The 144179-nt window shown below is 37.7% G+C and overlaps 3 protein-coding genes and 1 non-coding gene across 9 annotated transcripts; 2 read left to right on the top strand and 2 right to left on the bottom strand.

Annotated features, from left to right (window-relative positions):
* The first annotated feature begins 53210 nt into the window (after nucleotides 1-53210).
* On the top strand, nucleotides 53211-88545 carry Ccdc80 (coiled-coil domain containing 80). Of its 2 annotated transcripts, XM_042676761.1 has the most exons (9): nucleotides 53211-53394; nucleotides 53505-54014; nucleotides 54399-56317; nucleotides 64054-64210; nucleotides 72236-72372; nucleotides 75550-75698; nucleotides 83937-84040; nucleotides 86888-86968; nucleotides 88038-88545. In XM_042676761.1, exons 3-9 carry the CDS (start codon nucleotides 54431-54433, stop codon nucleotides 88382-88384), a joined length of 2862 nt encoding a protein of 953 aa, XP_042532695.1. In that variant the 5' UTR covers nucleotides 53211-53394; nucleotides 53505-54014; nucleotides 54399-54430; the 3' UTR covers nucleotides 88385-88545. The 2 variants fall into 2 exon arrangements, with proteins under 2 accessions (XP_042532695.1, XP_042532696.1); XM_042676762.1 differs by lacking the exon at nucleotides 53211-53394 and having other exon boundaries at nucleotides 53410-54014; nucleotides 54420-56317.
* Nucleotides 71579-109718, bottom strand: Slc35a5 (solute carrier family 35 member A5). Of its 5 annotated transcripts, XR_006147047.1 has the most exons (8): nucleotides 108655-108820; nucleotides 104991-105089; nucleotides 103949-104082; nucleotides 100669-100736; nucleotides 96977-97757; nucleotides 94978-95195; nucleotides 78074-78079; nucleotides 71579-71590 (listed from the first exon to the last, which is right to left on the bottom strand). XR_006147047.1 is itself a non-coding variant. In XM_042676764.1 (7 exons), exons 2-7 carry the CDS (start codon nucleotides 108779-108781, stop codon nucleotides 95130-95132), a joined length of 1275 nt encoding a protein of 424 aa, XP_042532698.1. In that variant the 5' UTR covers nucleotides 108782-108800; nucleotides 109382-109718; the 3' UTR covers nucleotides 93818-95129. The 5 variants fall into 5 exon arrangements, 4 of the variants coding, with proteins under 4 accessions (XP_042532698.1, XP_042532699.1, XP_042532697.1 ...); XM_042676764.1 differs by lacking the exons at nucleotides 71579-71590; nucleotides 78074-78079 and adding an exon at nucleotides 109382-109718 and having other exon boundaries at nucleotides 93818-95195; nucleotides 108655-108800; XM_042676765.1 differs by lacking the exons at nucleotides 71579-71590; nucleotides 78074-78079 and adding an exon at nucleotides 109512-109718 and having other exon boundaries at nucleotides 93818-95195; nucleotides 108655-108800.
* Nucleotides 109719-110120: 402 nt separating this feature from the next.
* On the top strand, nucleotides 110121-133294 carry Atg3 (autophagy related 3). Its single transcript, XM_042676844.1, has 12 exons — nucleotides 110121-110339; nucleotides 112965-113006; nucleotides 114080-114129; nucleotides 117026-117096; nucleotides 118320-118427; nucleotides 122559-122608; nucleotides 127004-127085; nucleotides 128995-129029; nucleotides 129261-129416; nucleotides 130070-130197; nucleotides 132184-132252; nucleotides 133024-133294. Exons 1-12 carry the CDS (start codon nucleotides 110268-110270, stop codon nucleotides 133103-133105), a joined length of 945 nt encoding a protein of 314 aa, XP_042532778.1. The 5' UTR covers nucleotides 110121-110267; the 3' UTR covers nucleotides 133106-133294.
* On the bottom strand, nucleotides 131344-131473 carry LOC122105719. Its single transcript, XR_006147077.1, has one exon. It is a non-coding gene; the product is annotated as a small nucleolar RNA SNORA51 (small nucleolar RNA).
* Nucleotides 133295-144179: the final 10885 nt, after the last annotated feature.

The following is a 144179-nucleotide window of genomic DNA, read 5'->3' as shown; positions in this document are numbered from 1 at the left end:
GAAATTTGAGAACTACATAAATCAAGAAAAAATACCATAATTATAGATTAGATTATTTGATATCATAAACATTCCAAATATCCCCAAAGTTGTCAGTATACCATCAATAAAAATTCTGGTAAGATTTTTTAGTATACTTTTTTGTAGCATACTTTAAAAAAGTATATATGAGTATGCAAAAGACCTAAATAAATAATATAGATGGATATGTAATAGACCTAAATAAAGCATCTTTTCAAAAGGAAGAACAAGTTGGGAGATTTATTCTACCTGATTGATTTTTAAGAGCTACTATAAATTTACAGTAATCTATACATTTTGGCATTGGCAAAAAGATTATGTTTATCACTGAAATAGTCAATTGATTCATAGCAAAGTTTCCAAGATGATTTCATGAGGACAAAGGGCTTTTCAAAAATTGGAGCTGGGTTCCCTTAGCTCACATTTTTTATCCTAGTTACTTAGGAGGCTGAGATCTGGAGGACTGTAATTCAAACCCAGCTGGGGCAGAAAAGTTTACAAGATTTTATCCCTAAAATAACCATCCAAAGCCAGGCTTTAGTTATGCTCAAGTACTAGAGGGCCAACCTAGTAAGCAAACTAAGTAAGCAAAAAGCCCTGAGATCAAACTGGCAGAAAGAAAGAAATGTTGGTGCAGATTTTGGTATGAATAACAATAACACTTACCTCATCTCAGCTAAAAATTATGTTAGATTAAGCAAAGGCTTAAATGTAAAATCCAAGATTATGAAATATGAAGAAGAAAGACAAGAGAAAAATCCTTTCTTTTTTTTGGACTAGACAGAGATTTCTTAGACAAACTGCAAAAAGCAAAAAACATAAAAGAAAACAAATGATAAAAGTTGGATTTTGTAAAAATTAAAAACATTTGTTCTTCACAAGACAGCAAAAAGGCAAGCCAAAAACTTGGAAAATGTCCTCAACACATGTATTTGCCAAAGGACTTGTTTCTAAAATATGTGAAAACTTTTAAAAATAAGAAGACAAGCAACTCAATTAAAAAATGGTCAAAAGGATCAAATCAGAAGCTCTCTAAGGAAGAAATATGAGGGTTGGAGGCATGGCTCACGTGGGAGATGACCTGCCTAGCAAGCACCTGCGTAAGCAAGCACAAGGCCTTGAGTCAAATCCCAGTATCACTAAAAAGAAAAAAAGATGAGTGGCAAATGAACACACATTTTTAATGCTATTAATCACAAGGGGAATAAAACTAAAACTAGGAAATATTTCACTCCTTTTACAACTAAGATCAACTGACTATCTGGGTTTTGGTGAGGTTATGAAGCAATTGGAAGGTTCTTGATCTATTTGTGGAAATGGAAAATGCTAGAAATGCTTTGAAAAAGGTTGGTGGTTCTTTACATTTAAAAATAAACCTATGGTATAATCTATCCAGCCTACTCTTAGGAAATAGGACCTATGCTCCCATAAAGACTTGTATGCAAATGCCTATGAATGCTGGTGGGAAGAGTGATCTCTCTTCAGCACTCCTAGTGTTCCTCTGAGGACATTTGTGCTTTGCATCATAGTACTCCTAGACTTTGCTTGAGTGAAGATGTTTGTTCACAGTGAAAAGTCACAGCTCTCAGAGAAGGTGGTAAGCTTGCCATTAGATCTAAATGCAGAGGCCTCATACTATCTAGTCTTAGAACCTTTTATACTCTGGATATATCTTAATGAGTTGGATATTTATCTTTGTACCCACAAAGCTTAGAACAGTAAATAGTAAATAGCTGTTATTTGATAAATGTTCTTTTCACTAAATAATGACACAATTTATGAATTCTTTTTTTTTGGGGGGGGGGGGTCCATCGTGGGGCCTGAACTCTGGGCCTGGGTGCTGTCCCTCAGCTCTTCAGCTCATGGCTAGTGCTCTACCACTTGAGCCACAGCGCCACTTCTGGCTTTTTTTCTTTTTGCTTATGTGGTGCTGAGGAATCGAACCCAGGGCCTCAGGCATGCAAGGCAAGCGCTCTACCACTGAGCCACCTTCCCAACCCATATATGAATTCTTTTTGTAACTTCAATCTGCTCTTTAATATATGTGTGCAACTAGATGTGGGACTTTATGCACTAAAGTATGGTGGAAGAAAAGATGAATTGTGTGGAGAAGGAAAGATGGCTTAGGAGGATTTTTCAGAAAGTTTTATGAAAATTACCATGAAGATATGCCATAAGTTCTTGAAAGCTTTCTGAGCCATTGATGTGGTTGAACTAGCATCTTGGCTGACTTCATAGCAAGTGTAACCAGGCCTCATTTTATATGGGTTACAATCACATGAGAGACTAAAAATAGATCATGTAAATTAGTCCCTCAGGATTCTTTAATGATCGTTTTCTTCTCCTTTACCCTTTGCTCCCCCAAATCCTATCTGCCTCAAAATCTGATGACTGCCTTTGTGTGGAAAGCCCTCTCAGGTTGCAGAAATTCCTGGTTCCATAGATGCTGCCTCCTCACAAAAACCATACATGCAGCAATGGAAGTCATTCTATGACATTCATAGGATGAAGCCCTGCAGACAGGAGACTAATATGCATCACAACCCTCAGCTCTTTGTCCAGAAACTCCAAGAAACTCCTAGATCCATAGGGAAGCAAAAGCAGCCAGCCAGATGTTTGTGCAGAATTCCACCTGAGATAGGTACCATAATCAGGCTAAATCAGTGGTTTGGAGAAAGGGCTGGGTTACTCTGGGAAGACTTTGTGGGAAGACGCACAGAATATTCAAAACAGATAAGCAAGTTGACTCATTAAGAAGAGGTTCCAGAGTCTTTAGGGGCCAAAGGATTCCATTGTTCCTTGCTTTTCTTTGTAAAGCCAGAACCCAAATGTGCAGAGTTCCAAGGGTGAGCTGGCCAGGCACATGAAATAGGGAGGTAAATCTGCTCTCTGCTTCCCCTTAGCATGGAAGACCCTGCTTTGGCTGCTGTGCTATTCATTATGTGCTGCCTTCATTAGGTGGTTCATGAATATTCCTCTTCATTAGTATTTGGTGGTTGGATCTACATTTCTTTGCAAGAGTTTTACCAGAATTCTCTTAAGTAATTGAAGCACTAAAATGGCTCTGGCTGTCTGTTTTCCATCTCTAGTTTCCATATCTTACCCTCTATTGGTTTTAATTTAACTCAAGTGATGTGAACGAGGAAAAGTCTGGGGAGAGCCAATAATGCTGATATTCTCAGGATACTCTTTAAAATATGATGAAAAATAAGCCTCTCTGAATGTTTTTTTTTTTTAGCCAGTTCTAATTCTGTAAATTCAATCTAGGTAAAAATTAATATCCCAAATTCCTTTCTGCCACATTCCTCCCTGTCTCCCCCCCCCCCCACATTCCTCCCTGTCTTTCCCCACCCCCCACCCAAGGATATAACTCCAGATCTGAGTTTCTTTAAGATGTTAGAAGCGCTTTTGCAGATAGCTAGCATTGTCTCAAAGCTTCTCATCTCTGTGCTGGAACACTGTGTCCTTTGTCTCTTCAGTGTTATACATGGGAGTCTGGATCTCTTTGGCATCATGGTGACTGCAGTCATGTAAATAATTGATCAGTTTTGAGTCCTGAACATTGTCTCACTCTCCTTCACCTAAACAGCTCATCCTGGGAGACTTGTGGTCCAGGGAGCGGACACTGGAAGGACAGAGGATCCAGAGGTCTGGGTTCTAGAGACAGGAACCAACACAGGCAAGTCTTCCCACCCATAGAGAGGGTAATCACCAAAGTTTTGCCAGCTCTTATGCACTTACATCCCTATACCCGGAGAACGAGGGGGGGCAGAACTCACAAAGAGATTGATTCTCCTCATTGCAGATGTAAGCAGCAGGTGGTAAACTTCTCAACCAGTACTTTTCATGTAGTTTAGAATGAGACCAGAAAAGATTGAAGAAACCGTTTGCACAAATGGCTGTTCTGAATGAATTCTTTTAAAAACAAAACTTCCTAAGTATTTCTCCAGAAAGAAGAGATTTCTTCTTTCCCACATCTTCTGATTCCAGGAAGTACTTAAGTTGTCTATGTTGCTAACATTTGTTAAACTATTTGACTTACTGTATAAGATGATGAATATGATTTTTTTTGTGATTTCATTTTAAGAGTTTTCTGTCTTCTTAAATATAATTTTAATAGGTGAGCATGTGAATTGCAGGTGATTGCTGGCATGCATCCAGCTTTTGGAACTTATAGCATGCATTAACAGGAAAAGTGATCAATTTCCCCCAGAGAAGTGAAATTTCAGAAGTTTATCTGTTATGTGAATTAGATTAGCTGGTCTATACTTTAGCCTCTCTTCTTAAGTTTCACATTGAATTCCTGCATTATGTTGCTGTTCAGACTGGAACCCTATTTTCTCCTTGCTCTGCCTCATTAACAACTCCATCAGGGTTCAAAGCAACAGCTTGTTATCCACTGTGTAGACCTCTGCTCCTAGCAGCACTCCTATATAAGCATCAGTCTTCACACCACAACCTTTCCTTTATACACCTAACACCTAACATTGTAGTGAGGACATGATGTAAATAAGATAGACAAGTCCTGGTCTAGTTTTCAATGGACTTTTAATTATTTTATTGCAAGTAAAATAGTATTACATCAGGGAAGTCAGGGCAACTCAAGAGTGTACAGTGAGAAAATCGAATTAGTCAGTGAATAAGTAGGATGATCATGAAAGGAGATAGATCCTAGAGAAAGTGGGTTTTTTTTCTACATTAAAGGAGAATAAGGAGTTGAACAATTAAATTGGAGTAGGAGTGAAAATGAGAAAGATAAAGATTGGTTTGAGTTCACCTTTCTGAGGTTTTGTCCACAACTACGCACAGCGTAGTGGGAAGTACAGGGCGAAGCAAATGTATTCACCACAGGGCTAAGAAATTGAAAGAAAGGAAGAGTGGATTGTGAGGTCTCACTATCCATTTAAGAGCATGTCTCTAATGACTAAAAAGTTCAATGGACTTTACAGCTTCAAGTTCCTACCACCTCCCAAGAGCACCAAGATTGGAATAAAGCCCTTAACAAATAGGCTTTTGGAAGACATTTCACATCCAAATTCTAACAAAGAGTAAACTTAAGTTTAAGCCTTCTAGTCCCATCAGCAACTCTGCCAAAAATTCATCTCCTCAAAACAGTCTGCAGTTTTTCAAGCATAACAGTTCTGTTTCACAATATTTTTTTAAATCCCAAATTTTAGTAGCAATGATCTCTAGGAGCTGTTTGTATGGACATTAATTTTCTTCCTTGTATCTTTGCATGTTTTTCATATTTTTATTGTTATTTAAATCATGTTTTTCATATTCTTTATTATGATTTAAATTATTCTTATATTTGGCATATTTTATAAACATAGTTTCTATAGTTCTTTCACTTCATCCTCTTTCTTTATTCTTTGGCAGTACTAGGGTTTGAACTAAGGGTTTCGTATTTGCTAAGTGGGTACTTTACCACTTAAGCCACATTCCCATCCTGTGAATTTTAATTTTAAGGGTAGCCAAGGCATCATTTGTCTGTACTGTCAACTGCCTACTATATATCATAGGGGAAATTTGTGTTCATAATACCTGGGACTGCCTAGATTCTCAAATGTTCCTTTCCCTCTTACTCATCTCTAAATCCCCAGTATCAAGCATGATTTCTAATACATTGTTTAATAAATACTTGTTTGTTGAATTCCTATGTATAATTTCCAGCTAGAAATATGGGCATTAAATACAACTACACGGCTACTGACATCTTTTAGAACTAGGTAGTTCTTACTCATTCTGTCAGTGATGTGAACAAGAGAAGTCAGTTGACTGTCTAAGATCCAGTTTTTCACCTTGACCTAATTAATCTAGGGCTCTCCACTACCAAGGTGAGATAGACACCAATACTTGTGATCACTGAATACTTCTAAATCCTTCAATTGGAAAAATATTGATTGTTACAAATAGTATGGTCACAATATTTGTACTGCAACTAAAATCTAACAGAATAAAAAGCCTGGGTTGACCCATATAGTAAAACTTCAATTTTTTAAATAAAAAAATAGAAAGTCATTATAAAATCATAACTTCAATTTTCCATATACATCACCATTTACAATAAATGTTTTTGGCAAAAAAAAGTATATTCATACTTTTAGAGACCGCTTCATCCTGTGACATCAAAAGAGGAGAGGGAAGGGTTGATTGGAATCCCAAAGTTTTTACCTTTCTTTGATCCCAAGCGAATCCTAGGTTTTCATCAGTACTACTCAAATCCTAACCTGGGCTGTGGTCTTGCACTCCCATAATCCTAGCTACTTAGAAGGCTGATATCTGAGAATCTCCACTCAACGCCAAACCAGGCAGAAAGGTCTAGGAGACTCATCTCTAAGAAGAGGAGGCATGGCTCAAGTGATAGAATGATAACCTTAGTGAAAAACCAAGCAAAAGTGTGAGGTCTTGAGTTCATGCTTCAGTGCTGGCACGCATGCGCAACGCACGCACACACATACACACGTACACAAGCCCTTTCATACTATAGTAACCAAGAATTTGAAAAAAAAATTCAACATGAGTTACTTCACTCGAGGGGAGGAAACTCTGGCTTGTTTGTTTCTTCCTTTCCTGGATTCATTCCTTTGGCTTGAGAGATAGAAAATAAATTTCATACCATGCCTGCCGATTTCCTCTCTGCCCTACCTAGGTTTTTCTATTGCCCAACAGACACAACTGTCATACAAGGCACTTCACCAGGCAGCTTATCACTTTGTCCCATTTCAACCTTCTGGTCGTGCATATGGAAATACACATTTCATCATGACCTTACAACACACATTACTTTCATTTCTCTCAGAAAATTAGTGAAATTTTCATGATTTTTAAGGTATTTTCAGGGTTAGCAGCCTCTGGAGTCTTTATTAAGTACTACATATATTTTTTAGATCTAGTTGAAAGAATAAAAGTACAGTTAATATTGAAAGAGCTATTTCTCTAAAGCTTAGTATAATGAGCAATTGAAGGTTTATACACAGCATAAATTTAGTGTGGAAATCCTCAAAATATGAACAGGTGGTTCAGTTTTCTTGGTTTCATTATATCTAGTTTTACTGGTCTTATTTTTAAAAAATTTTCCGTATGCAGAATTTAATTCTTATGAAAGATTATGAAATACTTTACCATTGCAAACTTTCTGTTAGAATCAAAGTTTTATTGAAGAGATAGAAAATTGAGACTTAGTCATAGACTAAAAATAACCTTATAATTGCCAGGCCTACATTTTGCCTACATGTAAATGGAAAGTAAAAATGTTGCCAACTCAGAGTTTTAATGAAATATTCTATGGCTTCAATTTTTTTTTTACATGTTTGTTAAGTTCCTTTATGCACTAGAGTGGATGGAGTGCTCAGACGTGTTCTTTCACAACTGTTATGTTACATCTTGAGACCAGCTGTGTTGAAGTGCTGTCACTAGTATTAGTTGGTAACCCATGACTAGAAGGTGATATGGAGCTTATAAATTACCATTTCTAGAAGAAATCACCTGGTATAGCTTTGCTTTAAGTCATGCAACTCTACATGTCTTAAAGAGTCATCTCTACATGACTCTTTAAGATTCATCTTAAAGAGTATAGATTTGCTTTAAGTCATACAACTCTACATGATTTAAAGAGTCATTTGGAGCTACAGAAAATTAACTGCCAACACAGATGCCCTCTAGATTTTTTAAAAAATTTTTTTCTGTTCTGCTACCTCCATCTCCACAGGACAAAGAAAAATGTGTTTATGGTGAGATAAAAATCCTCCTGATTATATATGAAAGACTTTATCATTAAAGATAGAAGTAAAGAGGCCTGGGGAGATGGCTCAGTGAAGACTGCACTTGTCTAGCATGCATAGGCCCTGTGTTCAAGAGGAAGAAAGAGCAAGAGAGAGAGAGAGAGAGACAGAGAAAGAGGGAGACAGAGACAGAGACAAAGACACAGAGAGAGACAGAAAGAGAGAGAGGCAGGCAGGCAGACAGGCAGACAGAGAGAAAGAAACAAAGAAATACACAGAGAGAAATGAAATGACGAGATCCTGGAGTAGCATTTGCTCATTCCAACTACACTGAGATAGCACAAAGTTGAGTCCACCAGACATGTAGGAGAGGAAACAAAACATGGTGACCTTTCCAGCCTTTCGCAATTTTCATGCATGAATTGCATTTCCACCTTCTCTATGAACTCAATAAGACTAAAAGTGGGCTCATCCAAGGAGAATGTGGAGCCACCCTGTGCCTTGGATGGACTCTTGGACTCAGCTTGTTCATTAATGTTCTTTATGTACCCATTATTGTAACCAGATCCGACTTGAGTGGACAGCATGCTCCTTCAAGTGTTTTTGCTACAGTTCCCATTGTACTTCCTCTGAAGGATCAGACGATCAACATTCTCAGCTGCCTGATTCTTCTAAATCAGAGTCAATAGATTATCAGGGCATCTGTAACATCTTTATTGCTTTCTTCTCTTTTCCTGTCTTTAAATTGGAGGAAAGTTGGCCCCAGATGAACACAGCATTAACCGAACAAATAAAACCACAATATTGAACAGGAAATTCTATGTTTCTCTCCAAACATGTTTTTAAAAAACATATTGGGTATAATAATGGGAGGATATAATAATTTGGTTATAATTTTCTGTAGGACTGAAATTGATTCATGGCTATCACGTTAGGGGAGATTTGCAGAATTAGCAATACTCACAAAAGTCTGTATGCTTGTCAATTTTTTCTAGCTTACTAAATTCTTGTCTTTTCTGATCACTTTAGTTAAGCTTAAATCCCTTTAACCAGAAAAGATGGCAGTTTTCACCCTGAGCTCCATGGAGCTCTGAGCTCTGAGAAAATGTCTTAGTATTGTGAGGTAACAGGAAGTTGAGTGAGTTAGAAACCCAACCATACTATTTCTGTTATCTGGATTATTTTTGTTTCCTTTTGTTTAAATCAGTAAAACTTTGCTCAGAAAAAGTTAAAGTGGATCTGAAAATCTACATGTTATTGAATACTGCCCATTTGATTGAAAGTAACAGAGAACAAAACTGGTGAGCTTTTACTCCTCTTTGTTAAGTGAACCTAGACGAACTAAATGCTTGTGCTCATCCATTTAGTCATTTGTTTGCTAATACATATGAATAAATGTGTGTGTGTGTGTGTGTAATTCTCCTTTGGGACAATGATGTTGTTTTGCCTGCATTCACCAAAGTTTCTCATTATTTCTTTCAATAAGCTTTCAATCTGTATTATAATTTGCTTGCTTCAGATAGGAATACAAACCTCAGAAAGATTAAGCATTTTTAAAGTAGTTCACTCTTTGCCATCTCCAGTTTGTCTGCTCAACTGTGGGATCTTAAACAGGCCACACTCTCTGAGGAGCTAAATCACATGAAAAATGTCAATATTTTTCTGATCTCATATAGTTGCTAAAATTGAAAACAAACATGCTATGCTTTTTTTTTTCTGGTCCTAGGGCTTGACTCAGGGTCTGAAACTATCCCTGAGTCTCTCTGTGCTAAAGGCTAGCACTCTACGACTTGAGTTACAGTGTGCCATTTCTGATAGTTTTTTAGAGATAAGAGTCTCAGGGACTTTCCTGCCTGGGCTGACTTGGAACCGTAACCCTCAGATCTCAGCCTCTTGAATATTTAGGATTATAGATGTGAGCTACCAGCACCTAGCTATGAATATGCTTTTCAAGGTTAAAAAAAAAAAAAACCTACCCAAAACAAAACGCATCTTGTTATACTGGTATTGGGAGATCTACTTTTTTGGAGGTGGGGACTTTGTCTAATTTTTCACCTAGATAGAGATCAGGATCATACAATTATGGATCAAGGGCAAATCACTGGCCATGGAAAGACAAATTGAGATGGTGCTTCTCAATTGTTCTAGCATTAAAAACAAGCGACTTCTTTTAAGATACCAGTTTGGCATGGGTCAGTATGCAAAGCATAAACCTCTCCTTTTGTGATTATCTTCAAAAGGTTTAAAATTGTGACAAAGGACTGAAAAAATATATACCATTTTCACTTTATGTATGAGGACTATGATGGACCAAAGGGGGGAATGGGATGGTTTGTGAATGCTTTCAATAGTGCCAGACCGGGAGATGTGCAACTGATTTAAAGTTTTCAACATTACAGAAATGAGTGCATGAAGGAAAAAAAATGGCAAAGAGGGAAGATTCACAATTCTCTCTATCAGGTGTTGTATACGAAACATAAAAAGGTGAAATTTAATCCAGTACGATTCATTCTATGTTATATGTAACAGAAATGACTTTGTCAAGGAGGTTGTATACCTATCCAGCCGAAAACTGCCCCATGCGTTTCAGCTGAGATGGAGGAATCAAAAGATGTACTTTTCTCCCATATGAAATGGGAGGCTGTATTAATGTTCCTCCTGTTATTAATACTTTGTGCTCTTGAATTGGAAGCTGACTCAGTGTCTGTGTGTTATGAAGAGCCAGCAAAGCCTCTCTGTTAGGAGCTGTTGGGTACCAGATATTTTTTTCAGCCAGAAGCCTCTGTTCCAATGCTGTGCCCTTGCTATTTTTCATAACTCCTTTGAACAACTCCTATGTCTTACTTCTATCCTTTGGTCTGACAGAGTGTCTCACAGAGCTAATAGTGACTGTCCCTTTGGTTGGGACATTGACTAATAGGTGCAGAAGACATCCTTGAGTTAGACTAGGCCATGTATAGTAACCGCGAACACTTCAGAAAGCGTAGAGCTATTTAAATGAAACATGTATTTTGGCTCCCTGTGTACTACCTTGGTATGCAGAAGGTTACATGTAGCAGGCTTAGGGAATATGTGTTTTTTTACACTTTATAGCACAGTAATTCTTTATAAAGGGACAAACTGGTGTCATCTTGTAAAGCTGGCCCTTTCAGAGGAAAGAGCGGGTTCTTAGAGGCCACCTTCTCCTTTGCAGAGGTAGATATCAGCTTCCACCAGAGCACTGTTCCTTGCATACTACAGATAACTCAGCAATGAGAATAATTAGCCCTAACACTGGTGCCTTATTTCTTTTCACTTCAGTATGCCCTCTGATGTTTTCACTTCAATAAGCATTTTATCTGACTGCCCATCTTCAGTGCTCCATAAAGATACATTTCACAAATGTACCACTTATGGAGCAGAAATAAATGCTAGAAAAGAATCGCAGACTAGATTCTCACAGTGTACATACCAACCAGGCTGAGGCCACCATTATGCCCTAACACAATTCTATTGGTCGTTGCAGATTTGTGCCCAGATCATCTGAGTCATTCAGGATTTTGAATCCCAGGCTTGGATGCACAGTTGCCCTCTGAGATGGATACTATGAACTACCTTCAGAAACTGTGCTATAGAATTCCCATAAATATGAGCCTTGAGAAAGTATAAAAGCACCCAAGTTCAAGATGTAAAGTGAACGAAGTACACCTATAATATAGCCCAAAGTAAGAAAACACATACTTCCACAGCTGAAGTTAACAACCTGTATCCGAATAGGAATGGACAGCATGTGTTTGGGGACCTAAGAAACAGTGTTGCTACTTCTCTTTGAAGTCCAGATGGGGAGACATGCATAGCTGGTAAGACCTGAAAATGTAAATGCATTTTTTGGGGCAATTTTTACCCTCAATTGCAATCGAGTGACCAAGTTAGCCCAACTGAGGGTGCAGAGGACTCTGCTACACTTAACAGCAATCTTTCCCTCCTGCATTTCCCCTTTGAGTTCCAATCAAATTTACTGATTTCTCTATCATATCACACCGAGAGAAGGAAAGATGGTGCAAGAGCGTGAGTAGAAAGGGTAGACCTGCAACTTCCTGAGGTGTGTGGGACCCTGTTCTACATCACATGTCTTCTGTTTGCTAAGGGAGGGATTGGCCTTAGCCAGAGGCAATGCCTGGTCATCTACTGAATCATGTGTGTAGCAGAAAGAAAATGCTGGAAAAAAGAACACATTCCAATAAAAAGTCTTTATTGACATGCCAAGATTTACAATTCTTCTTTGGATTGGCACGCTTGCTTGCTCTTTTTTTGTGTGTGGGGTGGGGTGAAAGGCAAGGTGAGGATGGGGAATGAACCAGGATGCCTGGAGCTCCCCCTAGAGGCCAAATATACTCTACCCTGATTGAAGAAAATCATCCCAGAATCCAGAAAAAAGAGAAGTTTCTTTACCTCTGAAGACACAGGGACATGAGCAGTCCTTACTGAATTTTCCCCAGTTTGATACATTTCGTTCAGACCTGTTTCCTCATATCATAGTTCTCTTCTATTCTCAATTCTTCATTAAAGAATCAATGAGGAATTTATCTGGCACAAAAGCACCCAGGTTTAACCCTGTCTTTGGGTCTTCATTACATTGTGATGGCTCCTGTTTCAAGTAAAATGTGTTAAAAAATTTTGTATGTTGTTCTCTTGTTAAGCTGCCTTTTGCTCCAGAAATTCAAACCAAAGAACTTATTAGTGAAACAGCCCTATTTCTGCCTTATGGGATAAACTTTTGCAAAAAACAAGGAAGGAAGGAAGGAAGGAAGGAAGGAAGGAAGGAAGGAAGGAAGGAAGGAGGAAGGGAGGGAGGGAGGGAGGGAGGGAGGGCGAGAAGGCAGGCAGGCAGGCAAGCAGGTAGGCAGGCAGGCAAGAAAAAAAGAGAAAGAAAAGAAAAGAAAGAATTTAATTCAAGGACTCAAGAGGTGACCAAGCATGAGTAAATGAGAATGACTGGATTCAATTCCACACCCAGGGTAGAATTACGGGTATTTATAGGATGGATAAAGCAAGCTGTTTAAGGATACAGCTAGAGTTATGTTTACTGATCAAGTGACATTAAGATAAAAATTTATTGGATTATCCTGGTGGAGTCATCGTAATGTAGAGAAGTTTTATATTTACTATTTTCCTCTGAAGTTTCGGTAATGTTAGTTGGTGAAATAAACAGACAACAAGCAGACTATTAAGAAGAAGGATATAGGCTTAAGTATGAGAGCCACATGGGATCAGTATGGAACTTAAAGGGGAGTAAGATGGCTGAGAATTACACAGAGCTCAACAAGTGCATACATGGGCGCACAGCAGGTGCAGCACGCATAGAAGGTTGCAGGGAGGATTATGTAACGATGCAGAGAAAAGTCTGAGATAACAGACAACTGTGGTCATCTTTCTGGCCCAAGGGTCAGAACCCTTCATCTCTTCTTGTGGAAAGGCTGAAAGCGGGATAGCAGGTTTTAAAAGATTCTTTGTATCTCTGGCTGTAGACTTCATTAGTGTAGCTAGTGTAGTAGTATCTATAAAGATACTAATTTATCTCACAGAAGACAGACTTCTAGAGTAAATATCATAGAGGCCTATAGTTTCTCAGAGCAGAATCAGAGACATTGTGATCATACTACAGGGATCGGCTTTTCTGTCTTTTCCAATGCCAGATTCTGTGATAGGCTTGTGGCATAGATGGGGTACCCAGGTAGGTCCTACTTTGAATTCAATATCCTGTGCCTAAACTGAGTAAGGGATTTGTTGTGCAACCCACTGTATTTTGGCAGCATGTGAGCTTTTACCAAATGAGGTTTAACTTGATGTAAATGCTAACGGTTCACCTTGTAAATGCGTGAAAAGATTTCCCCATTCATTGCTTGAGGAAGGGTCTGCTAGCTGGCTTCCTGGAGAAGAAAGCCTCCACACAAGAAAGTGAAGCCAGCTGGTATACAAAGTATATGGATGGTATGTGCCTTTACCTGTCCCCCTCTCCACTTGGAAGTTTAATTGGAAAAGGTTATTTCAGAGACAAGTCACCAAATAATGACCCAGAATCCAAATTACCAAGCTCGAAGGATGTCCTTGAGGAACCTGCTCCCCCCTCACCTTCACTAGGGAAGGTGAATGTGACAAACTTCTGGAGAGGTCTAAGTGGGGAGCTGTAGAGTAACAGAGAAGGAAGACGTGATTGTGGTATCGTTGGCTTGTGGACTCATTGTGTGACGTTCAAGGAGAGGAAGACCGGATAGGACTTCCTGTAAAGCCTGGGAAGTCAGTGAGTAGAGGAAAAGGCTGTCTCGTGCCTTAGATGACCATGGATGAGCACATCCCTAAGTTCCAGCTCAAAGGCAGCTGGGTTCAAAGGGAACATGTGCCACGGTCCTCTTCTCTCTAGGGTTTGTAAGCTATGAAACTCTGTAATGTCCTTGTGGCTCATGTTCGTTGGTAATGCACGTTTGCTTACTAACTCTGAAAGACTCTTTAGCCGATCAAGATGTCACCAAAGTGCACTGGAAAATGCTCATGGATGAACTACTACTTGGAATAAGAGAAAAGGTAGATATACTTCCATAGAAGTATAATTGCTATATTCCAGTCAATGTTCACCTGCAATTTTCAATGTCAAGTGCTAAGCTGGGGACTCGTCTTGAGCATTTCAGAGACAGTACAGGTCAGATACTGAGGTGTAGAGCACCTTCCTTTTTCTTTCCCCAAATGGCTTTGGGGAAGAAAAATAAATAAACATTTGTGTGCGCTGGATTGTTGTAAAAATCTTGAATTTGTCTAAGTAAGAATGAATCAGTAAGTTGCTGGATTATTTTCTGCTCTGTTCACAAATAGAGACTCACAAGAGGCAAACTTATGGAATTAAACTATTCTTATACTCCTGAGTTAGGTAATCAGTTTGTAATGACGAATCTTCATACCAGTTTAAACTACATAGAGAAAATAATACAGGAGAGAAGTTATATGTTGAGAGACCGAATGGAATGAAACCCCAGTTCAGAAGTTAATGTGTCGAGAAAGTGAGTCAGAGGAAAAGGTGATGGAGTCTTCTAGAAAAGTAGCAGCAATGGACTCCCCTCACACCCACTAACTACTGGCTGTTTTGCTGATCTCTTTGGGAATTATTAATACAGCAGCCAAAGAAATCTGGAATGTATTGCTGGTAACTTTGAAGTCCAGGCTACAAATTGAAGCTTTTGGAAGAGAAAAAGGCACTGGGAAAGTGAACCACTGGCCACAAAAATAATCTTAAGTGTTTTAGGCCGTAACTTTTCAAGCCAGACTTCTGAGCCTTGGCAAGGGATAAAGTGCAACCCCTGAGAAGAAAACTGTGTTTGACAGAAGAATTCCTAACCTGTTCAAAAAGGATTTAATCTGAAATGTGTAAGAAAATGAGGGTGGGGGTGGGGGTGGGGAACCAAATAAATCTGTAAAATAAGTCTGATGATTAAATGATATATCATTGGAAAGAATGATTATAAAGAAAGCACTTGTATATTCTAATAAAAATCTAGCCAGGAAAAGAATCAAGTAAATTTATCACCCTTCCTACACTATGTCCCATCACGTAGAGAACAGGTCCAAACTAAAAGAATCTGATATCCAGCACAGGTGGCATCAAGGTCATTTCCTGAACATCCTTGTGAAGATGAAGACATATGGGTGTTTATGATTATGATGTTAGTGAGGAGGATGATAATTCAGATTGCTCCAGCTAAATCAGCCATCCTGGAGGTAAAATGAAAGCTCTTGGTTGGATTTTTCCCACGTATGTTGACAACAATCACCATTTGGTTTTGGGTAAATATCTCAGCAAGAATTTTGTGTAGATTTATAATTTATTGTAGCCATTTTGGTGGTAATGGGAAATTGGAGGCAATCAGACCATCAGGAGGAAAGGTAGAAAATTAGAAAAGGGCAGTAAATACCACTGTGTATCACAAAGCAGTTAGAACTAACAACCTGGAAGTACATACCACGTATGGAACTAAAGAAGACAGTATAGAGTGAAAAAAGCAAGAAATAGGATGAAATGTATAAAATACAATATCAACTGTATGTTTTCAAATTACATTTATAACTTGAAAGTACATTTGTAAGCACATACATAAACCTTTAAATATGGGAAAATGACTTGGGAAGTTTGAAATATGATGATTAAAAAAGAATTTGTGAAGACTTATATGAGTATGATATACCCAGAGTCCAAATTATAAGTACACGAGAAGAAAAGAGAATACTTTAATAGAAGGAAATAGCAGCATCTCCAGAGAAAGAAAACGATTGAAAGACGCTTGTAGAAAAACTCTAATACATGTCTTTGTCTGTGTCCAAATCCTATATGATATGTTATCACTAATGTGAATGAAGACACAATGATTATATGTGCCAATTTTGATGATGTAAATCTGGAACAAATTGTTACTATGCTAGATAGGAAAAATCAAGGCTAACATCCTGAAAGTAGTCAGAGACTACTAAAGCCTGGTGCTATGGCTCCAGGTAAAATGAGATACTATTTTAGAGAGAAAGAATCCAATTACAGATAGCCACATTCTAGAGAAGGTGACTTGTAGCTCTTGGTCTGTTGACCATTTTTGTGTAATGAGACCATCAAGTAGAGCATCACTCTTTGCTAAGCAACTGACTGCTCAAAGAAATAACTTTGTATAATAATTTCTATTTTTCTCAAGAAAAGGTATCCATGACTATGTTTATTAATCTTGTGGGCCTAGTACTGGTATAAAGTGTTATCATGTCTTCTATCTTCAAGTCCTCACAATAATCCCATAAGTTAGGTACTATGGCTGTCTCACATGTACCGGCAAGCTGTAGAAAAATTAACAGACACATCCAAGGTTACACAGCAATAGTTGGTAGAAACAAAATTCATACCCAAACTGTGTGACTCCAAAAATCTATTCTCTGAGCCATTATAGTCTAAGTCTGCCAGTCCTGTGCTGAATATTGAACCAAAAAAAGAGAAAATGACATGCTGGCAAATTTTCCACTTCTTGATAAGGGTTTTTGGGGGCCTCAAAATCTGCTAGCTTTTTTTAAAAGTCTTACTTTGTTTTATTTTCTACTCAGTAAGTGTTGTCTTGACTGTCTCAGTGAGTTTTGTATTCTGTTGTATACTTGGTTCTCTCAGACCCTAAATGCATTGTTTAAGACAGAAGAAGACTATGTATTTATCAGAAGTATTTTAAAACCTGAGGGGAGAGATATGGCTAAAGAATCCATTGTCTAGTTCATTTGTTTACTTTCATGTTTGTTTGCTTTTTTTTCATCTTTGAAGAAATACAAACCTAATCACACCAATCTAAGTTCTACCGAATAGTGATTGGTGGCAACTTGCTATACAGGTGTCCCCTCTTTTACTGCCAACCTCTGGTCACTAAGGAAGCAATGTCAGGACAGGGGCTTGGAGCCTTTGAGAAGACAAAAATCCCCATTTCCACTAGGTAAGTAACTTTGAGGGATGGTCTTGTCACTATATTAGATGGATGATAAGAACATGTTAACCCTCATGCTTTCTCTACATGGTGCCCTGAAATTTCTATTTCATCATAATCCAAAGAATCAAGTACCATCATGTCCAGAAATCAGAGCTATTCTTAATGTGAACAGCTTTATTTCACTACTTCAGCTCTCTTCATTTTCAAAAATGATTCCACATTTTGTCATCCAATCAGGAATTCCCAATTCTATAGCTCCTCCCTCTTTTCTGTCCATTCCTTTCTCTTCCCTTGGTCTCCATCTCCTAATTTTGTTTAGTTAATAGCTTATTTTATATCTCTACTACATGTCAAGATTATTGAGGAGAAGCATCACACTTTTCTCAACTTTTCCATTCTTCACCTGTGAATCTAACAGAGTATTATTTTTATTTATTTTTTATTGTGAAAATACTGTACAGAAGGGTTACATAATGAGTACATTTCTTATCAAGCATTGTAGCCTCCTCCTTTGTTTCCCCTTCCCATCCCTTCCCATCCTCCCCCAACCCCACGCGCCCCCACCCAATCCTCCCCTCTAGCAGAGTATTGTATATAGCATTTCTCAATAAATAGTTTTAGGTAAGTTTATGTAAATATATACTTATGTGTTCATTAACAGTGCTTACTACTTTGTTTCTTATTAGGAACACCCCAGGAAACCTCATTGCCTCTAGTTATCAATCAATGTTATATCCTAACCCTAATCTTTTCTTCCATTCTCTGGAAAATGTAAGTGAGTAGCTGTAAGGCTATATATAAATGAATTCTCTCTGAGACAGCTCCAAGGTCATTTACTTTCTTTCCCTCTTTTTCCCCTTTGTTCTCCATTCAGTTGTTTTTTTCCCCCCCCCAAAGAAAAAGTATCATTACTTTTAGTGAGATTTAGGCTAGGAATAACTTTAATGCAATATAGTTCTTTCATATGTATTTATTAGGCAGACTATTTTTCTTCAATTCAGTGACCTAGGCTGGATTTGATTGGTTTTTATTGGCACAGCAATGTAGTTCTGTTGTCTTTTACTTGGGGCAGAGGGGTTGGGTGGGTGAACCTAAGTGTGGTTGAAGGAGCTGCCTTGGCTTCTGGAGATTGGTTTAGTGCCAGTTAGTGGAAACTTGAGCATTTCTCGTTCTTTTCAAAATGATTACATAGTATGGACAAAAATGTCCAAGCTAGGCAGCTGAGAAATGATTTCCCTCAAAACCATGCAATAAAAAACCTAAGAATTATTTTAACCTTTCTTGGCTATCATAAAGTGGGAGATATTAAAAATATTAATAAACTAATAGGAGCCAAATGCAATTTGATTCTTACAAAATGCACATTATTTTTCTGCACAGAGTAGGTATAAATTAACTTACTTTGAAATACATAAAAATGCTAAGATTACAAGTAAGCCTCTACGTAATGTCACTTATTAATTTGCATGTGTTGACACCAAGACAGTATATATTTTTGAAACTGTTGGTCGTAATGGAATAGCAATTGGTTCCCCATTCCTATTTTTCGTGTTACTGAACCACCAGTATGTGCAACATGTGTCCAAAGATTGTTCACTTCTTCTTCCAAAAATGTATTTCGGTATCCCTTGCATTCCGGGCCACACATCTTGCACATGTTCATCGTTCTGGAATGTGGTTAGGGCTGGACAGCCTCAAGGAAACTCTCCCATCATCTCAACTTCATCCCCACCCTGGAAGTGTTCTACTTTCCCCTAGGTCATTTGTCTTATCTGACAGATGTATCTACCACCACCTAGGAACCTGGTATCTGATGCTTTATTCAATTAACTTTATTCTAGGAGAGTTATAGAGGGTGATCAGGTCACCTATGGAAAAATGGGATAATATGCATTTTTGTCTCCAATACTGTCTAGAATTCCTTGTACATCGTTTCTAGCTTATCTGGAGTTATTAGTGTGATTTTTTGAGGGTCTCTTTACCTCTCAGATTCCACTTGGTTTAACCTTCCCAGACCTTCCCTTCATCATAGGATTACATTCTACAGCAATCTTTTAGTTAGATATGGTCATTTGATTATATTCTGGCTAATAGAATTTGTGTAAAAGGATTTTGACTACACCCTAAAGTAGCATCTCTGAACCCTGGAGTAGTACTTTAAACTCAGGTTCTTTTTTTAAAATATATTTTTATTGTAAAGATACTGTACAGAGGGGTTACAGTTACATGAGTAAGATAATGAGCACATTTGCTATCAAGCATTGTTACCCCTTCCTTTGTTTTTCCCTACCATCCCTGCCCACCCCACCTCCCAACTCCTCCCCCAACTCAAGTTGTAAAGTTCACTTTCAACATAGTGTCTTGTACATCTCATTGTTACAATGGGTTGACCTGTATCCTTGTTTCAACATTTTGTTATTTCCCTTCCCCTCCCCAAATTATAAAAATGTATATACAAGATGCAGGACACTGGAATCAAATACAGTGAAGACAGGGGTTGTACCATGGGGGAAGAACACACAAAGAAACAAAAAAAAATCACTTTACATATTATAAGTACATTAAAAAGAACAGCAACAAAGATAAAAAACCTCTGTGTCCCTATCTTGGGATTCATTTTGCTTAGTATCAGGTTATATGGTCACATGTACATAGCTTTTGACCTCTTCTGCTTGTCTTAGACATATACTAGCTATTGCAGATAAGGGAAACCATGGGACCTATGTTTCTTTGAGTCTGGCTTACTTCACTTAATATAATTTTTTCCAAATCTTTCCATTTCCTAACAAATGGGGTAATGGTATTTTTCTAGTGGAGGCATAGAATTCATATATATGTTCCATATCTTAGCTATGGTAAATAATGCTGTGATAAACATAGCTGTGCTGGTAGCTTTAGTATGGCCTTGTCTGTGGGGTAAATACCCAAAAATGGGATTGCTGGGTCATAGAGGAGCTCTATGTGGAATCTTTTGAGGAACCACCATACTGCTTTCCAGAGTAGTTGAACAAGTTTACACTCCCACCAACAATGCAGTATGGTTCCCTTTTGGCCACATCCCCTCCAGCGTATGTTGTTATTAGTTTTCTTGATTATAGCCATTCTAACTGGACTGAGGTGAAATCTCAATGTTGTTTTGATTTGCATTTCTTTTATGGCTAGAGAAGTTGAGTATTTCTTCCTGTGTCTATTGGCCATTCTTATTTCCTCCACAGAGAAGTCTCTAAGTCTTTAGCCCACTTATTAATGGGGGCAGTTGTTTCTTTGAGGATTTGTTGTTGGGCGATTTAATTTTTTGAGTTCTAAGTATATTTTAGGTATGAGGCCCTTGTCCATCATATGGCTACTGAAGATCTTCTCCCAATCCGTGGGTAAACTCAGGTTCTTATCTGGAGGGTGATCTTGAACACATGTGTGAGCATGCACACTTGTGCACGTGCGCATGCACACGCACACACACACACACACACCCCTTCACCCCTCCCCCAGGAAATTATGGGATACTGCTACTTGCAATCAGGAGAATTGCTAAATGCACAGAATAACAAATTAAAAAATGGTCCAGCCTCATGTATTACAAAGACTTGTGAAAGGAACCATCACATCCGTCCCAGGGGACCACCACAGAAGGCAGGAAGGCACAGGAGAAAGATTATTACAAGGTTTATTAGAGGAGCCATATTTCCCCCAGAGAAGGAGCACATGGCATCCTCCACTATCTAGGTAGCAGTAGGGTCTGGGACAGGAAGTGAGGTAGGTGGGAGCTCAGGTGGGTCTAGGCAGAGAGAGGGAGAGGCCAACTGTATTGCCTGGAGTTCCTCCGGCAATACTAATAATACTAATAACTAGTGCACGTGAAATCCTCATAGAAACAAAACCCAAAGAATATGGACAGGTAGATGTACATAAAGTGAAGTGGACTCTGAGATGGGGCCCAAGCTGGTATGATTCCATTTTGAGCTTTGTCTTTGTTTTAGGGATTTTAGACTCCATTTTTGAAGGGTGGTGACTAAAACCTTTTAAACAATATTCAAACTAGAAAAACAACAATCACAGGACCACATCTTGGCTCTGATGGGCCCAGTTCCCAGAATGAAAAAAATACATCTGGTCCCCCTCTCCTTAACAACCTAACCCATCCTTGATTGTTCAGTTAAATCTTACTCAACTGGCAACACCACCCGCTTACCTGCTAAATTTGAGCTCCATTTTAAACCAAAGTGATAGGCTGGTTTGAACAGCCATTATGAGACAAACTGTAACCTCATTGGCCACCTGTGTGTGGCCTGGTATGACTGTACAATCCTGTGTGTGTGTTAAAATCCCATTGGTCACCTGCGTGTGCCCAGGCTCGCCCTCATGAGTTTTACCTTTAAAAACCAAAGTATGTGGGCCGCTTAAGGCCCTGTGCCTGTGCTGAGGCCCTGGCCAGTCAGTGTAGGAACTTTCTCAATAAAGTTGCTTCTTTGTTAACAACTTTGTTGCAATGGGCACTGTCACTCCGGACGAATGCGAATGGGCAGGCTTGCCTGTCTGAGTAGGGGTCATCTACTACAAAAAGAGATTTGATATGAGAATTCATGAGGTTATGGAGACTGAGAGGTCTCATGTATTCAATCTGTAAGCTGAAGACACAGAGAAGCTGGTGATAAATTCCAAATTAAAGGCCTGAGAATCAGGTAAACTGCTGAAGGCCTGATAATGGGGAGGAGAGCAAGCAAGGAGAAGACAGAGATCTCAGCTCAAGGAAAGAGAGCATGCATTGCTCCCCAGTTGTGTTATTCTCTTAGACAGGGATTGGAAGATGGCCACCCATACAGTTCAAATGCTAATCTTTTCCAGAAGCATCTTTACAGACACACCCAGAAATAATGTTTTATCAGCTATTTGGGAATCCCTTAATCAATTCAAGTTGACATATAAAATTAGTCATCACAAATACTCAAGTTGAAAAATGCTGCTCCAAGCTGCTTCTTACCCTGTCCAAGTCTATTTGCAAAACATTCACAGGAGGATTCTAAAATCCTAAAGGTCGGCTCAGCTACTAGACAGGAGACAAGTGGAGATTGGTTGTTTTCACTAAGCACATCTGGCTAGCCTGTGACTTGAGCAAGGGGAAAAAATCCTTTTATTCTATTAAGTTACTGAAGTTTGAGAGTTGTTTATAAAATCTTTTTAAAAATCCCTTAGCTAATACAAGCTCAAGTCTTAGGCAAATTATTTAATCTCTTATTATCTTAATTTCTGATTCTATTAAATGAAAATAGTAATAGACCTAACTCATAGGGATTGTGAGGCATGAGTTTGTATTTATTTTAAAAAACTTAATGCTGACCTAATTGGTTAGTTATTTATCCACAGAAACTCTTTGTCTTGCTACCCATTTCCTAAAGAACTACTGAATGAAGAAGACTTCTTAAGTACCTCCATCTGTTGAGAATCGGGAACTAACAATATTACAAACAGATATCACCTCATTTAACCCTTATGAATTGCTATGGCTATGGCTTTTATTAGGAAATTGACTCCTGGTTGAATTGTCTCAATGGATTCAGTGCACTACAAAAAAGATCTGAATCCATCTTTTCTCTAAACCCAATGCCTTTCCTACTATTCTGTTAAGAATAATAGTCTGTGGAACTGTGCCCTGGATACTGTTCAATAGAAATAAAGACTGATCCAAACACAGTATCACTAATACTCTTTAAGTCAGAGTGTTCCATAGAAATAAGGAAGAGCTGAGTATATGGACATACAGATATTTATAAGAGAAGATTTGTTATGGAAATTGGTTTTCTGTGTTGATGTAAATTGTTAGTGCTGGTTAGTGTAGTAGATATAGCCACATGCAGCCACTGATCCATTAAAAACAGAGCTAGTACATTGGAAATTTAGGTTTGATTTTAATTAACTTAAATAGCCACATGTATCTAGTTGCTGCTGCATTGAATAACGTGACTCTAGAGTAGAAGTTCCACAAGATCAGCAAATTGTATGGATTTGTTCATTGTTGTGTTTTTGGTGTTCAGAAATGTTTCTGGGACATGGTGGATGTTCAACTGATATATGGTGAATAAATTTCAGCCCATGGGGAAGATTGTTTTTAGGAGCCACATAATATAATAAAAGCAATATTAGTAATGTTTATTCCTGGACAAACTGCAATTTGCTACCCTTCATCTTCATTGAAGAGATCCAGATGTGTGTTACTTTATTACTATTTTAGGACTGTACTTTACTCGACTTAATTGCTGCCTTATGTGTGAACCACTTCTCATGGACTTACCTGAAAGTACTCATACCAACAAATAGTAAATAACTTTATCTATCTGTCTAGCCAGACCTAGAACATCAAAAACCTATCCAATGACAATGAGACTCAGGGAAAGAGGATGGCTTACGGCCACGTAGGCCCAAAGAATGATGTGGCCAAGGAATTTCTAGTTCTGAGTTTTAATTTCTTCCACACATTAGAGACTATACACACTTACCCAGCCAGAGCTATGATGTGTGTAAAACAAAGCGTCTAGTACATAGATGGTATTCAATTAATGTTTGTTATGCTAGTGGCTGAAAGGCCCCACATACTAATTTGCTTCTGAAAATGTACCCTGAGCTCTTGCTTTGAAACCTGCTTTGAAGTTTTCTTGTGACTTTGTTATCCGGTCTTACTCACTTACCTCTCCTGCGCTGTGCAGTTTTGAGACATTTGTGTCCTGAGGCTTTCCTGTGTCTGGTATGACTTCTGGGTCCAGCTTGCCCTGCATTTCTGGTTTTAGTACCTGGTTCGCTGGACCTATTTCCATAAAGGCTGCTGCTGAGCTGTACAATTAAGATTTAAAGAAGTAAAAGGAAAGATGAAACAATGCTCATTCAAAATGCAGAAGAAATAATAGATGCAGTCAGAGACCACAAAATGGAAGCAGAAAAAAATGATACAGTAGCAACAATGAAGGTACAATGTGTTTTGAAAAATAGCCCAATGTCTTCTTCCTCTGGCGTCTATGTGGTTGTGAGTTTCAATGCTGATGTGATACTAAAACCACCAGTGGCCAGAGAACATGAAGGAGTGGGGAGTCAACACTGAAAAAACAGTTTGAAGTGTGGTTACCCGATGTGACCAGACAGTAAACTGTTGCCTATTGTGGGCAGAGGCCTGAAAAGGTGCAGAAACTCATGTCGGGAAAGAAAAACCTATTTTTTTTGTCTGCGTGGTTGAAAACTACAAAGAATAAATATTTCTCTCATTTGTGCTAGGTCTTCTACCAATACCAACATGCAATTTAATTTCTTAAAAATTAGTTCTACTTTGGGATGGCCTTGTAATTTCTTGCCCTGTTTATAAGACTGGAATGTGCCTTTTAATGAAACTTCCTGCTCTGCTATACCAATGATGAGGGGGTGAGTTGGGAGCTGAGAGATCGAAGGCAAAGGACCTTCTTTATGATGGAACATACCTAGTAAGAAAGTATCAGGACACAGCACGTACAAATGGCTTGTGGAGACATTAGAAATGCCAACGGAGAAGCTGACCATCAATTCTCTATCTCATCTATAGGCCTGGCTACAAACCCTATGTTCTTTATTATTTACATAGCGTATCATATCATAATACCTTTTACTGAAGCATAAACTTAATCTGTTTAGTTAGCCGTATACTTTCAATGCAATAATGGGAAAACACTTTGATTTTATTAATGTTTTTCAAGCAGACTGTTGCCTCTGTTTCCTCAGGTACAAAGGAATGGAGCCCTGTCTGTTTCCATCAAACCCCTGAGTGGAAAAAGATCCTGCAGAAAAAGGGAGAAAGGAATGTGGAGATGCAGTATGTACAAGGGTGTTTGGTTATTGAGTGTGAACTTTTGCATCTTACCTGGCATAAGTCATAGGGCAGCCTTGGCAAGACTTGAAAGAAGCCTTTATGTTTCAACTTTGGGGGGATAATTCCTAGCACAGTCAGCCCTTAAAGAAGCATGTAGAATTCACATGCCCTGGACTTGCCCCTGACCTCAATTTTACTCTCATCCTGATTCCTAGTCCTGGTCTCCTTGGAAGTCTGGCTCCTCTTGGCTTGGTTTTCTAGCAAGAGATCAAGGTATATTTTCAGAGGCAAATTAGCATGCCAGAGCCTTTTAGCCACTAGCACAACAATCATTAATTCAGTATGGACTATATACTAAACACTTTGTTCTTGTTTTTGGCACTAGTCTGGACCAATCCTGTTGCCATATCTATGATGGAAGAAGGAGGATCAGGAGCAGCAGCAGAGGAAAACAAAGCTGAAAAACGGTTACACCTGGATCAAGTCCTTTGTCTCTTTGGTCTTACAGAATAAGTCCATGGACAAAGAAGGAGAAGTAAAACAAGAGATGATTTATTGAAGAAAAACAAGCAGAGCTCCTCCTAGACAGGAGGGGTTCCAATAGAGATCACCCCCTTGGGTTCATTGTGGAAGGGTTAATAAGGTGTCTCTAGGAGAGAACTAAGAATCTTAAGGTCATTGGATGTCTTTTGGACCATCGAAGTCCCCAGATCCAATCAGAGGCTCATGAACCCTATATGTGCTCTTCATGCTTTCTTTAGGCCCTTTGCTAGGCTCCCATTCCAGTGCACATCTCTGGGGTCCAATCTGCCTGTTGTACCTGTGTAAGTCTTCCAGAGGCAATTGGCCATGGCATGATGCCAAGAATCCCACATGTACAACTGCACAAGGCCATGATAATATGATGTCTAGGGGCCTGCATACAATATTGATCAAGGCTATGGTTATGATGCGGAACAAGGGCCGGGGGTGAAGGGGTAAGGGTCGGGGTGGGGGGATACAAGGAGGTTCCCCCCCCCGGATTGCGTAGCAAGACTCTTCTGCTCTCAACACTCATAACTTTATTCACTGAACAAATATTTGGTGCATTTTTAGCACCTTTGCTAGAAACAAGGTAGTCACCAGGTGAACAGTAAGGATTCTACTATTTACTCATATATGTTTTGGGTCCCAGCTGATGTCCATTCTTTTCTGTCAAAGGAAAAGCACATCTCAATAAATCAAACAGTCTAGGCCCTTATTTTCTAAGCTTGAGCCATTTGATTGGCCAGGACTGCAAAAATAAGCATGCTCTCTCTGTGACAGTCCCCTTGTAATTCAGCTATTGGCTAAATTCCAAAGCCCTACTAATGCTGTTTGGGTTGTGGCTCAGCAGTGGCACAGCTGCTGTTCATCCAGACAGGACTGCTGGTTGGTGAGATAAAGCTGGGATAATTCAAACACTGTTTGAGCCACTGAAGCTTTAAGAGGAAGAAAATGTCAATTTCAGATCTATTGATTGTTTTCTTTCTTGAGAAGATCCAAAGGTAGGAAAGGAGAGGCACTGTAGTAATAGCAGCAGTCCATTTCAAGACTGAAAATCTTCTCTTTTTTTCTTTTTTCTAAACTCATAAAGCAGCATGTGGTTGAAACAATCACATGAAGTTCAGGTGGCCAAAGGGTCAGCATTCTACAATTTTTTTTGTGGTGGTTCCTTCTTTTCTTTCTTTAAAAAACATATATGTCCTTAATTTCTCACTGTAACTGAATAAATGGAGACAGCATTTTGATGCTCATTGAACCAAAGAAGGAACCAAGGCACAAAGCATATCAATAATTCTGTTAAGGGTTCATAGTTGCTAGATGGCAGCCAGTGGTTGGGTTAGCCTCAGTCCAAGGAGCTTGAAATACTCCATTCACTTTGGCCAGTGTAAAAGGGAGAATTGAAAAGTACTTAGTCTGTTTTTCTTTCCCTTGATGTACATGATAGTGTTTCACATTTGAGTGACAAAATAAGCCATGTTATTCCAAACAGCACTAATGCTGTGTGGCTCTGAATCCTAGTTGCTATCCCTTTGCTTGTAGCATTCCTCCCCAAGTGGCACCTCCATGTGCCAGCTTCTATGTTCTATGTGAGGGCTGAAAATGTTAGAAGTGGGACTGGGAAATACTCTATTTGTCCTCTCATTGAAAAAGGCACCTGAGCGTGTAGCCCATAGTTATTGTTTGTAGATGAGTTGGGTCAAATCGCTTGCCTTTCAGGACCCTACAGGGGGAACTCTGGTTAGACAGTATTCATTTTCCAACTTTCTGTGTGTAATTGCCAAATAGCTACTCAACGGTGACATTTTACAAAACACCAGATGTTCTTTGTGTCTCTGACTAATGTTAAGTGTAAAAACAGTCACCAACGGATACAGAATAGAACAATAATCTTCCTGGGAAAGTCTTTTACCTCTTACATTACTGACTAATAATGGGATTGACCAATCCCAGTAAAGTAGAACATTGCTTAGTGAAAATAATTGGTGGTAATGGAAATGGTAATTGGAAAATAACTGGTGGTAATGGAAAGAGAAGCTAGCTGAGCTAGTTGCTGGATTACAAAATAAATCTTTGTTGTTAATTTGCTTTATTCTCAGTTTCCCCAATCCATTTTAAATGACCTGAAAAACAATTTTTTTCACATTAGGACACTTTGTTTTCTCTACTATTTTCTGTATTATTATTATTATCATTATTATTATTAGCCAGTTCTGGGGCTTGAACTCTGGGCCTGGGTGCTGTCAAAGCTAGCACTCTACGACTTACAGCACCAATTTTGGCTTTTTTTGTGACTAATTGGAGTTAAGAGTCTCACAAACTTTCCTGCCAGGGATGGCTTTGAAACATAATCCTCAGGTCTCAGCCTGAGATTATAGGCATCAGCCACAGGTGTCTAGTTGTATCCATGGTTTAACATTCTACATTATAGATTCAGGGCAATTCTTACTGATCTTCCAACTCTAAGAGCTTGGGCAAACAGTAGGTTCATCTGGGCTAATTATCTTGCTTTCTGGCCTCTCTCTTAGGATTTTTGTTCTGGACGATCATTCCTCAGTTCTGATTTTCTTCCTATCCAATTCTGTCCAAGTATCCAGAGTTTTAAGTGAGAAATAAATAACCCTCTCTTGATATTGTTGTACAATGGCAGGTCCTCCTAAGGATGCCTATCTTTAGAGAAGAATGTCTGGAGATGGACAACTTTAATCCTTAGAAATATATTTTCAGCACCCAAATTTATCAAAGAAACACTACTTTCCCTCAAATCCCATATAGATCCAAAGACATTAATTGTTGGGGATTTTAACACACCACTCTCCCCACTAGATAGATCAACTCGGCAAAAACTCAACAGAGAAACCGCAGATCTAAACAGCTGCATAGATCAACTAGACTTAACAGACATCTACCGAACATTTCACCCAGCAGCATCAGAATACACGTTTTTCTCAGCAGCACATGGAACGTTTTCTAAAATAGACCACATTTTAGGCCACAAAGCAAACTTGTCTAAATTCAGAAACATTGAAGTTATACCTTGCATTCTCTCTGACCACAAGGGAATAAAATTAGAACTCAACACCAAAAGCCACCAAAGAAATTCCGGTATCACATGGAGGCTGAACAACACACTGCTGAATCATGAGTGGGTCATGGAAGAGATTAGAAAGGAAATTCAAATGTTCATGCTATTCAACAAAAATGAACACACAAAATACCAGCTCCTCTGGGACACAGCAAAGGCAGTACTGAGAGGCAAGTTTATAGCTCTGAGCTCCTACATCAACAAATTGGAGAGATCTGAAACTAACAATTTAATGACACATCTAAACCTCCTTGAAAAAGAGCAGCAAGATAAACCCCAATCCAGTAGACGGAAAGAAATAATCAAAATTAAATCAGAATTAAATGAATTAGAATCCAAAAAAACTATAGAAAGAATCAACAAAACAAAGAGTTGGTTCTTCGAAAAACTTAACAAAATTGACAGACCCTTAGCAAATCTTATCAGAAAAAGAAGAGAACACACCCAAATTAATAAACTCAGAGATGAGAATGGAAACATCACCACGGAAACAACCAAGATTCAGAACATTATAAGGGAATACTTCTCAAAACTTTATGCTAATAAGTTTGAGAACTTGACAGAAATGGACCTCTTCCCAGCAAATATTGACATGCCAAAACTAAACCAAGATGAGGTAAACTATCTTAACAGGCCCATATCAAGCATTGAAATAGAAACAGCAATAAGAGACCTCCCAGCTAAGAAAAGTCCAGGACCAGATAGTTTTACAGCGGAATTTTACAAGGCCTTCAAAGCAGAGCTCACACCAATTCTCCTCCAACTCTTCAATGAAATTGAAAGAGAAAGCTCACTACCAAACACATTCTATGAAGCCATCATAACCCTCATCCCAAAACCAGGCAGGGACTCATCAAAGAAAGAGAACTATAGACCCATTTCTTTGATGAACATTGATGCAAAACTTCTCAACAAAATTTTGGCCAACCGACTTCAACAATTCATCCAAAAAATCATACACCACGATCAAACAGGATTCATTTCAGGGATGCAAAGCTGGTTCAATATACGCAAATCAATTAATATTATTCATCACATCAACAGGAGCAAGAATAAGAACCACATGGTTATCTCAATAGACGCAGAAAAAGCATTCGACAAGATCCAACACCCCTTCCTGATGAAGGTTTTGGAAAAATTAGGAATCCATGGAACATTCCTCAATACAATAAAGGCTGTATATGACAAACCTACAGCCAGCATTATACTCAATGGTGAAAAACTAAAGCCCATTTCCCCTTAACTCAGGAACAAGACAAGGATGCCCACTCTCTCCACTTCTCTTCAATCTAGTATTAGAATGACTAGCTACAGCAATAAGACAAGATGCAGACATAAAGGGGATCCAAATAGGGAAAGAAGAAATAAAACTCTCCCTCTTTGCAGATGACATGATCTTGTATTTAAAGAATCCCATAGACTCCACTCCCAAATTACTCAAGCTGATTCAAAACTTTGGCAAAGTAGCAGGTTATAAAATTAACCCCCAAAAATCAATAGCTTTTCTGTATGCCAACAATGAGAAAAGTGTGGCTGAAATTAGGAAAGCAACTCCATTTGCAATAGCCCTACAAAAAATAAAATACCTAGGAATTAACTTAACTAAAGAAGTGAAGGACCTCTATGATGAAAACTTTAAAATCTTGAAAAAGGAAATCAACACAGAACTTAAAAAATGGCAAAACCTCCCATGCTCCTGGATTGGAAAGATTAACATCGTGAAAATGGCAATACTTCCCAAGGCTATCTACAAATTCAACGCAATACCTATCAAAATTCCACCCTCATTCTTCAAGGAAATAGAAGAGGCAATCCAAAAATTCATATGGAACACTAAAAGACCCCGAATAGCAAAAACGCTCCTCAACGGAAAGAACACTGCTGGAGGAATATCAATACCAAATTTCAAACTCTACTATAAAGCCATAGTAATCAAAACAGCTTGGTATTGGCATAAGAACAGACCTCAGGACCAATGGAATAGAATTGAAAACCCAGAAATGAACCTACAGACCTATAGCCATCTAATCTTCGATAAGGGAGCTAAAACAATAGAATGGAAGACAGACAGCCTCTTCAGTAAATGGTGCTGGCAAAACTGGCTAACTACATGTAGAAAACTAAAGCTAGATCCTTATATATCACCCTGCACCAGAATCAACTCCAAATGGATCAAAGACCTTGAACTCAAAGCAGACACTCTGAAAACATTACAGGATGGAATAGGAGAAACCCTGGGTCTCCTTGGCTCAGGCCGAAATTTTCTGAATAGAGACCCGGAAACACAACAAATCAAAGAAAGGTTGGACAAATGGGATTGTATAAGGTTGCAGAGCTTCTGCAGGGCAAATGACATAGCTAGCAAGATCAATAGAAAGCCCACGGACTGGGAGAAGATCTTTACTAGCCATACAATGGACAAGGGTCTCATATCTAAAATATACTTGGAACTCAAAAAATTAAACCACCCAACAACAAATCCTCAAAGAAACAACTGCCCAATAAGTAAGTGGGCGAAAGACTTAAAGAGAAGCTTCTCTGAAGAAGAAAGAAGGATGGCCAATAGACACATGAAGAAATGTTCAACATCCCTAGCCATAAAAGAAATGCAAATCAAAACAACATTGAGATATCACCTCACTCCAGTTAGAACAGCAAAAATCAAGAACTCTAACAACAACACATGCTGGAGGGGATGTGGACAGAAAGGAACCTTACTTCATTGTTGGTGGGAATGTAAACTTGTTCAACCACTTTGGAAAGCAGTATGGAGGTTCCTCAAAAGACTCCACATAGAGCTCCCCTATGACCCAGCAATCCCACTTTTGGGCATTTACCCTAATGTTTACAAAAAAGACCACACTAAAGCTACCAGCACAACTATGTTTATTGCAGCATTATTTACCATAGCTAAGATATGGAACCAACCCAGATGCCCCTCAATAGATGAATGGATAAAGAAAATGTGGTATATATACACAATGGAATTCTATGCCTCCATCAGAAAGAATGACATTGCCCCATTTGTTAGGAAATGGAAAGGCTTGGAAAAAATTATATTAAGTGAAGTAAGCCAGGCCCAAAGAAACATAGGTCCCATGGTTTCCCTTATTTGCAATATCTAGTATAGGTATGAGTCAAGCGGAAATAGTCAGAGAATGTGATGTTAGGAAAACGAACCCTCAAATATGTATTTTAATGTTTTTGTTTCTTTCATGCATGTGTTTCTAACGCATTTATAAGATTATTTCTTGGTTGCTTTGTATGTCCCTCCCCCACAGTGTAACCCCTGCTTTCACTATATTTGATGTCAGTATAACATGTGGAGGAGATGGGGACAAACAAGTCGTTTAAGGATTCAGGTGGACCTGTTGCAACAATGAGAAGTACAAAATGTCATGTCAAAACCAGCTTTACAATGTCGGAGGGGGGGGAAGGGGGGTATGATTGGGTGGGGGGGAGGGGGGAGGCTGGGAAGGGAGGTGAAGGGTAAACAAAGGAGGAGGCTGCAATGCTTGGTAAGAAATGTATGCATTATCCTGACCATGTAATTGTAACCCCTCTGTACAGTATGTTCTCAAATAAAATAAAATTAAATTAAAAAAAAAAGAAATATATTTTCAGTGGTAAAAGAAACTTTACACACTCTGACAGGGGATAAACACTTAGAGAGGCAGAAATATCTTTCAGTATTTTCCCATAATTTAAATACAGGTAACAGGAGTGGAATGACAGTTCTCACAGATAGGAAAAGCTGCAGAAAGGAGAATGTGAACATGTCTGTCTTTGTAAAGGACAAGAGAATTGGACATTAGGACTATTTTTCAGGTAACTCAAACTCAGAAGTACATCTATGAGACTGGAGAAAATGGTACTCAGAATGGCATTTGAGAGGTAATCATGAAAGTAATCATAAGAACTAGAAGAAGGCAATCATAGGAACTGCACCCACTACTGATGTTAAAAGGAAAGAGGAGAGTCAATATTCTATTAACAATTTCAAAACTTTATAGGAGCCCATGGACTCACTGGAACATTGATAAAAATGGATCTCAGAGAGTTAATAAAGTGATTGCAATTGAATTTAGAATGTATTACATTGTCTTTAGTAACATGTTTAATTTTCTCCCAGGAGGCTATGAAAAAGAATTCGTTAACCTGGTAGATCTATCATTTGTTTTATTAAAAAAAGATACACAGTAGACAATCCATTAAAATATATGTGACAAAATTACTGGAACTCCTGTATAACCTTGCTTTATTACCATTCTTCTAGTAACTGCAAAAGTCCTTTAAGGAATCTGAAAGAAAAAAAGCCTAAGGCCTAGTAGAAGTAAAGTAAAATAAACTAAGGCAGTTCATTTAGTCCCATATCATTTTTTTGTTTTCAGCCAACTAAAAAAACAAACACAACAAAAAATTTGTCATTGAAATGATTTACCTTGTAGGCTAGGGAGGAGAAAAGTAATCCTGAATCAGGAAGTAAGCCAGAGTGAATTTTAATTTTATAAGAGTCTGACTATATCAGGGGGTCATTGAGGTTGAATTTACTGATAAACAGCCGTTCACTTGTAGCTATAGATACTTATAATTTTTAAAATCCAGTTCTGGTTTGCACAATTCTTTCTTGTTTACATCTTATAACTAGATGTTAATTCTCTTAAATTGATGTTTATTTATTTATTTGCCAGTCCTGGGGACTGAGCTTCTTTTTGCTCAGGGCTGGCACTCTACCACTTGAGCCACAGCATCACTCCTGGCTTTTTCTGTGTATGGTACTAAGGAATCAAACCCAGGGCTCATGCATGCTAGGCAAGCACTCTACCACTAAGCCAGCCATCTTCCCAGCCCATCAATTGACTTTTTTTTTTGTTGGTCCTGGGGCCTAAACTCTGGGCCTGGGCACTGTCCCTCAACTTTTCTACTCAAGGCTAGCACTCTACCACTTGAGCCACAGAGCCACTTCCTTTTTCTGCTTATGTGGTGCTGAGGAATCAAACCCAGGGTCTTATGCATGTAATGCAAGCACTCTACCACTGAGCCACCTTCCCAGTCCCCCAATTGACTTTTAATATAAAGCCAAACTTTCAAAGTAAATGTTTGATTTATGTTCTTGGTTTGTTGATACCGGGAAGCTCTATAGGGGCAAACACAATGATACCCACAGCAAGCTCTCTTCACCCAGTGGCAGCTGTGAAAGAAAAGCAATAAAAGGAAAATAGTATCTTTTTATTTGTGGTAAATATCTCAGGACGCTTAGAAGCTGAGTTCATTTTTCTTATTTCCAAATGGTGAAGATGGAATGTTTCTTTGACCTGCCCATGATCATGCCACATGCCAAAGGAGGAATTTACAGACTCCTATATACCCCATCTGTGCTCTATTTACCTATTCAATTTCACATCTTTTTTGCAGAATCCAAACTTGCATTTCAACTTTATTGGCTTAGCTAAGAGATTTACTCAAGTAAATAACTCCAAAGCGAACTTTGAGTCAGACCTGAGAACATTTGAGAGTACAATTTCATGCATCTCTGTATCTATCTCTTTAGAAGTAAAGGGGAAAGCATCCTTAGAGTTTTTAGAGGTGAGGAACTATGAGCCTACTATGAAGGGATTTTACTGAGACTCTGTGTGTGTGTGTGTGTGTGTGTGTGTGTGTGTGTGTGTGTGTGTGTGCTGGTACGGGGGCTTGAATTCAGAGCTTTCTGTTCTTGATTGGCAGTAGACAATTCCATGATTCCTCCCTTATTTCTAGAGAGTTTTAAAATACTTATACATAATGACTTTATTGTGCATAAAAATATCATCTCTTCAGAGAAAAGGGGAGGATGGATATAAGGTGTTTTTCTTGCTGCCCCTCTGATTCTGAGGATGTGAGGTCATATAAAGAGGTCTGCTGTTGGTAGTCTGAAAATTGTTTCTAAATCCTGGTCTAGTTTGTCTTTGACTGTGCTTATTCTGGGCTCCCTGGCATGGTGCGGGCTGTGTAGGAAGGCTCTGTCTAAACCATAAGAGAAGAGGAGACAGCTTATCTCACTCATGGCAAGAACCTATCACCACAGTTTACGCAGAAGAAATGGGTCTCGGCCCAAGTTCACTAACATAGAACAAGAAACATATAAGTTTCCCAAGAGGTAAAAATGAGTATCATATGATTGAAAGTTTTCAAGACATTTTTTAGAAGACCCTCAGGGTGAGCAGCATAATAAAAATATAGGGGAAAAAATCCTACCAAATATCTAAACCTGTCTGTGGATTTTGGTTGACGTAATTTGATCTAGCACTGGAGGAAGAGTGGAGAGGACAGTTGTTGGCTTTTCTCTTGGAAAGAAAAAATTTTAAGGGATTTATGGCTCTCAGATGTTATTATTTCTTTACTTTCTTTTCAGGAAGCTTGTTGGATGGAGTCTTCATCTAACCAGTGTCTGCTTCTTCTAATGAGATCATTGTTTTCCTAACATATTTCAGGATGGAAGAGTTCTGTGAATTCATTCCAGAATAGATAGCGTCAATTTGATGGAGCCTCACTGGGATAATAAAGTGTTTCCCTTTCTTCCCCTTCCCTCCTCTCCCCTCTTCTGTCCACTTCTCTTCTCTCCTTTCCCTCCCCTCCCTCCTCTCCTCTCCCCTTTCTTCTTTTCTTGCCTTGCCTTAAACAAGAAGCTGTATATGTATCCAAAGCAGGGAGGAGAGTGGGCTCTGCAGCACCCACTATGAGCCCCAGTGAGCATTGGAATGACCTCATTCTTGATTGAAGTCCCTGTCCTTGGCAGAAAGAGGAAGGAAGAAGAACCTGTACCAGAGAAAGTCAGTTAAGAGGGCTAATACAATATCCATAAATATTATTTCATTAAAATTGATGTTAACAGAAACATGAATTCATCCAATACAAGTTCTAGAGGAATTCTCATCTGTGTATTCACACAATTGAAAATTATGTTATAATTAATTTATTTAGTTACACAATATACTACTGCCCTTTTCCCAAACCTCTTACCTATCTGTCCTGTTAACCCAATACCATTGCAGCTTGTCATTGTGTACAATTGCCCCATTTCAATTTTAATTTTTGTAATCACATGTGTTTATACATATTGAAGAAGTGATTTTTTGACTATCCAGAAGCGAGTGAGCTTCAGAAGAATATGAATGGTTCAGAAATCACCTTCTTCTATTTATCCTGCAAGCCTCTACTGCCTATGCTGCCTTATGCAGGAAGTTCAGCTGCTGTTCACACTTTGTATGATGTGATTTACTGAATAGTGGTTAACACCACACCAACTGCATGAAATCATATCCTAATTGTATTCTTCTTCATTGTACCACCTTAAGAAAGTCTCTAACCTACCAAGAAATTAGTACTCATCTCTAAAGAATATTATAAGGAATAAAATCGAACTTTCCTAGAATAATGCCTGGTGGTGTGGTATGAAGTTAGGTTTTGTTATTTCCTATGGCTAGTGTTTATATTGTGCCTCGATCAGCCCCTCCAGGATTGTTCCTGACTGTGGTTTGGATAAGGCTTAATTATATATGTCCTCCAGGAGTTCAATTGTTGAGGGCTTGGCCTTTAATATGGCAGTATTGGGAGGAGATTAAAACTTTAAAGGAAAACCAGCTTTACAATGTCGGAGGGGGGGGAAGGGGGGTATGATTGGGTGGGGGGGAGGGGGGAGGCTGGGAAGGGAGGTGAAGGGTAAACAAAGGAGGAGGCTGCAATGCTTGGTAAGAAATGTATGCATTATCCTGACCATGTAATTGTAACCCCTCTGTACAGTATGTTCTCAAATAAAATAAAATAAAATTAAAAAAAAAAAACTTTAAAGGAATACCTATTGGGAAATAATTTTGTCTTTGAGGGTGTTAGTCTTGGAAGGAATTGAGGTAGTTTTTTAAGGATCCTGGTTAGTTCTCATAAGGTGTGTTAAGAAAGAGCGAGCCTGGCCAAAATTCACTCTTTAGCTTCCTATCTTACCATGTAATATTTTCCTTTCACACATAGCTCCTGCCATAATGCCATGCACTACGTATGGGGCATTCACTAGAGATGAGTCAATGCCAGCACCATGCCCTTGAGTTGTCAGAACTCTAAACTAAGAAACCTTTTTTCTATATACTTAGCTTCAACTATTTCATTACCATAAGAGATAGCAAAATAATATACCTCTCTTTCTAATAATGGAATTCCTCCTTGTTCCCCAAATTCAGGTAAATATCCTCTGGACATATATTTAATATACAATGTATTCCCTATTATTGTGTCATTTCTATTTTGTTATATACTTTGCATCTGTCCTCCCTACCAGACTTATATCTCAAGGACACTAATACTCTTTAATTTTTTTCAAAACGTTTGTGTCTTGTTTAATGTTTGGAGACAATGCATCATCAAGTCAACTTTGTTATTGGGAATGAATAACACAAGTCAATGTAGAATTAGAAAAGAATAACATAGGAGGAAACAGACACTCTTCTCAGTGTAGACAGAGCTAGATTTCCATCTCACACACACACACACACACACACACACACACACACACACACACATAACTGAGGAATGTGTAATTGGAGATGCATTTCCTCAACTGTGAACTAATGATGGTCCCTGCTATGAGGCTGAAATAGTGAATGTGGTACATTGAGTTCTAATACTACATTTACTGTTTGGCTTATAGTGTTCATTCATTCATTCATACAAATGGTTAATGATGTCTGACAATGTACATTACACAGGAAATACAATAGTGGAAAAAATAGACATGATTTTATTTTCAGAGTTTAACAATATAGCAGAAGATGAAAATATCAATAATGGTGTAAGTAGAATTGCAAGAAAATAGTTAATTCTCTTTTTCTCCCTATCTGTAATAAAGATGATCTGTTCTTTGTACTTACACTAATGAGAATTAGTAATAAATGTGGACTGTAAATCCAAATCTCTCCATATATATTTACTATTATATCATAGCGAAGATGTATCATGCATGTGCAAATAACAAGGCCTTGGAAAAGTACAACAGCTAACTAGACTGACTCCTCCTGACTTTCCTGGGTTGGAGGAATGAAGGGACAGCTGGGTGCCAAAGGCCATTCTTCCAGGTAGAAAATTCTAATGGTGCTTTGAGAAAGAATGGAGAAAGCGGCCAGGTATTTGGAGGAGCCAGAGACTGGCTCTGTGGGGAGGACTCCAGGGAAGACTATGGAGAAGACCCATTTGAAGCATGTGTGTCTAGCCAATCAAAAGGCCTTTGGATTTGAAGTCGGTGAACAGAGAACCAGGAGCACAGCATGGAGAGCAAGGGGGACAGAGAACAGCACATAAGGAATTTGGATCAGGTTGAAAGAGGCATTCTTAGCAGCAGTTAGCGGTAAGAGCTTGGGTCAGACCATAGAGGATCTTAGATGTTGAGCTACTGACAGGGTGAGCTATGATTTCAACAGCTCTGAACCTTTAAAGGAAATTAAGAAGATAACACAATTGGAGTTATGAATCAAGAAGAGTAACTTACAGGTGGATATAGGAAAGATCACTATAACTAGTGATAAAACTTGGCTGAAGAGTTTGGAGAGAGCTTTTAATTTTAGGCCCCCTTGAAATCTGGGACTCTGAAGCTATTGTAAGTTGAGTGGTGTAGAGAACTTGAAGTATTTTGTATTTGGTGATAGAAAACAGCTGCCATTATCTGAATAATATGGAATGCTTAACATGGATCCCCAAAGTGTACTTCTTTGGTGAAAATAAAGCATTCTTTGTTACTGCATTTGCTTCAGCGCGGGTCACATTATCTATCATCTTGCAGTGTAGAAATAGGGAAGAGAGAGACACGAGGCTGCTATAACTCATTATCCTAACTGGTACATGACAGACTCTTTGCTGACTTTACGCCCACTCCAGGCTGGCTGGATTTTTGAATTCTGTAATGGCTGATCAGGGATGTTTCATAAAATAGGCCGATTCCTGGAACTCAACACGGGCTGGGTGTAGAGAACAAGCTGACCCTGGCCCTCTCCCCATCCATGAGATTCTAAGAGTCAAAACAGCTGTGCAAAATGAGTGGCAGCTGGTCAGCCAATAGGCTGGAGATGACAGACTTCATCTATGACTCAACAGAGATGGCTGGACAAAGCCAAGCTGCCCTACCCACCTGTGTTCAGAATGTTTGGACAAAATGAGAATAACAGATGTTCATTAAAAGAAAACAAACAACAAACCAACTATCAACCCAAAACATACTTTTTGTGAGCACTCACAGGATGTCTGGATGACAAACATAGGGACAAAGGGTTACATATTTCTGATCTCTATCATATTCCCATGATGAACTGCGGAGAATGAGACAGTATCTTGGTATGTCCCACAGGGCAGCTTGCATTGTGTTTATTTAGAGCCAGAGGAACACTTGGGGATTGGCAACCTATTCCCAAGTCAAGTAGAACTAATTAAGTAGTAGCAAGATAGGTAGCTAAAGACTTTGTCCTATTACCTCATATAAAAGTCAACACATTAAAATTTAAAAATAATCTGTCATAAGCATTCCATCATAGAGATCATAGCAAACCATTCAAATAAGCTATAAAACATAAAAGTATAGGGCTTTAAATTCTCTTTATCCCAATAAAGAAAATCCCAGATCCTTGAATTGGGCTCTGAGGGATGAACAGATTATACAATAAAGGAAGTGAGCTAAAGGTTAAGTCCTTTCTCCCAATGATGAGCAAGCAAGTCAAGAATTCCCGAAGAGCAGAATGGTACCCCAGGACCTTGCTGCCTTGGGTCAAAGGTCAATTTGTTTATGGCCCAAATCTGCAGTTATGAATTCCATAAATGAGGAAAAGGTGTCAGACATGTAAAGCCATCTTGTTTCTAGAGCTTGCTGTTGGGCTTTAGTGTCTTGTCTGAAGTGGTTCCAAAGTCCTTCAAGCTCAATTAGGAAAGTAACTAAATCTCCACCTTAGTAGCAGGATCTCCTGACCATCTAGCTCTTTCTGAAGGTATTGCTCTAACACTAGGAGATACATAAATTGACTTTTAGTCAAGAACAGTTTGATCATGTCCATAGCATCTCCATGGTATGTTTTCTTGTTCAGTGTTAAAATGGAGCCTTGAGTAGGATGAAACTAACTTTAATAGACTCAGATGATACGTCTAAGGATTTGAGTGATAGAATTGAACTGAAGTAAGTTCTCAAATTGATGTTCTGAACCCAGAAATATTAGAAATAGATCAGGAGGCTGGGATAAGATTCATGCAGCAGAAGACACAAAGTCAGAGCTGGTATAATCCAATTTAGGAGTAAATATCTGAATCTAAATATGTTGAATCCCCTAAAACTATATCCTATATTCACTCAAAACTGCACCATCCTGTGGGATACTTCTGCCTTACATAAATTGTTATAGTCTAATTAATTAATTGGATTATTTTAGAGTTTACACAAGCTTTTCCCTGTCAGTTGTTATACATTTCCTTTTCTCATGCTGTGACTTTATATAAGATTGGAAACCTTTAAATAATTCTTTAACAAATTAATACAATGCTTCTTACTTTACATATTTGTTTATTTTTTTGAGGTGCTTCTTTCAAAATTATAAAAAGATTTTGTTACTCAACAGAAGTTTAATTTTGAGAGTTTAATAAAATTAACCCATTTCAACAGGTATTGTCAGAGAAAATAGTTTAATGTTTTTCTTGAAAACTTAAAATGGGAGAGAAAATATGAACATATAAACATTTTATTTTTTATTAAGAAGTTGAATAATTCTGAAATTCTCTATCAAGGTACTCTTACTTTCATATCTATATCAACAGAGAATCTACTAGTATAGAGAATCTCCCTCTCTTTGGATATTTATGTTGTTAATATATTTTCTTTATAATAAGCTGAATGTTCTCCAGAAAATACCTCTAAGAGGATGCTGGAACAAAAGAAGACATAAGAAAGAAAAAAAATCAAATGATTTTTTAAAAAATTTATTTTATTATAAAGATGCTATTCAGAGGGGTTACAGTTACATGAGTAAGGTGATGAGTACATTTCTTGTTGAACACTGTTATCTCCTCCTTTGTTTTTCTCCTACTATTCCTCCCCTCCCCCACCTTCCTCACTCCCCCCCTCACTGAAGTTGTAAGGTTCATTTCCAACATAGCATCTTGTAAGTATCATGGTTGCAATGGGTCATCCTGTGTCCTTGTTTCAACATTTTGTTATTCCCCTTCTGCTCCCCAAATTAGGTAAATGTATATACAAGATGCAAGGTACCAAAATCAAATATAGTGACAACAAGGATTTACCACAGGAGGAAGAACATACTAAAGAAACAGAAAGATCACATAGTACATTAAAAACAACAACAAAGAAAAGACGATGCTAAGCAAAATGAACCCCAAGATAGGGACTCAAATGAATTTTTTAATTAAATTAAGTTGAATTTGAATAGCTGAATGAGTATCTAAGTGGTTTTATTGTGGTTGGAAACAGTAGAGAAATTGGCTCTTTAAAACATCCATCAACAAGACTTAAGCTCTGAGTCTCTATGGAACAAATAGTTCCAAATATTTCTCCAAGTGTTTGCTTTGTGGAACAAATAAAATTGATATACAGTAAAATATTTCTTTCCAGTTAGAATGGTTATCATCAAGAAAAAAAACAACAAATGCTGGTAAGGAAACTCTAATACACTGTTGGTGTAATGTAAGCTTGTTCAACCACTCTGGAAAGCAATATAGAAATTTATAAAAACAAAAAAACCCAAAAAACTAAACATAGAGCTGCATGCCAATAGCTTATGCCTGTAATCCTAGCTCCTCAGGAGGCTAAAATGTGAGGATACGGTTGAAAGTCACTCCCGGCAGGAAAGCCCAAGAGACTCTTAGCTGACAGTGGCTCAAGTGATAGAGCCTATCCTTAAGTAAAAACACTTAGGGGAGTTGATCAGGACCCGAATTTAAGTTCCAGTACCAGTACACATGCGTATGCGCAATCCCCTCCCCCACACACACTATTTTTAATGCTATCTTGCTGCCTGTAGTTACATAGAAATCTTGATAATTCAGATATACTAGCTCATCATGAATAGGCATACATGTGTCTTGTTTCCTATGGCCCTCTATTTTGAGACCCAATTAAATTAAAAATAAAATTCATGCCATAATCTTTTCAAACTGAAATAGCTTATTTTGTTCTTAAAAATAAAAATTCAAAACCACAATCATTTTCCTAACTAAAATAAAAATAAAATAAGTTATTTTTTTTCTCTTAAATATAAAAACCACAATCTTTTCCCAGCCTTTAAAAAAAGTTTTATGTTTATGTACTTAGGTCTAACATGGTAACAACAGATTCTTTCCATCTTATCCCAAGTTTGGATTCAAGCACATATTTTATTATTTTATTATAACTAAGTTGTTAAGTTCCTTAATTAATGGGGCAGCTCCTCCTCAATTTCCAAGTCATGCTGTTGAGCTTCCCTTTCCTTGGAAAGAAAGGCTCTGTGACTCTGCTTTCCTTTACTCTGTGGGAATAGTCACTGTTCAAAATTGAAGTATATCAAGCATACTTCATATTTCCAGTAAAGAAAAAAAAAGCAATGGTTTTTATTGCATAACCTAGGCTGGCTTCAAACTTGAGATCCTCCTACCTCTGCTTCTCAAGTGCTGATAGTGCCACTAAGTCCATGAAAATTAAAGTAAACTTCCTATAGCTCACAGTGAAACCTTCCAGTGGTTTTTCTCCCGAAGACCACACCCTGAATTCCTCTTAGAATTTTCTATGACATCTTCTCTATCACATTTCCCTGCTTTGTAGAAGGAAAAATTACTTTGTAGAAGAAAATATCAGGGTATCTGGCTCCACTAAAGTGGTCAATTGTAGGAGTCTCATGACTCCTATCAGTCTATCCAACTTCATTCCATCTTTGGGTTCCCATGGTTACTCCTAGGATCAGCTACTTTTAGACCAGCAGAACCTTGAGTTTTTGTGTTTTTTTTTTTTAAGCCTATAGTCAGGTGAAGTCTATTGGGCTGTCAATCTCAGACAATCTATGAATAGAATCTTCAAACACAGAGGACTATGCTCTAATCAGGAACTGTATTTTATTTTATTTTAAAAACATTATTGTAAAGACAGTGTACAGAGGGGTTAGAATTACATAAGTCAGGTAATGAGTACATTTGTTTTTGAACAGTGTCATTACCTCATTTTCTCCCAGTTTTTTCCTTCCCTCCTTCTTCCCCCCAAATTGTATAGTTCAATTCCAACACAGTGTCTGTCTAGTGAGTATCACTGTTAAATTAGTTATTTTATATGATCATATGCACATAGTTATTGAGCCCTTGTGATCCTCTCCTCCTCAGTCTCACTATATGAATGTTTAGAGTCGTGGTTAATTAATCATGTCTAAGTGTAAATTTTGTCTTTTTCTATCCATTGGGCTTACTTGTAGATTTATAGGCACATTCTAATTATTACAAATGAAAACCATGCAACCTATGTTTCTTTGGATCTGGCTTATTTCACTTAATGTAATGTTTTCTTAGTCTTTCCATTCCTTACAAATGGGGCAATGACATTCTTCCTGATAGTAGCATAGAATTCCATTATGTATATATACCACATTTTCTTGATCTATTAGTCCCCTGAGGGGCATCTGAGATTATTCTATATCTTATCTACAGCAAACAATGCCTCATTGAACATGGTTGTGTTGGTGGCATTAGTGTGGCCTGGTTTATGATTTGGATAAAAGCCCAGGAGTGGGATTCCTAGGTCATAGGGAAGCTCTATGTTTTTAGTTTTTTGTGCCAGTCCTGGGGCTTGAACTCGGGATGTGGACACTATCACTGAGCTTCTTTTTCTCAAGGCTAGCACTCTATCACTAGAGCCACTACTTCTGGCTTTTTCTGTGTATATGGTACTGAGCAATCGAACCCAGGGCTTCATGCATGCTAGGCAGCACTCTACCACTAAGCCACATTGTTAGCCCAGTTTTTACTCTTTGAGGAACCTCCATACTGCTTTCCAGAGTGGTTCAACAAGTTTACATTCCCACCAACACTGTAGTAGAGAGGAACTGCATTTTTCAGGCTAAGTGTTTCTCCTGTCATTGATGCAGTTACTAATGTTTACTGGTACTGATCTGAACTTTCTTAATACTTAATGACAAGGCTCTGCCAAAGTCTACCATCACAAATTATTTGTGAAGAGAGACCATATACTTTTATTTCCAATACTTAACTCCAAAATAGAAGCATTTTAAAGTTTGGCATATTTTTTGTTATAATTTGAATAAATTTTGCTTTAAACTTCTTTTTTGCCATTTAAAATTTTTTTATTGTCTTTAAAGAATTGTACCAAAGAGGTGCTGTGTAACAAAGCAGTTTATAAATACAATATTTCTTGATCAGTGACACCCCTTCAACATTCTCAACCCCTTCCCTTCATTTTTCTTAATTTTGTGGCATGTACAATGAATTCTTAACTGCATTCTCCACCTTCCTACCCTCTGTATTCATCTACTTCTCTCCCCTTGGCTCCACCCACCCTCTTCCACGTACCCATTTCCTGGTGCTAATTGTGTTGGGCTTTGGTCTAGTCTTTCTAAAAGATTATACTACTTCAGCTCTCCATAGAGTCTATTATTCTTCAGTTCATTCATTTGTCATCATGTACATATGGCCCAGTGTGTTTACTTGTAGATTTATAAGCATATTCTAGCTACCACAAATGAAGGAAGCCATGCAATCTTTGTTTGCCCGGGTCTGGCTTACTTCACTTAATATAATTTTTTCCACATCTTTCCATTTCCTTAGGAATGGTACAGTATCATTCTTTCTAATAGATGAGTAAAATTCCATTATGTATATATACAATACTACATTTTCTTGATACATTTATCCATTGAGGGTATCTCGACTGATTCCATATCTTGGCTATGTTGAATAGTGCTACAATGAACATGGTTGTGCTGATGGTTTTACTGTAACCTTGTTTGTGTTCTGTTGGATAGATGTCCAGGAGTGAGCTTGCTGGGTCATAGGGCAGTTCTATGTTTGTTTGTTTGTTTGTTTTGAGGAACCTCCATATTGCTTTCCAGAGTGGTTGAACAAGCTTATAGTGTATTAGAGTTCCTTTTGACCAATTTCTTGTCAGTATTTGTTATTTGTTTTCTTGATAGTGGCCATACTAACTAGGATAAGGTGAATTCTCCATGTTGGTTTTTTTTTTTTTGGGTCCGGTCGTGGGGCCTGAACTCTGGGCCTGGGCGCTGTCCCTCAGCTTGTCAGCTCAAGGCTAGTGCTCCACCACTTGAGCCACAGCACCACTTCCAGCTTTTTTCCTTTTGCTTATGTGGTGCTGAGGAATCGAACCCAGGGCCTCATGCATGCAAGGCAAGCACTCTACCACTGAGCCAACTTCCCAGCCCCCTCCATGTTGTTTTGATTTCACTGTCTTTATGGCCAGAGACAGTGAATATTTACATATGTGTCTATTTGAAATTTTTATTTCTTCTTCCAAGAAGTCTCTCTTTAAACCATTTGTTAATTGAGTTATTTCTTTGTGCATTTAATTTTTGAGGATTTAAGTTTTTGAGCTCAAAGTATATTCTGGATATTAGGCCTTTGTCTGATTTTTAGCTGGTATAAATCTTCTTTCATTCTGTGAGTTTTCTTTTAGTTTGTTAGCTATGTCCTTTGCTATGCAGATACTTTTTTATTTAAATTTTTAATCATTCTTATAAAAGTTATGCACAAAGGGGTTGTACTTACGTAAGTCAAGTAAAGAGTACATTTCTTTGGACAATGTCACCCCTTCCCTCAGATACTTTTAAGTTTGGTATAATCTCAAAGAAATCCCATTTCTTTGATTTTGTGTTTCTGGAGTTTTACTTAGAGAGTTTTGACTTGTTCCCAGGATCCCTAGTGGTTCCTCTATCCCTTTCTGTTATAGTTTCACGGTTTCAGGTCTCTTACATTGAGGTCTTTGATCCATTTTGAATTGATGCGTGCAAGGTGGTGAGGATCTAGGTTCCGTTTTTTGCATATGAATATCAGTTTTACCAGCACTCTTTGTTGAAGAGGCTGTGTTTCTTCTAGCCTATGATTTTGACTTTCTTATCAAACACTAGATCTGGGCATTAGTTTCTGGTTCTTACATATTCTGTTCCATTGGTCCTCAGGCTGATTTTTGTGCCAGTACCAAGCTGTTTTCATTACTACTCCTTTGTGACAGAGTTTGATGTTGCATAATTTTTTTCCAACATTGTTCTCCCTTTTAAGGATTGCTTGAATACCATATTGTATTTGATCTTTATTCTGGAATTTTTTCAATAGACATTGGCTAAAAACATTTAAGTTTAATGTAGCTTTTAAACAGAGCTTTCATTGATGTGATTGCAAACTAGTATGATTATTAAAACATAGCAGAGTGACATCTTGAGAGGCTGTATTGCTCAGTTTATTCACTTATTGAAACATTTATTCTATGGAAGAAACTCAAAACCATTTTTCAAATTCCTTTTACATTCTTAAAAAGCCAGTCAAACCTGGGTGGCAGTGGCTCATGCCTATAATCCTAGCTACTCAGGAGGCTGAGATCTGAGAATCTCGGTTCAAAGCCAGCCCAGGAAGGAAAATCTCTTATCTCCAATTAACCACCAGAAAACCAGAAGTGGTGCTGTGGTTCAAGTGGTAAAGCACTCGCCTTTAGCTGAAGAACTCAGGGACAGTGCCCAGGCCCAGAGTTCAAGCCCCTTGACCAACAACAAAACAAAACAAAAAAAAAAAACAAAGCCAGTCAATAAGCTATGAGGGAAATTTGTTATTTATTTTCATATTTTGAATTAAACAATTTTAGAATTAAATAATTTGATCATCTGCCTCATTCAATAGAATTGGCTTCTAGTGATTTAAACTGTGGGTACAACTGAATTTCAACAGTAAAAGTTGAATAATTGACAAAATTGAGTATATTCCAAAGATTATTTTACATTCAGGAGTGTCAGCTTTCCATCATTGTGACAAAATGTTAAAATACAACTCACAAGGAGGAAAGATTTATTGGTTTCAGAGGTTTCTGTCTGTGGCCACTTAGCCCCATTATTGTGGGCCAGTGGAAAGACATAGATTCATGGTGGCAAGCGTGTAGAAGAACAAAGCTGCTCCCTGCATGGTGGCCAGGAAGCAAAGAGTGAGAGGAAGGGATAAAGTACTGAAGCAGTCTTGAAAGGCACAGCCCCCACTAACCTATGTCTTCCAACTCAGCCCCACTCTCTAAAATTTTTTCTCTCTCCCACAAATGTCACTAGTTGGGGACTAAGACTTTAATACATGAGCTCTTAGTGGACCATATGAGATCCAGACCATAACAAAAAAGATATAATAATTTGAAAAAGCTACTAGCACTTGATAATGCCAGATCTTCCCCTTGCTCTTCCTTCACTCTATTACCTTTTATTGAAATATAATTTTCTTCAAAGTGCTCATGACTCACTGCTCACCTACCATCTCCTTGTCTGTCTCACTAATCAATTATGAGCAGTACCAGGACAGAGCTCTATCCATTTGTGTATTGCTGTATTTGTAGACCCAGAATAATGGCCAACACATAACAGCCTTTGAAAGAATTAGTGAATGAAGATTTATATTTCTATGCATAACATATTTTAACTTAGTTTTACAATTCCATCATTTGTTGCAAGTATATGGTTTAATTTCGATGATTGGCAGAGATATGTATTTGGTTCCCACTATTGCTTCCTATACAGAGCTAAAGACAAAAGCAGTGTGGACTTTTTACTTCTCTTCTTCAAAAGTGAATGCTCATAATTGAGTTACTTTCTGTTGTTTTTTTTTTTTTGGGGGGGGGTCCGGTCTTGGGCCCTGAACTCTGGATCTGGGCACTGTCCCTCAGCTCTTCAGCTCAAGGCTAGCACTCTACCACTTGAGCCACAGCGCCACTTCTGGTTTTTGTTTTTTCTGCTTATGTGGTGCTGAAGAATCGAACCCAGGGCCTCATGCATGCAAGGCAAGCGCTCTACCACTGAGCCATCTTCCCAGCCCAATTTAGTTACTTTCTGTTTTATTTTTAATCTCCCCTTATTTACTGTATCTGTTGACATAGACTTACAATGTTACTACCTTAACTGTATGACAGAGTGACAAGAAGGATGTTCATTAACTCAATGATGCCTCTTGTCCTCAGAAGCTAAAGATCTGCTTGGATGAACAAGACACCATTTATAAAGTACAGAAAGGGCAGATGAATTATGTTGCATGGAATCTCTTATCACAGAAGGGGGAGTGCTCCAGGTTGGAATTTCTGAGAAATCCTATAGGATCTCAAAACCCAAGGTCTTGACATGGAAGTATAAGCTGAATATAGAAAGATGCAGTAAATACCCAAGAGAAAAGACCCAAAAGTTAATATGGTCCAAGGTACGGTCTACGAAAATCTGCTTCATACTCCTGCCACCCTGATTGCCACTCCTTTCTTCCCTTTACTTTCGTCTTCTAAGTTTATATGCAACAGCCTCATTTTAACTTTACCTATACTCAGACCCAAAGTGATTTCTTTTTTTTTTTTTTTGGGGGGGTCCAGTCGTGGGGCCTGATCTCTGGGCCTGGGCACTGTCCCTCAGCTCTTCAGCTCAAGGCTAGCATTCTACCACTTGATCCACAGTGCCACTTCCGGCTTTTTTCTTTTTGATTATGTGGTGCTGAGGAATCGAACCTAGGGCCTCAGGCATGCAAAGCAAGCGCTCTACCACTGAGCTACCTTCCCAGCCCCGAAAGTGATTTCTTACAGCTTTATTCTCTAAATACCCAAAATTTAACACTACCCACTTCCCTTTGAAATACAGACATGTGCATTTAACCGCCTGCTTGACATCTGTACCTGAATACATAACATGCATTTGTTTCGAACTGCTCTTGTCAAACACAGCCTCCCAGACAGAGTATCTGGAACTCTCACAGACTCTCGTGGCCTCTTGAACCAGTGGAACATATGAGGAAAGATATCACTCGGTTGCTGCTGTGGGTCTTCTTTACAAAGTCTGCTCCAGGAACCAAAGAGGTGAAGCAAAGGGGAACCTGAGTATAACAGGAGTGAACTCTGCAATATCCTGCAGCTGGGGTCATCTCTGAACATACACATGAAGAGAAAGTTGGAGTACTGATGTGAAGAACATCATAGTTGCTCATCTTCTCCAACAGGCTCTGGTGTTCTAGGGAAAGAGACTGCATGGTTGACACTCATTCCTAGTACAAAGTTCGCTCTTTTGACATATCTTTGAAAGAAGGACTAAAAACAAGAAAAATTTAGATCATCTCCATATTATTGGGCATGGAGAGAGAGAGAGACAATCAGAATATTGATCTTCAAACACCATGGATATAAGCTTTTTGTGTTCATTGAATGGCCAGTGGTTGCAATTTTGAAATCCCCAGTCTCCAACCCAAGCATTCATTCCTAAAGCAGCAAACCCTATTGATCACAAGCTCACAGCTCTTACATAGACTAGCAACTGATAAAGATTTGAATTTCAATCATCCTGCTTAAAGATTCAAAATGAACTATTAGGTTATTCACAAAGCACCTTAAACTCTACTTAGATGAGATATTCCATTTTCTTTAATTACATGATAAATATCTCCTTAATTAAACAATTATCCACCTGAAAAATTGCCTTCATAATCACACTAAGCAGTTCTAGAGTGATTGCATGAATTTTTTAAAGAATATTAAAAACAGAAGAGCTTGGGTCATTATTCTATTAGGTAACTTACATTTAAAAAGTACCATTTTCTTTTTTTTCAACTTTGAATTAAGCATTGACCCCTGTTGATATTTCAGGGCCAATATCCAGCATTTCTTTCGGGAATTCTTTTTCCCAGAACTTCCCCAGGCTGTGCCAGCATACTGAAGTTAGTCATGGTGGGTTTTCTTTGTTCTTTTCTCTTGTGTTTATCTAGCTCTTACTGCCTTGTGAATACTGACAAAGTGTTCCTTTGCACTCTGATGGACATAAATGTAATTGGAGACTGGGCATTTGCTTAAGGTCTGCAAGTAGAAAGGAAAAGTTCACAATGGCCTTCGTGTGAATACTGTTTGTGTCTACCTGAAGGGTGGGATGAAAGATCTCATCAAATCTTCCTTCTGAGGAGTAGAGTATCACAGTGCAGGGGAGCTGGTTTCCCTCCTTCTTCAAACTGGAGTCCTATTTTCCTCCCTTTTGCTTGTTGTTTATTTTATTGTTATTATAGACATGATATACAGAGGGGTTATTATGTCATAGGTCATGTAATGAATACACTTCTTTTTGGACAGTGTCACCCTCTCCCTTGCTTGCTCCCAGTTCTCCCTCCCTGCCCCATCTACATCCAAAAGTTGTGTAGTTGATTTTCATCATGGTATCTAATGAGTACCACTGCTGCATTTGTTTCCCTTTTGCTTTTATTGTCATTTCCTCTTAAGCAAATGACTTTTCTTCAGATAGCAAAATAGTTTGAATTTAGTTCAGCAGTATTCACTGCCGAGTGTTACTTTGCACCCAAGAAGCAATTGGAGGTGACAGAAACCCCAGTTTCTCTGATGTGCTTTGAACAGCATGTTTCTGAAATTGGGTTCCAGGTTACTAAAGCCTGAAGTCAGCGTGGATATGACTGGTTGTTGCCCTCCTTAACTGCACTCTAATTTTCATCAGATTCCTCCCATCCTCATTTCCCAAAAGCAATTCTGGGTTGAACATTCCTCCATTGTCTCCTGCTAAATTACTATGCAAGCAGTGTCAGGTAGTTTCCTGTTTGTCCATTCCCAAATCAGCATTTCTAAAATCTACTTTCAAATTGTATCCTTTTTATAATTGTAACCTTTCCAAGTTCTATTCTTTTCAACTTAACATAAATCTCTCCTTTTCAGATCTAAACCCTAGCCCACCCTAAATAAATCTTTTAACTGCAGAAAAAGAGAAAGATTTAGCTGGGTATAGATCATACTGGTAATCTTAGCTACTCATGAGGCTGAAATTAGGAGGATTGTTGTTGGATGCTGATCCAGGCCAAAAGTTATTACAACTCCAATTCAACAGAAAAGCTTGAGTGTGGTTGTATATCTGACATCCCACTCGAAAGGGAAGTGCAAATATGTGGAACATAGTCTAGGCCAGTGAGGACAGAAAAGAAGATCTCAAATAACTAACTAAAGCAAGGCCTTATCTCAAATAACTAAAACAAAAAGGGCTGGAGGTATGGCTCAAGTTTTATAGCACCTGCTTCACAAACACCAGGCCTTGAATTCAAATTCTAATACCTCTAAACAAACAAATAAACAACCCTCACCAGAAATATCTAAATTAAACAATAGAGCTATTAAAATATGGAGTAGAAACAGGATTCCCACAAATTCCCCAGGAAGCAGGAAAGCTATGAACTGGTTCACTAATTGCACTTATTGTGCATGTGATTCCCAGACTTCTCTCAGGGGGCTTGTCTGAGGTCCTAAGTAAGAGTTTAGGAACTGAAATGGAAAAATACTGAGCAAGCAGGAGAGCTCCATCCTCCTTCTACCCCCTTTGTTGGTGAAGTTGTGTACTTGGATTGGAGGGGAAAAAGTAGGGAAAGATATATTGGGATAGCTCCCCTACATGTGTTTAGTACTCCATCTACTGGTCAAAAAGCTCACAGAGGAGAAGAAAGCCTGAGGTCTTGGTCAGATGCAGCTCTGCGTTGAGGTACTCACCCTCTGGGATAACCTCAGGTAGCAGAAGTTGTATCTCAGCTTTAGTAGGATGCAAGTCACAAATGCTGTTCACATTGCTCAGAGGTTTATGGAAACCATGAGGTATTGAGGAAAACTGATATACCGGATTTTAAGGGCCTACTTAGAAAGTAAAAAAAAAAAAAAAGCACAGCTACACAATTACTCTAGAAAGAATTCTAAAAGTGTAAGTGGTTGGTGAAGCAAACAAAAATGAGATTTCCTGTGATCAGGATAAACACAAAAAGGAGTTGAGAGCACAAGATAAAAAGGGAAAGTGTTGGTGAAAATGAAAGGGGGAGACAGGACACTATCATGTTTTGTAGACAGTTCTAAATGTAGGTTTGAATTTCACAGCTACGCTTTTGTGTGACAGTAGGAAATATACTTGGATTCCATTTGTCCATAGGACAATCCTATTAAGTATCAGGGATAATGTGGGAGTCAAATAAATGAATATGTGAACCTCTCAAGCCCACAGAAATGTTCAGTCAGTGGTAGTTGTTATTAGTTGGGAGAAGAAACAAAGAAAAGGAAAAACAATGAAAAAGGAAGTGGCCCAATAAGACATAATGTCAAATACCTTAGTCAATAATGGAGAGCATACACACAAAGCATTTGATCAATTTCACTCTGAATTCTATGACACTAGAAATTGTCTCCACCGTTACTGTGTTCATAAGAGTCCACCTCCATGGGAGGAGGATCTTACTTCTGGGACTTCAGACTACAGGCTGGGAGCTCTACATTCAATCCTCTTACAGGACTTCTCCAATTCAGTGCTTGGAGATGGTGTGAAGGAAAGGCAGATGTGACAACGGGATGAGGAATGATGGGATTGGTCAAGGGACAACTAGAGGTGATGTTTTATCCAGTAAGAAAAGCTAATAGTATGCTCTACCATCCGGGGAGGATTCTGGTGACCCTAGATTGCCACATCAGCTGAAGTTAATGTTGCCTTGAAAAGGCTAGAAAAAATACCTGTAAAATCGAAGACACTTTACCTCCTCTCTAAAAGCTGAGTCCTCAAGGTAGACTCACGAGGTGGAAGTTCATAGCTCTCTCAATCCTTCAGTACCTGATATGAGTACTTGTACGACTTGTCACAGCCCTCCAAACATCTAAAGCCTCTCTAGTGAAGATTATTCCAATATATACACACATGCACACACACACACACACACACACACACACACACACACACACACACACAGATTCAAGACCTCCAAGAAAACCCTTTGTCTACCGTCTCTATCCAGAGCACTGAAGCTTGAAACCAGAAAATCTGTTTCCTGATGTAACATCCAACTAGTCTCAGGGGATAGCAGCCATTGCCTGCATTTCCAACCTTTTACCAGCTTCCATCCATGCCAAGGAGAAACTAAGACTAAGAACACAGTAATATGATCCTCAATTAGCGTAATATAAAAACAACCCAGTCATGTTTTCCATGGGCTTTTCCAACCTCAAACTCAAAGCATAAAGCAGAGAGAAAGAGATAAAAATATGCACATGGAACTATAAATAGATATATATGGTCTGGGTGCACAGCCAAGTACTCTGACCCAAATGAGTATCTCTCTGGCTTTAGAAAAACCAAGCATCCAGATGCAGAAATCTGAGAATTTGCTGCTTTAAAAGTGTGGTGTGAGAACAGACAGGAAGGAAAAGCACCCTGATTACTTGGTGTGGAAGGGGTTAAGTCCTCAGTCATTCTATTCTGAAGTGATTTATGATGATGTGTAGAGTTTCAAACTTTCCCCCAGCCCAAAGTACAGCCCTCTCCCTTCTGTCTCTCGATGTGCTGAAATGGGAAGGCGGCATGCTTTGCTGATCTGTTAAATTCTTAGTGAAGTTTCCTTGATTTCCAGTGGCTGCTGTTGTTTGAGTTTGGTTTGGAGCAAAACTGAGCGAGTTCTGACATTTCTGGGACTGAATCCAGTCAAGAGGAAGAAGAAAATAAGGAGAAGGAAAAGAGGAAGCAAAAAAGAAAGGTGGGGAGAAATAAAGGGAGGAGAGGAGCAAAGGAAAAGGAGGGAAAAGTCTTTTTTTCATCACATTCCTGTTTTTCTTTTCTTTCTTTCTTTTTTCTTTTTTTCCTCAGCCTGGAAAACATATTAATCCCAGCGCTTTTTACTCCCGGAAACAAAGGGACTGAGCCAGACTGTGGGAGAAAGGGTGATAAGAAGGATCCTGGAACTCTTAAGAGGAGGGAAAGAGTGAGATTTCAGAAATCACCAGGACTTTAAGGGACATTTCAATCGCCACAAGGAACTGGCAGACAGAGACACACCAGATCCAGGAAAAACTGCAGACAAATGGAGATACAAAGACGTACAAGGACAGCGTCTTCCACCTCATCTCACTGGTCTAGGAGGTGAAAAGACACAGCCAGGAAAGAAACGGAATCAGCTCAGCTCTCAAACCAGGACAGGCTGGGAACCCTGGTGCTTTTCTTTGCAAACTGGACCTGAAGTCCACTTCTTTTCTAATCACTTAACCTCAACCAGGAGTCAGGGGACGGTGAGAAGGATTTCATCTAGAAACTGTCCTGGGAACTGAACTTCAGATTTCTTTAGAAAAACCTCTGCAGTCCATCTCTATAAGCCACAATGTAAGTGTGTGGAGCTGGCCTTGGGCGTGTTTGTTTCTTTGTTGTTTATTTGAAGGAATGTGATGTTGTAAATGTTTAAGATGAATAATTAATGTGCTTAGTTCTCTAGGGCATCCAGAGAGTTAGTTCAAATGCTGTAAGCACAGTGACCAGAGAAGCTAAGTTGGATTTCCTGATTGATGTAACTGTCTCTGCTCAGCATTGACAAATCACAGGAGCTTAAAAGTCACAGGATCTCATCTTTTTCTTTTTCATTCTCTGATCCTTTTTCTTTTGTAGTCACCACTTGCCCCTCCCCTTGGCTAAAAGAGATAACAGTCCAGCTCTGTTTGCAATTTAACCATCTCTTTTCTTTTTTTCCTCCCCTCTCCTTTCTGTCTTAAGACCCCCACTGCCTTCCCAAAGTGGATTACACAATGATGTGGAGAATGGGACCCTGTTTGACCATGCTGGTGGCAATGTGGCTGGTATGTGCATCAGAACCTCGCCCCCCTGCCACCAATAGAAGAGCCCATGAAGGTCAGAAAGTGCCCTTGGTCTCCACACCCAGCAACAGAGCTGCTCAGTTTTTGAGGCACACAGGGCGATCTCGCGGGATGGAGAGGTCCGCTGTGGAAGAGCCAAATCTTCCGCCTCTCCAAAGAAGGAAGAGTGTGCCAGTATTGAGACTAGCTCGCCCAGGGGTGCTCCCAACCCCCTTGGGCATCAATGAGGACCCTGTGAGACCTGAGCTGAGACCCACAGCCCGAAGCTCCCCTCGAGAGATGGTCCGAGATGAAGGGTCTTCAACTCGGTCCAGAATGTTACGTGTCCCCTCTGGATCCAACTCTCCCAACATCCTGGCCAGCTTCGCGGGGAAGAACAGGGTGTGGGTCATCTCAGCTCCTCATGCCTCAGAAGGCTACTACCGTCTCATGATGAGCCTCCTGAAGGACGATGTGTACTGTGAGCTGGCCGAGAGGCACATCCAGCAGATCGTGCTGTTCCACCAGGCAGGCGAGGAGGAGAGTAAGGTGCGAAGAATCACCAGTGAGGGCCAGATCATGGAGCAGCCCCTGGACCCCAGCCTCATACCAAAGCTCATGAGTTTCCTGAAGCTGGAGAAGGGCAAGTTTAGCATGGTACTCCTGAAGAAGACACTACAGGTAGAGGAGCGCTACCCTTACCCAGTCAGACTGGAGGCCATGTATGAGGTCATCGACCAAGGCCCTATCCGCAGAATAGAGAAGATCAGACAGAAGGGTTTTGTCCAAAAGTGTAAGGCATCTGGGGTAGAGGGCCAGGTGGTAGAGGAGGGCAATAATGGAGAAGGAGCAGGAAGGCCAAACCTGGGCAGTGAGAAGACAAAAGAGGACCAGAAGAAAGCACAGATTCTCCCAACCAGAGAGCCTCGGGTGAAGGTGATGAGAAAACTGGCTACCACCAAGGCAGTTACGCCCTCTCCACCACCCACCCCAAGGGCCACCACCCTTCTTCCTGCTCCGGCCACAACAGCCACGAGGGCCACTGCCCGGGTGGTCACAGTAGCTGCAAGACCTACCACCGCCACTCCCTTTCCTACCACCCAGAGGCCCTGGACCCCCCGACTACACCCCATCTCAGCCTCCCACAGGCCCCCGACAACAGTGGAGGTGCCCACTGCCAGGGGCTCCTCAGTGTCAGAGAATCTGTACCCTCTACCTAGGAAGGAGCAGCCGAGGGAGAGGCCACAGACCACCAAGAAGCCCAGCAAGGCCACCAGCTTTGAACCTTTCACAGCCGCCCCTCCCACCACCATCTGGGCTCCCACAAGAACCGTAGGCCAGGGCCGCTTCCGGGACAACCGCACAGACAGACGGGAACATGGCCACCAAGACCCAAATATCGTGCCAAGTCCTCACAAGCCAAGCAAGGGGAAACTCGCCAAAAAGAAGGCCCAGGACAAAATTCTTAGCAATGAATATGAGGATAAGTATGACCTGAGCCGGCCTACTGCTGCTCAGCTGGAGGAGGACTCACAGGTCTCGAACTCGCCTTCCCAAAGTGCAAAGGAGTCTAAACAACATGACAAGCTTCAGAAACCTGAGAAGGAGAAGAAAAAAAAGGTGAAGAATGAGAAACCAGACAAGTTACTCAAGAGTGAGAAGCAAATGAAGAAGGTGGAGAAAAAGAGCAAGCAGGAGAAAGAGAAGAGTAAGAAGAAAAAGGCAGGGAAAACAGAGCAGGGTGGCTATCAGAAACCCACGACGAAGCAGCCACCTCCGAACCCCAAGAAATCAGTGACTGACCTGCTGGGGTCCTTTGAAGGCAAACGAAGACTCCTTGTAAGTAATCTTTGGCATTATTCTGTGGGCTGAGGTGGGCATGCTTGCTCCTGCTTGTCTGGTTAGTTTTGCAAAATTACATTGACAGATGCCAGGCTGAGGCTGAACCTGTGCTTGGTCAAGAAGCTCAGGAAGTTTGGCTAGAAAGGACAGCCAAGCTAGTAGCACACAAGTCCACACAAGTCATGGCCTGATAACATAGAGTCCATGGTTGGAAGTTCCTGGCTCAGGGGGAATAGCTATAGTCAGCTTCCTCCAAATTACACAATATACACCCATCCTTTCAGCTCTTTTCCAAAAAATATTTGGGAATGCAGTTTAACCTTTAATCAAGGTTAAAGAATAAAAGAGTAAAGGAGCTATCTATATGGATTGCATTGACTATAGTCACCACTCAGGATTGGTGCTTCTCCTTAGGAGCTAGAAGCATGCGTGTGGAGAACATGTCAGGGTTCCTTTTCTCTCTCTCCCTCATTAGAGCTAAATCAAAGCTGACCTGGAGGGCTGAAAGGGGAAACTGAGGCAACCTAGGTCGAGAGAGGGGTTGATTGAAAGAAAGAAGGGTCTGGTTGTTAGGACTCTCTCTGGAATTCTTTTCATTTTTCATTTTACTTTTTAAATGTACTTTATTGCTATTAGGAATGTGATGTGCAGAGAGACTACAATTACATAAGTCAGGTAATGAGTACATTTCCTTTCACACAGTGTCTTCTCAGGGATGCTTTTAAAATCCTCAGGCAGAAAATATTTTCCCATTAAGGCTACCTCCTTTTATCACTGCCAAACTACTAACCAGATCCAAAGGCTGGAGCATGGGGAACTGGGTTAATTATTCTGACTTCCAGTACCCTAGAGATGCATTTGAATTTGGTGTTAGATATCAGGCCCTACCAAGTGAGTGACTGAAGGGTGTGTGTGTGTGTGTGTAAAAGGAGACTAGCAGGCTCTACTATTTGCCCACTGCTTCCAATTACCACTAGGGTTAAATGAATCATAGATTCATTTTTTTTAATCCCTTTGTTTCCTTACTTGCCACTATCCAACAGAAGCTAGTTAAATCTAAGAGTAACTTTGGGCAGGAATAAGACTATCCTAAGTGGAAGGGCAGTTGTCATCAATGACATGAAGAAAGCTCCTTCACTTGTGCATTTCTCCAGGTGCTCTTATATAGGATTCCTTCACAATTTTTCATTTTTCATTTTTCTCCAGGCTCTCAAAGTAGAAAAGAGTAGGTTACAAATGGATCACAGGGAAATAGTAAGTTAACGTTGGTTAATGTGAGTCAGGAATGGGGGAAGTAGTTAGCACCTCTCCTACTGAACTCACAAGCTGAATGTGCTCTTGCATTAACCCTGAAAAGAGAAGGTTCTCTCATCTCATGGAATTTCTTTGGGAGTCTTTTAGTTTTTGCATTCTGATCTAAATTTGAACTAATGTTTTGGGCATAGAGACTGTGGTACCCATTTATCTATCATTTCAAAACATTTAAATGCCAAGTTTTGAAATGTTAACCAGAGTAAAGATCATTATGGTGTTTATTCTGGGTAGAAAACATCTCAGATTTTCTTCTTGGTTTTCATCAACAGTGATGATAAGGATTAGCATGAAGTCTTAGCTTCAGTTGATTCTAAGGACTTCGTGTGTATGTGTGTGGGGGAGGGTGTTATGTACTTTTAATATGTCATTGCTATTTGTTGTAGTCCTGGGAATTGAGCCCAGATGCTTGACTATGCTAGGCAAACAGTCTACCATTAAGCTACATTCCCATCCTTTTATGCTATAAAGATACTTAGTACAAATTTACCAGATGATTAACTATCTCAGAGGTTTAATAGCTGCTTACATATTCCAGTATTTTGGTACTTCAGTCCATAAATGGAAATTAGAATTAAAAGAGTTGCTGACTTCAGAGTAGACGTCTATCTGATACATGGATGTTTGACAGAGGACCCGAAGAGCGTGGGAAAGCATTACTATTGTGCTCTCTTGCTCTCCTCCTGAGTACCTGGGACATTTTCCAGCCCACGATAGCACATCACCCAACTCTACCCACTTAGCCAACAAGGCAGGCAAAGTGTTTTCAGGGCCGAGTTTTAACCACGGACAAAATAATCCTGGGTAAAATGTTAGGATTGTAATTGTGCACCCGTCTGGCAAATACTTCCATTGCCCTTAGTTTGTGAGTCAAACATAAAGGGTTTTCATATTGTATTCCTAATCTTGGTCATGCTTTTGCTTTCTCCCTTTTCTTTACCCAGCCCAGCTGGGTCTTTTCGGCTTTTAACAGTATCCCTGGTCATAAATTTCTAGCAAATGAAGCTCAGATGACAGCTTTTGCTGATGTCATGTGAGGCAAAACAGAAACCAGCTGGAATTGCTCCTGGCAGTGCTGGCTCTTTGGAATTAGCCAGAGAATCAGGTTTGTTATTAGAAAGAGAATACCAACAGGAGGCATTTCAGTCTGTCAGTCCTGCCTGGGACCAGCTGGTGATTATATCAGAAATGTGTTTTCTGAAGAACTAATGATGTATGAAGTAAGAAGAGATTAGAGAAGACTAGATGAAATGAACATGCTATAAAAACAAAGATGGAGAAAAAATGTTTCACCAGACAGAGAGGAGATCAGTGTGTTTTGGAAATGAAAGACATTACTGATACCATTAATCCTTTTTCTACTCAGTTTTCCCATCAACCTCTGCTGATGTTATTCAGGAAATTCAGTGATTCAATTAATATTCACTAAGGCTTAGCACTGTTGAGATGTTCAAGTGTGGCTGAGAACATTTACCTCTAACTGGCTTGAATCTGACTAAGTGTGCAAAAGAGCAGGTTTGCATTCTAAGAAACAATGCTGCAGCTCACTCTAAGAAATGGGTTTTTAGCTTACCTCCCCAGCTTTTCATTTGCCTGATGTATGAGTATAACTCATCATAAACACTTGCTACTTTGCATTTATTTATACCATTCTTTAGATGAGGAAACATCATCTAATTGCTACTTAAGCAATTATTTAACCCTGGCAGCAATGGTAGCCTACTTTGTAGGCTATTTGCATTCTAGAAAAGGTCAAGGACATTACAGATAAAAACCTATGTACTATTATCAAGACAGAGTTTAATCTTTCAGCCCCCTGCCTCTCAGCCTATCACTGAAGAAGATCATATCATATATGCAAGATACTTTGTCAGACAGTATGTTTTAATTCTCACTGCAATCTGATAAGTAATGATTCATTAACCCTGCTTGACAGAACAGAAAACAAAAGCTTAGAGAGACTGAGAAATCTACCCAAGATGAATGGTTAACATATGACAAAGCTAGCATTAGACTTGTATCCATTTGATTTCTAAGGTCAAGCTTGAGTCACACTCCCATTCTGTCTTCTAGGGGGTGTCACCTTTCTGTGGCACATATCATAAAGTGAAGGGGAAATTGAGGAACCGTTTAGTTAGTAAATATCAATTTTAAAATTCATTTTGGATACTGAATTGCCAAAGTAAGTTGTAGGATATAGCAAGTGTCATGTGAACATTTTGTGCTAAGCTCAAATGTATAATTTCTTCCATTTCTACCTAGCTATATCTCTCTACTTCAACTCTGTTAATATTGAACTGAATCCCAGTTAGCCTAACCCTGCTGATGCTTGACATTCACTGTAGCGACAGTGTAGGTTAAGTAGTTTATTACTGAAACCTTGAACTCTGTGGAGTCCAACTGACAAGCCATTATTTGGTACTCTGAAATCTACCTGCTAAGGGACCTCAAGACACTGCATTGCACAAATCCAAACATAAATTGATGCTTTCTTTTTCCTATAAAAATCTAGTGTTTTGAGCTTAACTCAGTATTTAGAAATAATCTGCAGCTTTATCCTACTCCTAGCATCTTCCCTTCCCTACTTGTTCACTTTACTTATACAACGGGCATTCTTCTCCTCACAGGCTCATTGGGCCAACACACCATTTGAAACAGAAACATGAATAAGATCACAACACAATTTTAACTGCATGTGACAGACAGTATGGAGGACGAGTTTAGGAGGTGCTTTTTAGGAAGAAGAGCCTGGAAATATTTTCCTTTTTAAACACTCTTTAAATGCTGCCAAACTAAAAACAATTAATGTGATGGAGATGTCAACATACAAAGGTAAAGAGTTCCTAAAAGGTGTCAGATGAGCAGCTTCCTTTATTTTTTTTCCTGTGTATACTTGAGAAAATATTAAATATTAGAGAGAGGGTCTCTCCAACTAGCTCTATCTAGACATTGATAACCAAAGACCCTGATGCTCCTGAGACCTTCTCCTTTCCTGGGGATGGAGTGATGTCTGTAGATTGAGAAATATGACCCTCCACCATTTGCAGGAGAGTAACAGAGTCTAAAGCTTCAATATCTTAAGGAACTTGACATTAACAGAAAAAGAATAGTAAATAAAGGAAATATATAAATTCTGTATGAACTAGACAGACCTTTAGAGCTACATAGCTAAAAGAAGCTTCCTTCTTTGAGCTAAGGTAGTGGGAAAAGTTATATGAGTTGGGAGGAAAGTGGGTGAACCATTTACTCAGCAAGCATTCATGTGTTGGGGTACTGTCTGTACACATATATGGCTCAATTCTCACTACTCTATGAAACAGGTACGGAAGCAGTTGTGTGGTAAAAATGGCAAAGCTGAGATTCCTAAGATTAGTAAAGATTGTAAGCCAGCCATAGGTTGAACTAGGACAAAAATGTCAGTCTGCCAACTTTGACTGCAACCATTCTTTCTCTGTGCCACTTGGCCAAGATTCCTTGCATTTCCTCATTTAGATTGGTGAAAAAGGTTTAAGGGAGTAATAAGAGCAGCATTAGCAAGAGAAAGCCTGAGATGGGATCCTGGAGAGCTGAAGCCAGAAAATGAGTCATGCAAAGGAAATGTTACCCCTTGGGTTGAGGCATCCTTGGGCAAAGGCTGAAGGTGAAAATAAGCATCAGGTCTTTATTTATTTGAAATTCCTGCTGGGTATCCAGAGCTTAACACTTCTGTGCACACAGCTATGGAGAGAAGTTTTCCTGCATGAGAGAAAGAGTTTATCTGTAATTATGTATGGTCTGAAAATCTTAATTATACACACCCTGGGGGAAGGAGAATACTAAAGGAGGCTTTGAAAACTCAGAATGTGGTCATATCATGGTCTGTCTGTGGACAGCATGAGGTATATGGAAAAGTATGAGTCAATGAAATGAAACCTGTGTATGGATTCTAAGCCATAGAAACAAGTAATTGTCAGTCATTGGGGAAGCTGTCCTGGGAATCCTTTCCTTTTTAAGTATGGGTTTATCCTTAACAGAATTTAAGGAATCTAAAATCATTAACAGGGAATCCTTTTTACTTCTTTGTTTTCACTGTTTCAAGTTATCAGTTAAACACACATTTTTGTTAATTTAAAAATAGAGCCAGAAAGAAAAATACTAAAATAAGTTAAAGTACAACTTCAAGATTCAGTCTCTCATCTCAAAAACTAGACAGCTAATTAAAAACAATCTCCAAATACCATCACCATATTTTTTTCAGTCATTTTAAATCATGTTTAAACATCAAGTGTAACTAAATGAATAAATTTGGGATTTTTAAAATTATTTCTTTCTCCTTGGGAATTACATTTTTTTGTTTGTTTGTTTTGGGGTTTATTTTTTGTCAATTGTAGGGTTTGAACTCTGGGCCTGGGCACTGTCCCTCAGCTTTCAGTTCAAGGCTAGTGCTCTACCACTTGAGCCACAGCACCACTTCTGGTTTTCTAGTGGTTTATTGGAGATAAGAGTCTCATGGACTTTTCTGCCTGGGCTGGCTTTGAACTGTGATCCTCAGATCTCAGCCTCCTGAGTAGCTAGGATCACAGGTGTGAGCCACCTAGCTTTCTAGCTACTACATAGGTCCTAACAGATATAAAAATACAAAATAAAGGGGCTTGGGAAGTTGGCTTAGTGGTAGAGTGCTTGCCTCGCCTGCATGAGACCTGGGTTTGATTCCTCAGCACCACATAAGCAGAAAAAAGCTGGAATTGGCACTGTGGCTCAAGTGGTAGGGTGCTAGACTTAAGCTAAAGAGCTGAGGGACAGCACCCAGGCCCAGACAGCGTTCAGGCCCCACAACCAACAACAACAAAAAAGAACTGAGAGTGTCTTGTTTAAAATTAATAACAATTTGATAAACCAAAAAGAGAGAATTAAAAAAAAAACTATACAGAAAACATCTGCTAATGTTCTACCCCCAAAGCTATTCAATCAATGGCTAGGTGCATTAGTGCTTGCCTGTTTTCACAGCTACCTGAGTTCAATACCCAGTAGTGAAAAAAAAATGCTATTGAATACATTTACATTTGAATTTCCTTGAAGGGGAGCATTTTGTTAGACTTAGAGAATCCGTTGCAGATAAAGCCTGCAAGGCACAATAAACCAATCTGACAGAGAAAAGTAAATAGATGGACTTGGGACCAAATGAATTGACCATTTATCTTTAAATATTTGGAAAAAGTTAGCAACATGGTGAAAATTGTCAAACTAGTAGGTACAAACTTCAGAAATTGTTTAAATGATTAGGTGGGTAAATAGAAAAGTGTCTGATAAACGTGAACATGGTACAATTTGAGAAGTCGTTTATAGAAAAAAAATTATAAAAGCTTGCTTCTGAGTTCAGTGAGTCAAAGGTAAATTGACAGTGGTTATTGTAAACACTGGCCTGTGAGCTATTTGGAAGTCAAAGAGATAAACGGAGCCTGCTTATCATCAGAATAAAAATTCCATATCGTCCCACCTCCAGGGTGAACAGCATCATGCCTTCACATTTGGGGAGTGTAGAACATAGTTCTGGTGTCAGTTCAGGAAAATCTTTCAAGTTGGCAAAAGCTCAAAAAAGTAATTAAGAGAGTCGAGGAGCTTTTGAGGTCCAATTTCAGAAAGGAAAAATAAAAGTGAGATATTTTAAGAGAATTTAAGAAGACCTTTAAAAAAAGAGAGACATCTTCATTTTAACCAAAAAAATGAAATGTGTTTCATGTGTTTCTCCGATTACTTATAATTATATTTCTTAGTTGCATTGCTTTTCCTCATTTTCCCCAGAAGAAGTGAAAAGTCACAAAGTAAAGATGAAAGAGTTAAAACCATCCTGTCTGGATACTCCAACATCAAACCCTACTGTGTGGGTTTGACAATGAATAATAGCTATGTGATAAAATGCAGACCAAAAGGTCATCATAGAAACTCCCTGTCTACTATAAATCCTAAACCATACAATGTTCCACAGCAAACAAGGCCTGGTTATGAAATTATCTCAACTATGTGGAATGTGAAAAACCATAACCACTAAATCAACCAATGTCTGATTAGCCATTTAGGAGAATGGAGAGCCAAATGAAGCAAGGCAGATATTTGTAGAAGAATTACAGCACGTAGGACATTAATATAACACAACGTCTTTGCAAAAATAAGAATTCCTGTGTGGAATTCACAAATGGGGAACCTAAGACAGCATGATAAAATAAGAAAACTGAGTAGAAACAGTAAGCTGTCCTGGATAATTAAAAACAACAACAACAATAACAAAATTCCTGTCTAAGTGGCCTACTCAGCTTTCATTTTGATGACTGTTCAACTGAATAGTCTAGTTGAATTGCCTTCTATTTCCAAATCATCTCTTGGGGTTTTGCCTCCGTGTGAATCTAACACTGAACTAATGTTTGCTTGTCCTTACCCACCTCCAGTTGATTACTGCTCCCAAGTCTGAGAACAACATGTATGTGCAACAGCGCGATGAATACCTGGAGAGCTTCTGCAAGATGGCCACCAGGAAAATCTCCGTGATCACTATCTTCGGTCCTGCCAACAACAGCACCATGAAAATTGACCACTTCCAGCTAGGTTCTCTTTAATTTTTAAAAATTACATTATTGTTTCCCTCATCTCTAGGATGGGACAGACAGTAAGATTGAGGTCTTTGGGGGACCTAAGGGCACACTGAGATGTCAGAGGGTTCTTTGGCTGTGGTTGGTTATACAGGTGAGTTGGCTGATCGATTTACATAGACATTCCAAGGATATTCTGTCTTAAGTTTTCAGTACTTTAAAGTGAAAAGAAAAACACATGTACTCTTACTCTGTTCTTGTCTGAAAGTCAGTAGAGGGAAAAAAGTATGAAGAGTATGAAGAAGAATCAGAGAAGTATCCAACCCCTTCTTGATCTTGGGTGTTTTTACTTCTGAGTATCTCCCTCGGTTCTGTCTGCTGGGGTTGACTCATTACTCATGAGGACCTGCCAGACTCCTGGAAGTACTTGACTTTGGCAAGCCCGTAGAAGGAATTTAAGGGGAGTTGAAAGGAGCTGTTTAGCTAAATGAAAGCTCACCAACAACATGGGCTGACTTATGCCCAAGTTCTTTTGGAGAGTAGAAGAATTCGGCTGAGGATTTTCATAATTTTCCATATTAATTACGTATGTGATGGTCATGAGCTCACAGCTCAGCCTTGGGCAGCTGAGATCTAACTCTTAACAGCTTCCCAGGAAGATTGTAAGACTAACTGCAAAGACTAGCTCAGAGGCCAGTCTGACCTAGCCAGTTTCTATCCTTGTCTTGCTTTGCCTCCCATTCCCTTCCCTTCCCTTTCCTTTTCCTCCAGCCCTCATTCTCTCCTTCTCTCCCTCTCTTCTTCTCTTCTTCTCTTCCTCTCTTCCTCTCTCCTTCTCTCCCTCTCTCTCTTTCTTTCTTTCTTCCTTTCCTTCTCTTATTTTTCTTAACTGTCCTTAAGTAACTATACAAATGGATTTTAATTCAATAAGTCAGTTTATAAGTACAAGCGTCTTGATCAATGTCAACTCTTTCATTATTCTCCCCCATCTCTTCCAACCAGTTTCTTTCATATGTATTATATCCTTAAAACTTTATTTTTTAAATATAATTTTATTATTACTAGGTTGTTGTATCGAGGGGTTACCATGTCATAAGTCAGGTAATGTGTACATTTCTTTTTTGGAAATGACACCCCATCATTCACTTTCTCCCCAATTTCCCCCTCCTGTTCCTGCCCACAAGTTGTATGGTTCATTTTCCATAGTGTCTACTGAGAACTGTGCTTATATTTGTTTACCCTTCCTCTTTCCTTTTCTGCACATCCCCCTTGTCTCCCCTAGAAGATTTTTTTAAAAACCCAAAAGCAGAAACAAACAACAACACTGTTACCACCATATCACACACACACACACACACACACACACACACACACACACACACACACACTCATACATACATACAACATCAACAAAACATGTTTCCATTTCCTGGAATTTTCTGGTGGTGGTGGTGGTGGTCATGGGTCTTGAACTCTAGGCCTGAGTACTGTCCCTAAGCTCTTCACCTCAAGGCTAGCACTCTACATCTTGAGCCACAGAGGTGGCTCAAATAAGAAATGTTTTCTGGTGGTTAATTAGAGATAGGAGTCTCACAGACATTCCTTCCCAGGCTGGCTTTGAACTGTGATCCTCAGATCTCAGCCTCCTGAGTAGTTAGGATTATAGGTATGAGCCACTGGTGCCCAGCCTGAACAAAATTTTTAATTATAATATATTGTATTGGTAATTACAAACACAGATTGTACAGGAGAGCTCTAAGATTTAGGAATAAATGTTCAGTTATTCATTCTCTTTCATTAACTCACTGTTCCCAGAGATAGCACAAAGAACAAGTAAATCTCACTCTTGCCAATGTCCCCTCATAAATTACTGTGAATTAATGATTGAGTTGTGGACAATTATGCCTGAATTGAGTGTACATTTGAAAGGAAGAATTAAAACAATTAAAAATTGCACTTCATAAAAGCAGTAAATGGGCTGGGAATATGGCTTAGTGGTACAGTGCTTGCCTATAGCATGAATGAAGCCCTGGATTTGATTCCTCAGTACCACATAAACAGAAAAAGCTGGAAGTAGTGCTGTGGCTCAAGTGGTAAAGCTCTAGCCTTAAGCAAAAGAAGCTCAGTGATAGTGCCTAGGCCCTGAGTTAAAGCCCCAGGACTGGAAAAAGAAAAAAAAAAAAAAGCAATAACAGAATGGCATAACAGAAGTAGACCTGGAAACAAACATTGAAATCCAGAGTTAACATTTTTCCTGTGTGATCAGAGGCAAGTTAACTCTTACATGTTAAAAGAAATCACTCTTATTTCAGTCTATGGTACAGATTAAAGAAGATAATGTATACTGATGCTTGCCTAATAATGGACATTACTTTTGTGGCCTTCGTCATCATCATTATCATTTGCTCTGGCAGTTATCTGGACATCAGTGAGCTATCACTAATATGTTTTAGTTGTCATTAGAACATTTACAATGATAAAATAAATTGCGGTTGCTTTCTGCAGATTATAGCATGCTGACTCATGAGCCCTCACAACTGCTTTTCCAGATCAGAGTGCATTACTACTCTTGATGATAAAGAGATTAATAGTATAACACCATGTTTAGTGGTTAACAAGGATTCAACCATTTGTTTCCTGCAGTATCACATTGTAGCATGAGCCAGTAGGCTAATTAAACTACAGATGTCCAGTGTGAAAAGCATTCAGTCTAGTCCACAGAGTGGTGCTGGCTAGTGATGAAAGTCTTCCTGGTCAGGTGTTCCCTGTGTTGAATGTGTTACCCATTAACTCTCCCACAAAATATTCTTATTCCTTACATCAGAGAAGTTTGGAAAAGTTGCAACACCTTCTACCTTAACCTCTACATGTTTCTATTATAGACATCTGGTGCTGCCTTGGCAAATTTTTAGAATAATTCAGCTGTTTTCTAGACATCTGGATTGAATATGGGGGCTGATGGTTTTCTTTACTGCCTTACTGAAACCCAGGTATTGAAAAATGTGTATTTGCCTCACTGAACGGCAGTCTGGACCTGATTTGCAGTGGGCGGGGATTTATTTTGTTGCTTGTCTCATTCCTGGAAGGCCTTTTTCTCCTTGTGTTGTGTCCCAGGTTACCCTTATGGGAAAGGCTAAAGTCCTTTCAGCCAAGACTAAGGAGTCAGCCATGGGAAAATAAGAATTGGCATGAGACCTGGTCTCAATGAACCAAACTCCAGTCTTGTCCAATTTTCAGCTGGAAATCTACCCAACAGCCTTATTTTTTTCCCTTAAAAATAAATTGAGCACTCCCTACTTTCCCGAACTTTTACTAGGCCTTGAAAACAGATACTTTACCTCCAGCCGCAGTACAGGCTAGATGCACCAACTAACTGCTTCATGTTGCTAACTGTAATTGGACCATTGGTGATGTACCTACAAACACCAGGAAATTTAACGTAAGGTTTCAGTCATTAGACTAAAACACAAAGGCATTTATAATGACCATCCGGGTTTGCCACAGGAAAGCATGAAAGCTTAAAATGGCCTAACACATAAAGAAAGTTGTTAGTATTAGTAGCATTTAAAATATCACTTTAATTTAGGGGTACCATTGTATATGCTGAGGGGACAGAACATAAAAAAGTTTTGTCACATAGAAAGATGTTGCTGGTTAATTGTACTTTGCTAAAGAATCTAAAGAAGTCAGTTGCTGAGATATAGGAAAACATTTGTTTTGTTTTGTAGGGTTTTTTTTTTGCTGTTGTTCTATCGAGCAAGTATAGAGTTTCAAAGAATTTGACACTGGTGTTTGATCCCCAAGTTGCAAGGAATAGAACATTTTACAGAGCAAAGGAAATTCTTTATTATCTTGTTTGAAATAAGGAGAGTTTGATAGTAATTGATAAAATAAAGTAGAAACTTGATGTAGGTGAAATCCAATGACAAGAAGACACCAAATATTTATTGCCTGCTAATATGAATAAGGAATATACAAAGATGTATTAAAAGTAATTTTTATAAATAATATTGTAGCAAAGATTGCAGCCTAAAATAGTCTGTCTTTGATCTTCTGGAAGATAATTTTTTTTAATGAAGAAGCTTCTAATAATAGGATCCATAAATTCAGGTTTCTTTCTGAGGCAGTATTGAAAATTTTACCCTTTAGTTCCATTGACTCCTTTTATTAATGTTAACAATGCCCAGCAAGCTGCCTTCTCTTGACACTGTTGGCCAGGGTTGAGAGGCTGAGGGAATGCTCAGATGTCCGAACACTGGCTGTTATGACCCCCCGTATGCATTCTCTCATTATCAATCATTACCAGTCAATCTAGACAGGATGAAGAGCCTGCCCCCACCTGGCTCTCATCCTGTCCCACCTCTCTTACTGTCCTAGGCATCATGGGTATCAGGGTCAAGATCAATTCCTGTCAATCAAGAGGTGAAAATGCCAACATTAAATATACCAAACAAGTGTTTGAAGAATGTTGTAGAAGATGAGGAGCTTTTGCCCGATAGGTGATAAGTCTACTCCTTTTTTTTTTGTTTTCATTTAACATTTTAAACAAATGATGCATTTTCTGAATTTTTAAAGTCAAAGCTACATGAAAGGGTTTACAGAGGAAAATCTTAAGCTTCTGAGCCTATGTTTCATTATATGTTATGATTTCCTGTTTATTCATCCCTTTGTGTGGATACAAATACACACAAATTATTATATTCTACTTTTTTAGATAAAAAACAGTTTGTGTATAGGGTACTGTATCTTGCTTTTTCATTCAAAAAATATTTTGGAAGGTCTTCCCTTACAGCTGATAGAGCTCTCTATTCTTTATTAACTCCCTGTGAGCTTCTACCATGGTTTATTTAATCAGTTTTTCCCCACACACTTAAATTGTTCCCATAACTTTCTTTATTATACATACAGCATACAGAGTTATTATATCTAATAATGAAAATTTGGATAAACTTTATCATAATATAGAAAGTAAGATTATTGAACCAAGCAGAAAATATATCTAGTTTTGATGGCTACTACTATATCTCCATTACAAATTGAGTCATTTTGTAATCTTATCAGCAATGTTTAAAAATAGCTAGTTCCCCTAATCTCTATAATTCAAGTTTTATTAAACTTTTGGATTTTTTTTTTTTTTTTGTCGGTCATGGGGCTTGAATTCTGGGCCTGGATACTGATCCTGAGCTCTTCAGCTCAAGGCTAGTGCTCTACCACTTGAGCCACAGTGCCACTATCACCTTTTATGGTAGTTAACTAGAGATAAGAATGTCAGAGACTTTTCTGCTTGGGTGGATTTGAATTGGGATCCTCAGATCTCAGCCTTCTGAGTAGTTAGGATTACAGGCATGAGCCACTTATACCTGGCTATGTTTTTTACTTTAGTCTGTAAGAATAAATAGCTCTCTGTCCTTCTTGTGTCTAATAATCATTTAGGAAACTTGTTAAAATGCAGATCTCTGTGCCTCACTGACAGTGATTCTAATTCAAATGTTCTGGATCCAAGGACTATAATTTAACAAGTGTTTCTGGTGATTGTGATGGAGGCAGACACCGGTTTGCACCATGTCAAACTGTTGGAGGAGAAAGGAACCTCTGACTCAGTGGGAGAAACTGAAGTGGTCCAGAGCTTGGTGAATGGATTGCTTTTAGTGGAGGGAGGATCGGGAGGAGAAACCACAGGAAAGAAGCCATCAGAGGTGGAAGCTTTGACCATGTCTGACACGTAGCTGTTTAACATCTTACAATTGAAGCTAAGTTTTCTGAAGTGTCATTGTTGTCTGTGGTGAATCATGGAAGGACAAATGTAAGAAATTTGACTATTCATTTTGAGGTTTGGATTGTTAAATGATGCGGAACTCAACAATATCTCATCCCGTAGCTAAGGCCACCATGCAAGAGTCCAGTCTAGCCTCCCTTTCCTCAATAATATTAGGTCCAATATTATTTTAGGTTTAGGAACATGTTAGGAACATGTGGACAGTTTACAAGCCATTTCCTAAAGAAATTTGGCTTCAAAGACTTGCAAAAGAGGTCTTGGATAAAACTTAGGAAGCATCTACTCTAAGTTACTTTTCCAGACTAATGAGAACCTCTTTTCTTCCCAGCCTAGATTTATACAGAATGCAGAGGCAGGAGCTGGCTTCACATCTAGCTTCGTCAGAATTTGGCTCAGAGTAGATTCTGTCCTGCTGTAGAGCTGTTCACATCCTATTTGGATCCGGTGTCAATCAGAGCTTTTATTGGTTTTCACTGGTTCATTTCCTGTTCAACATAAACACTTGGATATTTTGGTAGTCTGGAATGTAAGATTATTTTCTTCCCAATGTTTGACTGAATTATTTCAGAAAATATTTTGATTGAAAAAGGAAACTAGACTGGAAAATGGGTTTCTTGCCCATATGCTAGTGGAACAAAGTTTGGTTCTCCGTCCTTCCTAACCTGAAGAGTGAAGTATTTTGGTGGAGTAGAGAGTATGCTAGTGGAACAAAGTTTGTCTTAAATCTTGGTTCTCCATCCTTCCTAGCCTGAAGAGTGAAGTATTTTGGTGGAGTAGGGAGTATGCTGGATGGGAATGAGTCATGTTACTTTTGAAACACTTTGTTATTATTTAACAATAAGGATTTGAGCAAATTACTCATCTTCTCACAATCTGTGATAAATGGGCTGTCTGAGAAAGAGAGTCTCTTGAGTTTGGCATGTAGGAAGTTAATAGGATGCAATCTATAAGTATCTGTAAGGAATGAAGTATGAAAGATTGCATAAAAGGGGTTGGTAGAATACTTGCCTAGAAATACACAAGGTGCTCAGTTCAATCCCCCCCCCCACCCAAGTAAAAGATAAAACAGTTGGAGAAAGGATTAATTGAGTTGCGACGTGGTTAGGTGAGTTTGAGCTGTAATGCAGTTTGGCCTTCAATTCTCCACTTAGAGGCAAGAAGAGCAGTGTTTATTATCTGCTCCTTCCTCCCACTGTATCAACCATTGCTGTGCACTAGTAGGGGTGATCAATGGAAAGGAAAGCTTTTTTCTAAGGAGAACAACTCTCAGGGAAAGGTTCAGTTACTGATATTGGCCAGTAGAACACAGCATCTCCCACAGTTCCTTAGTTTCCACTTCAATAATGTGATTGGGTCTGTTTCAGTTACCAAGTGCCACAATGATGCTAGGTAGAAAATACAAAACTCAATAGCATATAATTTTTTTTGTCAGTTGTAGGGCTTGAACTCAAGGCCTGGGCATAGTCTCTAAGCTCTTTTGCTCAAGACTAGCATTCTACCACTTTGGATCACAGCACCACTTCTGGGTTTCTGGTGGTTTATTGGAGATAAGAGTCTCACAGACGTTCCTGCCCAGTCGGGTTTTGAATTATGATCCTCAGATCTCAGCTTTTTGGATAGCTAGGATTACAGGCGTGAGCCACCAGCTCCTGGCATATTATTTGATCACAAATCTAATATAGGCTGCTGTTTATTAGGTTATTTTACACATCTATAATCAGATACAGATTGGCTATGAATCTGTCACTAGGTTTAAAAATTTTTTTCATTTTTCTCTGTAGCTATGATCTGTTCAGAGTGTTCCAGAATTAATTATATACAAAAAAATAGAGCAACAGACATAGATTTCAGACTCAGAAACATGTGTAATGGTGATAAAATGTAACAACAAAGTTTCTGTGTCTTGCTTTCTGACAAATTAAGTGAAGACTTACTCCCAGAGAGGTTGATGGTCCTTTGCTGGGGTATTTCAGCCTCCTTTATCGTTTTCTCCTTGTAAATGTATCATTGTGAACAGGCTGGGCAAAGGTGGGGCTTCATCATCTTTAGAAAGCCACTGTAGCTTTCCAAACTACATGTGTTTGTTTCTATATTTAATCCATTCCACAATCTTGCTTCACATGCAATGTGAGTTTAATATACAGAAGTTATGAAGGTTGGTTTGATTAGACTGGGATGAAGGCCCAGAGCCTCCTCTTATTTTTATGTTACCGATTTCCGTCTTGCCACACCTGTGCCACTTACTTACGTTTCATTTGCCTTAAGATAATGAGAAACCCATGCATGTGGTGGATGATGAAGACTTGGTAGACCAGCATCTCATCAGTGAACTGAGGAAAGAGTACGGAATGACATACAATGACTTCTTCATGGTGCTGACAGATGTGGATCTGAGAGTCAAGGTACAGGGTTTTGATGTGGGTGATGCAGTGTAATTCCTTAGAATGGCAACCATGATTCTTTCTATCAGTAAGTCCATCAAATGTATAAGTAAGCGCAAAGTACTTCTTAAATGGAAAGGTTTTCAAATGGCCCAAGTACTTGAAGTTTTTCTATGAATTTTCATGAAGGATTTTTCTTTCCAGAAAAGATTGGGGGGACTGATTTCTAAGAGTACAGCTACTTGACTCAGTTTAAGTTTTCCTCCATTCTTAAGACATCTATTAAATAACTGCGGTGCTCTCTGCTCTCAGCTCTGTGGATAAAAGGGTAAGCATGGTTTCTGTCTTCAGCCCATATTTAACATGAACTTCTTAGGGAGGACCTGCAATTTTATCCTCTGAGTCAACATAGAAGAATCTGTAGGATTTCTGTTTTAAAAAAATATTTTTTATTATCTCTAAGTAGTTCACAAAGGAGTTGCCATTTGACAAAGCAGTTTATGAATCTAGTGCATCTTGCTCAACATTCTTACCACCCCTCCCAACTCCTCCCTTCCCTTTCTTACTTTTTTTTTTTTTTGTCAGTTGTGAGACTTGAGCTCTGCGCCTAGGTGCTATCCCTCAGTTCTTTTGCTCAAGGCTCTACTACTTTAAGTCACAGCACCACTTCCAATTTTTGAGTGGTTAATTGGAAATAAGAGTCTCATGGGGACTTTTCTGCCCTGGCTGGCTTCAAACCTCAGATCTCAGATCTCAGCCTCCTAAGTAGCTAGGATTACAGGCATGAGCCACTGGCATCTGGTCCCCTACTTATCTTAATTTTAGGTTAGGTATTGAATTGTTTGCCATTCAACAAAGAAGTGTATATGTGCAACGCATCTTGAGCTGTGCCCACCCCTTCCCTTATATTTCTCAATTCTGTGGTATACACAATGAATTCTTGCCTGCATTCTCTCCTTCAATTCCCCTTTATTCTTCTACCCCTTTCTTCTTGGCCCCACCTTACATTCTTGTGTAAGTATCTATTTCCTGGTACTTATTTTGTTGGGCTTTGACATAGTCTTTTTGAAGAATTACACTGTTTGCCCTCTCCATAGAGTCTATTACACTTGAGTCAATTTATTGGTAACCCCTTGCTTATTACCTAGTTTTCTTGTAGATTTACTTGTTTACTTGTAGATTTATAGGCACATTCTAGCTACCACAAATGAAGGAAACAATGCAACCTATTTTTTCTGGGTCTAGCTTACTTAATATAATTTTTCCAAGCCTTTTTATTTCTTTATGAGTGGTACAATACCATTATTTCTGATGGATGAGTAGAATTCCATTATATGTGTGTGTGTGTGTGTGTGTGTGTGTGTGTGTGTGTGTGTGTGTGTATCACATTTTCTTGATCCATTCATCCATTGAGGGTCATCTGGGCTGATTCTATATCTTGGCTATTGTAAATAATGCTTGTTGGCACAAGCCTGAGGATCAATGGATGAGAATAGAAGACCTGCAAATGAACCCAGAGACTTACAGCCACCTAATATTTAATGAGAGCCAAAAACATAGGTTGGAAGGAACACAGCCTCTTCAACAAATGGTGCTGGAAAAACTGGCTATCCACATGCAGAAAACTGAAACTAGATCCTTATGTATCACTTTGTACCAGAATCAATTCCAAATGGATCAAAGACCTCAATGTAAATACAGATAGAATGAAAATATTATAGGGAAGTGTAGTTAAAACACTAGGGTTCCTAGGCACAGGTCAAACTTTCTAAGTAAAGATCCAGAATCACAGCAAATGAAAGAAAGACTGGATAAATGGGACTGTATCAAACTTAAAACTTTCTACATGGCAAAGGACATAGCTAACAAGCTAAATAGAAATCCCACAAAGTGGTAAAGATGTTTTTTCCAGCTATCCATCAGACAAGGGTCTCATATCAAAAATATATTTAGAGCTCAAAATTAAACCCCCAAAAGTAAACCCTCAAAGAAACAACAACTCAGTTAATAAATGGGCTAGTGACTTAAAAAGAGAACTTCTCAGAAGTTAGAATGGCCAATAGACACATGAAGAAATGTACACCACCTCAGGCCATAAAGGAAATACAAAGCAAAACAACTCTGAGATTCTACCTCACCCCAGTTCAAACAGCCAGTATCAAGAAAAAAAAATAATAAATGCTGGTATAGATGTGGCCAAAGGGAACTCTGTTACACTGTGAGTGGGAATGTAAGTTTATTCAACTACTTTGGAAAACAGTATGGAACTATCTTGTGACCCAGCAATTCCACTCCTGGGCATTTATCCAATAGACCACAAATAAAACTGTAGGATTTCATACCAGCCTTCTTCTTCTGTTTAGGGACAATGTTTCTGAATCATGAAAAACTAGGCTACATAGTCACAAAAATAATAACAAAAAGGTAACTTTTCAAGTGCTTTCCTTATGCTAGACAGGCTGCTCTACCCTTTCTAATCACTACCTCAAACATGCAACATAAGTGCTAGTATTATTTTTGTTTCTCAGAGAAAAAAATGCGGGCCCCAAGCGGAAAAGCAACTTCCCTAAATGTGCTCATTTGCTGTTAGTCTTCATATATATGAGTCTAAATTATTCTAGAATTCTGACTGTCTAATTTGTTTTCATGAGCACCTAAAGGAACGAGAGGCTGTTTGATAGCCTAGTTATTAGAATAGCTGAATCAACTTGCTAGTCGGGTAGAGATTGCTTCATTAATTCCTTCTCCAGATACAATACCTCTACTCTAATTTGGAAGGATAGGCTACATGATCTCTAACATGAATTGTGGGGTCCCAATACCAAGTCACATTCTGACTGCTCTCTAGCTTATGTTGATTCTGGATAGGAGGCCCTTCCATCCATCTCAGGTTGATTTTGTAAGTCCAGATAACTAGGATCCAGGGAGATGGACTTTACTGTCTTTAGGTTGGATCCCAACCTGTTTCAGCAAACATGACCTAATCTTAGGTCTATTCACTCAGCAAAACAATCCCTGGACCGCAGAACAGGCCTTGGTGGAGAACAACCTGTATTGAATCAGAAGGCACTAAGCATGTATAAACCTGATCTATACATCTTCTTAAACCCTTCTTGAGTTCTCTTGGATCCCCTAGCATCAGAACAGGGAAAAGAAATAAATTTATATATTACATGCTTTCTATTCTTTCTTAAACAGCAATACTATGAGGTGCCAATAGCAATGAAGTCTGTGTTTGATCTGATCGATACTTTCCAGTCTCGAATCAAAGATATGGAGAAGCAGAAGAAGGAGGGTATTGTTTGCAAGGAGGACAAAAAACAGTCCCTGGAGAACTTCCTATCCAGGTATGTAATCTTTGCATTCCAGAACAGGCAGCCACAAATGAGTTACCTAAGAAAAACGCTAAAGAAACACAGGGCTGCTCTTTCTCTTGCATAGTGTTGCAACTCTCCTTGGAGAGAGCCTGCATGATGGATGCCATTTGGCCACTGAGCTTAGTTGTGTCCTCTTGGAAGTGTCTGGTTACAAGTCTGGCAAAGTTCACCTTCAAGCATGAGGACTGATTTGATGGTTGGTGTGGTGGTGGTTATTGTTGGTACTAGAGTTTGAGTCAGGGTTCAGGCTTGGTCTACTTGCTGCTGGCTGAGCTTGCTTGCTTGCTTTGCTGGTGCTCTACCACTTAAGCCATGTCTCTATTCCAGATTTTTGCTGTTTATTTTGAAGATAAAGTCTTTTCCTGATGTTGAGGGAAAATTCTTTAGGGATTTTAGGATTTGCAACAAAAATTCACTCACAAACTTTACAGAAACATCAAAATAAACACCATCCCACTGGTACAGTGGCCAAGGGGCTCCAGAAATGAAGCAAACTCTTGCCGGGAGGCTCAGTGTTAACTGTGTATCATATTGTACCATATTACTCACATGTATTGAGTAAATCTCCATATGTGAGTCAGACTTAATATTTAAGTGATTAATAAGTGGAAAAATCTGAATTCTTCCAGACTCAGAAAGCTTAGGTCTCTTACAACATAGCGTGATTTCTAAAGAATATAGGACTTGTCATTCTTCCAGGTTTTCAGTCTGCTCCTGGTTTGTTCTGCTTGCTTTATGTTTCTTTACTAACTTCCCTTAAAATACCTTAGCTCTAAAATGAAAATAATGGCAGCAATAATGGTAGCAGCCCCAATCCTGGATGCTGTGATCCCTTTTGTGTACCCTTTCTGTGCCAAACAGTGAACCTGTATTCTCTAATTTAACCTCTAGTACAATTCCATGACCCAGTACTGTAACTAGCTTAAGAGAATGGAAATTAAGCAAACTCTTCTCGTAACTGATCCTAGAGTATTGGTTCCAGGAGTCAGTGGCCCCAGAACTAACTTCCTTCCAAAGGCTACCTTCTTATCACATACTCTTCTCAAAAATATAATGTGAGTTATTTTTTTAATTCTATGCCCAAAGACCCAGATTTTGAAGTGAGGGAAGATTCTCCTACACACACAAGATTTCAGAGTTGAAAGAAAATCGAGATTCTTCCTTCACCCCCATCCTTAGTGCAGTGCAAGTATCCAAAATAAGAATGGAAAGTGGATTCTCTTATGAGGATTTTTAAGTCTAGCTCAGACTTGAGACCATCTTCAGCCAAAAGAAGACTCCGGAGTCTACTGGGTAGATGGCTCTTTGCTTAGTTCTATGGCCACTAAAACACAGACTTCTGATTCAAAACCTTCCTGTTAGGTGGTAGTGACTCAGAAGATTGATGATAAGTCTATTGTCTGTGAGGAATATTTCTTTTTTTTTTCTTTTTGGTAGCACTGGGGTTTATTCATGCTAGGTAAAGACTCTACCACTTGAGCTATTCCCCCAGGCTCCATTTTTTTTCTTTCAAGATATAAAAGACTATTTTTTTTAGCAATTCACTTTTGATTTGAATAAAGAAGCATTGAATATACTCAAGATAACTTAAGACCTCAGTTCTCTCTTCAACTTTTGTTGTTATGTATGCCAGTCCTTGGCCTGGGCACTGTCCCTGAGAATTTTTGCTTAAGGCAGAAAGTTTTCCAGTGGTTAATTAGAGATAAGAGTCTCTTACCTACCTAGGCTGGCTTCAAACAGCAATCTTCAGATCTCAGCCTCCATGAGTAGCTAGGATTACAGGTATGAGCCACTGGCACCTAGCCTCTCTTCAACTCTTAAATTAGGCTTACAAGTTTAATTTTTCTGTTCATAACCTAGGAAATTTTGCTTACTACTTTTAGGAGGGCTTTAAAAAGTGTTTGACATTGCTTAAAAATCCACTAATCAGGCTGGGCACTGGTGGCTCATGCCTAGAATCCTAGCTATTCAGGAGGCTGAGATCTGAGGATCGTGGTTCAAAGCCAGCCCAGGCAGGAAAGTCCATGAGACTCTTATTTCCAATTAACTACCAGAAAACCAGAAGTGGCATTGTAGCTCAAGTGGTAGAGTGCTCTCCTTGAGCTGAAGAGCTGAGAGACAGCGCTCAGGCCCAGAGTTCAAGCCCCCTGACTGAAAAAAATAATCCACTAATTAAATAATTTAGCCATTTTTCATGGCCATTATATATTTAATATATTTATTTAAAATAACCCAAACTGTTCTGAGTACTTAAATGCTCCTTAAATTTAGTAAGTCAATATCATAAATGCTGCGAATTTTTCAGATATTTAAAGATCTGAATTTACTTCAATTAACTTCAAAACTCTAAACTGATTATTTAAACACATATCTAATTTGAGCTTCAAGATAGTCATTTTAGTAGGCCAAAATTTTTTAAGTTTCACTAGAACATAAATTGTATATCTAAAGTAAACTGGAATATCTTTCTTGAACACACACACACAAACACACACACACACATATGCATATACACATGACTACTGTGATTTTTTTTGCCACTTTAACTATGTTTATTCAGTTATTAAAAGAGACATTGTGAAGGATATACAGAGATAGCCAAATGGAAGAGATATTCATAGATCAAAGAACATCAAGGGTGGGGTGATGTGTACCCACCTTCTCTGGGTACCCCATCCTCCAGGTACCTCCACATACTCACAAATGCAAAAGTTCTCTGAAATTTGTCTTTAGGGATTTTTATGGAATCATCATTATGATTGATCACGCCAATAGTTATTGGCAATCAACTCAATTGTCAGCCCTTCTACCATCCCCAGAGGTCGAACAGCTGGAGCTGAGAGTTCAAACATCCAGTCACACCATTCGTTCCTCTGGCAACCAATCCTGATCCTGAGGCTATTCAGCAGGCTGCTAGTAGTCACTTCATTAGAGTAAGGCTGCTCCTATCTCCCAGGAAATTCCAAAGGATTCAGGAGTGAAGTGTCCTGGGCTTCTATTGCTCAGAAAATCACCTTTACAATAAAATCAAATATCATTTTTTTTAAAAAGGAAAGAAACGTGGAAACAAAAAAAAAAAAAAAGAAAATTACGAAGGTCTTAAAAGTTCTGAATCAAGACCAGAGCCAGGAACAAATATTGGAAGAGAAGATTCTTAGCACCTCCATTTACAAGGGTAATAGGAATGCTGTCAAAGGAACCTGGAACAGAGACCAATATGCATTTCTTTTTAAAATTTTTTATTTTATTGTAAAGATTCTGTAAAGAGGGTTACAGTTACATGAGTGAGATAATGAATACATTTCTTGTCGAGCATTGATACCTCCTTCTTTGTTTTTCTCCTATCTCTTCCCTTTTCTACCTCCCCCACTCTGTCCCCACCCCCAATTCATTTTCAATATAGTGTCTTGTGAGTCTCATTGTTGCAATGGGTCATCCTGTGTCCTTGTTTGTGATTTTTAATTCTTTTGAGGTTGTCTCTTCCTACTTCTGAATCTTTCAGTGGTAAGAGGTGCATACACACGGAACAATCCCAGTAAGCACAATTTGTCCACTCTCAAATTGACAGTTACTGATATTACTTAAAACCAGGTTGAGGCCAGTTGTAAAATCTGCATCTATAATCCTCCTGTGAGATTCTTCTCACTTCCCTAGGAAGAATAACCTTTTATAATCTTTATTTCATGGATTTCATAATTTGAAAGGAAAAACTGACACTCAGTTGTGTTCAGTTATACAAGCTAAAGCTTATAATATTCAAGTCAGGTTGGTTATCAGTTGAAATTTAGCACTTTTATTTGTAAGATGTACAAACATTTTATATTTAATAATCTGTTCAACTAGATTGAGTCCTAAGGTCTCTGAAAGACTTATTATCTAATGTACAAGTTTTAAAACCTATTATATTTATCCTCTTTCAGGGATATATATTTATCATGGGTATTCAAAGTGGGATATGATTACAATTTACATGCCCCATGATTGTAGTTGAACTGTGCTCACAATTTATGATGCCATTCTGCTCATAATTGTCATTGACAATTCTTAAAATAAAAGAGCGAATTACTTAAATGTAGGAGTAAGACAGCCCTGATTTTGAATTCTGGTTTTCCCATTCGTTGATTGTATGACTACAAACTAAATACTTAAAACACTCTGGGAAACCGGGCGCTGGTGGCTCACGCCTGTAATCCTAGCTACTTAGGAGGCTGAGATCTGAGGATCACAGTTCAAAGCCAGCTTGGGCAGGAAAGTCCGTAAACCACTCAGAAAACTGGAAGTGGTGCTGTAGCTCAAGTGGTAGAATGCTCACCTTGAGCTGAAGAGCTGAGGGACGGCGCCTAGGCCCAGAGTTCAAGCCCTACGACCGATCAAAACAAAACAAAACAAAACAAAACAAAAACACATTCTGGGATTTAGTTTTTCTCTTTGAAGAATGGAAATAATAAACATAACAATTCCTATGACAATTGTGAAAGGTACATTTAATACTGATGGCCCAAGATCAAGCACAAACTGTAAACAGTGCTAGCTGTTAGTAGTTGGGTCACTTATTCAGCTCCTATTATAGAACTTTGTGGTGAAGGGAGGTAAGAAAGCGAGAGATTCAACAAATACCTCAGAATTGAAACCCAGGCAAAGAGAAAAAAGGAGGAGTGGAGACAAAAACAGAATAGTCCTCTGAGTAAATCAGTGTCTAAGTGGGAATTTTCCTTCGAATTTGCTGACGAGACTGCACAGACTGGTTTCAGTTGACCAGACTCCTGAAGCCACTCTGGTCCTTAGCAATGCTCATTTGGTTGAGGCTATAATTACCTCTCTCTGAGACAGAAGCCCCAAAGAGTGGGCAAATGCACTCTAATTTTGGTATGCCAGTTAAGCAAAGCAAATATAAACCAAACTTGTAAGGATTTTATTTACTGAAAAGCTAAAGTGACAGACATCCTATTTACCCAAAGTGAAGTTTTGGTCAGGCTTACATTGCTTGTCAAAAGTAATCTCCCTTCAGTGTCACAAGCTGAGTCCCTATCTCCTAAAATGTAGGGGAGATGACCTTCTCTCAGTTGTGTCTGAGACAGGGCAGCTCAGATCCCATTCCTCTTTTCCTAAGACTTCATTCAGCGGTGGGCACAGGTAAACAAGCCAAAATAGACCTCACCTAAAATAACTCCTTCCAGGACACCCCATACAAGGCCATAAAGGCTAGCCTGGCTGAGATCCTGGCTAGGGATCAATGCTGGTCTGGCACAACTCCTAAGGAAGCAGGGAAGTTTAGGAGACTGTCTGTGACCCAGCAACCATTACTGTTCCCTTTCCTGGGAAACTTCGGACAAACTCAGATGGGTCCGTCCTCACTTTTGTGCCAAACACATTCATCTCTCTGTCCTCGGTGGGGATTTTAATTTTTCTTTCCCTTTGATGAAAAGTAAGCAGAGAAAGTAAATGTAATGTCACAGCAAGCAATTCTTGGCAAGCCTTGCTATCCATTCAGAGGCTATATTTCATCAGACTATCATTTTTCTCTCATCCGCCCGAACCACAGTTCTCCCAAGAGACCATTTCTTGGTCAAAATCTTCATGTTCATTGTGAATAGGGCACAAGGAGAGAAGGAGAAAATCTATTAATCAAATCATTTGGCTGCCAGCTCAGAGAGTCCTTAACACCAGGGTATGCCTGTGCTGAAGGAGCAAAGCTCCTTCCCTAACGAGGGTAGCGTTTGAGACAATGCTATGTAATTGCTCTTTGGATGTAGCATGTCTACCCTTTGTACCCTATTAAAGATCCTGGCAGCACTGAGCAAGCATCAGCACCCCTGAAAGTGGGAGATTAGGGAAATGGCTAGACTAGACAGAGAAGTCTGTTTTGGCACTATCTTTGATTTATTCGTTGGGCAAATTTCTGTAAAATGGGAGCAGGGAAATAAGCCATGTCCTTTAGAAGCCCTAGAGAATAGTACTTAGTGTTCAGGATCCATAGATGACTCACAAACACAAGGGTTTAAATAAGTTATCATGTGACGTAGTGACGGACAATGCCCACGGACAAAGTTCAGCAATGTAGACTTCTGCCAATGAAAACACAATTTCTTTCATCTGTGTGGATAATGCCTATTTATAAGGGTTTGGGCATAATTTTGTAATACTCCTTTCAACTAATACTCAAAGCACTTTAATTTTTTTTTTTTTTTTTGGTCGGTCGTGGGGCTTGAACTCTGGGCTTGGGTGTTATCCCTCAGCTCTTCAGCTTAAGGTGAGCGCCACTTCTGGTTTTCTAGTGGTTTATTAGAGAGAAGAGTCTCACAGACTTTCCTTGCCTGGGCTGACTTGAACTGTGATCCTCAGATCTCAGCCTCCTGAGTAGCTAGGATTACAGGCGTGAGCCATGGCGCCCGGCTCAAAGAACTTTAACTTTTATAGTATTCCTTTTAACACTCCTTTCTGCTGTTTTTTTTTTTTCCTTCATGGGTCTTGAACTTGGGGCCTGGGCGCTGCCCCTGAGCTCAAGGCAAGTGCTCTTCCACTTGAGCTACAGCACCACTTTTGGTTTTCTGGTGGTTAATTGGAAATGAGGCTCCCAGACTTTGCTGTCCAAGCAGGCTTTGGACTTCGACCCTCAGATCTCAGCCTCCTGAGTAGCTAGGGTTATAGGTGTGAGCCACTGGCACCCAGCCCTTCTGCTGTTTTTTTTTTTTTAATTGTGAAAATACTGTACAGAGGGATTACAATTACATGAGCAAGGTAATAAGTGCATTTCTTATCAAGCATTGTTGCCTCCTCCTTTGTTTCCCCTTTCCATCCCTTCCCATCTCCCCCCACCCCATGCCTGCGCCCCCGCCCCCAAAGTTGTGAAGTTAGTTTTTCAACATAAGGTCTTGTACATTTCATTGTTGCAATGGGTCCACCTGTATCCCTATTTAAACAATTTGTTCTTTTCCTTCCCCTCCCCAAATCATACCAACATCAAATACAGTGAAAACAGGGGTTATACCGTGGGGGAGGGACATATAAAGCAACAAAAAAATCACCTTATAAATATGTTAGAAACAATCCTTCTGCTGTTTTTGATTCCAGGAATAAGGGAAAGATGAGACTTCATTGAGTGACATATTCAAGGGCACCCAAAAAGGCAGTAGTGACAAAATTTGAAACTGGGCTTCCCAGTGAACAAGGCAAAATCTTTTTCTACTACCTTACCATGGCAGAGCTGTTGAGAGCTGTTTACTAATAGTATACTATACTATAGTATATTCTGTCTCAAGGTTTCGCATCTTTCCATGTCATATGGAGTAAATTATAGAATTTGCATTTGCCTCTGAAATAACCACCAGTGGTTTTTTCTTTTGGAGAGGAACCTTCTTTGACCCTTTGACTCTCTCATTCCCCTTCTTCCTGTCGCTAACACCTACATAAAATTTAATTGCCTTGCCGGGCGCTGGTGGCTCACGCCTGTAATCCTAGCTACTCAGGAGGCTGAGATCTGAGGATCGTGGTTCAAAACCAGCCTGGGCAGGAAAGACCGTGACACTCCTATCTCCAATAAACCACCAGAAAACCGAAAGTGGCGCTGTAGCTCAAGTGGTAGAGCGCTTGGCTTGAGCTGAATCGCTGAGGGACAGCGCCCAGGCCCAGAGTTCAAGCCCCACGACCGACAAAAAAAAAAAAAAAATTTAATTGCCTTTTCCTACTTATTTTCTTGCTCACATACTCATTTTTTAAACTCCTGCTAATGTTAATAGAACGTGAATCTTCAGTTCTTTTCTGAGGTCCCTCCCCCTTCTTCTCCCCTTCCTCCTCTTCTGTATTGTACAAAGGAGTTTCAGTTCTGCAAGTTGGCTTGAGTGCAATGCATCTTGATCAATGTCACCCCTTTTCATTGTTCTCCCCCTCTTTCTTCATCTCATCCCTACCTTTGTTACATAGTTCAATTTTTAATATAAGGTACATTGACTGTAATGTCTGTATGTGCTCACTCTTCTTTCTTCTGAAGCCCTTACTTCTGATACTATGGTTCAGCATGTAAGTTTGACCAGTCTTGGTTACATCTGAGCACTTCATCTTACCCCAAGTGACCATTTCAGACATGATGAGCACAGACTCAAGGAGTGCGATGGCTTCGAGGAGCTGTAGATTAGTTCTATGGGAAAAAAACCACCAGCTGATGCTACTCTGCCTGCTCACAGCAAGTATGGTCTTCTGTTTCTTTTCCAGGTTCCGATGGAGGAGGCGGTTACTGGTGATCTCTGCTCCCAATGATGAAGACTGGGCCTATTCACAGCAGCTCTCTGCCCTCAGTGGCCAAGCATGCAATTTTGGTGAGTGGGCAGCCACGTCATTTCTGCTTTCCTATACCACTTTCTTCTTGGTCAATTCTAAAATGGCACATAGAAGCTTAGATCATCCAAATACTCCTCAGTCTCTTGATTCCTAGACACATAACTCTATTTTATTGAATATAAACTTGTTTGTAGAATGGAGCTTTAGTTAAAACTGTGGGTTTATTTTTCTAGTTTTTTAAATTTTCATATTCTTCATTGAAGTGTTTAAAAATCAACTATTGTTTTATCTTTATTATCTTGTCTTCTGTTTCTTTTTGAAACACAACATAAGATGATAAAACTTAAGTAGCATCATTTATTTAGGGAATTCTTAGATATTTACTTAAATACCACCATTGAGTGCTTCTCTATAGATTATCTTTTATGAACTAGGAATGACATTGGGAATGAACATATTAACTAAAGCAGTCTAGCCGATACAACCTCCCCTTTAAAACGATTTGCTTTACAACTGAAAACCAAGAAAGACAGCAAGATCTATAGTTCATTTGTTGTTTTGTTTCTTTGATACAAGATCTTGTTAAATAGCTAAAACCTGTCATTCTCTTGCTCCAAGAACAAAGATTAAAAGTGGGCACCACCACCTTTTATATCTTAGAACCTTACTCTGTGTGTGTGTGTGTGTGTGTGTGTGTGTGTGTGTGTGTGTTGGCACTGAGTTTTGTACTCATTGCCTCACACTTGCTTGCCTTTTTGCTTGGCTGCCGCTTTACTACTTGGGCCAAATCTTCAGCCCTGCTATTTATTCAGTGGTAAAGAAGACAGGGTAAAAATTGTACTACCAAAATATAAAATAAATAAAATGAAAGGGATATGTATACATTTTGTGAAACATTATGAGGACCCAGTTTCTGGAGATGTCCCCCCAAACATCTAAATTAAAAGGACTTTTAAATTTTAAGATGTAAAATAGCTGGGCGCTGGTGGCTCACGTCTGTAATCCTAGCTACTCAGCAGGCTGAGATCTGAGGATCGAGGTTCAAAGCCAGCCCGGGCAGGAGAGACCGTGAGACTCCTATCTCCAATAAAACCACCAGAAAACCGGAAGTGGTGCTGTAGCTCAAGTGGTAGAGCGCTCACCTTGAGCTGAAGAGCTGAGGGACAGCGCCCAGGCCTAGAGTTCAAGCCCCACAACCGACAAAAAAAAAAAAAAAGATGTAAAATAATGCAAAAGACAGTCTGGATAACAAGCTAATTATTAAGGCTAATAATTTAAGACTTTCTTTCAACATATATTTTGCCAATATTCCTAAACATATTTTAAACTCTTTAGAGCAATCAGTAGTATCAGTTAAGACATAAGTTCTTAGAGCAGTTAATGATACATTATGAGAGGAATATAAAAATCAAATCTAGGTTTGGTGGAATATACCTGTGAGTCCATGAACATTGGAGATTGATGTCTAAGGCTCATGAGTTTGAGGCTAACTTGGTTTTGAGGCTAACCTAACAAGAGTTCATCTGGAACCTCTTCATTCTTTCCCTCCCCAGCCCCCTCCCCCCCCCCACAAAAAATAATAGTAATCACGATTTCTTCATTTTCTAAAGATGCCTTTGTAGCAGCTAGTAGGTGGTGCTTTATTTTTAATTTCAGGGCAGAATGTTGGTGCCATAGCAGTATAGGCAAACTCTTTTTGTAACAACAGGAAATCTGAACAAGTCATGTTTTTCCAGGATTGATGAATTTCACAATCTTCCCCTTTTGAAACTATGACTCACCAATATTCACAACAGAATGTGTCTCTTCTGTAGGAAAAGAGTCAAGGCAAACATTCTTGTGGGGAATAGCATTCTGCCTTCATTTTAAGTCCAATTTTAAAAAGTCCTCCCATTGTACCATTTAATTTTCCACCTAGACAACAAACATCAATATCTTATTATTAGTTCCAAGTTGTTACCTTGACTAGACTCTTAGTCTTCCTATTTTCTTTTTCCTCAATCCCTCCAAGTTTGCTTCATTTTCAAAAATATCAACAGGAGCTTCTCCACTTGCCTGAAACTTTAACTGAGAATGGGAGGGTCCGTGTTTCTTGTTTGTTTTCCTAATATGTGTCAAGAACCTCCAGTTAAGCCAACAAACAATGGTATGCCTAGCTCTTTAGTAGTCTTCATAGATGTGTGTGTTTGGAGGGGGTGGGAAACCACTTTTCTGTGAGAAAATGGTTATTCATGAAATCTATTGAAACATCAGGCTTGAACTTTTCATTTCAGAATACCAATTCTTAACCTTAGATCATCTCTGATACTTTAAAGTCTCAGTGGCTTTGCTTTTTTTCCCTTTTGCCACTTAAAAGAATTGGTGTCTTAAAAAATGTTATGCTTTAATCTTAAGATCTCCAGTTGGTCTTTCCAGTTTTTAGAAGTACTTATAATCTTTTGGAAGCAGTTTAAAAATATATTGTTTTTACTATAGGTTACTCTATATTCTTTTTAATTTTAATGCTCTATAGTCCTTTTAAATTTACAAGGTTATAAGGTCCTTGGAAACAAAAGATGTCTCAAATCTTCTCTTCTAAGGCCTCATGAGATGGTGCAGGTTGACAATCTGTAATCCCAACATTCAGGAGGAGAAGGCAGCAAGACATAGAGTTTGAGGAAAGACTGGAATACAGAGTGAGACAGAGACAGGAAGAAAGTTTAGGGATAGCATATCTCCACAAACAAACAGACAAACAAATAGACTAACAGACAAGAGGATTGGAAGCAGGACTCAAGACAGACGTTTGCCTAGCCTGTGTAAGGCTGTGGTACTGTAAAGGAAAGAGAAGAGAAAAATTTTCCTCTAACTTTGTGGTTTTTCCTTTTCTTTATTTTTTTCCTCAGGTCTACGCCACATAACCATTCTGAAACTTTTAGGAGTTGGAGAAGAAGTTGGAGGAGTTTTGGAATTGTTCCCAATTAATGGTAACATGTTGCTATTTTAGAATAGTATGAATTAGTATTAAGTTCAGTTAAATAATAGTAAGCTATATGGAAGTGGTGGGTATACCTCACAGGAGAATAAGTTCATGGACTCTTCACATTGTATATGTCTTTTTTTTGTATGACTGTATGTGTATGTATGTCTGCATCTATTTATACATGCATGTGCATGTATATATGTATGTGTGAGTGTGTGTATGTCTGCATGTGTAGTATCTGAATGTGGAGACATGTTTGTGTGCACAGGATGTGTATAGAGTAAGGGGTGCAAGGACTAATACTGATTTCACCATAAAACCACTCAAATGTATTGGTTTTCTTGACTAAAATAATGCCTTTTGTCTATAGTGGCTTATGGTATATTTTCTTTCATATTATCTCATTTCAAGCTTATTAAGCACTTAGGTTTTATCTCACTTATTTACTTTCAACAGATGAGTAAATGCAGCAAAAAAAATTCAGAGAAACTGAAAAAAGTGACTACTGACTGAAAGTTTTAGGAAGTAAACCAATCCTTCCTTTCATGAACAAGCTCTTTGAATGAGACAGTGAAACACTTGTCCCAGAAGCAGACAGAGTAGATGACTCCCCAGCAGAATCTCAGCTCATTCCTTTCTCATTCACCCATTTCTTTTCATCCTAATAATAGCTAGGCATATTGATCCAGTTCTTCACATAATTAGTATCTTCCATGTTTGACAGAAAATAAGCTTCCTGTGATTAAAAAAAAAAAAACAAGTCAAAAGGGCAGCTATAATTACAACGAAGTAAGCTAAATGGAAATAAGCTTAGAATTATAAGCAGCATAATGATAATTTAGGAAAGTTTCAAGAAGTTGATCCTGTCAAGATGAAATTAAAGGTCTAGTTTGACAGGCTGCAGAACAATAGGGATATTTAATATCCAGTAGGAAAAAAAAACCTGATTTTCTTTCAATGACTGAGCTAATGATAAAAGACTTCTCTCTATTCTTACAGAGATTTCCTATCACTTTAATATTTTATGAGTGACCATTCTTTAATCCACTAACAATTCCAATTCTGTATTCCAGGGAGCTCCATTGTTGAGCGGGAAGATGTACCAGCACATCTTGTGAAAGACATACGTAATTATTTTCAAGTGAGCCCAGAGTACTTCTCCATGCTTTTAGTGGGAAAAGATGGAAATGTCAAATCCTGGTATCCTTCTCCAATGTGGTCCATGGTGATTGTGTATGACTTAATTGACTCCATGCAACTTCGGAGACAGGAAATGGCCATTCAGCAGTCACTGGGGATGCGCTGCCCAGAAGATGAGTATGCAGGCTATGGTTACCATAGTTACCACCAGGGATACCAGGATGGCTACCAAGATGACTACCGTCATCATGAAAGTTACCACCATGGATACCCTTATTGAAGAGAAATCTGTAACCTTAACCCTACTCTGTTTCCCTGCAGTTGAGTTGCTAAAGCCACACGTGGCCAGCTACAATAAGGGAGTTCTTCCATACTGTCTACACCCCCCGTGTTCTTTTGCAGTGTTCTTCCAAGATAAAATAAATAGCAAACATTTCCCTACTCATGAGTTGTTACTGACACTTCAAATTGTCTTACATTTAAAGGAATTGTTCTAAGTTGTGGGGATCAGGTGCTAACTAATGGTACTGAAAATAGTGTTTTCTTACATAATGAATATTACTGGACATGAAAATATTTATAAAAATTGTTCTAAGTTGTGGGGATCAGGTGCTAACTAATGGTACTGAAAATAGTGTTTTCTTACATAATGAATATTACTGGACATGAAAAAATTTATAAAAATAAGTATTTATGTCTATTTTTCTTTAGTCTTCATATTTGTTGATAAATGAAAAGTATGATTAAGAATAAAGTTTGCAGATACAGTGGCTCATTCTTACAATCCCAGCTACCTGGGGAAGTACAGATCAGAAAGAAGGTTCTTAGTTGAAAGCCAGAACAGGCAAAATAGAGTAGGACCTCTGTCTTAACCAACAAGCTGGATATGGTGATGATGTGTGTCTCTGACCCCAGCTATATGGGAGGTGTTAGGAAGATCATAGTTTGAGTCTGGACCCTGGCAAAAACATGAGGATTTACCTGGAGGTGGCTCAAGTGGTTCCAACCCCAGTAGCACCCCCTTCCATCAAAAAGAGAAAGAAGTAAGATTACAGGAAATATCTGGGCAGATGGAGAACAGATAACTTCTTAGCACTCTCTAAAATATCTTTAAAATATTTAAGATAGTTCTTTTCTCTATGTGGTTCTTTTATGAAGCTTGATACTATAGGAATGATGATACCAGATTTAAGTCAATGTTGTCACACTAAGGCCACTGGACTTGGGAAGAGTAGGTGCTCTACCTTGAAGAAGTTGGAATGGATACCTAAGTTCTGGTCTATCTCATATTTATGAGTTCTTTTTGCATTCAGGGAGTAAACGAGTAAGCTCAGGGGCTTCCTGTGATTGAGTTTGTGTCAAATTTTCAAAGACTCAGATTTGGTAGTGCAGAATCCAGTTCTAGAATTTTATGGAATGGGCAAAGGTATTAAATGGCATCACTGAATTCTGTCCAGCGGTTCACCACTGAGCCTACAACTTAATGGAGTCATCACCTCTACCACATGGAATGCTGCAGCATTTCTTCATGGTCACACTGGAGCTTCTAAGTGTATTTAAGGTGATAGGACTGTGAGCATCCTAAACATCCCAGAGTCTCTGTAATAAGATACTGACGTGTTCTTCAGCAGTTTCCAAATTAGCTAATTATATACACCATTTAAAAAATATCTTGATGCTTAAGTGAACTAGGCACCTTTGAGCAGACTGTGGTGTCTAAATATCAGCTCTTCTACAAAGTGAAAAGTCCATGGACTAAGGCTGCAGGGTGATTTTAAGGAGCTTATACTGACTCTGGGGAAAATGCTTCTTGGCTTTCCTTTTTCCTTATAAAAAATCCCTTCCTTCTTTCCAGGCCCCTTTCTTTGTCCTAGGCTCTTTCCCATGACCCATTCTGGCTCTCAGATGGCTATAGCTGATCAAATGTACCTGATAAGCAAAAGGTGCCGCTCTTTCCAAGGACAGCTATAACACAAAAGGTGATTCATGAAGGGAAAGGGAGAGAACACCTGGGAATATCATTTCTGGAAGTTTGACAGTTGATGCTGAAAGTCTCACTTTCCTTTCCCAGAAGGATGTTCGAGATGTGATGAATTTCTCGTGTAACCTTTACCATCATTCAATCTGTCTCTGTCAGTCCTCTATCTTTAGTTTATTTCTTTCCATATATTGTCTTCAAAGAAAGAGAGATTAGAACAAAGGTTGGCCCTATTCTGTCAACATGTCTACATTTAGAAGACCTCGTCAGGAAAAAATGGAAGTCTTGGTCTGTAGAAAGAACCATCTGACATTTTGGTTCTTAATCTAGAATACTATGTTGAAGGATAGACTCAAGTTATATGATAATTTAAACATTGATTAAATTCATACTATTTTCTAGTCACATGCATAAGTAATGGGTCTTTATAGAGGAGAGAAAGGTAGGAGGAAGAGATCAGATAGAGATGGTGAGTAATGGTAGTTCTACAGTCATTTGGAGGCTAGAATGCTTGTACTGTCCTTTCCTTCAGGCTCTGAGTAACTTGAGCAAGTATCTCACGATGGTTTTACCATCAGTATGGGCACCTTTGTCACCATAGCACCAGCAAACACAGATTCTCCTGGGAACTTTGTACTTCTTTCAGCTTTATAAAGTTGTCAGGTGTCCGTGAAAGACAATAGCAATAGTATTCATTCATTCATAAGTGAAAACCAACTGAAAGTGTGAATTCATAAGTGAAAACCAACTGAAAGTGTGAATTCATAAGGAAAAACGTCATCAAGGTTAAATAAAAGGAACCATCTTGATCTCACAGTATAAACTCTAAAAACATATGCCTATTCACAATCCCCAACAGGGGAAAGTCTGACAAATGGAAAGATAATGAACACACTGGCGGTTCACTGTCCTTAAAGATCAGCTGAGGGTGAGAAGCCAGAGACAAGAGACACAGCTATACAGGCTATGCATTGTTTTTCTTCTTTTTAACTTACAAAGCATTTTAGGGAGAAACAAGGTGGAAGGAGGCCACATGGAGGCTATGGCTTACCGCTAGAGTGAAAAAGTTCTCCCTCTTATCTCTGAGGGATATCAGAATGTTGGCTGTTTGATTTGGGCCAAGGTAAGAGTAGAAGAATTTATGATACGTGATTACTGTGGTACTTCCTGGGTGGTTTGTTTTTGTTTTTATTGTTGTTGTTGTTAATGATGGTTTCCAACTGACATAACAGATTAAGTCTGGATGGTTGATTATGTAGTCAGAGAGAGAGGCATTAAAAACCCTGCTCAGACATTTTACTTTGAGCTCTCCCAAAGTTAAGATTTGGGGAGCTAATGCTGGAGTAGTAGAGACAATATAAATAAGACTTGGAAAGCTTAAACAAAGGATACCTCTCAGACCTCTTCTGCTTGCTACACTGTATCTTCTGGCTCTCAATAAAAGTATTCTATGAATATGTCCTGTGGACTCTGCTGAGCCTTTCCAAATAGATGAACTTGGAGGGCTACGAATGTGGCTCTACGGTAAAGTACTTACCTAGCATATCAGAAGCCCTGCTTTGACCACTAACACTTTCAGTAAACAATATAATTTGGGAATGGCAGGCAGTCACAGATGGAGTCAGGAGAGAGGTACAAGGAAGAGAGATGGGAAGGCCATCAGCTTGCTTCCTCAAGCCTTCTGGGCAGGTATAAGAGAGAAAAAATTTCCTTCATTATTAGCAATTATAAAGCTTGACAAAATCAAGTCCACCTCAAGTGACAAGACGTCCACAATGGGATTTGGGCAAAGGAGCCTGCTATAAGTCGAGGACTTCTGCCCTGAGTGTCTCCTCCACATGGGTCTTAAAAACCTATAGAACGGGATCTATTTGGCCGAAAATTTGGGGCTGTGGTCTAAGCCACTGTCCCTCTACCTCCAAGTCACATTTCTGCTTCCTAGCCTATAGTTCAAAATTTGGGAGAGCCTTTTTATAACGTAAGAAAAAAAATGATCACCCTCTAAATGTTGCTATGGGTTAGTTGTCCTGAGTAGGAAAGATGTTTATTTCTTCTTTCACATGACAAGTGTACTCTATAGTCTCTTAATTCCAAGAGTCTCTAGGATATGGTTTCTAGACCTTTCACCTTCATTCACATCGTCTGCCATCTTAAAACAGTGATGCCTGTAAGGATCGCAGGGCAACCACAATGGAGCCTCACATTTTACCTCCAGCTTTACTCCATGTCCATCTCTTAGGATGTGCTCAGTTTATAGAAGTAAACATTACTTTGGACAACAAGTGCTTTTTAAGAGGGCAAGTGGGAGAAACGAAGGGGGAACAATTCAGCAGTGGTACTCAGTAGACACAATGTTGAAAATGAACTATGCCTGTGGGTGGGGACAGGAGGGAAAAACTGGGAGAGAGCTAGGTAAGGCATGACATTGTCTAAAAGGAATGTACTTGTTATCTAACATATGTAACTGTAACCCCTTTGTATATCACCTTTATAATAACAAGAAATTCAAAAACGGAGGATGGGAAAAAGTAATTCTAAATTAAAAAACTGTCCATCCCCATGCACTACTGAAATCTGCTATTTTTGTAGTTTTATCCGTTCTATTGGCAAAATATGTTTTATATGTTATGTTTCTAAAAGTGAAATCCTCTTATACTTTCATTTTTAAAAAGAACCACCACAGCCAGGCACTGGTGGCTACTCAGGAGACTGAGATCTGTGGATCACAAAGCCAACCTGGGCAGGAAGGTCTGTAAGACTCTTATCACCAATTAACCACCAGAAAACTGGAAGTGGTACTGTGGTTCAAGTGATAGAGCGCTTGCCTTGAGCTGAAGAGCTCAAGGACAGCACCTAGGCCCACAGTTCAAAGCCCCACAACTGACAAAAAAAAAATCGCCATAATCTTCCCATTATCATAACTCTGGTGGTAATGTGTATGATAAGGTAAGCCATTTTGATATCCTGAGATATTAAGATCTACACCAGGGGCTGGGAAGGTGGCTCAGTGGTAGAGCGCTTTCCTTGCATGTATGAGGCCTTAGGTTCTATTCCTTAGCACCACATAAGCAGAAAAAGCTGGAAGTGGCACTATGGCTCAAATGGTAGAACGCTAGCCTTGAACTGAAGAGCTCAGAGACAGCACCAAGCCCCAGAGTTCAGGCTCCATGACTGACAAAAAACAAAAAAACAAGATCTATTGCAAGCTTTATTTTTTTTTGGTCAGTCATGGGGCCTGAACTCTAGGCCTGGGCACTGTCCCTCACCTCTTCAGCTCAAGGTTAGCACTTTACCACTTGAGCCACAGGGCCACTTCTGGCTTTTTCTGCTTATGTGGTGCTGAGCAATTGAACTCAGGGCCTCATGCATGCAAGGCAAGCACTCTACCACTGAGCCACCTTCCTAGCCCCACATTGCAAGTTTTAAAAAGTGTTCACGGGCTGGGAAGGTGGCTCAGTGGTAGAGCGCTTGCCTTGCATGCCTGAGGCCCTGGGTTTGATTCCTCAGCACCACAGAAGCAAAAAAAGAAAAAAGCCGTAAGTGGCGCTGTGGCTCATGTGGAAGAGCGTTAGTCTTGAGCTGAAGAGCTGAGGGACAGCGCCCAGGCCCAGAATTCAGGCACCACGACCGGACCCCCCCCCCCCCAAAAACAAAGAAGTGTTCAGGTTTTTGCATTTTTGGAAATTAAAAGTATTCCACATCTTACCTTATAGGACAGAGTAGTGACACAGGCTATGAATTTAATAATTTTAATTATGAACTTACTATCATCATTCATATTATTTTGCACATCACAGATTATATAACAATATTATATACAAAAGTCATAAAAACTTGAAGAAAGGAGGAATGTGTATGCTGCATGACGTCTTGTAATTCATGTTTACAGTATAAGACTTGGTAAACAAACAAGTCAGTGAAAGCTTATTTTTTCCATCATTATCCAGCTGTTTGACCTGGAACAAGTCACTATTTTTTCACTTTTGAATTATCTATCAACCTGACTGCTGGACTGGTAAGAGTCAATAAGAATCAATTGGCTGCATGCAAAAATATCTTGAAAAATACCATGCACTGAGGATGAACTACTAGAGTAACTGACTTACTGATTACCGGCTTTCCTACTTTTATAGTAATAATACTCATGTTAAAAGTTAACATCTAGTTACAAAAAGACTCTTTGTGAAGCAACTCAGACATTAGTCTTACTGACAATCTGGTGTGATTCCAAAGCCAGTGTCTTGACTCATAGTTATAAAATAAATAAAGGTATTTAACAGTCACAGATTTAATTCACAACTAATAAAATACCTTTTTATGTACAGTTCTTTAAAAAGTAACAAGTTAAATAGGGAAAAAAAATCCCTACAATGCCTTAAAATATAATGGTAATTGTGATGACTTGGGAACTTTCATATAAATAAAGCTTATCTGTATACACAATATAAAAAGATAATCATTAAAAAGAAAAATTTTCATAAATTCCTAAAAATGAAAATTCTCAAATTTTGTTTTTCAAAAACTGCTTTTTAAGCAAAACATTGATTGACTACAGACTACGTTATTCCAAATCTACACCACTACCAGATACATCCTTGAGACAATTTTTTAGAGTCTCATGCTTTTTAATGGCAACAAGACTATCTCTAGGAAACAAAATTTTTGAGGGATAATATTTACAATAATAACTAAGGGGAGACTATGACATGCAGCTCAGCATGGCATAATCATAAATATCTGGGGAAGTGATCTCTCTATTTATAGGGTCTAACATGATAACTCAAAAGTTTTTTGGAACCTTGAAGGGCATAATATGAAAATTTGCATTGTTGTCGTGAGCTATTAATATAGTCTCTATGTTATTGTTTCTACATCAATTCTTAGAAATCTCTCACTTTTGGAGATAGAACCCTTAGGGAGTGTTTAAGTATATGCAAAGAGTGTTATGTTTTAGACTATTCTTAGTTTATCAAAATGAGAAGATAGATTACAAATATTGCAAATGTGAAAATACAGTGGTGAGAGCTGACAACCAATTGGGTACTAATTAGAAAGTGTCTTCATCTGATTCATCACTTTTGGGTTTGGTAAGTCTTTCCAGTTCCTCTCCATCCTAAAAGGAAACATGAAATCAGTAATTAAAACAAAATTAAAAAGCATTTTGTTAAAAATCTATCTATCCACCTATCCATCCAGCCGCCCTGCATCTGTTTATTTTGTATTACTCAGGTTTATACTCAGGACCTCAAACTAGGCAAGTGTTCTACCACTTAACTATATATCTAGTCCTTTAGCTATGCCTCCTACCTCACTGGGATGAGAGGACTGAGAGGCAGGGTTTCACTAACTTTTTGCCCTGGCTGGCTTTGAAATGCAATCTTTCTGATCTACACCTCTAGACCAGCTTGGATTACAGCTGTGAGCCCCTGTGCCTAGCCTAGAAGTACTGTATTTTGAATCATTACTATGAGGAAGGCTTTCTTAATATACAAAGCAAGAGGGCCGGGGAGATGGCTCAGTGGTAGAGCGCTTGCTTTGCATGCATGAGGCCGTGGATTCAATTCCTCAGCACCACATAAGCGGAAAAAAAAAAACAAGCCGGAAGTGGCGCTGTGGCTCCAAGTGGGAGAGCACTAGCCTTGAGCTATAGAGCTGAGGGACAGTGCCCAGGCCCAGGGTTCAGGCCCATGACTGGACTCAAAAAAAAGAAATGTAAAAAAAAATATACAAAGAACCATATTCATTAAGTCATGAGTCTTATTTCATTAAACTGCAAATATGAATCTGTTCAAATTAAATACTTGGAAAATTAACTTCTGAAGCAAAATGAGATGATTAAAAAGTGAAAGGTATTCAACTCAGTTCCTCAAGTTCAGTAAGCCACATGAATGTTAACCTAGGAGCACCACCTGCTGGTCTTGAGGGGAAATAATCCAAGGGTGGAGAATGGGATAGAAGCTAGGCCTTGTACCTAAAGTGATTTTACTTACAAGTTAAAGTAAATAGCATTATCAGTCCCTGGAAAAGAGCAGACTTCTGAGTGGACAATCTGGCTGAGACTGGGGAGTTTGGGACACAAGCTTATATTTATTCCCCCTTAATCTGCTGTATTACTATCTCAGAGATGTGACATCTAGTGGAGGCCTGAAGAGTAAAATGAGAAACACTGCATAGCACAATTCATCTTGTGTGTTTTTAGGAAAACTGTAAATCTAAAGCTATGTAAGATAATCCATTCCTTTTTTTAACTTGAATTATATTCAACAATTATAACTGACATAGTCAAAATAATTGCATAATCATCTCCCCAGAAAATAGGATTCTACCACTTAGAGGCATCCTCTTGAAAACTATCTTCATGGTAAAGTAAATTCTGTAACTTCAGGGAGGATTAAAAAACCAGGTTTTCCATTTAAGAAGATTTACCAATGTAAAAGATCTACTTCTCTGAGGAACTTGGCTTATTTTTCCAACTATTATGCAATACAGCAAGGAACAAGGAGTTAGATCTCTTAAATCCACCACTGGTTTTTCACTTATTTATCCATTTTTAGCCTGTTTCTTTAATCATAAAACTAGGAAGACATGACAAGATTAGCAGTGAGGTCTTTTTTAGGTCTGTGACTTTTGTAATATTCTGGTCCAATTAAGATATTGCATGCTGGGAAGACTATGGTTTCAACTTTCTCTCTGCCTGACAGATGTTGTAATATTGTAAGCAAAATGAGATGATTTGACAAACAATACAAGTCTAGTGAATGCCTACTGATTCATTTTTTTTAAGTCACAGATACACATTGTTTTTGACAAACCAATGATGAATTTTTTCTTCTTAACTAGCTATATTTTGAATTTGTGAAGTGCAAGCAAAATGGAATCGCCTCGGAAACTTACCCCACTGGAACGCTCCCAAAGATTGCCACTTAGATCTCGGATCCTTTCTTGCCTAGGTGCATACTCTAGACTTTGAGACTTGCTGGCATTATAAATAAATATGGAGAGAAGGGCAGATGGGGCTTCCAAGAAAAACTCCAGGGAGGGCTTGAAGTCAAAGACCAGGACAGACACTGCTGTGATGATGACAGTGGTGACCTGGGCCATCAAGACATGGAACATGTTATCCAGAAACTTCAGGATGAAAGCCACTGCAAGGCCCTGGAATGCAGTTACAAAAATAAGGGCTATTGAAAATGCATTGTGGCCATAAAAAAACCCACAGTTCTTAATTTGATCCCGGTTGCTGCTCTGCAGGCCCAATGTCAGCCCATTAAAAACAATGCCAAAGAAATAGAGTTTGCTGTTCTGTATGAAGATGCTTTCAGTGAGCTGGTTCCCTTCCTTCAGTATCTTTTCATTGTAGATATTGGCCATTGAAGACATAAAGCACTGTACTATAATGAGAACATGGCCCAAGCCTAAACGGATGTGACCGAAAACTCTGGCTGTAGTGTTCCACTTAGCTTCAGGAAAAGTCCACTCCTTTGTTGTGCAATTATCTTCCCTGGAACATTCGTTTTGGAAATGAAGACAGGAATTGGATGGGCTGAAAAAGGCATCATGATGAAATCCATGGCCTGTCAGGTTATTGTGTGAAGTTTTAGTCCCAGTAGTTAGGGCCACAATAGACAAAAACAGAATCAGAAGGGAAGCCCATTGTATCCAGCTTAGATGCCGCCTGTCCAAAGATGAAAAACAACATCTTACTTCTGTTCTCTCTCCCTTTGCCACTTGAAAATTCAGAAACTTGAGTACTTGGTTGAATAAACTGAATCTAGTAGTTACCAGTACTCTCCATAGTTCAAGCTCAAAGAAAACCTGTTGGTGTTATTTATTATACTGGTTCTCAGTTTAGTTTCCCAAGGAACACAAAGAATATAGATGAGCTCCAGAAAATCTTACATCTAGGTGAATTTCTCCCTAGAAAGATCAAATCTCTCAACGGTATTCATGATCATTAGAATCTTTGAAAAAGCTAGCTACGTGCATTATACAACCATCTGCAAGGATAGTAACTGCTACTTGGGGCAGTGTTCACTTGTGTTCAGTTCACAGAGCTCTAACTGTGCTTTCTTTCTTTCTTGAGCCCAATAACAAACTTGTGAGATATAGAAGACACAATATTATTCAATTTTGCTGACTCATTTGGTTCAGCAGCTATGTGCTGCTTACTTGGGAGATTAAGAAGACTTATCTCCCTCCAGAGGAATTTATACTTTAATAGTGACAGAGGAACATTTGAACTTGCAAGTCAAGTTTATTTCTTCCAAGGCAAAATGACAGAAGCTGAAAGATGAAAAATAAACTAAAGTTTGCCATGTGATGAGGAAGCTGGTTATATATCCAGGAGGAAAGAATCTACTTATGCAAAGGCAACAGGAAAGCATGATGTTAACAGAGAAGAGCATTTCTCAGAGAATTCTGCAAGGCATCCAGGGAGAGCAAAACCTTGATGTTTGCAGACAATTACTCAGGTAAAGGTGTGAAAAGCTAAGAAAAGAGAATAATAAACGCACAGGCATAAGTGTAAAGTTACAGATGAGAATCAGAAGCTGTAAGACTTTTCTTATCATGGGAGCTTAAGTAACTTCCTTATGAAAATGTCAGAGAGGGCTAGGAAGGTGGCTCAGTGGTAGAGGGTTTGCCTTGCATGCCTGAGGCTCTGGGTTCGATTCCTCAGCACCACATAAGCAAAAAGAAAAAAGCCGGAAGTGGCGCTGTGGCTCAAGTGGTAGAGTGCTAGCCTTGAGCTGAAGAGCTGAGGGGCAGTGCCCAGGCCCAGAGTTCAGGCCCCACGACCAGACCCTCCCTCCCTCAAAAAAGAAAAGAAAATGTCAGAGAAAGATTTGCGTTATGGTTTGTATATCTTCCTCCCAGGCAATCACATCTTTAAAGATTAATTATAAGATTTCTTAAAGCATAAAAGAAAATGTGCCTGATTTCACCAATCATTCTATATATTTTCTTTGAAACCAGTAATATGCACATGACCTCAGATAGCAGCATACCTGTGTACACTGTCATGAGTTATCATGTATGTTATTTTCAAACAAATAGAACTCAGAAATGGGGATAGCATAGCTATGTGCCACGAGGTAAAAAACTGAATTTATCATTTCAATTTCTGAAGGTACACTGGGACACAGGAACATATTGGGTAGGAGAAGGCAAGAAGACTGGAAAGAAGAAATAGAGATAAGGTGGATATTCAGTTTTTAAAAGCTATGTAATCAATTATTGCACGTGACAGGCAAATGAGGCAATAACAATACAATGTAGTGCCTTTGGTAAATTTTCATTTCTGGAAGGCATAGATTTTCCATTAATTTTGACATTGAGAATAAAGAAACTGACCCTTAAATAAAACTAGTTACTGCAAACTGCTTATTCAAGGTAATATTCCTAGGAAGAGAACAATTATTAAGGATTAGGCTAAACATGATGGACTTTCACAAAAGGATATGAAGTTTAATAAATTACTCTGTCAAATCAGCATGTCAGAGTTTATTCTGCAGTTTACTTGGCTGCCTCACCTAACTGAAGCCTAACTGAAGTTCCAAGTAAACCTAATTTTCTTTTATTATCATGGATATGTGTCTCTAAATTTATTAGAGGAATCAATATAAGATATTTTTGTTTGTGTACATTTTCTTAGGAGTGAATTTTTTTATCCTGTAAAATGAATTTCACATTGATTTTAAGGGTTTCAAAGTATTTTCAAATTGTTAAAGAATTACTTTTGTAATTCAAAGCTAAAGCAAACATGATGAATTAAGCACATTTTCAATGTTATTTTAACATTTAAACTGTACTAAGTACACTGTTTAGTTTGCAATCTCTCACATTAACAATGAAATGTTTCCCCACAGTAGCACAGTAAAAAATAAGAAATTTAAAGGGATTGTAAAATTAAAAGAAAACAAGCATAACAAATGAAACAAAAAGTTAATTTTATTTATTTTTTGTCAATATTATTGACTAGCAAATTAAACTGGGATTAAATCTCTAGGTTTCTATATTACCATTCTTTTCTGTCTTAAGATACTTTGGTCTTTGCTTTTTAGTTGAGTCAATTTGAAAAACATTTGTACTACTCAAGATCCTAGAAATAATAAGAGAGGTTTAATGATAGCCATTTTAAAAGTTTAAAAACTTACTTTTATTAATTTATTAATTATAATGTTAACTAGTTAGAATTTAAGTCATATGCTCAAGTGGCTTATTAAAGAAGCTGTCACTCTATTATCTCCAAAGTATAACTGTATTAAATTATGATAGGAATCTCTTGATTCTCTTTATTGTACAGATTGTGCATGAAAAGCTCATAAAATCTTCATTAAAAATTATAACGCAATCATGTATTTATAAGATGCTGTGGACATTTTGTACATCAGATCGTAGAGGACTAAGGCAAGCTAGCACTGGACTTGCTTTCCATATGGGTGAAACAATGTGTCCAACCCACAAAACCAATTAGGAACAAAATAAGGTCTTAGGAAATCTGAGGGCTCAAGACTTTGGGTCTATTATCTGAAATCAGTCGGTAGCACTTTAAAATATGATATATTCTTTCATAGCAGGTTACTTACTTGAGCACTATCCTGAATAGAAGAGCTGTTGTTATAATGCTAAAATTTGAGAAGATAACAGCCATGGCCTAGAAAGAAACAGGAGATAGTATTACAATCCAAACAAAGTACTGACCTCAGGAATCTCTCAGCTTAGTAGTTCACCTGACAACAAACCCTCTTAGTTAAAAATGAGGGAGTTATTGGGGCAGCTGTTTCACTAAAGGATCAAATTTCATTTTTATTGCTCAAGTTTATGCAGATAGGATCAAATTATTGACCAGACTTTATAAATATGTGTTTAAGTCAAGCCAATGACAATGTAAATAATTCATATGTAGATCTGTAAATATTTATAAATTCTAATGGTTTAGAAAAGTTCCATGCTTATGAAATACACTTTTCACAGGTGACAAAGTACTTCATAGGCTTTATGAAACTATTATTATTATTATGTTGCTGTTGTTGTTGTCTTGGGATGGAACTCAGGACTCCTGGTCCCTTTTATAGACTTACTATTGTTTCTATGGGTTGAGAAAACAGAAGTATTGTCAGGCTTATTCATGTGGCAAGAAAGTCTAGGGAGACATTTAAGCATCCTTTTTGTTTAATGCTTTAAATTAATTTTCCTAGTTGGAATGACGTGACTTAAAAACAACACTTCTACTTAACAGTTCTTTGGAATGACTCTACTTATTTTAGACATTTAGAAATGTTTTTGTGAATTCAGTCATAATACATGAGAATATAAATCTGAACCTGTATAGGTTTTGTTCAGAAAGTATGAAATTCTATCATTGCTCTCATATTTGGACCTGGGAATATTAATAATTTTTTTACAATAATCCTATGTTCTAGTACACTCTGTCTTCTTCTTTTAAGTTTATTAAACTACAAAGTGTAGCCAGATATGATGGTTCCTACCTGTAATCCCAGCACTTGGGAGGCTGAGGCAGGGGGATTTCAAGTCAAGACTACACAAGCCTGAGCTACACAGAAAGATTGAATCTAAAAACAGCCAACCAACTAACCAACCAAATTATAAAGAGTATCAAGCTTTCATTTATTTATTTAATTTATTTTTTTGTTGGTCATGGGGCTTACACTCAGGGTCTGGGTGCTGCCGCAGAGCTCTTTAGCCCGAGGTAAGCACTCTACCACTTCAGCCACAGTGCCACTTCTGGCTTTCTGGTGGTTAATTGGAGATCAGTCTCATGGACTTTCTTGCCTGGGTGGGCTTCAAACCACAACACTCAGTCTCAGCCTCATGAGTAGCTAGGATAACAGGTGTGAGCCACCACTGCCTGGCTCAAGCTTTTTTTTTTTTTAAATTATAACCATTAATAACAGAATTCATGTCTAATATGCACTTTTTAAAAGAGTAAATGCAATAAAACGAGCAACAATTTCAAGAGCATAACATGGTTTTTCTATTCTTGTTCACTTTTTTTGTGGTGCTCTGGCTTGAACCCAGTCTTCTGCATGCTAGGCAAGTATTTAACTAATGAATTCCATACCCAATCCCTTCTACTGAATTAAAAAATGCTTTTAATAAACTCCCAGTTTTACATATTTGTGGGTTATAAAGAAAGCTAATTTAGTACATAAAATATAATATATAATGATCAAATTAAGATATTTAGCACTTCTACTTTCTTAACCTTGTATATTTTTTTGTACTGGGAGACAATGAATTGGTTCTCTTAGTGTACTTTTCAGCAGATAAATGCTTATAAACCCCAGTTAAAAGAAAAATATGAAATGATGAGGAAAGTAGCTTGTAACCGTGGGAAATGGTGATATTCACATTAAGGGCAACTAACAGAATAGCCTGCCTGGTTTGATGGATTCTTAAAACTCTTTCCATGTAATAGTATAGACTAATCCAATTATCAGCTCTTTGCTTGACAACATTCATGCATCTGAATCTGATTCCTGAAGTAGATCTGGGCACGGAAGTTAAGAGTATGTCATGTGACAGTTTGTAATATCTGTAATGTACATAATCAGGAAGGAAGTACAAAGCAATCCATATTAGAGAAAAATAAGGAAGTACAATTTGGCTTTCGTAATGGGAAGGCAGGAAAGGAGTGCGAATTTAGAGCTAATTTAGAGCTAATCTAATAAAACAAATATTTATTAAATGTGAACAACCATACTCATAATTATATAATAATTATATAGTTATATAATAACTGCATCATATAATTGTACTATTATATAGGTATTTTCAGATCTAAAAAACAAAGTAGAAACAAGAATTTAAGAAAGGGCACATTCTATGTGGATTGAGCAGTTACTACCAACAAAAATCAGAGCTGAAAGTAACTTCAGGTATTCAACTAGCCAAGGTCTGGGCCTTTGAGCTCATTTTTTTTCTATTTTATTGATACATTAACAATAGCTGAGAGTAGTCTGGGTGTTCCTAGCTACTCAGATTCTAAATTATGGGAAAGCATCAAACTCTTGTTTCTACAACAGTATTCTGCTGAGCTTTCCTTTTCAACTCATTCTAAAATTGATCTGATTAGTACTTAACAGGTTTTAAATCATGCCAATAAAGTTCCTATGTGTAATCAAAATGCTTAATCTGTCTTTTTAAAAGAAACAACACATATTTTGTCAATAAATGCAATAGAAACCTTCATTTATAAAATATTAGGAGGAATATGTGTAATCAAAACTGAGTAATAGATAAAAGCAGAAGACCAACCTCTTAAATTCTGAGTACATATGTCTTTCCATGTTCACACAAAGAATGCCAAGAAAAGAATATTCCCAGAATTATCACTTATACATGGCTTTCCTATATGGAGTAATATAATTCCTACTGTCAAAGAATTTATTGGTTTAATGATAAGATTAACAGAAAAAGCTATGCAAATAATGCAAAACACGAAGTACATTTACAACAGATGTAAGAAACAGAGACACACAAAATGTGTGATTTCTGTGTTAGTCATGGAAGTCTGCATGGAGGTCTGAGATGCAAAGACTGAGATTAGAGGATAGCTATAAGCCAACTACTGAAAAATTATATAATGAAGGGTGGAGGAAACTTCTGATTCCTTGGGCCATGAACAGTTTCCCCATAGAGGTCAGCTCAGTTAGAATGCTCAGTGCAAGAATCTTGCAAGCAAGCTGGTAATTCAAGATTCTGTGATAATTCTGGAAAAAATTCAGCAAGACTAGTGAGGACAAAAAGGGACTAATGAAGCCCAGGAAAAAGATAAAAGTAAAAAAAATTACTTCTGGAGTTCTTTTCCTTGAATCTTATTTCTCCAGTTATATTTTTACTTACAGGTTGGAGATAGGATAGAACATAGAAGACAATCAAGTTATCCAGGAAATAGAGAAAAGCAGGAATGGACCACTTCATGAACTGAGAGAATTCCTTCCAGGAAGCACATCTCAAATGTCTACTTTGATGATTTTCTAAAGGGAGAAATACAGCAATAAGCAAATGAGCTTCACTGAGAATGTCTATACTTTACTCTCTTTAACCTGTCTTTGTGTCCCATCACTGGTGGCCAGCAACACTTTTAGTAACATTTAGTTATCTAAGTGTTATTATTTACCATGTCTCAGGATACACATAAGATCAATATGAGATCAATAAGTTGGGATATATAGAAAAAAGTCCAAGTTTTGTATTACTAATTTTCCTTTCAGGGAAGGTCAGAGAACTAATAAAGTAGAAATTTGTATGTGTGGAAGAAGAAATAATTAATAGTCACAAATCCCAATGTGAGTTATATTCAAGCTGCAGATTTCCAAAGACTTAGGAAGTTATACTCTAACAAAGAGAATATGAAAAGAAAAAAAAAAGATAGTATAACTCGAAGCCCTGCAAGTAATGAGCAAGTTGCATGAAATGAAGAAATGCATTCTATTAATTAGAAACTCTGTCCAGAGTGAAACCCTTGAGTATGAAAGCCATCTTCCTGAACAAGCATCTCAGATCACATTCTGACTCCAGCAGAACACACTAAGCTGTTGCTGCCTTCCCTAAGGAAATGAGCCACTCTGCAACACAAAACCTATCAAGATAGACAGCAGAGGGATTTAGAAAATCCTGCAAGTATATGAAAACTTGCTGTGCTAAAATCACCACAGGAGGAAACGTGGAAGTAGATTAATGGGCAGGATAGAGAGTTACTGTGCTAACACAGCCCTTTCAACACTGCTCTGCATAATATTCTCTTTGAGTTTATTTCTCTTGTGAGTGTGTGTGTCTCTATATATGCATGTCATACATAAAATTGACTTTAGTTTGAAAGTTTCTGGATTATGTGATTTTTTTTTTTTTTTTAGCTAGCATTGAATATTATTCCAAGACTCACCTTTCTTTATAACACAGAGGGACACCAGCGCACAGAAAACTAGCTTCACCAGTTCTGAGCACACATTCACAGTAGTTGGAAGATAGTCATACTTGTTCTCTGAAATGCAACCAAGATTTCTTAACTATAAATTGTATTCTACTTCTACTTATATATAGTTAATAGTTGTTAAACTTAAAAGGTGGATTTAATTCCTAGTTCCATTAAACTTTTTCCAGCTGACACAGCTTTTCTGAATACTTGCATCCATTTATTTATTGGATCCCTTATTGTCTTCAATTTTTTATTATCCTTGAATTTGGTAAACAAGTCTCATGTTTTCCTTTGTGTTACTCTTACGTTATGTTGAACAGACTAGGAGTGAAAGCCAAAAAAGCTCTGCCTTTTAGACGGAATATTAATATGACTTAGTGTTTGACTTATCCAATGGTTATGAATTTTCCTGCTGAATTGTTTGTGTGTGTGTAGAGGGCAGTGCCAGGGTGTGAACTCAGGGCTCTGGGGCTTGCTTAGCTGAAAGTTTATCACTTGAGCCATGCTCCAGGCCATCCTTTTGTGTTTTTGATTATTTGTGAGTAAGTGTGTGTATGTGTGTTTTGTTTGAGATGGAGTCTCCTGGACTTTTCTGCAAGGCTGGCTTAGAACCTTGATCTTCTGGATCTCAGTCTCCTGAGTGACTAGGGTTACAGGTGTGAGCCACCAGATCTTGACTAAGACATTTCTTTAACTCAGAATTTTCCAATCTGTTTCGTATCATGATTTACACAGAAAATATTAATATTCTTTAATACTATGGGATACATGGTAAACTGGAACAAAGGAAAAAAGCTACTTTAGGCAAGAGGCAACTGACTGAAGTATTTCTAAGGTTTCTAGGCTATTTGTGCCCATTAATAAGCTATGAAGCTATGCCCTAACAAACCTACTGAATCAAGAAATGAGGTTTAGCTAGCATGCCTTGGTGCTAATTATTACCTCTATCATTTCTAAACGTTAATGAACAACTTACTTTATTATATTTACCAAGGACATATATGAGCTTTATTAGGTATTCTTTTCAGGCATCTTTTTGTTTCTCCTAGTTGAATTAAAATGCAAACCGGTCAACTATAAATGCCTACTTGACATCAAATTCTCTTTCTACACACTTCCACTTCTCTGAAGTGTCCCTTGAACTTCTGAATCTATGCAGAACCAAGTTTGTTCTTGATGTACTATCTGTAAACCTCTGTCACCACACTTGGCATACTGTACTATAACTTTTTATGTATGTCATACTCTTAGAAATGTAAGCTCCTAATAAGAAAACAGTCATGTTGGTCACCTTCACAGGTTGAAAATTTGATCTCTGTAAGGTCTGCCCTGGGTTATTCAGGCCCAGTGCACCCACATCCCTACCTTTTGGCTAAGTTTCCACCTAGGTAACTGGTACACCTGGAAGCAGTCACCTCCCCCTCTTGCTAGGTCACATCCTGGGCCACCTCTGGATCCAGTGTGGCCACACCTTTCTCCCACCTGGCCAAAGCTCTTCCTGTCCCTGGCCTAGATAAGTCCTGGCCCTGGGGTGGGTCGCCTCTTTCCACCATTCTTCTCTTCCATGCACAGTGGGAAGCAGTGCCTGAATACCACGTGGTATCAATTCATCAGCTACCTAATGAAATCTATTATTTAATATACCTTACAGTCTTCTGCACTTTGCAGGTGTAGGCACTTAACAACTGTCTACCTGGATTTAATATTTGCTTGTTCAATTTTCTCCATAATTTAAAGTCTAGTTCAAATACCTCCTCTCTTTTCTTGGCACAAAGGCAAACTCAAGTCAGTTTGTTATCCTCAGATGAGACTTTTCATTATCTTTGGTGTTATACAGGCAAACTAGTATGTGTACATGTACACAAGGACGCAGGGCTTAGGTTACAACTTCTAAATCCTTGTCAATGTTAACTCATTCTTGCTTTTCATTGGTTCTTTCTGACATTCTTTTCCAGGTTAATTTCAACTGTTTGTAATCCTTCCAGTACAGCTTATCTCCTAGACTCTAGGAATAGAAAATAAAATCTCAGCTCTTTAACATAGCATATGAACCTCTAAAAATAAACCCCATCTATATGGCATTTTGGTATTTTTGTGTATCAACTGACAGAAACCAGGGAAGTACTCCCTAATACATTTATACTGCACAGTCTGTCTGAAACAGAATAAATTCCCTTTTCCTTTACTGCAGGTATGGTCCCTGAGCTTTTTTGCTCCAGGCTAAGGAGCTATCACTTGAAACATACCTCCATTACTGTAATAATGTAGTTAATTGGAGAGAAGAGTCTGGAAATAAGGGTCTTGGGACTTCCCTGTCAGGTTGGCTTCAAACTGTGATACTCAGATCTGACTCCAAAGTAGCTAGAATTTCAGGTGTGAGCTACCAGCACCTGGCTTTGACATTGTTATAAATATATTCTCCAAGTGCAACTAAAGAATTGAAAATGAAGGACTGTTTCAGCAAGGAAAAATTTACTTCTGGGATGAAGCCAAAAATCTGGCAAGCTCACTGATCAGGCAAGCAGTTCCCTATTTATCCCTAATGCAGCAGGCCTTCACCCTCTGCTCCAATTGGTTGAGCTCTGGTTCACAATCTGCTTGTGATTGGCGGGTTAAGATAGATTTACATAAGGCAACCACTAAAAGATTAACAATACAAAAGCAATCTCAAAACACATCCACACCCTCTGCTATTTCTTAAACAACCAAAGTGGTGTCTTAATTCCATCTTAGTACAACTTAAGATAAAACCTTCCATTTCAAAAATTCTTCCTCATTCCAAAGCAGTTCCTCTTTCGCTTTCAATCCTTGCTGCCATCTAATGTCAGCAGAATAATCAGCGAGAGCCAAGCCACAATGCCTAAAGGAGCTTTTGAGCAACCAATTTTGATAGAAACGACAGCCTTTCTCACAACATATTTCCAATACTGCATTTATTAAGAATATTTTCATAATATGTGTACATGTCTCTCCTAATAAAACCTATGAATTCTTAGGGAAAGGCCTATCCTTAGGCATTTTGAACCCTACTAATAATATTTAACCTAGAGTTTTAAAGATAAATATCAACTAAAGTTGGGCTTATATATACATATGGCTCCCAAAGAAGACCATCAGTCCAGGTAATGATGTAATGATTTTATGTATTGTAATGAACGGAAAGTATTCAATAGTTTGTGGAAGTGAAATATTTGCATAAATTCTTAGATTAAAAAAATTTTTTGAGTACATACCTACAAAACCTTATAATCTGTAGTGTTCTACATAAAATAATTATAATAATACCTCACAAATGTCAAGTGACTATATCTTCCTAGTTTCAAATAAGCTACAATTATACAATTCACTACAATTAAACAATTGTCCAGAAACACCTGCTGAATGAAGTAAAAATCAGGTACATGTTCTGTACAAAGGGTTTGATTTTGTACTTAACTGACACAAACTTCAATCAGTGTCAATATTTTTCTTGTAGAGAAAGAAACAGCTAAATACTAAACATGCGCTATCATTCATATGAAGCAAAGTCTTCCATAAGGTACTATTAGTTTTATTTTATACACAAAGAATCCAAAGATAGAAAAGATCAAGTGTATTAAGTTCTCCATACATATACCACATCAGAACTTACCTTCATTGGCAGAATATTTTACCAGTAAGATCCGACTTGAACTTAAAGCAATGAATACAGCACCCAGTAGGAATGTATACATCGTTGAGGAACATAACCCAGGACGCCTACAGCATTTTCTTTCCATTCCAATGCTTTTTAATTGCCTTGAAAAGAATACTTTCATGAGCAACTCTGTTGGTAGACCTAAGGATTAATTATGCATATTGCCAACACCATTGCTTGTGCATTAACAGAAAATATTTAGATGTTTGGCCACAACTGTATATCATATTCAAGATAGCTGAGTAGTATAAGATAAACAGTGGGTGGAGGAAATGAAAAACTCAAAGTCTGATAAGGAAAGATACCGCCCGACTGGAAACGAGGGGGCAAGTATTTCAGTGAGTGACAATGTGGGACTGCAGAAAAGCAATGTATTTCTTTCTCTAGCAACGTTGCTAGAAATTGCAATCTTTTTTCCCTTTTATTTGAAAAAACATACTGGGTCCTATTTCACTATAGTAATAACGAAAATGCAGCCTCTTGTTAAATCAGTGCAAATGAGTCTAACAGGGCGTTTCTTTCTGACAGAAGAGTACACACAATCTCAGGGAGCATAAATACTTGCCTTAAGAATTGACCTACAGCCGGCATGGCACACTGCGCCTGAGGCGGGGGAGAAATGCCCAAACCACCCACCAGCTGGGCTGGGCGCAACCTGACAGGAGTGCAAGGAGTCACCTACCCTTAGGAAGACCAGATCCACCTCCTCGGTCAGTGCCGTTTACACATGCGCAGTAGAGATCAAGGTGACAGCCCACAGCCTGTGGTGCCCCGCGCACGCGCAGTGCTGCGCGCCAAGGGGGCGCGGTTACCTCGGCAGCTCAGAAAAGCTTCTAGTGGGAGAACGCACATCACAGAGCTGAGATAGTGACTGTCCGTAGTTCCCTATAGTAGCAGTCACAGCTTAGAATCCATGGGCGAGGAAGCTTACGAAAAGGAAACGAGGGTTAAAAAAAGCTTCTTTCTCCAGGCGTCCTACTCCGGAACCAAAAGCTCAGGCCAGCCACCCGAGTGAGAAATAGCGGACCCGGCGGCCACAGCGCAGGCGCACTCAGTGTTGTATTTCCGGGGGGGGGGGGGGGGAAGGGGGAAAGAGGCGGGCCGTTCCCGCCCCGCGCGGCGTTCCTCAGGTCACGTGCCGGGGGGAAAGGGGCGGGAGGAAAAGCCGGTGTCACGTGAGGCCCAGTGGCGGCAGAGGCCGGGCCTAAGGGAGTGTGAGGTGGAAGGGGAAGCCGGAAGGGGTGGGAGGGAAGCTGAGCGGGGACAGGGACTGCTGCGGAGTGGCGAGGGGTGCGCGTGCACCCGCCTCCCCCCTCCGCCTCCACCCCTCCACCCCTGTCCACCTTCCGGGAGCCGCCGCCGTCCAGCGCGGACCGGTGACCGCCGGGCCCGGCCCCGGCGCAGGGCGCTCGCCGCCCCTCCCCGGGTGCCGTCCGACCCCGTTCCGTGCCTCGGGCCCGGGCCGCTGCGCGTCGGCGTCGGCGGGGACCTTTTTTGGACTCGCTGGCCCCGGTCCCTGGGCGCCCCTCCTGCCCCGCCGCGGGGCCGGCCGCCGCTCCGGCCCCAGGATGCAGAATGTGATTAACACGGTGAAGGGAAAGGCTCTGGAAGTGGCTGAGTACCTGACCCCGGTGCTCAAGGTAAGCCGGGCCGGGCTCGACGGGGTCCGGCTGGCAGGCCCCGGACGCCCCGCGCAGGGACGGGCGCCCGACGGCAAAGGGCCCCGGGTGGGACGTCGGGTAAAGTGCACCCCCCTCCCACCTGTTCCCGACGGGGGTAGGTGTGAGGGTGGGACCCGACCCAGCCTCGTGCCTGCCGTCTTGTTGGGCATAAACTTCGAAGGGAAGCTCTGGGCGTGCTCGGATCCCCTCCCGTCTGTCCTCTGCACGTCTGGTCTGGGTATGTCGGGTTGAAAGATGATTAGCAAAGATTTAAATTCTAATGTCAGAAGGCTTTTAAACTTTGAAAATAAGGCTTTTGTCTATGTGTGTGTGTGAAATCAGTGTTTGGTACCTAAGTGACAGAAGGTCACACTTCCAAGTTTCGCAGAAAGTCAAAAGTATGAACTAGGTTGGTGACGAATAGGAAAGAAGTGAATTTTAACATTGAACTAAGATAAAGATCGAAATCTTCCTTTTTCCAATCTTTAAAAAAAATTAGAGTTCTAACTGGCTCTTAATGCACGGAACGGGTAAGGAACAGCCTTTGGCTTCCTGAATCTATCATTTCAAATACACACATATATACATACATACATACATGCGTATGTACATATAGATAAAGAAAACAGTGAAACATTTTTAAAGTAAAAGCTGGTGCATTAGCAGGCATAGTAAGTGCAATTGGTTTATATTTCAAAAATGTCTAGAACAGCATTCAAGTGTTCTTTTTAGAACACCTAGGGTTTTATTGTTGTTCTTGGAACTTCATTTTGTTTTCAGAAAAGCAAGCAATCATAACGAATGAATGGCAAACTCTTTGCTTACTTTTGTTTTTGTTTTGTTTGGTTGTTTTAAGTGTTTGACTAGAATTTTTCTAATCTTAGAGTGGAAAGAAATACTCTGATAAGGTAGGAGAGAAAGTGGACAATTTTACTTTGTCCCCTTTCTTTGATAAAGGGTTATATTAGTTCTTCTTTCATACTTATTTCCAATCTCTTTTGAAATGTTACTTTATTGTGCCAACTAAGAAATAAGAACTTATAAATGGGAGCCTTTTTTTTTCTTCACTTTTTTTGTTCATCGTGGGGCTTGAACTCTGTGCCTGGGTGCTTTCTCTAGACTCCTCAGCTAAAGACTAGTTTTTACTACTTGAGCCACAGCACCACTTCTGGTTTTCTGGTGGTTAATTGGAGCTAAGAGTCTCAGGGACTTTCCTGCCAGGGCTGGCTTTGAACCTCGATCATCAGATCTTGCTTCCTGAGTAGCTAGGATTACGGGCATGAGCCACTGGTGTAGGCTTTCTTCACATTTTTATTAGTATGAATTAGTTGTACAAGGAGGATTTCGTTTGTATATATATTTATATAATGTGTCTATGAAACTGACCCTCTAAATGAGAATTTTGTCTTGCCTTGTTTATATTTGTTTACTGTAAAAGATCATTTGGCTAGCTATTTAAAATTTGAAAGTAATTTTGATATTTGAACCCTAGCTTCTTTTGAATGTTATGTTACTCTTTAAAGTATTGTATCTACCTAGGAATATAACATCTACCTAGGAATATAACATCAATAATAAAAAATTGTTACAAGTTTTTAGTTTCAGAGTAAAAGACTTCCCAAATTAAATATAAAGTGGTATTTATAGGACAGTTGTTGGATTTATGATGCAGAATTGTTAAAAGGAATTAGTTTTTCACCAAACTGCTAAGGGAAATGTTAGCATGTTAGTATGTGTGGTGTATACTTTTTAGTGTAAAGGAAAGTAGAATTAATGATCTTTCCTTCTCTTTGTTATACTTGTGATATACTGTTGCTTAACACAGAAAATCCTTGTAGTTTCCTGCTAGACTAGGGAAAGAAAAGGAGGGAAGAAATGATGATTTTAGCAAGCAAAAGTTAAACTGTGTTTTTATTTAGAGGATTTATCAGAAGTCATAACCTCTTTTACTGTTTTGTCCCTGGATTACATACCTGTTCAAGCCAAACCTGACCTCTTCATGAGCTTTGCTGCTAGGATTTCGCATTTCTTCTTTGCTTAGATTGGAAATGCTCTTCCTGTTGTAGCCTTAGGTCTTTTAAGACCTATCTTAAGTAATGCTTGGCACATAGTAGTAAAACAATAATGTTCAGTAATGAGTTTTTCATTTTTTATAGGCTACCACAAACTTCCTATGACAAAGTTTAGAAAAATTTAGTTAATAGCATTCTTGATTAGAGGAGAGAATATTGTCTTTGAGAATAAGGAGAAATGTTAAGTGATTTCTGATATTATGAAATTTAAATAAGACTGGGTAAATTAAATACCTTTAACATATTTTTACATAAAGATTTATTACACAATCATGGTAAGTCTTAATATTTTTAACTTTTTTCTTAACAGCTATATCTTATTGTATTAGTCACATATTGTAATCAGTATTGCATATCTTTTAGTCAAGTACTGCTGATATATATATACAGGTTAAATATGAAAGTATCATCATATCTAGATGTATACTCACCATTACCTAAAGGATTCCAGGTAAGTAGTTGTTTCTACAACTTTTTCTTTAATTGAAAGTGAGAGATGATATAATGCAGCTACTCTTTTTGCTTTCTTTAGGAATCAAAATTTAAGGAAACAGGTGTAATCACCCCAGAAGAGGTGAGTATTGGAAGATATTCTGAAGTCTTAGGTTTTTTAATATTAAACTTAAGTTTTTTAATATTATATTCTTACTTTGTAAGAAACTGCGTTGCTTTGTAAGAAGATATGTTGAACTTTTCTGACTTGAATAAAAGCAGATTTGGGTGACTATATTAGTGGCTTACACAAATTTATACTTCCCATAGAAGAGAAGATGTAACTTCCTTCTCAAATTTGCTACCACTTCTCATGTTTTTCTTCAGTTCCTCTTTGTTTAGAAATGAAGAGAGGGAATGGAGAAGAGGGAATGGAAAAGATTCCCCCAGGCACTTACCTTTTTTCCTGTTTGTGTTCTGTCAGCTGTGCAGTGAACTTGCTAGTGTTTATTTTCTTCGCGCTGACTATATCAAATGTAGAATTTTTATGGCAGTCTATTTGGAAACTTTGGTCCACACTTGGATATTAAAATTGTTTTCTTAATATTCAGCATGGATTTCTTTTTGCTCTTCCCATTGTTTGGCACTAAATTTGTTTTTCTTGTTAATGATTCTTTTAAGAATTTGATAAAGCCTTTAAAAATTGTTATGTTTCAAAGAAAAATGAAAGTGCTGGGTTAATAAGTCAGTTGTTGAAGGCTTGGCTAACATGTCCAAAACTCTGGATTTAATAACGTTATAAAATACAAAGAAAAAGGAAGAAGAAAACATACGTAGTCTCTGTCATTGAGATGTACTTAATATTTTCAGAGACTTTCATTGAGGTTTAAGTTTTTATATTTAATAGTAAAGTGCATTTTGGTACCTTAAATTTAGTAATTTCATGGTAATTTTTTATGTTTTGGGTATCATTTCAATGGTAACAAGTGATAAACCATGCAATATTTTTTTCCGACATTAATTTGAATTTTTGTGGATATTAGGAACATAGAATTTAATAATAATAGAAATAAATCTTCAGCTTCAGTTTGGTGCTATTTGCATTTTAATTGATAAATAGCTCTCGAGGTTACCTAGGGTTTGATGTTTTGCCACCCTATGTTTCAGTAATACTCAATTTTTCTCTTTTTTATGTTCCTTGTATATGCTGAATAGTTTGTGGCAGCTGGAGATCACTTGGTTCACCACTGTCCAACATGGCAATGGTAAATAATCTTTTTTTTTAATATAATTTAATTGTTATTATTAAGGTGTTGTACAGAGGGTTACCATTTCATAAGTCATGTAATGAGTATATTTCTCCCTTTGCTTCCCCTAATTTTCCCTTCCCATTCCTGTCTATAAGTTGCAAAGTTCTTCCACATAATGTATACTGAAGACCATGATTGCATTTGTTCCTCCCTCACTATGCCCCCTTTGGCCTTCCTAAAATGACAAAAATACCAAAAGCAAAAATGAGCATTACCACCAACAGCAACAGTGAAATCCGCTGTGTTTTTATTTCCTGAAGTTCATTTCAGTAATAGGTTTTTGTTTTGTTTTTTTTTTTCACTCGAATTGTGGTGCTTGAACAATGGGTGGGCCTGGGTGCTGTCTCTCAACTCTTCAGCTCAAGGCAAGTGCTCTACTATTTGAGCCACAGCACCACTTCTGTTTATTGGAGATCAGAGTCTCATGGACTTTCCTGCCTGGGCTGGCTTTGAACTGTGATCCTCAGATGTCAGCGTCCTGAGTAGCTAGGATTACAGGTGTGAGCCACCTGTGCCTGTCAATAAATAGTATCTTAAATGTTCAGATGAATTAGGCCTTTGCGTTCCTACCCTAAGGATATATTTCTTTAGTCTGACTGTGTGAATGCCTAGCATCTTGTATAAATTATCATGTCCAGTTATATTTTAGATCTAGCTTCTGCATATAAGAGAAAATATGCACCTTTGTCTCTGAGCTTGGCTCATCTCACTTAATATCATTTGTTCTAGGTCCATCTAGTTCCCTGCAAATGACATTTCTAATGGTTGTGTAAAATTCCATTGTGTTTAAATACTACATGTTTTTGATTCACTCACTTACTGTAGGGCATGGGTTGTTCCCATAACGTGGCTATTGTGAATAGTACAGCAGTGAACATGGATGCAAGTGTATTTATGGTATCCTGGCTTGTGATGTTCTGGATAGATGCCCAACAGTGGTGTGGACTTGGGAAGATTTATGTTTAGTTTTTTGAGTAACACTCCAGATTGCTGTCCAGAGTGGTTATACTAGTTTTACACTAGGCACTAGGCTTCCTTTTTCCCCACATACCTGCCAGCATTTATTGTTTGAATTCTTGATGTTGGACAATCTAACTAGGATGAAATGGAATCTCAAAGTTGTTTTGATTTGTGTTGCCTTTATGGCCAGGATGTTGAGCATTTCCTCATGTGTCTATTTGCCATTTCTTAATGGTAAGGAATCTTAAATGACAGTTGGGAAACTAATGAAAGGTATGATTTCATAATTTTTTCACTTTGCAAATAGATGAGTGCCTGAAAACCAGAATGGCAAGTTTATTAAACAACATCCTTGTGATACTTAAAGTAACAGAAGAAAAAGTGGGTGTTGGATCTAGTTTATTTTGCTTTGTTAGCACAAGAGATTAACACATTTGAGATAAAGCTATTCTTTTTCTAGGTTTTCTTTAGTAGCTTCTAGTTCTGATCTTGGGATTCTTTAAAAAATAATGATCAGAAGTTTAGTAAATTTGATCCTTTGTTTTAACATTTCTGACAAGAACAGAAACACCAATTTTGTGGAGTTTCATATCCTTCAAAACAAGAAAATATGACCATTTAATATAGTCTAACAAATTCTCAATAATGACAGAATACTTTAAAACAATCGCAGGTTCATTGTTTTTAAGTACTAATGGGAAAAACTCCCTAAGAAAGTGGTCCCAATATTTGCAGAATAATTTTATTTAGGTGAGAATCATTTGGAATTAATCACCTGTTTGCATGAACTACTTCAGCTTGTTATATCCTTTCTTCTTAATACTTTTTTCAATTGTAATTGAAAGGTACACTTTAGGTTGTAAAATTAATAGTTCTTTCTGGATCCATCAGAAAATTGAGTTTAAGGGCAAACTGCCACTTGAAATCTGGAGAGATGGGCAAATAAAGACAGCAGATCAGCATACCCTAGCTTTATCTGTGCTCAATTCTGTAGTTTAAACTTTAAAATTGAAGCTTATAAAAGCAGCAGAACTCAATCATATGCTCTTAGGCTTCTGAAAAACACCACATGATACCTCAGTTCTGAACAAGTTTAGTAGACCGATCACAGAAATATCTTTGAACAAATCTTTATAGAGTAACTAGAAGAAATGTTTAAGCTGGTTCAGACCCAAATAGTGCTCTGGTGTCACTTGACTTGATTTTTGCTTCTTCCTTCTGATTATGTGACTAAACAACTTTTAAACCTTAGTTTACTTACCTTTATGTTAGGAACGTTAATGTGACAGTTACCAGAATTGGCCAGAAAGTGTATTAGAGTTCTGTCCTGTACTTACTATGCAGCCTACAAAACAACTTGGTTTTTAAGTGTTACAATTTTCAGTATTATCATCTGTGATTCAAAAGATCTTTTGTCTTGTAGGTCCAATTTTAATACAGTGATAGAAAAAGAATCTTATCAACCACCTACTCTGTTATGTAATTTTCTGAAGCTGTTTTTGAGTGTGTGCTTTTGAATGGTACTTCAGGATTTAAAAATCTGAGAAAACTATAGAGTAGAATACAACTCATTAAGGAAGATACAATTTTGTTTTGTTTAAAGGCAAATATATTTGTTACTAGTTTTGGTCTACTACTATTTTTTATTTTACCATTTTTGTCTGATATTTAATCTATTTTTTTTTTTTTATCTATGTCGGCATCTCTTAGTGTATTTTACTTATATTATGTTTGGCTTTTCCTTACTCTGACATTAATCAGTTGATGGCATTTTTTGCCAGCCAGTTCTAACATGACTTTCTCAGGAGTGCACATTCTGTAGTTACATGTAATGTCATATTTGACTTTTAAAGTATATTTTGTATTTTCATGCTTTTCACTGTTTCTAAAGGGCCACTGGGGAAGAACTGAGAGTCAAAGCATACCTACCAACAGGCAAGCAATTTTTGGTAACAAAAAATGGTAAGAATATATTTGTAGACCTTGCAATTATATTGGAAACACCAACAAAAACATTTACTTATAGTTACTAATCCTAATTTGTGCTAAAGCTGTCCTTAAATTTTATTTTAAATTTATAATTTAAATTTATATTTGGGTTTTCTATTCCTGGAATGTTTCTTTTAGTTATTTTGCAATAAAAGAAAAAGGTCTATTTGTTAAGGTATGGAGGAAGAGGACCCTAAATTCTCCTGAGTTTTATTTTTAAGTTGATTACAGAGTCTTTTTAGCTATTTGGTTTAAATTCTCTTTTTATATAGAAATTTTTCATATAAAATGTCAATTCTACATTTGACATCTAAGTTCAGATTTAAAGATATTGTTATCTATGTTCCTCTAAAAGGTTGCCTTAGGCAGGAAACATGTTTGGAAACAAATTACGTCTTATTTATGAAGTTAATTTTAAAAGCCATCTTACTAGGTTTGATTGTCATTAAATATCACGGCTTAATACATGAATTTTGTTCTAATTTTCCCCATGTACAAAAGGGAACACATGAAAACAAGTTTTTTTCTTTCCTATACTAAGTATTAGGATTAATTTTCCTTGTTTTTTTATCAAGAGATTAATAGCAACTTGTTGACCTCTGTTATGTTTTTGTGTTGTAATTGTTCCGTTTTTAAACCTCTGGACTAATAATAGTCACTGGTTATACATTGGCCTTACGGAAAATTTGTACCAGTGTTGCATAAGAAATTAAATTTAGCAGTTCACAAGAATTTTAAACTATTAGCCTTTGTGAATCACTACAACTTAAATATGAATTATGAAGTTTGCACTGAAAATGATTTTAGCTTTGTAATCCTGAGGTCACCTCTATCATCAGTGGGTATGACAGGTGGCACTTAGATGTTCTGAGAGTACAGCTATTAATAAAAGATATTCATTAGCCTGAAATTGGGCAGTGTCATCTGTCTTTAGCCTGTTGTTCTTCATGGTCCACTATGATAAAGGAACACAGATTTTCTATTTATCTTCTAACAAAGCAATTTAGGGAAAGATGAATATGGTCAAATAATTATGTCTGTGAGCTGAATGTAGCTCTTAATCACTTTGAATAGAAGTGAAATAAATTCACATCATACTGTGGCAGTCAAAATATGACTTTTGGAATAGACCTTTTTGCTAATGAATTTGTGGTTGTCAGATTGTATATTAGTAACTGTATTTACTATTTTTATAGTGCCATGCTACAAACGGTGCAAACAGATGGAGTATTCAGATGAGTTGGAAGCTATTATTGAAGAAGATGATGGTGATGGAGGATGGGTAGATACATATCACAACACAGGTAAGAGAGTGTAGAATGAATAGTTTTGTTAAGCAAAGAAGATACATAAGTATATTTCTGTTCCAGCAGACTCTAACCTACAGTAGTAGAACAACAAACTGAAAAAAGAGAAAACAGAAGAGTCCTTATAGTATGCTAGATTTCTGTAGTACCTGCTGCTTCTGTTGAACCATAAAAATATTCATGTTTTTTTCATTATTCTAAGTAGAGGGAAAATAAAGCCAATCAAAAATATTGAGTATATAGATATATATATACACTTTGCTTTAGAATCTTTTAGATGTCATGCCCAGTGCTAGATTTATAAGCTCCTCTATATCAATATACTGTGCTATATCAATATACTTATTTCCCCCAAAGAATTGGCATGTAGAAGTGTTTAAATAACTTTGAATCACTACTAAAATAAATTTTACACATTGTAAGGTTTGTGAAGGTGAATTTCATTGTAGAATCCTCAGAAGTTGTTAGATAAAATTTGCTAAATAGGTCAAATTAAAGGATTTTTTAAATGTATGTCTATAAAATGTAAATCCATTATTTGAAATCCTGAATATGTCTTACTATTCTAAGTCATAAAACTGTCTTGCTACTTCGTACTATGCAAATACACAAATGTGATATTGTGTTACTTCCATAGCTAATTACCATTTATTACTTAATTTTAAGGTAGCTATGTTTAAAGTATAAATCCATGTTCTAAAACCAAGGTTTTTCCCTCTGGGTTTTAGAACTAGTATGTATTCTCTCAGTGGTACTTATAGTATTATTTCTCAACTGTGACACTGTTGGCTCAGTGGACATTTGGATCTTTCCTATAGATGCCAGTAGCATACCTTAGTTATGACAGCTAAAATTGCATTTAGACATTGCCAAATCTTCCATGAAAGGCAAAATTACTATTCTTGAGAGTTAGAACATACCTCCTAAGGCATTCTCCACTTAAGCTTTTTGCCTTATAAAAATTGAATGATGTAAGAACTTGGGAAATAGCAATTCAACATCTTTTTAAAATAATTTCAACAATCATTCCCCCCTCCCTATTCTTTTTTTCTTTGCAAAGATCTTTCAGTACCTGTCTAGATTTTCCATGGTTGGAAGAAGTAGGCAGCACATAGTCAATAAATTGCCTGTTGACAGTTGGAGATAGCACCTCTTTTTGTCTAGTTACTCTATTGTCTGGTTGTATTTGGTATAATGATCACTACCCCAGATATCCAGGAACTATTCCAGGGCTATTTATCAAAGAGTTTCTAGAGACGTGGACACTTACAGAAAAGTTTGCCCTAGTTATAGAGGACGGGTAACATCATTTTCACGAAAAATAAATGGTACTAATACTTCAGTTCATTTAATGTAGGTAGTAAAGTCTAACTAATGTTTATGAGAGTGCTTAATCAGTGCTTCCAACTGACTTAGGTCAGTTCCCCTTGCTTCAAATCTTTTTTTTCCGTGTGTGTGTGTGTGTGTGTGTGTGTGTGTGTGTGTGTGTGTGTGTGTGTGTGTGTGTGTGTGTCACAGAATAAGATTCAAGTAGATGTAACTATAAATATGTCAGTCTTTTTCTTTTAAGATTTCCAATTGACTGAATGATATTCAATGATGTTTTCCAGAATTGTCTGCTTTACTCAGTACTGACTTAATCTTTATATGTAAACAATATGTGCACAGCTTGCTATAGACTGGTGTTTGACCACCATCTGGGCATCAAAGTTTTAGCCAACCTTCCTTAACAACCCTTGTTTGTGTTACCCTCATTAGAATCATTTGAGCTTTGTTTTTGCCAGCTGTGTCCTACTTTTCTTAAAGATGATTTATTGCTGTATTGCCTTTTGAAAAATGAGGAAGTTTTTGTTTTAAATACAAGATTCAATGAATCATTTTGTAATAACAGTTTGATTTGCTAACATTGGGAGTCAACTGTTGCAAATCCTGATCATTACTTAGTACTTTTAATAAAGCTAGTCTGAAGTAAAAGCTTCAATACTACACCTGTGGATTGTGACATCTTCCATTTGTAAAAGTAAGCTATTAGCATTTGGCTTAGTATATGTTGAACAATATCAGCATTTAAGAAGACTTATCAAAATATGCTTGTAATGCATATGAGAAATGGAGAATATTACATATTTAGATTTTTCTCTTTTTCTGTAGTGATTTTTAGGTACTATTTTCTTTGAATGTCCTATTCTTGTTAAATTGTCTAAATGACAACACCGAGACTTTGGGAGTATGTAGCCATCTAGTGATGTTCAGAATAAGATTCAAATAGATATAATTATAAAAATAGGTAGTACTTGACAGACAATAGTTTCTGAGGAATTTGATCAATGAGGTGCAGAGTAACTGAACTAAAAATCAGCTCATAGATTTTAATTCCAATATCAGAACTGTATATAAGACTAGCTGATTTATGTCACTTCACTGGAGACTTTATTTCTCCATGGACAGAAACTGTTATGCTTACTTTACACTACAGTGTTGATGAGTTTTTTTTAAATGTTTTTTTTTTAATTTCTTTATTGAGATTAAGTAATTACATAAATTTCAGAATATTGTGGGATAGTGATACTTAGCTAAAGTCACAAACATTTTAACCTTCACAAGGCAAATTGCCATTATTATGGTCTTTAAAGCTTGTGAACTCTACAGACTTTGGCAATACAACTATACAACAATACAACTATTTGTTCCAAATTCTTTCCTTTTGCTTAGTGTAAGTTCTCTCTTTCTCTCTCATATCCTCCCTCCTGTAGCTGTCCTGGAGTTGTTTAGTTCGCTTTCATCAATGTCCAGTGCAGCTGATGGACCCCTCTGCTGTATTTTTTCACCCATTTCCTTCTGATTCTGTGCCCTTCTAGCTTCCCTTAGATGTGCACATCTATGCCCTATGTGGGACATATAGAGAGTCATCTAAAAACAATATGACAAATTAAGAAGAGGTCTTTTGTCTCTTGAGTCCTGTTTACTTTGTTATATCTCGTGTTTTGAATTTATTATCCACATATCAGGGAGACTATGCTGTTTGTCTCTCTGATCTGGGCTTATTTTGTTTAACGTGATTTGTTCTAGTTCCATCCATTTCCCTGTAAATGCCATTATTCTTTCTAATGGCAATGAAATATTCCATGGTATATAGGTACCACAATTTATGGATCCCTTTATCTGTAGAGGGGCATCTGGGTTGTTTCCATATCTTGGCTATTGTGAACAGTGCAGCAATGAACATGGAGGTGCATGTGTCCTTGTAGCCTGGTTCCTGTTGCTCAGGGTAGATGCCTAGGAGTGGTATAGCTGGGTCATAAGGAAAGTCTGTTTAGTTTTCTAAGGAACCTCCAGATTGCTTTTCAGAGTGGGTGTATTAGTGTACATTCCCACCAGCAGTACAGCTGCATCTCTGCCAGCATTTGTTGTTGTTTGATTTTAAGATATAGACCATACTGACTGGGGTAAGGTGGTATCTCAAAGTTGTTTTTATTTGCATTTTCTTTACAGCCAGGATGATGTTTCTTTGTCATTTTTATCTCTTCTTCTAAGAAGTCTCTCTTTAGCTCCCTTGTCCATTTAATGATTAGTTTGTTAGTTTTGGGAGGGATTAGTTTCTTGAGTTCCCATATATAATGGATTATTGGAAAGATTTAAATAGAGTATGGAAACACTTAGTAAAGTAGCAAGTCCCAAATAAATGTAATACAGTTACAGCTTTTGAATATCCTTGACTTTTGAAGCAAGCAGCCCATTAACATAACCAAGACCTAAAGGAGAAAATCTTGATACATTTAATTAAATTTTAAATATGTCTTGTAATCTTTTAACCTTTTCACTTTCTTAGGAGATGATGTTAGAGATTCAAACAATGAAAATGAGAGATAGTAAATGAGGAATGATTGAGGAAGATATAATTCATTGTGAAACATTTTTATTAGTAAAATGAAAATAATGGTGATATATTATTTGTAGCTTGAGGTAGTATTAGAATTATTAGTTGCTATTAGAATTTGTAAAGATTGTTAATATTTGCTTTTTCACTTCAGAAAAGTTGAGAATTTAAAGTTCTTTTTGCTCTTATTACAGTAAATGGAATGTTTACACCTTAATTTTGGTTACTGTTTTCTTCTGAATTTTAAACAGGTATTTCAGGAATAACTGAAGCAGTTAAGGAGATTACACTGGAAAGCAAGGTACTGTTTAACTAGGTAATATTTCTAAAGTTAGTGGTCTAGTTTTTTGTCTAAGATCACCTATACCTCTCCTATCCAAATGTTGCTTAGTGTGATTATCATATTCTTTTTTAAAATTTTATTTTCTTGTCAAGATGCTATACAGAGGAATTACAGTTACATGAGTAAGACAGTGAGTACATACTTGTGAGCAACTCCAACTACTTTTATCTCCTTTCATTTTTCTAGGACACACTGAAACACTACAGCTTTCTAATGCTTTCCTTATTGTTTGTAATTTTGTAGTCTCCTTGAGAAGATCATTTTAGGGCTGAGGGCTTGGTTTAGAGTGCTTATATCACAAATGTACTATGCAATATTAGGAAAGATAAGGAGAAACATATCTGATATAAACTACTAATTTAAGTACTTTTAATAGAAGATGATTGTGCATGTGGAGTATTTAGGAAGATTATCTACTTTCCTGAACAGCAGATACTAATACTAAATCTACTTAAATTTTGTAAATAAATATTGCAAGCAATTTTAACACTTCATTTTTTTTTTTTTAATTTGGTGATAGGGTGTTTACTTTTGTTTTCAAAAGTTTGACTGTGTGCATTATCCAAAATCATGATACTTTGAATAACCAAAAGCTAAATTAAGATGTTGGGGAAGAGTAAGATATAATTCAGTGGAATTTTCTGCCTTAAAATTTTCATTCAATTCTAGTTGTATATATTAAATTTGCTTTCCTTTTCTCAGGACAATTGCACTTACCTTCATATTTTTTATATAGTTTTTTGAAATGATATAAAAAATACTAAAAAGTACTTTTGCTCACCTTAATGCTTGCTTGCTTCTCTCTCTCTTTCTTTCTTTCTTTTCTTTCTTTCTTTCTTTCTTTCTTTCTTTCTTTCTTTCTTTCTTTCTTTCTTTCTTTCTTTCTTTCTTTCTTTCTTTCTTTCTTTCTGTCTCTCTGTCTCTGTCTCTCCTTCTTCCTTTCTTTCTTTTTTTAAATAGTTCTTTTAGAAAATAGAATGTTTGGACAGAATATTTTGGCCCTGTTGTCCATAGGAAACATTCCCCACCATAGCTACTAATTTAGGGAATTATTTCTTTTTTGGGGGGTCCGGTCGTGGGCCCTGAACTCTGGGCCTGGGCGCTGTCCCTCAGCTCTTCAGCTCAAGGCTAGCATTCTACCACTTGAGTCACAGTGCCACTTCTGGCTTTTTTTTTTTCTGCCTATGTAGTGCTGAGGAATCGAATCCAGGGCCTCATGCATGCAAGGCAAGCGCTCTACCAGCCCTAGGGAATTATTTTTGTGTTTTTGTCTCTTTTAATCTTGTGGTTTGTAATTGGAGCTTAGAGAAAGTATAAGAAAGCAAAATGAATTTTTTTTCAAATTTTTATTTGGGATTAAAATTTATTGGCATGTGAATTTATTCTCTCCCTTTTATTTTACAAATTAATGGGTTTCCCTATGACATTTCGTATTTAGGTTATACTTAATCCTGCTTTCTCTCTTGTCCTCCCCTTTCTTCTGGTCTCTCTCCAACAAATAATCTCCCTTTTACATTGATGCTTTTTCTTTATTTTGAGGTCTTGATTCCACATTTGAAAGACCTTTGCTTTTATAATCCTGTTTCATTTTATGATATCAGTTCTATTCATTTCCCTTAAAATAACATAATTTTATTCTTCTTTGGGCAGAATAATACTCTATTATGTATAAATGCCATAATTTTTTCATCTGCTGATGGAAACTTATAGTCAAGTTATTTTGAGTTCATAAATTGGCTAATGTGAATATATATAGATCTCTCTCATATGTTGACTTTGTTTTGGGTTTATAAGCAGAATAAATCCTATGGCACTTGTTTTATTTATTTATTTTTGAGGAGCCCCTCCCCCCCATGCAGATTTCTTTCTTCCTTCCCCACTGAATTCTTAACATCATTTATTATTTTGATGATAGCTATATGAGTGCCATTCTGGCTGTATGAAAATAACTTCACTTCTCCATTCAGTGAGCACTAAATGCATTTTCCTTGTGGCTAAGGATGTGCAACATTTTAAAATGTATTTATTTATCTGTTCAGTTCATTCACCTTTTTATTGATTTTTTTGGGGTTTTTTTGAGTCCTTACATATTCTAGATAAAAAATCTCTTGTAGAATGAATATCTGGCAAATTCATTCTTCATACTGGGGTATTGTTTATTTCCTGTGCAAAATGATGCAATTGTATTAATTCTTACTCTTTTTCCTGAGCAACTGGAGTCCAATTCAGAAAGTTATTGTCTGCCTCTGTTTATAACTTGAAGCATTTTTCCCTACTGGTTTCAGTTTCAGGTCTTATATTGAGATCTTTCATCTACTTTGAATTGATTTTTCTTTAAGGTGAGAGACAGGTCTCTAATTTCAGTCTTCTACACCTAGTTATTCAATTTTCTCAGCACCATTTGTTAGTATCCTCTCCAGTGTATGTTTATGGCACCTTTGTTGAACATCATGGGCTTATTTCTTGAACCTCTGTTTCATTGGTCTTTGTGGTCTTTATCTCTGTCTTTTCTGTCTGTAGTAGAATTTGAAATCAGGTAGTCTCATATTTCCAACACTACTCTTTTTGCTCAGAATTGTTTTGACTGGAATCTCTTACTTTCATATGAATTTTTTTTCTATTTCTATGGAGAATATCATTAAATTTTGATGAAGATTGTATTGAAAGTATAGGTATTAAGTATAGATATTAAAAAGTAATATATCTGTTTCCACAATTTTCTGCTGAGCTGTAATACAGTACTGAACTGGAATATAGGAGTCTTTCAGCTTTATATCTTAATTTTTTTCTTCTGAATTTTATGTTTTCATTGTAAAAATCTTTTACTTCTTTGGTTAGAATTATCTTTTACTTCCTTGTTTTTTTTTTTTGGTGTTTTATTTACTTTTTGATGGTATTAACAATGAAGTTATTTTCTCTTAGTTTGTTAATTGTGTATAGAAAGATGACTGATTTTTTATCTTAGCACAGGAAAATTTATCAGATGTAAGAGTCCTCTAGTGGAGCCTTTAGTCTTATGGAAATGTTTTTTTAAAATGTCTACTTTTGGAATGTTTGAATAAGGAGAAATAATGCAAATGATTTTCTTGCTTAAGAAGACCATTTACTCCTGCTACTGTGTATTATTCCAATTTAGAACAACAAATGGCTTAGTAGTGTGGATTATATAACTTTTAATCAGTTTGTGGTGGTTCTTCAAAGCATTTTAAAATAATGGTAATTTTCATAGCATCCTAGCTAGAAAATATTTTTCATGTTACTTAATACCAGATTACATTATATTATTTTTATTTAGTCTATAGATACTTGCTATCTGGATCCAAGTAGTAATATTGCTTGTTGAAATCTTCTCTATTTTGCTATATTATATGAATGTTACTGGCATTAGTATTCTCGTGAATGACAACTTTGTCAGATTTGTACTTATTTAATGATCAGCCATTTTTTTGTGTGGGGGGGTTACTTTTTGAGTATAAAGATAGATTTTGTTTCTAGTGGAAAATAAACCATCTTTAACAAAATAGGAAACTAAATGTTCAGATTATTAATCAATTTTAGGTTTTCAAAATACTAGTTTTGGGTAAATTATGCCTGTTATGGTTGGCTAGTGATTTTTTCATAGTAGACTTAACACTGTTAAGAAATCTAATGTTTTAGAATATAAAGTTTGATAACTTCTGAAAAAGAAATTGTTAACATATTAGAATGCAATACTGTTAGATTTATATTTTCTACTAAATATATTATGATTTATAAATATAATTTTTAAAATTATAATTATAAGCTATCATAACTTTGAACTGATTTTCTAACTAATACATTGAGTACTTAAAACTACTATATTGGGTTGGGAATGTGGCTTAGTAGTAGAGTACTTGCCTAGCATCCACAAAGCCCTGGGTTTGATTCCTCAGTACCACATAAACAGAAAAAGCCAGAAATGGTGCTGTGGCTCACAGGGTAGAGTGCTAGCCTTGAGCAGAAGCAGCTCAGGGACAGTATCCAGGCCCTGAGTTCAAGCCCCAAGACTGGCGAAATAAATAAATAAAAAATAAAACTACTATATTGTTTGGAGTTCAATTGACAACAATTTTTAAATGGTTAGATTAGATAATTTATATGTTTCCATAATGCCTTTGGTGTTGTTTTAGTCACAGCGCTCAAAATGTTACTTTTAATATTGATTTATAGATTTGTTATCCTCACTGGAATTGGAATTTCTTGAGATAAGAATTTCTTTATCACTCTTACTTTCACTGTGGTTAGTGTTGTGCTATCACATGCATGTTTAGTGTTTCAACTGAAAGTAAATTGAACAGACTTAGATGACTTTAAATATAATTAATTTCAAAGGACAGTATAAAACTCCAAGACTGCTCAGCATTATGTGAAGAGGAAGAAGAGGAAGATGAAGGTGAAGCTGCAGACATGGAAGGTATTCTAGACTTGCTTTAATCCCATGAGAATATTGATTCTCTTATAATTGGTGATTATATGGAATAGGATTCAGTTACAATGAGATTTAAATTTTTAACATTTAGCAGCCTAGAGGATATTTTGTTTAAATTTCATCTGGGCAAAATTTATTTTGATCTCTAATTTTGACTGTTTTATTTTATTTAGAACATAATCTTGTCAGCATTGTTTCTACTGGGACAAAATCACCAGGACTATGTCTTTGAAGTCTTTAGCTGTTTTTATTTTTCTGCCCAACTGTTAAATGTTGCTATATCTTAAGATTTCTCCCTTTTCATTCCTCTTTCCTTCATCTATCTTCCTCCTTTACTCTTTTTTCCCCTCCCCTCCCTTTCCCTTTCCTTCTTATTCTTTTTCTCTTCTCCTCCCCCACCCCTACTTTTTGTTTTGTTTTCTTTCTTGGCAATGAAGAGGAACCAGCATAGGAGATAATGAGGAAGTAGCCAGTGAGGTAGGAGGAAAGCCAGGATATAATACCTTAAAAGCAAAGGAAAGAAAATCCTCCAAGGGCACAGGAGTAAATCATGCCTACTAAAGGTCTATTAGAATGGTGTCTACAAAAATAAAAATGGGGCATTTACCATTGGCTGCTGTCAAATGGAAGTTGCTGATAAACTTAAGTGACTAAACTACCTTTTATGTAAGGCTCCCTCTTATCTGCATTTCTACTTTCTATGGTTTCAGTTGCTTATGGTCAATTATAGACTGAAAAATATAGCCTGGAAAATTTGAGAAATATGATAATTACGTTTTAAATTACATGGCATCATGAGTAACGTGATAAAATTTCATGCTTGTTAGGATGCTCATCTCATTCCTCACGCTGTTCCATCCATATTGTGAAATATCCCTTGTGTAGTATACTGATGCTATAAATGCTACCTGCCTGATAGTCCTTTAGTAGCTGTCTCAGTTACATGACTGGTTGGTATTAGTGCTTAAGTCAAGCTAGCCCTTATTTTACTGTTAATGGCCCCTAAACACAAAAGTAGTGATGCTGGTAATTTGAACATGTCAAAGAAAACCTATAGAGTGTAAAGGTGAAAGCTCTTGACTTGATAAGGAAAATCTTATATTGAAGTTACTAATCTACAGTGAGCAGATCTTTTGTTCATGAAATTATGAAGAAGAAAGTTCATGCTGATTTTTCTGATACATGTCAGGATACAAAAGATAAGTCCACATAGGTATTAGCTGTTTAGTTAATCTGGAAAAAACATTATAGGATACTATATCATTTGTGGTTTCAGGTATCAACTGAGGGTCTTGAAATGTATCCTCTTGAAATTAATAAGCCATTGCTTATATAAATAGCCTTGAAAACTTATGCTGCCCAGTCACTAGGAGTCTATGCCACAGTATTATTCAATTGATATTTCAGATAGACGGTAGTCCAGACCAGGCAGTCAGCATGCCTACTTTCTCTGGAGTTTGTCATGTAAAGAATCTGCTTTCTGCTTTGGAAGTGTGGAATTAACTCACTAATATTTGTTCAGTGTTTTCATTTAGAACTAAAGCAAGCCAGATGCTAGTAACTTATAATCTGTAATCCCTGCTACTCAGGAAACTTGAGATCTGAGCATTGCAGTTTGAGTCCAACCTAGGCCTGAAAGATTGTGAGATTCTTATCTCCAGTTAACCACCAAAAGCCAGAAATAGAGCCGTGGCTCACTTGTGGTAGAGTATACTAGTCAAGCACTAAGGTACAGTGTTTAAGCCCCTGAGTTCAAGCTCAGGGCCAGAACACACATACACACACCCACAACAAAAACCCAACTTCCCCCCATGTTTGGATAATACACTGGAGTAATATACCATTTGTTAAGGAGCTTTCTTGAGTTTGATTGATCTTTATTCCTTTATAACAGAATATGAAGAAAGAGGACTGCTGGAAACAGATGAGGTTTGTAAATTTGGAGGTTTAATGTGAATGAGTGAACATGGGGATTAGCATTCTTTAAATAACATTCATCTTTCAAAGAATTTTTATTTGGTTATAACAACTAAAATTTAAGCATTGAATTTAAAGTTCATTTTTAATAAAATACAACTAAAAGTGGGAAAAAGGGTTTCTGTAATTTTGTATTCATGCTTTTTTAATGGCTAGTCATCTTTCTCCATTATTATATGCCAGGCTACCCTAGACACAAGAAAAATAGTAGAAGCCTGTAAAGTTAAAGCTGATGCTGGAGGTGAAGATGCAATCTTGCAAACAAGAACTTATGATTTATACATCACTTATGATAAATATTACCAGACTCCACGATTATGGTTGTTTGGCTACGATGAGGTAATAAATAAATAAAAATATCTTTCTATGTAAGCCTTTTAAATTGTGTCATTTTATTTCTTTGATAGGTCTATAGTATATATGATCTTTCAGATATTAGAAGTAATTTGTCTTAGTTTATAATTAATATTTATTTTGAATAAATTATGAGTTATTCAGTGGGACAATCCTGAGAAACATGAATGACCTATTTCCGTCATGTTCAAAAGATGAGAGAAATTGAATTCTATAGGTAGTATTAGATAGAGTTTGGGATTATGTTTGTTGGCTATATCACATATTTTTCCTTAAGAATTTTTTAATATACTTAAATTAGAGGATAATTGCAATAATCTTAATTTGTTTAATTACAGTATATAACTGTAAATGAGAAACCCGAAAATAGATGAATTCTTACGGTTTTAAATGTTTAGCCCCAGCTTTTCTTTTTGTGGATCTTTTTAGATTAGAAGCTGGCTAATGTACCCCAGTACAGAGCCATTATTTCCTCCACCACACCTCCATTCTTTGATCTAAATAAATTGTAGCCTTCCCCTCAATGTGGTAATTCTGACATTCTAAATTGCAAGTGAACTGAGATAAGAGGATAAATAGAAACAAGAAATTTAAGGTAAAAATTTTAAAAATAATTTCAAAGTACTTTTGTATTTTAGCAACGGCAGCCTTTAACAGTTGATCACATGTATGAAGACATCAGTCAAGATCATGTCAAGAAAACAGTGACCATTGAAAATCACCCTCATCTCCCACCTCCTCCCATGTGTTCAGTTCACCCATGCAGGTCTGTGTGTCTATTGGGAAGAGGGAGAGAGTGTGATTATGTATGTGTGTGTGTATGTTCCATGAGTTTATTATTTAGGAATCTGTAAACATAGCACCCAAATGGGAAAATTTATTTTATAAGCAAATAAAGTTCTCTTTTTTTCTTTTTCTTTTTTTGAAATGTTCTTATGCTTAGTTAAATATAGAAGAGAAAGAATCTGAGTAATTTAAGTTTAAGGCACTAAGAATATTTCTGTTTTCTGTGGTTAGTTACAGAGTTTTTTTGTGACTGTGAGGTATAAAGTTAACCTCCAGTTTCTGCACTCCTTAATTCGTTTAAGTATTCAGACTTACCTCATGTAGTGATTTTGTTTGTTTTTGATGGTACTGCTAAGGATTGAACCCAGGGCCTTTCTCATGTTAGGCAAGTGCTGCACAAACTCAGTTATACCCTACCCCTTTTGTTTGTATTTTGTTCTGGAGTTACTGTCTTGCTAAATTTGCCTGGTTTGCCCTATATTCAAGGTCCTTCTGTCTCTATATCCTCATTAGTTGGGATTACAGGTTTGTGTGACCATATTCAGTACTGTTTTATTATTTGGCATTTTCTTAGTATTAATATATTTTCACAGGGCCAACCAAATAAAGTGAAGCTGTATGCTTTGTTTGTTCAGAATTTTTCTTTTAAAAAAGCTGCATGCTAATTTCTTTGGTTTGGCTGTTTCTAACAATTTGAATTTCTATTTTTAAGAAAATGCTAATTTTCTTTGAACAAATTAGATGAGACTTTTAGGTTCCTCCTCGCTACTATTTTAGGTTTATATTGTTCTTTGTTTTTAGAAAAACAACAATACTTTGTAGGCATGGTAATACATACACATCTGTAATCCTAACACTAGAGTTTGAGGCAGGATGATCTCAAAGCTGTAGATAGCCTGGGCAATATATAGTGAGACCTATCTCAGAGAAAACTGAAAAAATGAACAAATAAAAAAGTTTAGCATTATCTTCTCATTTTCTGCATGCTCTTTATTTGTAAATTTTATTCCATAAGAAGACTACTTTTCTAGTTTATTTCTTTCAAGCACTTTAATATTCCTAATTGTGAAATTTATTAGGAGTCATTAGGATTTTTTGTTTGTTTTGTTTTTTCCTTCTGCTTTTCTCATGTCTCCACTTTCACATTTCAGGTCAGACATAGAGTGTAGGCTGAGGCATATGTGGGTCAGTTACTGTGTCTCCTGTTTCTGCACAGTCATTATAAGAATTCAGCCTGTGAAAAAGGCCAAGAGGCCTAGTTTCAATTTTAAATTATCTGCAAGGTTTTCTTTTTTTGAGAATTAATCTGTTGGTTTCTGTTAAGATTTAATATTTTAAGATAATGCTTGTAGAAGAGAGGTGTGTCTCTGAGGTGTAAATTTTCTTCAGAAAAGAGATAAATGGTCATTATTGACAAATGATTACAAAATGGGATATAAATGTAGCAGAAAAGCTGAGGGCTTATAAAGTAAAACGAGAATATTTTCAGTCTTTCCATTTGCTTCCTCAGACTGCTAATACATGTGCCAATCGATACAGTACTGTTGTCTTCTGAGTGATTACCTCTATTATGAAGAATTGCTCATAAAACTGAACTGACATTATTTAAACCAAAGGATGTATGAAAGACTTTATTTTGTATGTTGTATATTACTGTTTTTCTTAGCTTTATATGACTCAGATTAGTTTATATGACTTGGCTGTTATGCTCTGTGGCAAAGGAGAGACTTATTGGTGCATTGGATAGGACAAAAACTTCATAATCTGATAAGTTTATAGTACTCAATAAGACCAAATAAAATGTGTGTGTGTGTGTGTGTGTGTGTGTGTGTGTGTGTGTGTGTGTGTGTGTGCGTGCGTGCTGGTAGTGGGGCTTGAACTCAGAGCCTGGGGCACAAATGAAAATGTACTTTTTCTACTTTGATTTAATTGAGCTAGGCTGATAACATATGTCCTTTGCTTTTAGGCATGCTGAAGTGATGAAGAAAATCATTGAGACTGTTGCAGAAGGAGGGGGAGAGCTTGGTGTTCATATGTATCCTTATGTGTGTATAATTGGTAGAAAAATGGCTACTGTGAATATTGTTTTAAAAATTTAATATAACCTTCAAGACACAGTACTTGTGAAATTTTTTTAAACCTAGTAAAGTTATATGGTGAAAGGCCAGCCAAGTTCAGTTGATTAGAACTATTATCCTTGTTACAGAGGTAACCTATTGAGTATCTTTTTAAAAAATATATATTTTACAGTTCTTACCAAAAATGTGGTTTCCTGTCAGGTAAAACTAATGTTAGGTTGTGTCAATCTGAGATCTCTCTGATGCAAAGAATTCTGTTTGAACAAATAGATTAATTAAAACAAAGTACAGGGAATGCTCTGTAACAGATTCTGTGGCAGGTACATATATAACCTAGATGCAGTCTATTATGAGGGATTTTCATTTTATTTTTCCTGTTTGTGCTAATGTTTTCATACTTTTATCCTGCCTTACTTTAAATTCTCACAAGTAATAGCAAACTCAAGTGCAATAAAGGGGCAAAGTAAATGAGTAAATTTTATATTTGCTTAAATAGGGATAATTTTGTTTTCATAATATCAAAGTAATTGTGTCTATTTGAAGTTTGCATGAAGAAGTATAAGCTCAAATCTTGGATTAAGTGGGCAAGCAGTCTTTAAGGCATAAGGAGCTTGTTAGATAGAAATTTTTTGTCATAGGCCTTTTCTGATATATTTTTAATATATGGATAATTGTATGGATTAAAAAGCTCTTTACAGATCTTGTTTTCCTTAGCTAAATACTTTCAGGTATCTTCTAATTTTTTTGAAATTTGTACAAGCTGTCATTCCAACAATAGAATATGACTATACAAGACATTTTACAATGTAATGAAGAGAATATAGAGTCTATCATGATTATTGGTTCTGATTTTTAAAGAATTAACCCACAGATGTGACCGTTGACCATATTTACCAATATCTACAATTTCTCTAATAAAGGGACTTATGTGTTTATGCATTAAATAAAAAGTTCTAGCAGCCTTATTTGTTTAATAATAAAAACGAGTGTGAAGACATAGTCTTTTTCTTACTTCTCATCAGAAATTTATAGTAAAATGTTTTCCTAACAATTACTTAATTGGAGATATATCTTTAAGAATCATGACAGTGTATTTTGTGTTAATATTTATGGAGAGATTATTAAATATGTAGCAGTGTCAGAACTAGTACTAGAAAATACTGTAGACCTAGACTCTTCATCCCTCTTGTTTGAGTTTTGTTCCTCTTCTCCCTTTCTCACACTCTTCCAGACTCCTATCTTCTGGAAATATTTGAACTACTTACTATATGCCAGGAAATATTGTAGGTACTATCACTTCTTTTCTGATTTATTAAGTTGATACCACCAAAGTTTTATTTTACTTACGATCTAAGACTATTTTTCCTATCATTTTCTGGTAGAATACTAGAATTTGGAGGGATTTGGGGCCTGGTGCTGGTGGCTCTTGCCTGTAATCCTAGTCTCTAGGAAGCTGACACCTGAGGATCACAGTTCAAGCCAGCCCAGAGAAGGAAAGCCTGTAAGACTCTGATCTTCAATTAACTACAGAAAAGCCAGAAATGGAGCTGTGGCTGAAAAATGATAAAGAGTGCTAGCATTGAGCACAAAAGCTGAAGGATAGCACTCAGGCCCTGAGTTCAAGCCCCAGAAACAGTACAAAATCAAAAAGAATTTGAAGGGTTCTGGGTATAAAGTATTCTCTGGAACAATACACTTTAAGGACTTGACAAAAAGCCTGAATTTTTAAAAAAAAGTTATATCTTTAGGTACTTATACAAAGGAGTTGCCATTTAACAAACCAGTTAAAAATCAAAATATATCTTGATCAATGTCACCTCTTTCAACATTCTCACTCATCCCTCCTCTCTACATCCTTCCTTCCCTCTTTTAGTTTTGTAGGATATTTAGTTTTGTTGGATTATTGTCTGTTTCCCCCCTCTTCTCCTTCATTTTTCTACCCCTTACTCTTTGACCCCCACCCCACCCCCTTCCAAGTACTCACTTCGAGGTGTTTTATTTTGCTGAACTTTGATTTTGGCTTTCTGAGGAGTTGCACTATATGAGATCTCCCTTAAACCTACTATATTTTAGTTACTGTAGTTAGGTACACTTGCATACCACCTACATAGGAGTTTATAAGCTAAATCTAGCTTCTGCATATTAGGGAAAACATGGAGCCTTTGTCTCTCTGGGCCTGACTTACTTCACTTAATGTATTGTTTTCCAAGTCTTTATTTCTTTACAAATCGTACAATATCATTCTAATGCATAAGTAAAATTCCATTGTGTGTATATACCACATTTTCTTGATCCATTCGTCCATTGAGGGGCATCTAGGCTAATTCCATACCTTGGCAATAGTGAATAGTGCTGCAATAAAAATGGTTGTGTTGGTGTCTTTAGCCTGGCTTGTAATCTTTTGGGTAAGTGCCCAGGAGTGCACTTGCTAGATCATAGGGTAGTTCTGTGTTTAATTTTTTGAAGAACCTCCACGCTGACTTTTAATTCTCTTTAAAATTTCTATATTGCTTGTCATCTCTATTCTAATCTGCACAGAGGGATGTGGTTAATCTTACTTCAAGAGACCTTTGTTTCTTTTCCTTAATTATACAATATTCACTTTACTTTTCATGCTTATTTTTTTTCCCTTTTCAGTCATCCAGTTTGTTTGTAGGGTTAGGGATTGAACTTAGGGTCTTGCACATGCAAAGTAAATGTTTTACCACTTGAGCTAAGCACTCAGCCTTTTGGTTTTGTCAGACAGCTTTTCCTTCTAGCTCAGGTTGGCTTTGAACACATATAGCCCACATTGACCTCAAACTCATGATCTTTTCCTTCCAAGTAGTTTACACTGTAAGTCAATCCTTTGATTACAAGGAAAACTCCATGATGATGATGGTCCAGGTAATGTAGATGTAAATGTAAATGTAATGGAGAAAGATGGACATCATCCTCTAATATACTTCAGTTACCTTATTTGCTCATATAACCAGCAACCATCTTCCTTACTTTCAAAGCTGATTTATTGGAATGTTGTATTTTTGAATGTTTTTAATTTAAATTGATTCTCATATTAGATGTATTGTCAGTTTTTTATTTATCTAAACTACAGAAATCCTCAATTTTTTCTCTTTTTTGGTTAAGTGGCTAGTCATAGCTATCTTAATCATCAGTAGAAAGCATAAATAATATTTAGGGCCAAAGCCTTCTAGATTCAGATATTTTTTTCAGTAGAAATCTTTATTTTTAAAAACATAACTAGAGTATTAAAAGTGTTGTACAGAGGGCCTTCACAAGTCAGGTAATAAGTACATTTCTCTTCTGGACAATGTCACCCTTTGTTCTTTCCATCCCTGCTCACAAGTTGTATAGTTCACTTTCCACATAGTGTATACTGAACATAATGAGAATATTTATTTACCCCTCCTTCCTCCCTTTCTGGAGTCTCCTTTTTACTCCCTCCTAAAATACAAAAAAAAAAAAAATCCTAAAAGCTTAAAAAAACCACCACCAAAAAACCCATTTTAATTTTCTGGAAAGATGTCATAATTTGGCTATTGTGGATAGTGCAAAAATGAACATGATTGTGCAAGTGTGCCTTTACTGTTTCCTGATACGAAATGTTATGGGTAGATACCCAAGAGTGGTATGACTGAGTTATAGGGAAGTTCTAAGTTTGGTTTTTTGAGGAACCTTCAAACTGTCTTCCAGATTGGTTGTGCCAGTTTATATTCCATCAGTAGTGCAGTAGGATAGGGATCCTTCTGCCCCATATCCCCACCAACATAGGTGATTTGAATTGTTGATGTTGGTCAATGTAACAGGGGTAAGATGGAATGTCAGAGTTCTAATTTGTGTTTTCTTTATGGCCTGGTTGTTGAACATATCCTCATGTGTTCATTTATGATTCTTCTGAGAAGTCTCTGACTCCTTTGCTCATTTTTTCATTTGGGTTAATTTTTTTGAGCTCCTTGTATATTTTGGATGTATTGCCAGTGTGTTGCTGGCTCTCCCAGTCTGTTGACTGTCTTTCTAGTTTAGTAACTATTTTTTACTGTGCAGAAAATTTTCATTTTGATCTAGTCTCATTTGTCAATCTTGTATTTTCTGTGTCCTGGGTCTTTGTAAATTTCCTGCCTATGACTTATGTTTCTTCTACTCCCTTATGTAGTATTTTTCAAAATTTCGGTTCTGATGTTGAGGTCTTTGGTCCACTTTGAGTTGATAATGGTGTGTGGTGACAAATAGGCATCCAATATTAGTTTTCTACATATGAGTGTTTGATTTTCCCAATATCAGTTATTGAAGAAGCTATCTTTTTCCCATAGTGCATTTTTAGCTCCCTGGTGAAATATCTGATAACTAAGTATATGCCTTTATATTTTGGTTTATTAGTCTGTTCTATGGATCTTCTAGCCTGTGTTTGTGCCAGTATCAACTGTTTTTGTTAAAGCACTGTAGAGCTTGAGGTCTGAAATTGTGACACCACCAGTACCACTGTTTGCCTAAAATTGCTTTGAGTACTCGAGGTCTTTTATTTTTTATAAGAATTTTTAGATTATTTTTACTATTTCAGTGGAGAACATCATTGGGATTTTGATGGGGATTATATTAAATTTATAGGTCATCTTTGGCATCTTTCTGTTGGAATATAGAAAGGCTCCTGATTTTTGTGGGTTTATTTTGTATCCTGCTACTTTGCCAAAGTTATTGATCAGATCTAGGAGCTTGAGGTTCCATCTTTTGGGTATAAAATCATGTTATCTATAAGTAGAGATAGTTTGACTTCCTTTTCACTATGTGAATTCCTTGTATGTCTTTCTCTTGCCTCCTTGTTCTGGATAGGAATTCTAGAATTATATTGAAAAAGAGTGGACATCATTGCATTGTTTCTGAGGAAATGATTTTAGTATGATGTTGGCTGTTGGTCTGTCATGTATAGCCTTTATTATGTTGAGGTATGTGCCTTCTATTCCTAGCTTCTGCAGAGCTTTTAACATGAACAGATTTTGGATTTTGTCAAGGACTTTCTGCATCTTTTGAGATGGTCATGTGATTTTTGTCTTTGACTCTTAATGTGGTATGTTTTGTTGCTTTTTATATATTAAACAGCCTTGCATCATTAGGATAAATCCCACCTGATCGTAGTTATAACTTTTGTTTTCAAATTCTTTTTTTTTAATTTTATTGTGAAAATACTGTACCAGAGGGGTTATAATTACATGGGCAAGATAATGAGTACATTTCTTATCAAGCATTGTAGCATCCTTCTTTGTTTCTCCTTCCCATCCCTTCCCATCCTCCCACTACCTCCTCCCACCCAATCCTCCCCTCCCCCCCCACCAAAGTTGTAAAGTTCGTTTTCGACATAACGACTTGTACTTCTCATTGTTGCAATGGGTCCACCTGTATCCCTATTTAAACAACTTGTTTTTCCCCTTCCCCTCCACAAATTATACCAATATCAAATACAGTGAAATCACGGGTTATACTGTGGGGGAGGGACATACAAAGCAACAAAGAAATTATCTTATAAATGCGTTAGAAACAATCGCATGAAAGAAAAAAATGTCTGAGTCAAGCAGAAAAGGTTAGATAAGGTGATGTTAGGGAAATTAACCCTAAGATATGTATTCAAATTGTTGTCAAATTCTGTTGGTAAGTATTTCATTAAGGAGCTCTGTATCTAAGTTTCTCAAAGAGATTGGTCTGTAGTTCTCTTTTTTTGTTGGATCCCTAACTGGTGGGCTAAGTGTAATGTTGGCTTCATAAAATGTGTTTGGCAGTGATCCATTTCTATGTTATGGGAAAGTTTGAGGAGTACTGGTGTTTGTCTTTAAAGGTCTTACAGAATTCAGCTCTGAATCCATTGGGACCTGGACGTTTTCTTGTTGGAAGACTATTTCTTCCTCAGTCTCATTACTTCTTTTGTGTCTGTTTATGTGGGTTATATCTTCTTGGTTCAACTTACACAGTTTGTATGTCTCCAGGAATTTATCCATTGCTCTAAATTTTCCATCTTATTTGACTATAGGTTTTGAAAGTAGTGCCTCATAAGTTTTTTGATTTGTTGGATGTTCTTTGTGATATTTCCCTTGTGTCTAATTTTGTTGATTTGAATCTTTTCTCTCTTTTTTTGTCAACTCAGCTAGAGGCCTGTCACCAATTGAAATGTTTATATGGATTCCTAGTATCAAAGACCTCCAAGTTAGAAGTGGCGCCGTGGCTCAAGTTGTAGAGCGCTTGCCTTGAGCTGAAGAGCTGAAGGACAGCGTCTAGGCCCAGAGTTCAAGCCCCATGACACAAAAAAAAACCCAAAACAAAAACATATGAAGACCTCCCAAGTTTATTTTTTAAAGAATTGTTTTGGCTATTTTAGCTTGCCTTTTTAAATTTTAGGATCAACTTGTGTATACCAAAAACTTTTGCAGAATTTTGATTGAAAGCACATTGAGTCTGTTGATCAAGTGTTCAGAGCTTAAGATTTGAGTCTTCAAGTCTTTGAATATTGTATATCTTTCCATTCATTTTTACTTTGTTCATCCAACATATGATTTGTTAGGTTCACACTTCAGGGTAAATCTATTTTTAGTATAGTTCTATCTTAAGACTTAAAATTCTAACTATATATTCTTACCCATAGGAAGATAGGTGACTTTCATATACTGAAACATTGATCGGTATGATCAGCATTGCTAAAGTCATTTTAAATTCTAGTAATTGTGTATCCTCTTAGATTATTCTGTGTAAACATTTGTCACAGTTTTACTTCTTTCCAATGTGTTTGTTTTTTCCAGGTTCATTAAACTAGGAACTGTTGAGTAGAAATGAGATCCTATGTCTTTGCCTTGTTTCTTGTCTGAGAGAGCAGTTTAGTCACTATTAAGAATATCAGCTGTAACTTTTTATAACTGCCCTTTGATCGTCTTTTTCTATATTTATTGAGATGATAATATAGTTATACATTTTTGATTTATTCATTTTGTGTATCACATTGATTATTGGAGCAACCATGGATGAATCCTATGTAAGTTTTTAGGCTTATTACCTGTAGAACTATTTCCTGGCTGATTTTGAAATTACTTCTCTGCATCACTTCTTTTCCCATGGGTGAAAATTTGGACCAGTTTAATACTCTGCCATCTCAAGTTGCCTATCATTTGCATAAAGTATTGCTCTTTTTGTTACAGAAATGAAAACACTTTTTTCTAGCTTTGTACAAAAAGTATCTTTTTAAAATACTCAGTTTTAAGAAATATTAATTCAGGCAAATGATAGAATTTATTTTGATGTCTGCATATACATCATTTAATTAACCTGGAATCATAAGATAGTATGATACACCCACACACACATATACACACTTTATATTTTGACGTTTACATTTCCCTAGTGTGAAAAATGTATTTTAAAAGTATTTACATAAAAGAACAATTTGAGAACTCCTAAAACACTCTGCAAAACATTCTTGGCTAACCAACGAATGCATGGTGCATTTGTGGGAACCAGAGCTTCTATATCAAAATGGAAAAGTTAACCGAGCAACTTAGGTCTAAGGTTTCCTGGTAGTAGTTCTACATTATTCATTTTCTTATAAGCAAAGATTCAAGCAAATCAGCTTCATAGATAAAATTACTAATTATTAAGCTGTGGAATGGAAGATGCTTTTATTTGTATTTATATGTTTCCTATTTATAATGATTTGAAAGAACATGCTAAATCTGCCCTGATTAGATTATGTATTAAGCCCAGACCTGTGAAGGGCAAAATTGTAATCTCTCTGGAAGAAGCAAGAAAAATACCTTGTGGTCTTTAAAGTAAAAAGGGCTTCACCAGTCACTTCTCCCTTCCTGTTAACACGAACCATGTTAAAATGCAAGGGAAAAAACGGTGGATGTGATTGTGCCACGGATTTATTTTTTAGAATACTGTGGATGAATACAACAGAAAAAGTGGCAATCATAGAGGGAATATTTGTAATGTAAAGCTGACAGAAGTTTCATCTTTACACGGAATTCCTGCAAACCTACACAAAAAAAATTGGTGGATATATACTGCTATATTAAAAACTACCCCCAAGGTTGCAGTGACCTAAGAGTTTGCATGAGTAAACTCATGTGCCTAGCATGAGTTTCTGGGTCAGGGCCTCATGATTTGGTAGGTAGGTATGTAAGTCACACTTGGAGATACTCCAGTGTTAGACTAGAACTGGAGATTTTATGTCTTAAATGCACACTAGGACATGGTTGACAAATTGGTGCTGGCTGATAATCTGTTTCTTGCCTTGTGGACCTCTCCAGAAGGCTGTGACAGTTTGCTTCTCCCAGAGCAAGTTTATAGTAGGGCAGAAGCAGCAATATCTCAGATTTATCTCAGAATGCACATGCTGTGCTCTCAGCATTCTGTTGGTCATAGAGATCCACTTGCTCAGTGTAGAGGGAAACTGCATGAGAATGCTGTGCAGCATGGATGGTTGTGAGCCATTCAGAGGTCCACTACCATGGCCAGGAGTTCTAACTTTAAAAAATGTGATGACATGAGTAAGCAATATATACAAGAAGAAAACCATAGGCCAAGAAATATGTGAAGATGTTCAAGGACAGATAGGTAAAATAAAAAGTTGTTTGATAATTAAGTATCAGAAGAAATGTGAAGATTGAGGAGCCTTTGTGTGCTATGACAGAATATTGACTGATTAACCACCATTTTGGAGAGAAATCTCTTACTGGGTATATCCCACCCCAAAGTGAACATACTGAAGTAATGAATGAGAACCTTCAGGGAACGTTCATTATTGTGGGGACGAATTGGAAAAAAATCTCATCACCACTTGGTAGACTTACAGCAACTGGAAACATACAAGGAATAACATGGGTAGATCTTAAACAGATGTTAGTCAGAAAAGTAAATTCTCTTTTATGGAGTTTCCCCCTTTTTTTCTTTGTGACCTATTTGAAATCACAAACATAATGCCTAACCCTTAACTCTAATTTTACATCCACTGCAATAGCTACCATAAATGAGCTAACAATAAACATACTTCTCTATCAGTCCTCCCCATCTCAGTTCATGTCTTTAATTTCTCTACCACACCCACTTTCATCTCAGCAACAAGTCCTACTTTCTACTTCCAAAGTTTCTCCTGATAGCTTGGGTTTTGTGTATTGACCTGGGTCTCATGATTCCAATTGAGGAGCTTCATGTACCACACTGAGAAATATATCCTTCCATGTTTTTAGGGTAAAGTTCATTTTCATAATTCAGGTTACTAATCAGTGACTCAACAAGTCTCAAGTGACAACATTTCCAAATTTATCACTAATGCAGCTCACGGATTTCAACTTAAATAACAAGTAATGACTAATGAAGAGCTGGACTCTAGACACAAAGTTCATTTTAGTTGTGTGACTTCTTTAGAATGGCTTACCTCTGAGCTTCCAAGGTTGTTCATCTACAAATTAAGGACAGTATTTTTAGCCATGGAGTTATTAAAATTAAATAATCTGAAGAATAAAGCATGTGACCTTATGCTTGGCCTTCACATTGCTGCTGTTAGTATGATGATAGTGATGACTATTTTCATGACTACCAGTAGTAGAAGAAGTTCTAATGTTTTTAGGTTGATTTTTCTTTGGGGGGAGGGTGGAGGTGGGAAGGTGTTACTGTGGTACTGGGAACCAAAGCCGTCAGGACCTCTCACTTGGACAAATTCTCTTACTCCAACCCTAGAACTTCTAGTTTTAAGGCCATAAATACTATGTGTATCCAGCAGAGGGCAGTGGAGTAGCACAATGCTTAGTTTACCTCGTAAATTTTAATGTGGGACAAATGTGAACCTCCATTTACTTTGAAGAGGATGGTGCATTTAGTGTCTGGTTGTGTTGGCAATCTCCAGCTTCTAATGTCCTACTGCATCTCTCCAGGGTCTTCTTTCTATAAAGTGGAAAGGATTAAGTCCTGTTCCTAGATGAGCTGCATCAGAGCTGACGAGGCTTCACAGTTTTCTCCCCACCTCTGTCTGGCAAAAGGAACCATGTGTCTGTTTGACACATTACAGTTTCTTATTTGACTCTATTTTTGGAGCATGTTCCTAGTTTTGGAGGAGCCTTGTTTTAACAACAATAGTATTTCCTATCTAGCATTTTTCAGCAACTGGCCAACTCAGCTGAAAAAAAATCAATTATTGTATATTTTTATATGAAGTGATGAAATATAATAAAACAATTGAAATCACATTTAATGTAAACATTTTTTGAAACATTTGTTCCAGATATGGCTATGCATATATATTGTATAAATAGGTAAATTATCTTTCAGTTGTAGGCTGTGGTCAAAAGTTTGAAAGCCACTACTATATATATTGCATTTCTCAGTTTATTAGTTTTCCAGGACAGCTCTAACAAAGTATTCTATCCATACCACTATCTATCCATTACTTTGTCTTAAAAACAATTTAAAGAAATATGCAATACATTTTATCCAAAATGTTATACGCTTTGCCTTCTTTTTTTTGTATTTCATAGCAATTAGCATTCAATATTCTTTTTTTATTTTTATGTACAGTATTCATACAGTGTTCTCACTCATGGCTGATGCTCCCATCCACTTCTTTTGCTCATTAATTGGAGGTAAGAGTCTCAGATTTGTCTGGGCCAGCTTTGTACTTTGATCTTCAAATCCCAACCTGTTGAGTAGTTGCTGAGATTATAGACATCTACTGGCGTCCAACTGGGTTCATAACAGCTGCCTTGATTTTTATTGCCATAAAAGTACTAGAAACTGGATCCTTTGTAAAGAAAAAGGATTTGTATAGCTCACAATTCTGGAGGGCTAAGCATGGCATTAACGTGGGCTTTATGGTACACAGCATCACAATGCCAGGAGCATGTGCAGAAGAGGCAAATGTTGAGAAAGGAAGCAGCTAGGGAAACATTGGGCTCTTTAAAAGAAACAAGAACAAAAAACAAATAAAAAACCCGACTAAGCCTACAGGAACCAAACTAGCTTTTCCATGCCACACTCAACTTTCACAAGACAGAATTTTGTTATTGCTATATAGATGTCCCTCTTTCACTAAGTTTTTACAGTTCCATCCACCAACACAGCCACACTGGGAAAACAAACCGAATCCAAACCATTTGCAAACGCAATCCTAGCAAATGTGAGATGACTGTTAATATAATAATAGTGGTTTTGACTTACATCTCCATCATGTGTGATGTTGAGCATCCTTTATTTATTGGCTCTTTGAAGATTTTCTGAGAAATGCTTTCAATTCTGCCCATATTTGCAAATGAATTGTTGGAGTTCCTTGTGTATTTGCATATTAATACCTTACCCAGGAAATGACTGCACATACTCCTCTAGTCTGTAAACTGACCCTTCACTCTCTTCCTTAGGCAGTTATTAGAAAGCAAAACTATCTGTCTAACAATTCTGTCACTGAATATTCGTCTAGAAGAAACAAACAAGTTTTAAAAATAACATACACAAATATTGACAATAGCTTTATTTACAAAAAATGAAGACCAAAAAGACTCCAGTTGTCCATGGTGAGAAAATAAACTATAGTAAATAGAATTTTACAGTCCCACCAAGAATTCATGAGACATGCAGTTTCTCTGGAAGTTCACTAACATTTGATGGTAGTAGTCTTTATTTTTAAATATTCTAGCGAGGTATGCATTGGTATCTTAGTTTTATTTGAATTTCCCTGATAATTATGTTCAATGTTTTCATATGCAATCTCTAGCAGTTTTTATAAGCTTTCATGAAATGTCTATGTAGTATATTCATTTTTTAACTGTATTTTTTTTATCTTTTCTTTTTTGGACTGGGGATCAAACCCAGGAAGTTGCACTTTCCAGCCCTATTTATACATTTTTTAAGTTATTCTGTCTTT

This window comes from Dipodomys spectabilis, unplaced genomic scaffold (assembly GCF_019054845.1).
Source record: "Dipodomys spectabilis isolate Male_0828 unplaced genomic scaffold, ASM1905484v1 ptg000032l, whole genome shotgun sequence".
Taxonomy (NCBI): Eukaryota; Metazoa; Chordata; class Mammalia; order Rodentia; family Heteromyidae; genus Dipodomys; species Dipodomys spectabilis.
Note: the sequence above shows the minus strand (reverse complement) of the source record. Positions and strands in the feature narration are given on the sequence as shown.

Excerpts from the sequence above, each read along its gene's own strand:
- Ccdc80 (XM_042676761.1), top strand. The coding sequence starts at position 54,431 with ATGATGTGGAGAATGGGACCCTGTTTGACCATGCTGGTGGCAATGTGG. Across the intron at positions 56,318-64,053 it reads AAGGCAAACGAAGACTCCTT|TTGATTACTGCTCCCAAGTC; the intron begins GTAAGTAATCTT and ends ACCCACCTCCAG. Across the intron at positions 72,373-75,549 it reads ATGTGGATCTGAGAGTCAAG|CAATACTATGAGGTGCCAAT; the intron begins GTACAGGGTTTT and ends TTTCTTAAACAG.
- Slc35a5 (XM_042676763.1), bottom strand. The coding sequence starts at position 108,820 with ATGAAAGTATTCTTTTCAAGGCAATTAAAAAGCATTGGAATGGAAAGA. Across the intron at positions 100,737-103,948 it reads TTCTATCCTATCTCCAACCT|GCCATGGCTGTTATCTTCTC; the intron begins GTAAGTAAAAAT and ends GTTTCTTTCTAG. Across the intron at positions 95,196-96,976 it reads TTTGGGAGCGTTCCAGTGGG|GATGGAGAGGAACTGGAAAG; the intron begins GTAAGTTTCCGA and ends GTTTCCTTTTAG.
- Atg3 (XM_042676844.1), top strand. The coding sequence starts at position 110,268 with ATGCAGAATGTGATTAACACGGTGAAGGGAAAGGCTCTGGAAGTGGCT. Across the intron at positions 117,097-118,319 it reads ATTTTTGGTAACAAAAAATG|TGCCATGCTACAAACGGTGC; the intron begins GTAAGAATATAT and ends CTATTTTTATAG. Across the intron at positions 132,253-133,023 it reads GGAGAGCTTGGTGTTCATAT|GTATCTTCTAATTTTTTTGA; the intron begins GTATCCTTATGT and ends AAATACTTTCAG.